The following is a 144,179-nucleotide window of genomic DNA, read 5'->3' as shown; positions in this document are numbered from 1 at the left end:
TGTCTGAGTCCCACTCAGTGCGTACGATGATGCTTCTTTGGTGACCAGTCTACACCTGCACGGGCACCTGGCCTCCATAATCGAACAAAGATGGTGTATATTCAATCCACACATGAATCTTTCTAACTTAGCCGATTCATTTTGTGGAATACACATGACTAATCCATCTAGAAAATTCTCACATTGTAAATTCTGGTGTGTTTAGAAGAAAATTACATTCTCCCCCCTTCCTCCACACAGTGCCTTCACTGACATGCACCCCTCATCTTGCATACAGGTGGCATTTACATGGAAAGGAACTAAGTGGAAAAGGAGGGAGGGACATGTGAGCAGAGCATTTAAAGCTTCACCAGAATAGAAGCAGCAGGGCCTCACTTTATGAAAGCTGAAACACAGAGAGTCTTTACATATAGGAGGCACTCAATAAACGACCACAGGAAAGGAAGAAAGGAAATCATCCGTGCTGTTTGCTCTTCCCCAAGATACCTGTGCCCAGTGTCTCTTCCTGAGTTTCCAACCTGGGTGTGATGGATTTTTGGTGGTCTGTGAGTTTTACAGTCCATGAGCAGGGCTTTCCCCAAGTGTTCTGAAATGGAGGAGAAGACTGTATTCAGATTTAGAAACCCTGAATTCTAGTCCTAGACCATTTAGAGGTTTTTCCACCTTGCACGAGTCCACAAAGCCCATTGAGACTTGGATTTTCTATCTGAAGAATGGATTACACAGTGGTAGAATTTCTGAACTTGGACATTGCCTAGGAGACCCACCAGGGGTGGTGAGAAGCTGCCCTGCCTACCTCTAAGGGGCATTCCCGGGATCACTGGGGTTGGTGAATGTGACAGTGCACTAAAGTTATGCCCTAAAGTGTATATCATCACGGCTGCTCTGTGGCTGACGCTCTTTGGCCCCTCCAGTGGGCTGCCGAGTGATGGGTGGGTGCGGCTTCCAGGGTCTTGCACTCTGGCTGGACAGAGGCCGACCTCAACTCCCCACTGATTCCCAACATCCAGAGTAAGGCTATCCTGGGAGTTCTGCTCTGCTTCTGCTTTAGACCATCAGATCATGTGCCTAGGAGTCCAGCCTTGGCCGCTGGCTCTCTTTGCCTGGCTGGGCCTGAGCAAGGCTACATCTAAATTCTGTTTCCTCAGGTTTTATTCCACAGGAATATCTTGATCCAAAAGAGAGAAGGGATGGCCCCCCCTCCTCACCCCCGCCCCATGTGTTTCTCCCAGTTTCCTGCCCCCAACCCCCGACTCGAGCTCTGGAGGGTTCTGTCGCTCCTCTGTAGTTCCAGAGAACTGAGCTTAAACAAATAATGGATTTTGTCTTTTTAATAACCAGAGGGAAGAAATCTCATATAAAGGGAGTGATAGTTGTCAAAATCCATGCCAAGGGTCAAAAATGTGGCTGAGTGTTTTGTTCACATAACTGTAATTCGTAGATTTTGTGTGTGTGTGTAGGGGGTGGAGGCTGGACCATCAACATACAAATAGTTCATCTAAATGACACATTCCAGGAAAATGAGACATATTAAGCTTTCTCCTTTCATATCCCAAATGGAAAAAAACATTTCTCCAGCAACCGCAGGAATGTTTTATTGCAACAGGGCTATATGGCCTCCGATGGTCACGCACTGAATCTGGGGCTTAGCATCAGAACCTGGGTCATGGTAGGGAGGGCCTGCTGTCCAGGGCAGGAAGGAAGGGGTCCCAGTTCAGGTCTGATCAGTAAAGCAGACCGCTCTGCCGTCCAACGCGGAAGCCGTCCAGTGCGTTCAGATGCAGCTGCAGCAGAGAATTTTCTCTCAGAGCTTGGTGCTCACAGCGCTGAGGAGGCCCCAAGTGTGACCCGGACTCGGGCGTCTGCCCTCGTCCTAGCTAGGTGCAATAAGTAAACCGAGGCTCGGGTTGGGTGTGTGGCTTCCCCCGTTTCCCCCAGCAGCTCAGTGGTGGAGTCTTTGTGCTCCCTCTGCCTGCCGTCTGCATGTGCAGGGCTCTCTCAGGGACCTCAGGGAAGTCAGCTAATCGCCGCCGCTCCTTGCTTCCTGGATGCTTAAGACAAGACCTGTGAAGCCCTGTGAGGACTCCTAGGAGGCCACACTCCAAGTTCAGTGAGGCCTGCACTCCCCTTCCTTCTTGGGCATTGCCTTCAGCTTCCCCAGCTCGCCGGCAGTCTCTGGGCCTGACACTTTCTCCCTGTATTTACAGACACTAATCATTTCCCCTGCAACTGAACAACTTGAGCTGTGAAAATTTGATAAGACAATTTAATTGTCGGCTTTTACCTGTCTGCTCAACAGAGCTGGGTATCTCGGGAAGGTGAGCTGAAGTGTGAGCAGAGCCACTTGATCAGGGGGCTAGAAGAATGCAGCTAGATTAGAGAGTTCCAGCAGAGGCCCCCAGACCTACTTCTTTGCACCCCCTTGTAGATGGTGCCCTTTTTGCAAACTTTACCAGGGCTGTCCTCCGGATGGTAACAGAGAAGCTGGTCCCGGACACTTGATGTGCAGTGGGGTAGTGGGCTTTGCATGGGGACAGCTCTCACCTCTTCCCGGGGAGCTTGTTTTCAGGGGAGCAGTGGGTGGGTTTGATGGGAAGGCATGATCCAGCTGTGTGGCCACAGCCCAAGGGCTTGGTACCAGCCATCCTCCTTCGTGGTAGAGGAGGATGGGGCTGGTCCTCAAGAGAGCTTTTGCAAGTCCTTGTGAGTTACTCATGACTGTTCAGCAGGCTTTAGTCCTTCCCTCTGTGTTTGTGGGTCATTTTACTGCAGTTGGTATGATGCTGCAACCTGGGGACCCATGCTGATTTTAGACCAGACGTGCTCATTTTATTGAATCGAATCCTCACGGTAACACTGTGGAGAAGAATAGGAATCTTTATTCCCATTTCACAGATGTCGATCCTGAGACTCAGAGAGGTTAAGCAACTTTCCTGAAGCAGCACAGCTAGTTAGAAGCTTCAAGATTCAGATAGGTTGTAGTGGACACTGTCGGGGCGCTGCCCAGATCCCCTCAGATCCTTCTTTCTGATTCTGCATGCCTGGTACCCAGCTCCACGGACTGTGTCTCTAACTCTTGTACCTGTACCTCTCCCAGGAGGTCTTCCCTTGGACTACAGGAGCCTGGAAATCCCACTGCCTCCTGGGCAGCCTGTGGTCAATGAGCAACAGTTGGGGAGTCCAAAAGGCCAGCTCTCTGCCTGGAGGCAGGACAGACTCTGAGGTGTAATTTGTGCTCCAGAGCCCCCTGGAGTCCTGTGGAAGCTGAGACCCCACCTGAACTCACGCCTTTGCTTGGCCTCTTCTCTTTCTGTTCTCCTCCTGCTCAGCTGTTTCTTGTCCTTCTACCTTAATAAGTCTCTTGCACATAAACTCTCATTTCCAGGTCTGCTTCTGGGTGATCTGACCTAAGATTTGGAAGTATGTCTGACCCTCACCTGCCCTTCGGGGAGCCCCACAGCCTCATCCATTGTCTCATGTGACCGGCACGCAGACTGCAATGCGAGTGTGGGAAACGTCTGGCTTGGGGTCTTGGCATCGCTCCAGAGTCATAAGCACTGTGGAACATGAACTGGAAAGATCGCCGAGGGGTGGATTCCTTAGCCTCCGCAATGTACAGTCTCATCATCTGTAAAATGGGAGTAATCATCGTGTTCATATTAAGGGACGGTTGTGAGCAGTCTGTAAATTTGCATATGCAAAACAGCATTGGGAACCTACTGAGCGCCATCAGTGTTAGCAAAATTTTTTAAAAAATATTTTATTTATTTATTTGTCGGAGAGAGAGAGCACAAGCAGGGGGAGCGGCAGGCAGAGGGAGAAGCAGGCTCCCTGCTGAGCAGGGAACCCGATGTGGGACTCGATCCCAGGACCCTGGGATCATGACCTGAGCCGAAGGCAGACGCTTAACCAACTGAGCCACCCAGGCACCCCCAAAGTTAATAATTTTTATTGGCATTCAGGCATTTATCATCTTGTCAGACCTTAGGTTCTTGGTTGGGGTTCAGACAGGAGGTCCCTGTGCTGGGGGTGCTTGGAACTGAGCCAAGCGTGCAGTAGTGCAAGTGCTAGTGAAATGTTTGGGTAGGACACGTTACAAAGCCTGTGGTTGGAAAGAGCACCTGCCTGCCACTGTCGGAAAACCACGATACGATGTTGCCGTCATGTGTCACGTTAACTGTTCCGTTCTCCCTCAGTCTCCCTTTCAGTTGAGAGACAAGTCTTGCCAGGCGCTTCAAACACCCTGGGGGGAAAAGAGAGGAGGGAAGGAGATGGGCCAGCTGTGGCCAACGGGAGGAACAAGCGGCTCTGCCGCATTCCCCAGGCGCTCGCATTAAGGGCCTGATTAACTTAAAATATTTCCCAGCTCTGAAGCACTTGATTAAAGTCAATTGGGGGGAAAGAAGATAAGCTCTTACAAGGGCTAATTTGAGCCTTAGAAAACTCGAATACGCCTAAATCTCAAATCGTCGGGTCTGTGGGGGCGCCATTTAACATTCTGGTGGCGGTCCACAGGGCCCCCGCCCCAGATCCCTGGCCCCACAACTTCCTCTTTGCTGCCTGGCTGCGGAAACTTTCATTCCGTCTTCTCTTTTCTTCCCCTTGTGAGGGCTTAGATGATTTTCCCTTTTGAAGGCATAGAAATAGATGGCTTTGGATTCAGAACACAGCCTCTATTGCCGGCTTCCTCCCCCTCATGCCTGGAAAAATCAAAGCTGGGCTTCAGTGATGCTGTCCCCTGGCATCCTCTTGATGTGTTAATGGGTCACGCTTGCTGCCCTGCCGTCCCTGCTACCAGGGACACTATTATATGGGCAGATCTTTCTCCCTTTCCCCTCAGATCAGGGGGCACGGAGCCAGGCAGGGAGCAATTGGTTTTCCTTTCATGAACCACGCTGAGCCAACTTTTGATCTTTGACAGGGAATTTCCTGCAAAGATGCATGCAGAGTGGGGCTCTAATCCTGGCTGCCCTGCTTAGCACAGCGAGGCCTGGGGTGGGAGGTGCATTTTGTTGCCATTGGATGGTGTATTAGTTTTCTGTGGCTTCATAGTAGCTTAAAATGACACCCATTTATCAGCTCATGGTCTGTGGGTCAGAAGTCTGGCATGGTGTGGCTGGCTATCTGCTCAGGGTTTTACAAGGCTGATTTCAAGTTGATGGCTGGGCTGAACCATAGTCTGGGAGCTCTGGGGAGAAATCTGCTGTCAAGTGCATTTAGGGTATTGGCAGAATTCTGTTCCTTGCTGGCCACTACACCGAGGGCCCTCTCTGAGCAACTTAGGGCTTTTGGCATTTCTTCTCATGTGGCCCGCTTCACCCTCAAACCAGCAGAGGCAAAATCCCCCTTTGTGCTTTGAATCCCTCTGATTTCCTCTTCTGTCACCAGCCAGAGAAAACTCCCTGCCTTTAAATGATCAGCTATTTGGGTCAGACCCACTTAATCTCTGTTTTTTTAAGGTCAATTGACTTGAGACTTAAATTACATCTGCCAAATCCTTCACAGAAAGAAGGATCTAGGTCAGTATTTAAATAACTAGGGGACAGGAATCTGGGGAGCAGGGGGAGGTTCTGCCCATGGTGGTGATGTGGATAGGACCCACGATGGTCTGGAGCAGCCTCCCTCATTCCTGTAAGGTCCTCAAGGGAGGGGAGGAAGGTTCACGGGGAAGCCTGGAAAAGGGGAACAAAGCTACCAGCTTCTTATTCTCAGCGGGACCTCCATGGTGGCTCCCAGGAAAACCTCTGGGGACCAGGTGATGTGGCATGTTTTGAGATGTTAGGCTGAAGATTCTCTCCTAAGCTTCATAGCAACCCCATTCCCTCTTTCTTTCTTCCATGGCTTCCCACGACCAAGCAGGAGCTTGCGACAGCACACAGAGAAAATTGTGGCTATTTCTCATAAAACTTGGTATTGAGAGATAGTATTTTATGTTTATTACATTTACCTATTAAACAGACAATTGGTGCCTTTTAATCCCAAGAGGCATCTTGCAAGCAATTCTCGCTCCTATCTTCTGGGGTCCTTCAGAAAGACATTGGAAGTAATGGAGGGAGCAAAGTGGTACAGCCGGGCCAGGAGCCGAGGTGCTTGGGGGCAGTTTCCATGAGGGGTGGAGTGTAGATGGCTGCGGAAGCCCAAGTATGTCCTACCTTTCCAGTTGGAATGAATTCATCAGTGTAAAAGGAAGGAAGTTAGGTGTGGGTTCTCTCCTTCTCTGCAGGATTCTTGAGGCAGAGGGCCAGGGTCCCATCTAACCTGTCAACTGGACGTCCATCTCACTATGCAGGGCTCTGTAGTTCAGGCCTCAGGGCACATTTCTGCTCACTCCCTTCTCTCAACCATGCCCCCCCACACTTCCCCTGGGCGCTGTCCGGGGCCTGATGGAGGGACTCCTGTCCTGCCAAGTGTGGCCCACAGTCACAGATCCCAGGGCAGTGGGTGGTGGAGGAGCCAGGCAGGGCCCAGAGCAGTGCATTTTGGGAATGATAGTTTTCAGGGAGCTCCCGTGTTTCAGGGAAGTAGGCAGTCAGGATCCGAGCTCTCCTTCCTGGCTCTTCCATTTCAGCATAGGTAGTACACTTAGCATGGGATTCATTCTTATATGAACATATCAGCCAATACATATGGGCTTCTTGCTCTTCAACTGAGGCTTCTTTTTATTCTGGTTCAGAATTAGAGCATTTTAAAATAGGAAGAATAGGGGCCCCTGGGTGGCTCAGTCGGTTAAGTGTCTGCCTTTGGCTCAGGTCATGATCCTGGGGTCCTGGGATTGAGCCCTGCATCGGGCTCCCTACTGAGTGGGGAGTCTGCTTCTCCTTCTGTCTCCCTGACCCCCATGCGCACGTGCTCTCTCTCTCTCTCTCTCTCAAACAAATAAAAAAAAAATAAAAAAGGAAGAACAACAAGGGGGTTCTTACCTTCAGTTTATTGAAATGCATTATTAAACTAGTAATTGATTGAAATAGTTGGACACCGCTGAAAGAATCAACTGGCAGATCAATGGAATAGAATAGATAGTCCTACATAAACTAGAACTTGGTAGAGATCAAGGCTATAGAATGAAAACGATAAGAGCAAATATAGTTCAACAAATTTTATTGTGAAAATTGGCTATTTGAAAGGAAAATCAAGTTAGATAGCTCCTCATCTTTTACCAAGTCCCCCAAATATTAAAAAATTCAACTCTCCCCTATTACTCTATACAATTAAAAGGCCAACAACAAAGTAGGTAAACTGACCATACCTTTGGCAGACAAGAGGTCGAAATCTTTACTATAAAAAGAGGTCTTGCACATCAGAGGAAAAACTAGCAAAGGACGTGAATCCACAGGTCATGTCAAAGAAACTGTCTTTAAGAAAGAACCAGGAGAACAGATACCTATTTGTAAGTATGTTTGTTCACTGTAGGAGAACAAAACATAAATAAATCCCTGAAATGTTTCACAATTGAAGAGTGGTTGAATAAATTGTAGCATATTTATGTAACAATGTTGGGCACTTACAGTTGTACTTGAGAGCGTATCTACTCTTATGGGATCAAATGTGAAGCTTCATTTTTAAACAATATAAAACTAAGTGTGCTGCATAATAATGCCCAGCACCTGTGCCTACTTGTGCCCCCCCACGAGACTGTTTATTTTATTTATTTATTTTAAAAGATTTTATTTATTTATTTGAGAGAGAGAGAGGGAGGGAGAAGTAGGTCCCCCACTGAGCAGGGAGCCCCACACGGAGCTCAATTCCAGGACTCCGAGATCATGACCCAAGCCAAAGCCAGACCCTTAACCCACTCAGCCACCCAGGAGCCCCCACAATAGACTGTTTAAAGTGATCTCTATGTGTGATGCAATTATATGGGATTTGTATTTGCTTCTGTATTTTCTTTTATATTTTATGTTTCTGTTTTCCAAATTTTTTTAATGAGTTTTTTTTTGGGCAAGCAAGTTGTATAAATTATTTTAATAAATCAATAGCTTTTAAATTGGCATATAAAAAACTGAAAATACGAGAACAAATAGCTATAGCTTGTGTTTATTAGAAAATTGCAATAAAGACATAACTTCTCTTTAATCTATTTACTAATAAATTAATTTACCAACCTAATGAATCTCAATTAAAACACTAAGAAGATTTCAGTTTCAGAATTTGACAAGAGGAAAAAATAGGAAAATTGTGTAGAAAATAGAGCTACCGTATGACCCAGCAATTGCACTACCGGGTATTTACCCCAAAGATAGAAATGTAGGGATCTGAAGGGGTACGTGCACCCCAATGTTTATAGCAGCAATGTCCACAATGGCCAAACTATGGAAAGAGCCAAGATGTCCATCAACAGATGAATGGATAAAGAAGATGTGGTATATATATATATAATGGAATATTATGCAGCCATCAAAAACCCCGAAATCTTGCCATTTGCAGTGATGTGGATGGAACTAGAAGGTATTATGCTAAGCGAAATAAGTCAATCAGAGAAAGACATATATCATATGATCTCACTGATATGAGGAATTCTTAATCTCAGGAAACAAACTGAGGGTTGCTAGAGGGGTGGGGGATGGGAGGGATGGGGTGGCTGGGTGATAGACATTGGGGAGGGTATGTGCTATGGTGAGCTCTGTCAATTGTGTAAGACTGATGAATCACAGACCTGTACCTCTGAAACAAATAATACATTATACGTTAAAAAAAAAGAAGAAGATAGTAGGAAGGGAAAAATGAAGGGGGGGAAATCGGAGGGGGAGACGAACCATGACAGACTGTGGACTCTGAGAAACAAACTGAGGGTTCTAGAGGGGAGGGGGGGGGATGGGTTAGCCTGGTGATGGGTATTAAGGAGGGCACGTATTGAATGGAGCACTGGGTGTTATACGCAAACAATGAATCATGGAACACTAATCAAAAACTAATGATGTATGGTGATTAACATAATATAATAAAATTAAAAAAAATAGTCATAAAGGGAGAGTGATACTAGCAGATCGTAAAATGTATCATGAAGCTACAGTAATAAAAATATTTGGTTTCAGGAAACAAATGAACAAAATGAAGCGCCCCCCCATACCCAAAATACCCAAAGGAATTTTAGTATATGTTAAAAGAAGCACTTCGAATTAAATCTTGGGGAGAGAAGGGTGAATTATTTAATAAATGGGACAACTGACCAGTCATTTTGGAAAAAAAAGTTATAAAGTGAGGTTCCTGTTTCTTTGTTTCTTTCATTAAAATAACTTCTAGATGGATCAGAGGGTGGTGTTTTAGACACTGAAGGGAGATGATGCCACTCCCTGGTTTAGAGATCGGCAGTGGCTGCCCATCGCAGTGAGAGCGCCCCCTGCTGTACCGCGGATGCCCTGCAGGGGGCGCCCCCGTGTCCAGGTCACTGTGGGGCACCTGCCACGCCCTGTTCACTCCTCGGAAGTCCCTGATCCCGTCTCTATACTCCTGGCTCAGAAGCTCCTTCCTGCTCAGAGACCACACCTGTTGTCCTCTCACTTGTATGCTCTTCTCTGGCTCCTCCCATGGCTTCCCCCTTCTCGTGAGAACCTATCCCCAAAACCCCCATCCTCTTTCGCATCATCCTGCTTTGTTTTCTCCTTAACTCTTGCCATCCTCTAACATCATTTATTCCTCCGTTTGAGTTTTGTGGGGGACATGCCCCCCCCCCGCCCCGGGATTTGAGCTCTGTCTTGCCTGTTTGTTTCTTGGCATTACCACTGTATGTACAAACAGTGCCCGGAACAGAGAGGGTCCTCAATCAACATGAGTCTCGATGAATGACTTTAAACTTGAAAATGAAATGGAGATAAGTACCTTTCCAAGCTGCCCAGAAAAATGAAAAGCTGTCAAAGAAGGAATGATAAATCTGAGTGGACATGAGTTCATGCATTGAATAAATATCTGGGGAGGACCCCCAGTGTTTCAGGCACTGATGGAGGTGCTAGGATGGACTGGTGAAGAAGACAGACAAGGTCCTGCCCTCATGGAGCTTATATTGTGGGCAGGGTGAACAGATGGAAGCCAACAAGTAAGTACCGATCCATCGTGAGAGATGCCACTGCAGAGATGGACAAGCTGAGACAGAGAAGAGCAGAGGAAGGCCCGCCTTCAGGCAGGGGATCACAGAAGTCTTTCTGAGAGCAGGTGACATTTAAGCTGTGGCCTTGAAGAACAGGAATGACTTCCTCTGTTAGTTAGCTGGAGACAGGAGAAAGAACATTCCGGAAGGCAAGAAAGCAAGGGGTAAAGAGCTGATATGGGAAAGAGCTCAGGTGCTTGGAGTGAGGGGGAGGCTGGAGCAGCACGCAGCCTCCAGACCCCAAAGGGCTTCTTAGGTCTGGGCAAACTGTGGGATGTATTCTAAGGATGATGGAAAACAACAGGAGGGTTTTAAGCCAGGAAGCAACATGATCTCGCTTCAGTTTTTAAAAGATCCCAGTTGTGGCAAGAGTAGAAATGGGAGGATCAGTTAGAAAGTTATTTCATACATTAAAAAAGAAAACAACCATAGCAGAAAACACAACAAAGAAATAAAATGAACAGTGAATCAGGAAGAAATAGTTTGTGCCGTTTTACCCAAGACCGCTTTTCTGAATTTATAAGAGGGTCATAAAAGTGATGATACAGAATAACAAAAAGTTTAAAGTATGGGCAAGGGCTATAAGTGGGCAGTTAATAAGGGAACTCTGGCTTCATCTCAGTCTCTGTCTCTTTCATGAGCATGCACCGTCCCCCCATCTTCTTCTAAAGAAAGCAACTGCACCACAAGTTGCCAATTGACATTTGAAAAGACATCAACTGTTAGTCATAATAAATGGATTTTGAGTCAAAATAGTAATAAGATTCCATTTTTCACTTTTCATATTGGCAAATATTAAAATGTTTTCTCTTTTCCTGGGTTGACTAGAGAGTGGGAGAAAGGGCTGCTTGCACGTACAGTGAATTGGGAGGAAGGCATGTGGGGGGCTCTCAGTGTGACCTCTGGGCAGCAGTTTAACCATATTGTTCGAGACTTGCAATGCGCATGGCATCTGACCCAGCAATTTCAGGTCAGGGAGCGTGTGCTGGGGTGGTTCTCCTGGCCACGCTGTTAACAGCACGTATGAGGTGCTCATGGCTGTTCTAGTGTAATAGGAAAAAATCCCCAACAAGACCACAAATGACCGTCAGCAGGGGTCTGGTCGCATAATTTTTGGCTTATCCATTAATGGAACACTCTCTCCTCCTTAAAAAAGAGTGAGTTGGATCTGTACAGACTGCTATGTGACCCTGTCCAAGATGTACTGTTACATGAAGATAAAAAAGTAAAGTGCAAGACAGTGGAAAAGACACACACACACACCCCTACACACAGACACTCTTAGATGCAGAAAACATTTTCTGGAAGGTTCTATAAGAATCTGTTATATTGACAGAGGTTGCTTTGGGGGGACTTTTACTTTTCATTTTATACTCTCTGTGGTGTTTGAATTTTTAAAATATACTTTATGAAGTAGAACAAAAATTTGTTAAATATTACTAAGTTTAACAAAAATATGTTACAAACAGGAAACAAGTTAGCTATCATCAATCTAGGCACAACAAATAATATTAACCCCTAATAATGAGTAATAAACACTATTAATAACCCCACATTTGTAGGACCATGTGCCACTTACTAACCTACTGTCTTCAGACGTGACCTCATTTAAATATTAGCAGGGCGGTCACAATGATGCCCGTGTTGTTGTGTCCAGTTCTCTAATTCCCTGCCCAGGGCTTTTCTCTATTTTGCTGATAGATGTGGAGGGCATCAGTTGAAAAGGCGGGATTTTGTTTCCCAACACATGCCAATACGGGCAAAAGTTATGGATTGCTAATCTATCTCAGTGGACCCTGTCATCGGCAGTGTGACCTTGGGCGAGTCGCTTCCACTCTGTGGATAATCACTAATGCCTCACCAGGCTATATATATCTTTGATTTATGCCAAATGCCTTGCTGAGGTAATTGAATTTTCAGGGTGATGTGTCATAACTCATTCCTAAAAGTTTGAAACACAAGTGCATGGACAACATTTAAAGAATGGGGGTCTTGAGCAACTCTGTAAATCACGTGTTCTACAAAGCACGTTTGTTGTACCCTTGGAATGACTGTTTGGAGGGAGGGGCATGGGTACGAGCCCGGCTTTACAGTTTCCGGCTCAGGCTGTGCATTCTCATGCGGGAGGTCTCCCGCTCCCTTCCCCCCGAAGGCCACATGGTTCTCTGGCCTCTGCACCCGCTTAGCACTGCTCTGGTGCGTTCCGCTAACACCCTGTCTTCTCACTGCCGTGTTCCTCATCATGCATCCTCTGAGCCCAGAATCTGGAACACAGGGTGTGTGCTTGACAGTTGCCCGTGGAACAGGTGAATGAGTGCCCAGCCCCTGCTAACTGGCTTGTCTTTTCCTGCTGCTTAAGGCTTTTTGTCTATGAGTTGTAGATGTTGGAGTTGAACCCTTCTGGAATCTTAGAAGCATTGGACTACGGAATTCAGGGAAACGATAAAGTCTTAGAAATTGAATGGAGGCAGCATGTGGGTTAAATATATGTGCTGCAGAGACAGACCGGCTGGGTTTGAATCCTGTTTGGGTCCTGGTTTTCCAGGTCGGTATGGTGAGTGCTGTCAGGCCCCCACTCAGGGGCCAAGAGTGTTCGGGTTTTGCCTCCCCACCACCAGTGTCTGCATCTTTCTGCCCAACACATTTCCCCCACCCGAACTTGGGGAAGCTGTGGTGTGGTGTTGGGAAAGACAGAAGTGCTGCCCAATGAACGCTCCCCTTCCCCTGTCTGGCAGCCTTCAACCAACAAGTCTTGGAATCATACTGTGTTGAACCAATGACATTGCCATTTCTGTAGGTCAAACGTGATTGAGTCGTGGCAATTTCCTATAGTTCAGTCTACTATAACTGAAGATCCCTTGTCTCTCAGGTGGGATCATTTGGCAGGGGGAAGGCGGGCTGCCCACCTCCCAGACTTTTCCTATCGGATTGAGCCAGTCAGCACTGTGTAGCTGGTGTAACCGCACACCCGTCATTGCCTCTGGCCCATTTCCCAAGTCACTCCCCCACGGCCCTACTAGTGTTTCCCAGGATCACCTCCCCAACCAACTTAAGTGCACTTCAGTTTTTGTCTCAGGGTCTGCTTCCGGGGTAACCGCAACATAATCCACTCAGGGTTTCCCATCTGTAGGATGGCCTCAATGCCACGATCAAACCAGCTAATGCCCATAAAGCAGCGAGCACACAGCAAGTGTAAATTGCTATCAGCTGTTACTGCTCTCGAGTCCAACGCACTCCTTTGAGAGACATGGTGACTAAAGCCCAGAGAGGAGAGAGGGCTTTCTCAGTGCCACGTCATGGCTGAGGGTGGGCTTCTCAGTTTTGGCCAAGTCCAGGGAAGGTGATGCCAAAGGCAGGCCGAGCCCTGTTTGGCTCCTTCCTTGCTCTCCTTGAGTGGTTGCATGATAGGATGTGATAGGACTCCTCTTCCTCTGCATGCACAGGACTGCACCCAGGTGTGCTTGTGAATGAATCTTGACCGTCCAACAGGGGCATTGCACCTGTGAGGGCTGGGCTGCCCAGAGCAATGCCCAGAGAGAGGGCCGGGTGGGGGGTTGGGCATAGGGGCCCTGAGGCCATATTTGCTGCCAACACTCTACCAAGGCTGGGCAGCTTGGTCCAAATGGCAGGATTCTTGGGTGGAATCCTCATCAAAATGTCAGCTCCAAACAGACCCACGGATGAGACAGATGAGCATTTTGGACTGATCTCTGATCCAGCTGAACACTGGAGTCAAGTCTGTAATGGAAAGACATCTCATTGTTCAACCGTCTGGGGTTCTGGATATAGATGTGAGGTTCTCCTGAGGATACAAACTGGTGCCTTCTCTCTCTACCCTCCCACCCAGTTCTGGTGTAGGGGGGCCGGGTGGGAAAAAAGACCTGGTGACAGATGATGACCTCCTGAGAAGCTCCTAGTAAGGGAGTCTGCCTTGCTCTATTGGACAGCATCTGGCACCAATGCTGAGAGACCTGGATTCTGGCCCTGGCTGGGCCACTACGTTGATGGTAAATCCTTAACATGCATGAATCCAACTTTCTCCTCTGTCAGGTGGGAATTCTAATTCCCTAATTCTAATTGCCCCAAGATAGTCGTACAACAATCTTTCAGGAAAGATGGCTCAGGCTGATAGGAACCAAATTCACGCTATCAGCCCCTCTCCCATCTCCTCCTTATGGCTAGGCCAGAGCTAGAATTCAAATTCTGGGCAGGCTTTACAAGCTTGGATCTGCTCTCGGCCAGTGCTGTTCTCTAAGAGGCAACATTTCCCAAAGTTTGTTCTCAAGAGCAGTATTTTTTGTGAGCTATTATTAAGGATTTATCATTAAAAGGGTCTTGTGATGCCAATGACAAAAGAAGTGTTAACTCACTTTCAGATCAATTAAATTAAAACCAGTGTCATTTATCATATTAAAACCCAGTGCTAGGTGCGTGGATACAGAAGGGAATGATGCTGACCCTGAGGGTCTCTGCATCAGTAGGGGAGACAGATGGACAAGCTCACTATTACCATAAATGTGCTAAGGATAAGAGCAAAGGTATATACAGGGCAGGGGACTGGCGTGGGGGAACGAGTGATGAAATCTGAATGGGAGTGGGGGCAGAAGGTCACGCACATGTCCGTTATTTTAAGGTTGGATAAATTTGCCTGGTGGCAAGATGACTCACAAGACTCTCCCAGCAAGCACAATATCGTATCTAAGGCACAAAGACTGGAAGCAGCATGGGCTGTTTGGGGAATTAGATGACATTTGACAAGTGTAAATGGAGAGTTCCTGAGAGCAGAGGTGTTATCACCTGATACAGCTCCTCAGTCATGTCCTCTCCATATATTACTATGAAAAATAGAAACTGAGCCTGTGGCCCCACTGACCCTTCGGAAACACCATAATCAAACACAGACAGCTGCTCAGATTGTCTCAGTCACCAAGGAGAAGATGCTTTGGAAATGTGGCAGCTAGGAGACAGCCAGGCTGATAGAGGTGACAGGCACAAGAGATGCTGACAGTGATGGGAACTCTCCACTTTGGTTCTGTGATGCTGGCGGGGCTGGATTCACAATGTGTAGCCTCTGGGGTGGTGCCTCACAAACTTGAACATGCATCTGCATCATCAGAGGGATCTTGTGGAGGCCTGAGCTTCTGCATTTCTAATACGTTCCCAGGTACTGTCCATGCTTCTGGTCTTCAGACCTCACTTTACGTAACAAATCTCTAGGGTAATAGTCGGAGGGGCGCCTGGTTAGCTCAGTTGGTTAGGTGTCTGCCTTTGGCTCAGGTCATGATCCCAGGGTCCTGGGATCGAGCCCCACGTGGGGCTACCTGCTCAGCGGGCAGTCTGCCTCTCCCTCTCCCATTGCCCCTCCCCCGGCTCATGCTATCTCTCCCCCGCCTCAAATAAATAAAATCTTTTTTTATCCTTACCTTTTTAATAAATAATATCTTTAAAAAAATAGAGTAAGGGTTGGCAAACTATGGTCTGCTACTTATTTTTTAAGTAAAGCTTTATTGGAACACAGCCATGTCCATTTGTTTATATATCGTCCATGGTGCTTTCACAGTAAAAGGGCACAGTTGAGTAGTTGTGACAGAGACCACCATATGACCTGAAAAAAAGCCCTAAAAATTTACTCTCTGGCCCTTTACAGAAAACGTTTGCTTATCTCTGCTCTAGAGTAGTGGTTCTCGAACTTGGCTGTAGGAAGCTTTTTAAATATTCCAGTGCCCAAGATGCTCCAAACTGATTAAATAGTAGTCTCTGGAAGTAGATTTAAGGCATCATTAATTTTTAAGATTTTCACGTGATTATAACATTCAGCCAAGATGAAGAAGCACTCTTGGAGGGGTGTCTGGGTGGCTCAGTCCGTGAGGCATCCGACTCTTAGTTTCAGCTCAGGTCATGATCTTGGGGTCATGGGATTGAGCCCCGTGTCCGGCTCTGTGTTCAGCACGGAGTCTGCTTGAGATTCTCTCCCTCTGCTCCTCCCCTGCTCTTGTGCTCTCTCTCTCAAATAAATAAATAAAATCTTAAAAAAACAAAAAACAAAAAACAACCCACTGCTGGAGAGGTTGCCATATTCTGATTCCTAATATGCCCGCAATTCAGGAGCATGTGACTGGGGGGCACTAGTTAGGATATACACAAGAGGCAGAAGGATTAGGTACGGCTATCCAGGTAGCTCTGGCTCTAGCCACCAAGATCTCATAGCATAATTAGAACTTATGTTAAAACTGAGAAATCACTCCTAGCTGGTTAGCTAATATAAGCCACTTGCCTTACTCAGCTAAGATAAGCTTGGGGGCCTATAGCCTTCAGAAGTGGGAACAAAACTAACTGCTTTAGACCTTTCACAAATGACTCTCTGATGGAAATTGCTTTTTGCCTGCACCTTATTTTTTCCAGTCTTGGCTGTTTTGATCTGAATTTTGACTCTGAATTTCACATGTGGGATATGCTGTGGCTTAAATTAAATCAATCATAAGTATAACTAGCGTCTTTGTGGCTCTCACCAGCTTATAAAGGACTTCCACGTCTAAATAGCATTAGGCTCCTTACAAAACCCTGTATATAGAATTTATTTCCATTTCATAGGTAAGAAAACTGAGGTTCATAGAATGGGAGTGACATTTTCTAGAACTAGCTAGTGGTGGAGGTGGGACTCTCCTCCAAGTCTTCTGCCCGGGACATGAGTGATGGCAATGGTTATTTCCTCCCAGTTTTAGGAAAAGCTTTTTTGCCAACATCACACAGTTGTCCCTACTGCTCCCCGCTCCGCCATGCTGCCGCTTGGTCCCTCCCGCCTACTTCCTGTGTCTCTTTCTAGCTCCTTTCAAATGAATAAAAGATTTTACAGCTTCTTTATAAATACTCTGCAGGTTTCAAGCCTGCCTTTTTGTAGATTCAAACAAAATCTCTAAAGGGGCTTGGTTCCCTCTTCTTTTTCCTTTCTGTTCAATACGTTTGAACCATTTTAAACCTAACACATCAGAACAGTTTTTAAATGCAAGTTCCCAGTAATTGACTCACAGATGTGAGTTTGAGCATTGCCACTTGGGCTATCACTTGAGACCACTGCAGGTCCTGGCGAAGACAAATAACCTCCAACTTGAATTCAATTTCATTTCCTCTGCCCCTGGTGCAACTTTTTCACCTGTCAGCCTCATGCTCATTGGGAACAAAGAGAACCAACCTCCTTGAATCTGACGTGGGTGGGCAATAGCATTTGGGAGGTACTGAGAGATGGATGTTGGGCCACTTTGGACTGGCCCTTTGCCCTGGGACATGGCCATTGATTGGATTCCAGCAACACAATTGGTTTTCTGTCTTAAAGCCCTTACTTTTCACTTTGGGGAATGAAGTGTCCAAACCACAAAGGCGAAGGAAAGGAGAAGTCCAAATGCTTGTAGTTGAATTTGTGCTTCAAATTCCCCTCCCTGTTTCTATCAGGGAATCAATTTCTGATGCGCTCCTCTGAATAGGGAAAATGCTTAACAAAGCAATCTGTGATTAAACGTACAATGGGAAATGTCAATTTTGGAATGGACAGTAAATACAAGTGAAGAATATTCGTTGTTTTATCAACCTTTGGAGATTTACTGCACCCAAGTGGGCTGATCAACAGGGAGGATGGAGGTTCTGACAATGTATTTTGAATTTCCTGGGACAGAGCTAATTTTATGTCATATCAGTCTTTTTAATAAAGGTGGTTCACTAAGTGTACAATGCAACTTGGCTTTTTTTAAAAATATGTTTTTGTCTTTAAAGATTAATGTAGGGGCGCCTGGGTGGCTCAGTCGTTGAGCGTCTGCCTTCGGCCCAGGTCATGATCCCAGAGTCCCGGGATCGAGCCCTGCATTGGGCTCCCGGCTCGGCGGGAAGCCTGCTTCTCCCTCTCCCACTCCCCCTGCTTGTGTTCCCTCTTTCTCTGTCTATCTTTAAATAAATAAATAAATAAATAAATAAATAAATAAATAAATAAATAAAGATTAATGTACTCCAATTCACGAAGAAATAAAATATTTGTTGGAGGTGGGATGGGGAAATACAATTATGGAGCTCTAATAGGATGTGCTGAAGCTAAGATCAGTCAATGGTGACATTAAATCGGGGGCTTGATAACACATCATGGATGCCATACGTGAACTGGCTTAAGCAAAAAAAAAAAAAAAAAGAAAAAGAAAAATAGTGTTTATTGGAAGGTAAATTAACACAGCTCATAGAATTAAAGGACAAGACAAAGAATCAGGCTACAAAAAGCCAGGGCAAGTCCATGGAGCCCAGGAATGAGAAATAGGTCTTCAGATGCCACAAGGACTATCCGTCCTTGTAAATTCCCTGCATACCCCTGCAGGGTCACCTGCAGCTTCCAGACCCATATCTCACAGTTTCACTAGCTAGAAGAAAAGGGGATCATCTCTCTCAGGGCAGTTAACATTCCCTGGGGAAAGGACTCTAATTGGTCAGACTGGGGTCACATGCCCAAGCTCTGGACCAATCACCGACTAGAGAGGTAGGGCTGGGAAGACAACTGCTTCCACTCAGAACACAGAGCAGAGCTGCAGGGAGGAGAGCTGCTCCCAAAGAGAGTGTGGGTAACACAGTGTTGGCCTTGGAGTCAGTGGTCAAGACGCAGCCTCTCCAATTTCTGTTTCTATGTGTATCACTTAGGAAGAAAATACAGAAAGCTATAGGGACCGTTTATTGAAGACATATATATGACAGGCCTTTAAATAGATTGTCCCATTTAGTTCAAGCCAGTGAGACAGGTATAGTGTTGATGTGCACATTTCACTTAGGAGACCCAAAGATCTAGAGAGGTTAAATAACTTGCCCAGAGTCATGGCACTGAGAAGAGGAAGAGCTAGAGTCGGGATGCATGCTGCGGCTGGCCTCAAAGCCAGTGTTCTTGACCATTAGGCAACATTGCCTCTGTATCGAGCTCCACTTTGCAGTCCTTCAGAAATACATCTGCTCATGAGATTCCCTTGGTTAGTCATCTCCTGCCTTTGCTTACATGGTCAAGTTCGAATTCCTTCCTTGTCCTCCTGGCTGATGGCCCTCCCATCATCTCTCTCTGATCCAGTATTTTCCCTGAGAAGACCAGCACTGAAGTAACACATAGTGATTGAATCCTCAATTCTAGGCCCTTCCTCTCACCTCTGGTGTATCCAGCTCACCATCCTATTACCCCCCACCCCCACTGTGGAGAGCCATCGAAACTCAGTCTTTCTGCCTCCTACATACCCCCATGCAGCAAGTCTGGGGGAAAGTAACCCCAGAACTCTTCAAAGTTTCCCGTCCTCTGGTTAGCATCAAAGGAAAAAAAGCTATAATTGGTGCATAGCATTTAAATTCCAAAAATATCCTTAAAAACCTTTTTGTCAGTAAGATTTTAAAAATCAATAGATCCTGAGCAAAGCTCCCTTATGTTCTCTTCCCATCCTGCCTTGCCCTGTCCTTCCTTTCCTGCTAACTACCCTCATCACCTGGGAGTTGAAGGTTTGTTCTTTTTTATTTTAAGATCTTCTTTATTCATTTTTAGAGAGAGAGAACACTTGCAAGCGGGGGGAGGGGTAGAGGGAGAGACAGAATTTCAAGCACATTCGCCACTGAACACAGATGTCAACATGGGCCTCCATCCCACGACTCTGAGTTCATGACCTGAGCTGAAATCAAGAGTCAGACGCTTAACTGACTGAGCTACCCAGGTGCCCCATAAGGTTTGTTCTTATTTATTTATTTTTATTTTTATTTTTTTAAAGATTTTATTTATTTATTTGACAGAGAGAGACAGAGCGAGAGAGGGAACACAAGCAGAGGCGGTGGGAGAGGGAGAAGCAGACTCCCCGCTGAGCAGGGAGCCTAATGCAGGGCTCAATCCCAGGATCCTGGGATCATGACCTGAGCCGAAGGCAGATGCTTAATGACAGAGCCCACCCAGGCGCTCCGATTTGTTCTTATTTTGAGAGAACCTCTGTTGAGCTTGAGTGGTCTCTCATTCCAGAGGGTAGGGAGCCTGCCCATCACAGACCTGCTTTTGTTCAAATGGCCCGAGTGTATTCCAAATTTGTCACAAAAGTCCTAGAAAGTGACATGTCTCCCAAGTGGCTTCTTATGGGTATATTGCCTTTCATCAATCTCTCTCACAGGTGTGGGACTTGTTTGCTCCCCAAAGTGAGATTGTTGGCCAGGCTGCTCAGAGGGTCTGGGCCCTGTGTGTACTTGATGGACATTAGCTATCCTGGTCGTCACTGGATAGGGTGAGGCCCACCCATGAGCTAAATCAAGGGACAGGCTGGGGCAGAGGCTACCTGGGAGGCCTGGAGAAGAGAGAGTATCTGTAGGTCAGACAGAGGCAAGATGAGTCTGAAGGATGGGCCAGAGCACACTGGAAGTATACATGATGAGGTAGCTGTCAAGAGCTCCCCGAGGTAGCCCAGCCTCTGGTCACAGAAAGAGCACTCGAATGGGAGTCAGCAGGCCTGAGGGACCTTTTGGGCTCTGTCACTGACTCAGTGTGAGGGTGTAGGCAAATCATATCTACTTGGTGGCTCATCTATCAAATAAGGGGATTGATTGACATCAGTATTTCCCAAATTAAAAATACTCTCATATGACGGTCAGAGAGTGGGAAAGACAGACACATGAACAGTAATGGCAGCATGTGCAATGTCAACTTTAATGCTCAATGGCCATCTGGACCTAGCTAAATTCAATTCTGGTCCCACTGGAACACTGGGAGTTTTACAGTTTATTTATAATTTGCCCACTGCTAAGCTCTAGAAAGGATGTGCCTTTTAGAGGCCTGCACAAAAGAGATGGTGCATACATATTTCTCCCAGTTAGTGCAAACACCAGAACAACTCCTACTTTTTAAAAAATTTTTTTATTGTTATGTTAATTACCATATATTACATCATTAGTTTTTGATGTAGTGTTCATGATTCATTGTTTGTGCATAACACCCAGTGCTCCACGCAGAACGTGCCCTCTTTAATACCCATCACCAGGCTAACCCATCCCCCCACCCCTCCCCTCTAGAACCCTCAGTTTGTTTTTCAGAGTCCATCGTCTCTCATGGTTCCTCTCCCCCTCCGATTTCTCCCCTTCATTCTTCCCCTCCTGCTATCTTATTCTTTTTCTTTTTCTTAAGATATATTGCATTATTTGTTTCAGAGGTACAGATCTGTGATTCAACAGTCTTGCACAATTCACAGCACTTGCCATAGCACATACCTTCCCCAAAGTCTATCACCCAGCCACCCCATCCCTCCCACCCCCCCCACCACTCCAGCAACCCTCAGTTTGTTTCCTGAGATTAAGAATTTCTCATATAAGTGAGGTCATATGATACATGTCTTTCTCTGACTCATTTCACTCAGCATAACACCCTCCAGTTCCATCCACGTCGTTGCAAATGGCAAGATCTCATTCCTTTTGATGGCTGCATAATATTCCATTGTGTGTATATACCACTTCTTCTTTATCCATTCATCTGTCGATGGACATCTTGGCTCTTTCCACAGTTTGGCTATTGTGGACGTTGCTGCTATAAACATCGGGGTGCATGTACCCCTTCGGATCCCTACATTTGTATCTTTGGGGTAAATACCCAGTAGTGCAATTGCTGGATCATATGGTAGCTCTATTTTCAACTGTTTGAGGAACCTCCATACTGTTTTCCAGAGGGGTTGCACCAACTTGCATTCCCACCAACAGTGTAGGAGGGTTCCCCTTTCCCCGCATCCCCGCCAACATCTGTCGTTTCCTGACTTGTTAATTTTAGCCATTCTGACTGGTGTGAGGTGGTATCTCATTGAGGTTTTGATTTGATCAAAACCTCTCACTGAGGTTTTGATTGATCATCCCTGATGCTGAGCGATGTTGAGCACTTTTTCATGTGTCTGTTGGCCATTTGGATGTCTTCTTTGGAAGACATCTTTTATCTTGCTGAAATCCCAATAGTTCATTTTTGCCCTTGCTTCCCTTGCCTTTGGCGATGTTTCGAGGAAGAAGTTGCTGCGGCTCAGGTCGAAGAGGTTGCTGCCTGTGTTCTCCTTTAGGATTTTGATGGACTCCTGTCTCACGTTTAGGTCTTTCAACCATTTGGAGTCTATTTTTGTGTGTGGTGTAAGGAAATGGTCCAGTTTCATTCTTCTGCATGTGGCTGTCCACTTTTCCCAACACCATTTGTTGAAGAGACTGTCTTTTTTTCTATTGGACATTCTTTCCTGCTTTGTCAAAGATGAGTTGACTATAGAGTTGAGGGTCCATTTCCGGGCTCTCGATTCTGTTCCATTGATCTAGTGTCTGTTTTTGTGCCAGTACCATACTGTCTTGATGATGACAGCTTTGTAATAGAGCTGGAAGTCTGGAATTGTGATGCCGCCAGCTTTGCTTTTCTTTTTCAAGATTCCTCTGGCTATTCGGGGTCTCTTCTGGCTCCATACAAATTTTAGGATTATTTGTTCCATTTCTTTGAAAAAGGTGGATGGTATTTTGATGGGGATTGCACTGAATGTGTAGATTGCTCTAGGTAGCATTGACATCTTCACAATGTTTTTTCTTCCAATCCATGAGCATGGAATGTTTTTCCATTTCTTTGTGTCTTCCTCAATTTCTTTCATGAGTATTTTATAGTTTTCTGACTACAGATCCTTTGCCTCTTTGGTTACATTTATTCCTAGGTATCTTATGGTTTTGGGTGCAATTGTAAATGGGATCGACTCCTTAATTTGTCTCTCTTCTGTCTTGTTGTTGGTGTATAGGAATGCCATTGATTTCTGTGCATTGATTTTATAGCCTGCCACTTTACTGAATTCCTGTATGAGTTCTAGCAGTTTTGGGGTGGAGTCTTTTGGGTTTTCCACATACAGTATCATATCATCTGCAAAGAGTGAGAGTTTGACTTTCTCTTTGCCGATTTGGATGCCTTTGATTTCTCTTTGTTGTCTGATTGCTGTGGCTAGGACTTCTAATACTATGTTGAATAGCAGTGGTGATAGTGGACATCCCTGCCACATTCCTGACCTTAGGGGGAAAGCTCTCAGCTTTTCCCCATTGAGAATGATATTCGCTGTATGTTTTTCATAGATGGCTTTTATGATATTGAGGTATGTACCCTCTATCCCTATACTCTGAAGAGTTTTGATCAAGAAAGGATGCTGTACTTTGTCAAATGCTTTTTCTGCATCTATTGAGAGGATCCTACGATTCTTGTTCTTTCTTTTGTTAATATATTGTATCACGTTGATTGATTTGCGGATGTTGAACCAACCTTGCAGCCCAGGGATAAATCCCACTTGGTCATGGTGAATAATCCTTTTAATGTACTGTTGGATCCTATTGGCTAGTATTTTGGTGAGAATTTTTGCATCCATGTTCATCAAGGATATTGGTCTGTAATTCTCCTTTTTGATGGGGTCCTTGTCTGGTTTTGGGATCAAGGTAATGCTGGCCTCATAAAATGAGTTTGGAAGTTTTCCTTCCATTTCTATTTTTTGGAACACTTTCAGGAGAATAGGTATTAATTCTTCTTTAAATGTCTGATAGAATTCCCCTGGGAAGCCATCTGGCCCTGGGCTTTTGTTTCTTGGGAGATTTTTGATGACTGCTTCAATTTCCTTAGTGGTTATACGTCTGTTCAGATTTTCTATTTCTTCCTGGTTCAATTTTGGTAGTTGATACATCTCTAGGAATGCACCCATTTCTTCCAGGTTATCTAATTTGCTGGCATAGAGTTGCTCATAATATGTTCTTAGAATTGTTTGTATTTCTTTGGTGTTGGTTGTGATCTCTCATCTTTCATTCATGATTTTGTTGATTTGGGTCATTTCTCTTTTCTTCTGGATAAGTCTGGCCAGGGGTTTATCAATCTTGTTAATTCTTTCAAAGAACCAGCTCCTAGTTTCGTTGATCTGTTCTACTGTTCTTTTGGTTTCTAGTTCATTGATTTCTGCTCTGATCTTTATGATTTCTCTTCTCCTGCTGGGTTTAGGCTTTATTTGCTGTTTTTTCTCTAGCTCCTTTAGGTGTAGGGTTAGGTTGTGTATTTGAGACCTTTCTTGTTTCTTGAGAAAGGCTTGTATTGCTATATACTTTCCTCTCAGGACGGCCTTTGCTGTATCCCAAAGATTTAGAACAGTTGTGTTTTCATTTTCATTGGTTTCCATGAATTTTTTTAATTCTTCTTTAATTTCCTGGTTGACCCATTCATTCTTTAGTAGGATGCTCTTTAGCCTCCATGTATTTGAGTTCTTTCCGACTTTCCTCTTGTGATTGAGTTCTAGTTTCAAAGCACTGTGGTCTGAAAATATGCAGGGAATCATCCCAATCTTTTGTACTGGTTGAGACCTGATTTGTGACCTGGGATGTGATCTATTCTGTAGAATGTTCCATGGGCACTAGAGAAGAATGTGTATTCCGTTGTCTTGGGATGGAATGTTCTGAATATGTCTGTGAAGTCCATTTGGTCCAGTGTGTTGTTTAAAGTCTTTATTTCCTTGTTGATCTTTTGCTTAGATGATCTGTCCATTTCAGTCAGGGGGGTGTTAAAGTCCCCCACTATTATTGTATTGTTGTCAATGTGTTTCTTTGCTTTTGTTATTAATTGCCTTATATAATTGGCTGCTCCCACATTAGGGGCATAGATATTTACAATTGTTAGATCTTCTTGTTGGATAGACCCTTTAAGTAGGATATAGTGTCCTTCCTCATCTCTTATTACAGTCTTTGTTTTAAAATCTAATTTGTCTGATATAAGGATTGCCACCCCAGCTTTCTTTTGGTGTCCATTAGCATGGTAAATGGTTTTCCACCCCCTCACTTTCAATCTGGGGAAGTCTTTGGGTCTAAAATGAGTCTCTTGCCGACAGCCTATTCATGGGTCTTGTTTTTTAATCCATTCTGATAGCCTGTGTCTTTTGATTGGGGCATTTAGCCCGTTTACATTCAGGGTGACTATTGAAAGATATGAATTTAGTGTCATTGTATTGCCTGTAAGGTGACTGTTACTGTATATTGTATGTGTTCCTTTCTGATCTATGCTGCTTTTAGGCTCTCTCTTGCTTAGAGGACCCCTTTCAATATTTCTTGTAGGGCTGGTTTTGTGTTTGCAAATTCCTTTAATTTTTGTCCTGGAAGATTTTTATCTCTCCTTCACTTTTCAATGATAGCCTAGCTGGATATAGTATTCTTGGCTGCATATTTTTCTTGTTTAGTGCTCTGAAGATATCATGCCCGTCCTTTCTGGCCTGACAGGTCTCTGTGGATAGGTCTGTTGCCAATCTAATGTTTCCACCATTGTAAGTTACATATCTCTTCTCCCGAGCTGCTTTCAAGATTTTCTCTTTGTCTCTGAGACTCATAAGTTTTACAGATTTTTGTAAATATAACTCTTTTGTAATTAACTCATGTACAGCTTCATCCTGTAGAGTTTAACAATGAATGTGGAGGGGACCTTCCCCAGGCTCTTAGGTGGTTCCTGGGCTTACAGCCAGGCTTATGTGGCATTCCCATAATTTTGTGACTGACTGGTGTCTTCCCATTTGGACTGTGGCCTGGCCAGAGACCCACAGACACATCCCCCTGTAGAGGCAGGCAGGACTCTCCTCATCTTCCTAGAATAGGGGAACGTTCCTCATGCCCTGCCCATACCCCTCCAATAAAAACCTGTGCTCTCAGCAGCTGCTCACCATGTGGTGTTGCTGGGATGTTTGTACTGAAAAAAAAAAAATTAGATGTCGGGGTGTTGACCTATTTTTATTGATTTTGAGAGGGGTTCTCTGTGCCTCCTGGATTTTGATGCCTGTTTCCTTCCCCACATTAGGGAAGTTCTCTGCTATTATTTGCTCCAGTATACCTTCTGCCCCTGATCACAAGGGCAGAATTCGAGAGATAAGCGATACAATAAGACGAAACAACATTAGAATAATTGGGATCCCAGAAGAAGAAGAAAGAGAGCGGGATCCCAATTATTCTAATGTTGTTTCGTCTTATTGTATCGCTTATCTCTCGAATTCTGCCCTTGTGATCCTGTAGTTGTTTATCTCTCTTTTTCTCAGCCTCTTTATTTTCCATCATTTGGTCCTCTATATCGCTGATTCTCTCTTCTGCTTCATTTATCAGTTTAGCAGTTAGTGCCCCCATTTTTGATTGCACCTCATTAATAGCCTTTTTGATTTTGACTTGGTTAGATTTTAGTTCATTTGTCCAGAAAGGGTTTCTCTAATAACTTCCACACTTTTTTCAAGCCCAGCTAGTATCTTTAAAGTCATGATTCTGAACTCTAGGTCCGACATCGTACTAATGTCCATATTGAGTAGGTCCCTGGCTGACGGTACTACCTCTTGTTCTTTTTGCTGAGGTGATTTTTTCATCTTGTCATTTTGTCCAGAGGAGAATAGATGAATGAGAGAACAAAATGCTAACAGGTTAACAACGTCTCCAGCAAATATACTCTATACAAATCAGAAAAGACCTGAAACCAGGGGACAAGAAAGGGAAAGAAAAGAGAAAAAAAAAAGGAAAAAGAAAAAGATAAAAACAAACAAAAACAGAACAAAACAAAAAAAAACATTATATGATCAAATATGATCAGGCTAGTGCATAGATCAGTGCCACACACTAGATTTTGGGTGTATTTTTGTCTGTTAGAAGAAAGTGCCTCCTAAAATTTTAAAGAAAGACTTATATATGTACAAAATAAGGGTTGATACAATGAAGGGATGGAAGATGACTGTAAAGATGAAAATTATAAAAGATTTTATAAAAGGAATTGATAAGTTGTTTGAAAAAAGAAGATTTTTAAAGGAAAAAAAAAGGGAGAGAATGTGATCAGGCAGGAGACTAGAACAAAGCCATACACTAGTGATTTAGGGTATATTTTGATCTGGTAGAAGAAACTGTATCTCAAAATTTTAAAGAGAGAACAACTTATATATATATGCCAAAAATAAGGGTATCTACTATGAAGGGCTAGAATATGATTCTAAAAATGAAAAATAAAAATGTTTTATTTTTCAAAAAGGGATTGATAAGATGGTTGAAAAAGGGAAAAAGAAAAATTAAAAAAAAAGTTAAAAAAATTAACTTTGAAAAACTAATGAATCATGGTAAAAAAGCCATGAATTCTATGTGCAGTATTCCCCTAGCGCTGGAGTTCTCCCGTTCTCCTTGAGCGGTAAACTTGGTCTTGGCTTGCTGGCTGTTCGTGCTGATCTTCTGGGGGAGGGGCCTGTTGCCGTGGTTCCCAAATGTCTTTGCCGAAGGTGTTATTGCCCCGCCCTTGCGGGTCTGCGCTAAGCAATCTGCTCGGGTTTGCTCTAGGGAGCTTTTGTTCCCTGCAAGCTTTCCGTACAGCTTTGGAGGACGAGATTGAAAATGGTGGCCTCCCAATCTCCGCCCAGAGGAGCCGAGAACTTGGGTCCCCGCTCCTCAGTGCGCCCCCAGAGAAAAGCAGTCAATCATTCCCCTGTCCCTGGTCTCCGGCCGCACTCCGTGCTCACCCGGGCTGTGACCGAGTGTTTCTATCTCTGGCACCCGACTTGGTGTGGAGTCTCCAAACCCAGCAGATCCCTGCGGTGCACTCCCGCGCCGCTCTTCCCGGGGAAGGAAGGGGAGTCTCCCCGGATCTGCCGCCTGTTGGGTCCCTGCTGGAGGAGCAGTGGCCCGACTGGGCCGCGGATCACAGTTTATCACAGCAACCCCGAGCAGAGAGCCCGCTCCTCGGCTCCGTCTCTGCAGCCGGCTTCCCCGCTCCGATACCTGGGAGCTCTGCCGCACTCAGGCTCCCCCGGTCTTTCTGTGACCCCGAGGGTCCTGAGACCACACTGTCCCGCGAGGGTTCCACCCCCCGCTTAGCCACTGGAGCGACGTCCCTCAGCGGAGCTGAATTCTCAAAGTTCCGATTTTGTGCTCCGGGGCTCTATCACTTGCCAGAAGCGGCCGAGGGCCCTCCCCCCCGCCCCGCCCGCCGCCATCTATCCTACCAAATATCACCTCGGATTCACTTCTCTGCACGTCCTACCTTCCAGCAAGTGGTCGCTTTTCTGTTCAGAGAGTTGTTGCTCTTCTTTTCTTCGATCTCCTGTTGAGTTCGTAGGTGTTCAGAATGGTTTGATCCCTAACCAGCTGAATTCCTGAGACCAGACAAAATCCAGGTCTCCTACTCCTCCGCCATCTTGCTCCACCAGAACAGCTCCTTCTTAATGAGGAATAAGATGTATGTGTGACAGGGGGATTTTTGGAGTCCCATGGGTCTGGGTTCTCATCACAGCTCCACGACTAGCTGATTAGTCATAGTTTGTAAAATGCAGACAGCATTTTCTTCTTTCTGGGGTTTCTGTGACCTGAGCAGCAAACACCTGAAGTGCCCTGCACATGGTAGGTGTGCAGTGATTGGTAGAAGGGGCTGCGAGGAACCAGGTATTTTGTAGGCTTGACTTCTGGTTGGATTGTGAGCCATTCCAGGAATGCTAAACTCTGTCAAGAACTGGAGTGAGTAGTCCCCTCTCTGCTCCAATCTCAGAGTACTGAGAGCTTGCTACTGTGACATTTGTCATTATTTAGGCTTGTGGACCTTGCAACGGAGAGACAGTTTACTTCTTTTTCACCTGTGATTCATTGGTGGTGTGCACGTGTGTTACCTGGGAAGAATCTTCTGGTGGGAAACATATTTTATGGTATCCTATCCAATCGAGTTTTTCTATAAAAAACAAGACTATTAGGGGCGCCTGGGTGGCTCAGTTGGTTGAGTGTCCGACTCTTGATGTTGGCTCAGGTCACGATCTCAGGGTCCTGGGTTTGAGCCCCGAGTCGGGCTCCACGCTCAGTATGGAGTCTGCTTGTCCCTCTTACCGTGCTCCCCCCCCCCCACTCATGCTCTCTTTGGAATAAATAAAACCTTAAAAAAAAAAACCCACAAGACTATCAGCCATTATATTGGGTAAGACCTGGATCAAGGGCCTAGGAGGAATCACTCACCTGCCCCAGGTTTCCATGTCCACATTTATCACATGATATATAAATGACGTCTCTGGAACCTAAGTCTTTGCCTTTGGATCTGCTTCTGGGGGAACCCAAAGTGAGGCCTTCTGGAAAGAGGACAGACACATTCTGGCTAATTCGGCCTTTCTGATGAATAGAGGGAGACCCTGGGGAGCCATGCAAGTGACATTTCATTTTCTGTGGTGAGTGATGAATGTCTTAAGATGAAGTAACCAGAAAAGGAAACTGCTTTTAGTAATTAATACTGTTGGTTTAGAGACTGATGATTTTGAAAATTGGTGCAGTCGAGAGGCTTTGCTTCTCACAATGGGATGAGCAGAAACCTTCCTTGTTCATTTCTCAAGGACAAGAACCGCGTCTTCTGCTTCTTTTTTTATCCCCTTGTTGGAAAACCGTATCTTTTCATGTGTTTGTAATTGTTCCGAAGATTCTGAAGAAAAAGGTGACCTGATTCTTTTAGGGACAAAGCAGGCCCATCAATGAGGAACATTTTCTCTGGTTGGAAAAGTACACAGGAAAATCAGGTGTGTGAGGAGAGGTCGTTTGTCTTCCGTGGGCGACTCTGGGAGGGAAGGAAGCAGAGAGCTTTCAGGGATGTGGGGAAAGGATTTTACATGTTCCTTGAGGCTCCCAGGAAGTCGGTGCCGAGAGGTGTGCATGAATTGGCATTCCATTATGGACTTGGTTCGGGGATTCTTCCACTCAGAGGTGCCAAGAAGCTCCGCCCAGCGTTGTTCTTCCACCCCAGCTGCACTGCCCTCACCCAGGCTTTCCCGTCTCCTGCCTTGGTGGCTACATGAGCCTTCCTGCCTCTCACCCTCCCACCCACACCTCTGATGCCGGGCTCACCTCTTATCTCCTCGTTCCTCCTCTCTCTCTGACCTCTGGTCTCCCAGGCCAGCCTTTTCCCCATGGCCACTCGGCTGTCGCTCATGCGGTTCCCGGTGCTACGTCCTAGTTATTCAACAAGGCAGAACTCAAATGCTTCCTGGACATAGCCAGGCATAAATTAGAGCTCACATTGCCACGCTTCCGCAGGCTCTCAATACCCCTCTCTTACTCCCTATTACTCCGCACTGTGATTTGCTTAATCATCCGGGTTCTCTGTGGGGACGTGGCTCCCTGCAGGTGTCCCTGGGCCAGACTCATTCTGATTCTCTGGAGGGACCTCCGTACCTGGTCCATGATGGACACCTCGTGTGGGTTTGTGGAACATAATTAGGTGGCCTTGAACTTTACTTTCTCATGTTCACATTTTCCTTCTTTTCACCTAGGCCTTAAATACCTAGAGAGTAGGTGTGATTTATTTCAGATTCTCTTTTATAATCATGATTACTTTCTGACCCTCCCAGCCCTCCGCCGGCCTGGGCACGTGATCGTGCCTGGTAAGTGGCCACTGGGCAAGAGAATGGAAGGCCCTCATTCCTCTAGGTCCCGAGCTCAGCTCACCATCCTCTGTCTCACATGGAAATGCTGTCAGAGAATATTTTTATCATTCTTCATGCTTTGAAGCCTGGGCCCTTGATCCAGGTCATTTCTAAGTCAGAAGTGGTATAGTTTCCAGATCCCCGTGCTCTGAGAAAATCCCTGGCAGAGCCTCCTGCCTCGGGAGATGTGACATGTGCTTTTGCAGTACATCTCACACACCTGTGGGGTGACGAAAGGTAATTTAACACCTGTCCAGCCCTCCCTTGAAGCTCTCCAAGTGGGTTAATGGGATGTCGGGTGTAGGTGAAGAGAAGTGTCAGAGCCCCCCGGCTTTACAAAGTGTAAGTGCTTCCGGCAACGGGCCCTGCCCCCTACTCAGTTCCTATTTGCAGGGCAGCCCACGCTGGGCACACTCCAAAGCCAGACTTGTCCAGTAATAACACACCTTCTCTGTGGCTCCTTTTGGGCTCCATCATGTAGGGCCGTGCTCAAGGGTGTAGTGGCAGGTGGCTGTTGACCGGGTCATTCTGCTGCAAGCACCGAAATCCAAGATGCAATTATCAGATCTAGGCATCTATTATAACCGGGTATCCAAGATTTTGTAAAGCTGGTAAAATGATTCGTTGAGAAAGTCAACCCAAAATATAAAATGAAGCGTGTTGGATTTACCAGTTACTTTCATGACGATTGTACTTCCAAGTAACATAATACACATCGTGGGTGTGATGCTGACTTCCTATCTCTTCCTCTTTGGGAACGGGTGAGACCCCTTGAGCCTGACAGAGCTTTCAGTCTTTCAGTCGTGAGGACGTGGGCCTGGAGACGCAGTACAGTGACGTTGCATGTAGGCTTGCTTAACTAACGCAAATTCCGTGAGTGAGATTCAGACAGAGAGACAGAGACAGAGAAACAGAGAGGAGTGATGAGCAATTGGCCTGGTCTGGTGATTATGCCTGACATTCTCAATGAGCCCATTTCTAGGCACGAGCAAGAGGTGGTGAGGATGCTAATGTGCCATTGGTCTTTGTACCTCTGCGTCTCTAACAGGTTGAGCCCCAGGTTGTGACCCTGCTGTCTACAGAGCTGTGCTTCTTACATCCAGTCCTCTTTGTTACATCCCTCCCATTACTGAATCCATTATACACAGTAACGTCTTTGACCGAGCAGGGCTGTTTGTACCAAATGAGGCAAACTGTAGTTTATGGACAAATTACAGCATTCTCAGGGGACGATTTTAATAGATTTTTTTTGGCCTTATGTGCTGAACTTTGACCCCAATTTCTGGGTCAGGTGTAACTTCGCCGGAGTGGTATCGCTAATGATGAGAACAACATGAACAATCATGATGGCAGTCCTTCATTGCTTACTCAGCTCAGCCACCACGGTGGGGACATTTCATGGACTCTCTTTATCTTCTCCTCACCACGATTCTGTACATCAGATATTAGGATATTTTTGCTGCAGTCTCTTACATGAGGTATACGTTTCATGGAGTACATTTTGGTGACTCTTTTCGCATGTACGTGTCCACAACCAGCACCCTGAACAAATCCTAGTGCCTCACCGTCCCCTCAGCAGGATCTCCCACACCCCTTCTTGCCTAACGCTGTCCCCTGCTGAGGTGGCCATTATTCTCACTTCTAAGATTGTAGTTTTCGACCTCCTGTTCTAGGACTTAGTATAAACTAAATGATACAATGTATACCTCTCAGTGTCTGGCTTCTTTTCTTGCAACATAATGTTTTTGACATTTTCTTTGTTGTGTTTAGCAGTAGTTTCTTTCTTATTGCTGTGAAATATTCCATTGTATGAACATACTGCAATGCATGTATATAGATACACACACACACACACACACACACATACTGTGCATCAGATGTTCTTTCCATTTTATAGGTAAGAAAATGTGAAGAAGTGGTGGTCTGGGGCGGGAGGGCAAGTATGGATTCGACCTGAGCTTTCTCCTACTCCAAAGGCTCTAAGCTGCTGCCTCTGTTTTCCAGTTGCAGGAGAGAAGCCTGTGGTATGCAGGAGCAGATGACACATACAAATACATGCATGTTGATGATGGGGTGCCATAAATGTACCTCTATCACCAAGTGCTCCTTTCCAGCCAGTTTTCTGCAGATGGAGTAAGCCTTGGAAATTCAGGCACTTCCCAGCCTAGTTGGCTAGGCTATCATAAAGCCCGAGTCTCCATTCCTTTATTCGGAGCCTCGATTCCTGAATTTAACAGAAGAGGTATTACTTTGATGTTCGATTCGTGCCTTTGATCAAAAGCTTGCTGGCTCCCTCGTGTCTCTTAGAACAAGACAGTAGTTCTATTGTGCTGGTGTGTGTTGTAACATTTTGGACAGCAGAAATGACATTTACATGAAACAGCCATCCTTGGAATGCATGAGATAAGACAATTTCAACAGCTCCTCGAAGAAGAGTCCCCAGCGTTGACTTTAAATCAAACAGAAGTAATAGCATGTCATCCGGCTTCCCCTTCTCTACCTGGTGTTAATTAAAATCCTGATAACAGAACTCAGTCAATATCCATATGAGGAAGACCAAAGCACAGCTTAAAAATGTTCAGATGAAAGTACAGTTAATCAGAATTAAAACAAAAACACCCCCACGCAGTCTTCATTCTCATTTGGCTTCGACTCGACGGGATGATTAATAAGCAAAACTAATTTCTAAGGACCACCCCCCCACCCTCGTTGTACTTTCTGAACTGAACCGTTTGAAATAATTGAACAATTACTTTGTGCAATGTTATCAAAGTTTATTAAATTGCTCCCATCAGCTTTGTCCAATTACCAAATTCAGCTGATTTGCATATTGCAAAACAGAGTGGTGACAGGGGTTTCCAGGCTAGCACCTGGTTATTTTTGAGCAGAGAGAAGTTGTAAAGTTCATTTGGTTTGAATCCTTTCCTCTTACAGAGTAGGAGGCCAAGGCTCAGAGAGGAGGACTGACCTGGCCAAGATGCACGCAAGCTACAGAGAGGGCAGGGCTGTGCCCCCTGATCTTCAGAACCCCCATCTGTCTGCAGGGCTCTAAATGGGCAAGCCCCATGTTACCCCCAGTGAGTCCAGAGTGGGCTTCCACGTCTCCACACATCTCAATTAGTTCCAATTTAGTCATAACATTGAGCATGCTCTTAAAATGCAAATCCATTTTGACAGGATAGGAAATAATACAGGCAGATTATTCCAGGGCAATTTAGTAGCTCAAGGACCTTGGAATTTTGAAGTGACAAGCTGAATGATCTAAATGAAATACTGTTTTCTCTTTGGGGGTGGAAAACTGACTTCTATCACTTTCCACCTCTATCCTGGTCTCCTACATCTCATTTGGACCTTGTTTTTACTTTTGAATTTTTATTATGGGAAGTTACCAGCATATGCAAATGTGAGAGTCATATAACACACCCCACATATATCCAGCACGCAGTTTAACAATGACCGACGCATGGGCTGTCCTGTTCTGTCTGCTCATACTTCCTCATTCACTAAATAATTTGAAAGCAGATATAACATTTTGTCCATATATTCTTCAGCATGGACCTGAATTTTTTTTTAAGGTCATTATTTTCTATGTCAGTGAAATGTGTACTCTATGAAACTTTTAAATAATGAAACATTATGCAGCCATTAAAAGGATGTTTTAGACGTGGGAAAATATTCTTCATAATTTAAGGACATGAAGCTACCAACAGAACGTGGAGTATGTTTTTATTCTGTAACACGCACACAGAGTCTGAAAGGATGTGGATCAGATTGCAGTTTCTTCTTGTTCTTTTTGCTTATCGTTTCCCTCCCTATTTGTTTTTGGTGAACATGCCTTATTTGTGTAATAAAAAGAAAAGGGTTGAAAGCCTTTCATAGAGACTGCATGAGAGAGAGGATTCAGAGGCTGAATTCTGCTTCTTAGATTGTAGGAAGTTGTCTGGCGGGGAAGAAATGGCCCATCAGGTGTGGGCAGATCTCCTGAATCAGACTCAGTGATAACAGGAGAGAAAATGATTAAACTTTTCTGATTCAACAAATGTTTTATGAAGTGCCGACTCTGGACCAGGCATTTGCTACTTGCTGTGATTACAGCTATTTGACCAGAAATAACACAATCACGTTAGACCCTCACTACTCAAAAGTGTGGTCCATGGATCTGTGTCACCTGGGAGCTTATTAGACCTTGAGACTCTTAGGTCCCACCCCGGACTTACTGAATCAGAAGCTGTTCGTAAGAAGCTCCCCAGGTGATTCAGGTGCACATTAAAGTCTAAGCGGCACGGGCCTAGAGCAGGACATCCTTGAGGCGGCTCATTTGTTTCTGCTTTCCCAGCCTGACTTAGAGCACGTTCAGAGGAGGGGAAGGTGGCAACGATCAGGGTGAAAACTGCCCTGGGCGTGGGCTCCTGATGCAGCTTTGTTGATCAAGTAAATAGATGAGTATCTTCACACACTGCTCCCACTCCTGCTCCACAGCCTGCCTAACTCACCACTGCCAAGGAGCCCTCTTCAGACCCCTTGGCCAGGCATTCGAGGCCAGCACAGAATGCAGAACCTTTGCAATTGGTCTTTTTATTCTTGAGCACCCAAAGATCCTCTCAACACTATGCCTTTATCCCCTCCATTAGGAACTCCGAAAAGATGGGTCCATGTTTTCCCTAATCTTTAAAGCCTGGAGCCATGCCGTCTCCTCCAGGAAGACTTCTGAGAATACACCAGCCCGCAGAATTTCTTCCTTCTCTGCACTTTGGCAGGGCCTATTGTCTGTACCATTCACTTGTCCCTTCTGCTGCGAATAACCTAAACTCCCAAGCCTCAGTTTCCTTACCTGTGAAATGGAAATCCTAGTTCCTTCTTCATAGGGAATCTTGAGTATAAATTGAGAAGTATATGTAAAGCACTTAGGACAATGTCTGCATAGTATATTCCAGGAATTTTTCTGACCTTATTAATATCAGAAAAACATTGAGCTTCATGATAAATCTATGAGGCAAGTACTATTATACTTCTTATTTTATAGATGAGGAGACAGAGACACAGGGAGGTCGACTGACTTACCCAAGGTCACAGCAGTAGGTGAGGGGAAGACCAGAGGTAAGCTCAGGTGTCTAACTTGTACCTACAAGCTCTTTTGTGTGTGTGTGTGTGTGTGTGTGTGTGTGTGTGGTAAGAAGACTTAACATGAGACCTACCCTCTTAATACATTTTTAAGTGTACAATACAGTATTAACTATAGGTACAATGTTGTACCGCAGATCTCTAGGACTTCTTTGTCTTGCTTAACCAAAACCTTATACCTGTTGAATAGCAACTCTCCACCCCCTTGACCCTCTGTCCCCAGAAGCCACCATTTTACTCTCTGCTTCTATGAGTTTGACTATGTTAGATGCTTCCTATAAGAGAATTCATGCAATATTTGTCCATCTGTGACTGGCTTATTTCACTTAGCACAGTGTCCTCAAGGCTCATCTATATTGTACATATGGCTGGATTTCCTTTGTTTTCAAGGCTGAGTAATATCTCATTACATGGGTTTGGAAATTGGAACCCTTGAAGGCTGTTGGTCTGAGCATAAGACAGTGCAGACACTATGGGAAAAATATGGAGGTGCCTCAAAAAGTTAAAAATAGAACTACCATATGATCTAGTGATCTCACCTCTGAGTATTTCACTAAAAGAATTGACGTCAGGATCTCAAAGGCATATTTGCACTCCTGTGTTCATTGCAGCAGTATTCACAACTAAGATGTGGAAACACCCTAACTGTCCATCCGTGGATGAATGGGTGAAGCGCATGAGTGGACAAGTGAATGCCTACATTTGGGGGTTCCTCCTCAGTGGGTCAGTGAAGGTGGTTATTGCTGTCTCCCAGCCTCCACTTCCCAGTGCCTAGCCCAATTATATGGTTGCATAACTCAGCACGTTCGGTTACGTATTTTCCAGTCAGTAAGCTTGCCTTTAGGTGCTGTGGTTTGGCTGGGATAGAGGCACCCTTTTCATCCCTACTGGCTGGCTGGGATGTCTTGGAACGAAAATGCACTTGGGTTTCCTGTGTGGCCTTGTGGCCTTCTTCATGGCTTTCTCCAGCAGCTGACAGGTGGCCTGAGCATATTCCCACCCACGCAGGGCCCTGGCACTTCTTTCTGGTCAACGCACCTGGTCAGCCCATGGAAATATGGAAGGAGTGCTGGGTTGGGAGTTAGGAGACCTGAGTCAGAGCACCTGTTCCTTGATGTCCATGTTATGTGTATGTCATTCAATGTCCCTGAGCCTCAGTTACCTTATCTATAAGATGGGAACCATAATATCCAACCTCACAGGGTTGTTCTGAGAGTTGAATGGGAGCAGGGAGAGGAAGACCTTCCAGACTATTGATGTTCCAAACATAACCCACTAGACGATGAGGACATTGAGTGCAGAGACCAGATGCAGTGACCGAACATTAACACTGGGTGTTCTTTCTTTTACCTGAAATTAGATCCCAAAGAGAGTTCAAATTACTTGTCTCCATAATTATTTTAAGTAACTACATACTATATCGTTGGGCTGATGTAGTCCAATTACCTGGGCCATTTCTATTAGAAAATGATATACTGAACATGCCTAAGCATCTTTGCTCCTTTGACTCATGACTTTGGATGGATTTCTAGGAGAGTAATTGCCAGGGGAAGAGGGAATAACATGCACACTGTTCTGATTCTTTGAGTGCATTCTTATATTGCTCTTATAACATTGTGCAAAATTTACCATACCTTCACTAGCATTGGGTTTTTACCATTTAAAAATTAAAAACAAGGAGCAAGATGGCGGAGGAGTAGGAGACCTGGATTTCATCTGGTCTCAGGAATTCAGCTGGTTAGGGATCAAACCATTCTGAACACCTACGAACTCAACAGGAGATCGAAGATAAGAATAGTAACAACACTCTGAACAGAAAAGCGACCACTTTCTGGAAGGTAGGACGTGCGGAGAAGTGAATCCGCGGTGATATTCGGGAGGATAGACGGCGGGGGAGGGGGCCACTGTCCGCCGCTTCTGGCAAGTGATAGAGCCGCAGAGCACAAAATCGGAACTTTTAGAAGCCGGCTCCGCTGAGGGACGTCGCTCCAGTGGCTAAGCGGGGGGTGGAACCCTCACGGGACAGTGTGGTCTCAGGACCCTCGGGGTCACAGAAAGACCGGGGGTGCCTGACTGCGGCAGAGCTCCCAGGTATCGGAGCCGGGAAGCCGGCTGCAGAGACGGAGCCGAGGCGTGGGCTCTCCGCTCGGGGTTGCCATAAACTGTGATCCACAGCCCAGTCGGGCCACTGCTCCTCCAGCAGGGACCCAACAAGCGGCAGATCTGGGGAGACTCCCCTTCCTCCCCGGGGAGGAGCGGCGCGAGAGCGCACCACAGGGATCTGCTGGGTTTGGAGACTCCACACGGGGTCGGGTGCCAGAGATAGAAACGCTCGGTCACAGGCCGGGTGAGCACGGAGTGCGGCCGGAGACTGGGGAGACGGGAGTGACTGCTTTTCTCTGGGGGCACACTGAGGAGCGGGGCCCCGAGTTCTCAGCTCCTCCGGGTGGAGATTGGGAGGCCACCATTTTCACCCTGGTCCTCCAAAGCTGTACCTAGAGCTTGCAGGGAACAAAAGCTCCTGAGAGCAAACCGGAGCAGCTTGCTTAGCCCGGACTCACAAGGGCGGGGCAATTCCGCCTCCGGCAAAGACATTTGGGAACCACGGCAACAGGCCCCTCCCCCAGAAGATCAGCACGAACAGCTAGCAAGCCAAGACCAAGTTTACCGAGCAAGGAGAATGGGAGAAATCCAGCGCTAGGGAAATACTGCACATAGAATTCATGGCTTTTTTACCATAATTCATTAGTTTTTCAAAGTTAATTTTTAACTGTTTTTTTTTTTTGAATTTTTCTTTTTCCCTTTTTCAAACAACATCTTATCAATCCCTTTTTTAAAAAAACATTTTTTATTTTTCATTTTTAGAGTCATATTTTTATCCCTCCATAGTAGTTACCCTTATTTTTGGCATATATATATAAGTTGTTCTCTCTTTAAAATTTTGGGATATAATTTCTTCTAACAGATCAAAATATACCCTAAATCACTAGTGTATGGCTTTGTTCTAGTCTCCTGCCTGATCACATTCTCTCCCTTTTTTTTCTTTTTTCTTTTTCTTTTTAAATCTTCATCTTTCTTTTTAAAAACAACTTCTTATCTTATCAAGTCCTTTTATAATTTTCATTTTTACAGTCATCTGCCATCCCTTCATTGTATCAACCCTTATTTTGTACATATATAAGTCTTTCTTCCTTTAAAATTTTAGCAGGCACTTTCTTCTAACAGACCAAAATATGCCCAAAAGCTAGTGTGTGGTACTGATCTATGCACTAGCCTGATCATATTTGATCATATTCTGTTTTTCTTTGTTTTGTTCTATTTTTGTTTGTTTTTATCTTTTTCTTTTTCCTTTTTCTTTTCTCTTCTTTCTTTCGCTTTCTTGTACCCTGGTTTCAGGTCTTTTCTGATTTGTATACAGTATATTTGCTGGAGACGTTGTTAACCTGTTAGCATTCTGTTCTTTCATTCATCTGTTCTCCTCTGGACAAAATGACAAGACGAAAAAAATCACCTCAGCAAAAAGAACAAGAGGTAGTACCGTCTGCCAGGGACCTACTCAATACTGACATTAGTACGATGTCGGACCTAGAGTTCAGAATCATGACTTTAAAGATACTAGCCGGGCTTGAAAAAAGTGCGGAAGTTATTAGAGAAACCCTTTCTGGAGAAATAAAAGAACTAAAATCTAACCAAGTCAAAATCAAAAAGGCTATTGATGAGGTGCAATCAAAAATGGGGGCACTAACTGCTAACCTGATAAATGAGGCAGAAGAGAGAATCAGCGATATAGAGGACCAAATGATGGAAAATAAAGAGGCTGAAAAAAAGAGAGAGAAACAACTACAGGATCACGAGGGCAGAATTCGAGAGATAAGCGATACAATAAGATGAAACAACATTAGAATAATTGGGATCCCAGAAGAAGAAGAAAGAGAGAGAGGGGCAGAAGGTATATTGGAGCAAGTAATAGCAGAGAACTTCCCTAATGGGGGGAAGGAAACAGGCATCAAAATCCAGGAGGCACAGAGAACCCCTCTCAAAATCAATAAAAATAGGTCAACACCCCGACATCTAATAGTAAAACTTATGAGTCTCAGAGACAAAGAGAAAATCCTGAAAGCAGCTCGGGAGAAGAGATATGTAACCTACAATGGTAGAAACATTAGATTGGCCACAGACCTATCCACAGAGACCTGGCAGGCCAGAAAGGACTGGCATGATATCTTCAGAGCACTAAACAAGAAAAATATGCAGCCAAGAATACTATATCCAGCTAGGCTATCATTGAAAATAGAAGGAGAGATTAAAAGCCTCCAGGACAAACAAAAACTAAAGGAATTTGCAAACACAAAACCAGCCCTACAAGAAATATTGAAAGAGGTCCTCTAAGCAAAAAGAGAGCCTAAAAGCAGCATAGATCAGAAAGGAACACAGACAATATACAGTCACAGTCACCTTACAGGCCATACAATGGCACTAAATTCATACCTTTCAATAGTTACCCTGAATATAAATGGGCTAAATGCCCCAATCAAAAGACACAGGCTATCAGATTGGATTAAAAAACAAGACCCATCCATAGGCTGTCTGCAAGAGGCTCATTTTAGACCCAAGGACACCCCCACATTGAAAGTGAGGGGGTGGAAAACCATTTACCATGCTAATGGACACCAAAAGAAAGCTGGGGTGGCAATCCTTATATCAGACAAATTAGATTTTAAAACAAAGACTGTAATAAGAGATGAGGAAGTACACTATATCCTACTTAAAGGATCTATCCAACAAGAAGATCTAACAATTGTAAATATCTATGCCCCTAACGTGGGAGCAGCCAATTATATAAGGCAATTAATAACAAAAGCAAAGAAACACTTGACAACAATACAATAATAGTGGGGGACTTTAACACCCCCCTGACTAAAATGGACAGATCATCTAAGCAAAAGATCAACAAGGAAATAAAGACTTTAAACAACACACTGGACCAAATGGACTTCACAGACATATTCAGAACATTCCATCCCAAAGCAACGGAATACACATTCTTCTCTAGTGCCCATGGAACATTCTCCAGAATTGATCACATCCTAGGTCACAAATCAGGTCTCAACCGGTACCAGAAGATTGGGATTATTCCCTGCATACTTTCAGACCACAATGCTTTGAAACTAGAACTCAATCACAAGAGGAAAGTCGGAAAGAACTCAAATACATGGAGGCTAAAGAGCATCCTACTAAAGAATGAATGGGTCAACCAGGAAATTAAAGAAGAATTAAAAAAATTCATGGAAACCAATGAAAATGAAAACACAACTGTTCTAAATCTTTGGGATACAGCAAAGGCCGTCCTGAGAGGAAAGTATATAGCAATACAAGCCTGTCTCAAGAAACAAGAAAGGTCTCAAATACACAACCTAACCCTACACCTAAAGGAGCTAGAGAAAAAACAGCAAATAAAGCCTAAACCCAGCAGGAGAAGAGAAATCATAAAGATCAGAGCAGAAATCAATGAACTAGAAACCAAAAGAACAGTAGAACAGATCAACGAAACTAGGAGCTGGTTCTTTGAAAGAATTAACAAGATTGATAAACCCCTGGCCAGACTTATCCAAAAGAAAAGAGAAATGACCCAAATCAACAAAATCATGAATGAAAGACGAGAGATCACAACCAACACCAAAGAAATACAAACAATTCTAAGAACATATTATGAGCAACTCTATGCCAGCAAATTAGAGAACCTGGAAGAAATGGGTGCATTCCTAGAGATGTATCAACTACCAAAATTGAACCAGAAAGAAATAGAAAATCTGAACAGACGTATAACCACTAAGGAAATTGAAGCAGTCATCAAAAATCTCCCAAGAAACAAAAGCCCAGGGCCAGATGGCTTCCCAGGGGAATTCTATCAGACATTTAAAGAAGAATTAATACCTATTCTCCTGAAAGTGTTCCAAAAAATAGAAATGGAAGGAAAACTTCCAAACTCATTTTATGAGGCCAGCATTACCTTGATCCCAAAACCAGACAAAGACCCCATCCAAAAGGAGAATTACAGACCAATATCCTTGATGAACATGGATGCAAAAATTCTCACCAAAGTACTAGCCAATAGGATCCAACAGTACATTAAAAGGATTATTCACCATGACCAAGTGGGATTTATCCCTGGGCTGCAAGGTTGGTTCAACATCCGCAAATCAATCAATGTGATACAATACATTAACAAAAGAAAGAACAAGAATCATAGGATCCTCTCAATAGATGCAGAAAAAGCATTTGACAAAGTACAGCATCCTTTCTTGATCAAAACTCTTCAGAGAATAGGGATAGAGGGTACATACCTCAATATCATAAAAGCCATCTATGAAAAACATACAGCGAATATCATTCTCAATGGGGAAAAGCTGAGAGCTTTTCCCCTAAGGTCAGGAACGCGGCAGGGATGTCCACTCTCACCACTGCTATTCAGAAGTCCTAGCCACAGCAATCAGACAACAAAAAGAAATCAAAGGCATCCAAATCGGCAAAGAGGAAGTCAAACTCTCACTCTTTGCAGATGATATGATACTGTATGTGGAAAACCCAAAAGACTCCACCCCAAAACTGCTAGAACTCATACAGGAATTCAGTAAAGTGGCAGGCTATAAAATCAATGCACAGAAATCAGTGGCATTCCTATACACCAACAACAAGACAGAAGAGAGACAAATTAAGGAGTCGATCCCATTTACCATTGCACCCAAAACCATAAGATACCTAGGAATAAATGTGACCAAAGAGGCAAAGGATCTGTACTCAGAAAACTATAAAATACTCATGAAAGAAATTGCAGAAGACACAAAAAAATGGAAAAACGTTCCATGCTCATGAATTGGAAGAACAAACATTGTGAAGATGTCAGTGCTACCTAGAGCAATCTACACATTCAATGCAATCCCCATCAAAATACCATCCACCTTTTTCAAAGAAATGGAACAAATAATCCTAAAATTTGCATGGAACCAGAAGAGACCCCGAATAGCCAGAGGAATCTTGAAAAAGAAAAGCAAAGCTGGTGGCATCACAATTCCGGACTTCCAGCTCTATTACAAAGCTGTCATCATCAAGATAGTATGGTACTGGCACAAAAACAAACACATAGATCAATGGAGCAGAATAGAGAGCCCAGAAATGGACCCTCAACTCTATGGTCAACTCATCTTTGACAAAGCAGGAAAGAATGTCCAATGGAAAAAAGATAGTCTCTTCAACAAATGGTGTTGGGAAAATTGGACAGCCACATGCAGAAGAATGAAACTGGACCATTTCCTTACACGACACTCAAAAATAGACTCCAAATGGTTGAAAGACGTAAACGTGAGACAGGAGTCCATCAAAATCCTAAAGGAGAACACAGGCAGCAACCTCTTCGACCTCAGCCGCAGCAACTTCTTCCTCGAAACATCGCCAAGGCAAGGGAAGGAAGGGCAAAAATGAACTATTGGGATTTCATCAAGATAAAAAGCTTTTGCACAGCAAAAGAAACAGTCCACAAAACCAAAAGACAACCGACAGAATGGGAGAAGATATTTGCAAATGACATATCAGATAAAGGTATCCAAAATCTATAAAGAACTTATCAAACTCAACACCCAAAGAACAAATAATCCAATCTTGAAATGGGCAGAAGACATGAACAGACGTTTTTCCAAAGAAGACATCCAAATGGCCAACAGACACATGAAAAAGTGCTCAACATCGCTCGGCATCAGGGAAATCCAAATCAAAACCTCAATGAGATACCACCTCACACCAGTCAGAATGGCTAAAATTAACAAGTCAGGAAATGACAGATGGTGGCCGGGTTGCGGAGTAAGGGGAACCCTCCTACACTGCTGGTGGGAATGCAAGCTGGTGCAGCCACTCTGGAAAACAGTATGGAGGTTCCTCAAACAGTTGAAAATAGAGCTACCATATGATCCAGCAATTGCATTACTGGGTATTTACCCCAAAGATAGAAATGTAGGGATCTGAAGGGGTATGTGCACCCCAATGTTTATAGCAGCAACGTCCACAATAGCCAAACTGTGGAAAGAGCCAAGATGTTCATCGACAGATGAATGGATAAAGAAGAAGTGGTATATATACACAATGGAATATTATGCAGCCATCAAAAGGAATGAGATCCTGCCATTTGCAATGACGTGGATGGAACTGGAGGGTGTTATGCTGAGTGAAATAAGTCAATCAGAGAAAGACATGTATCATATGACTTCGCTGATATGAGGAATTCTTAATCTCAGGAAACAAACTGAGGGTTGCTGGAGTGGTGGGGTGTGGGAGGGATTGGTGGCTGGGTGATAGACATTGGGGAGGGTATGTGCTATGGTGAGCACTGTGAATTGTACAAGAATGATGAATCACAGATCTGTACTTCTGAAACAAATAATGCAATATATGTTAAGAAAAAAAAAAAGAAGAAGATAGCAGGAGGGGAAGAATGAAGGGGAGTAAGTCGGAGGGGGAGACGGACCATTAGAAAGGATGGACTCTGAAAAACAAACTGAGGGTTCTAGAGGGGTGGGTGGTGGGGGGATGGGTAACCTGGTGATGGGTATTAAAGCGGGCACATTCTACGTGGAGAACTGGGTGTTATGCACAAACAATGAATCATGGAACACTACATCAAAAACTAATGATGTAATGTATGGTGATTAACATAACAATAAAAAATTATTAAAAAATTAAAAACAAAACCTACGTTGGTAGGCAAAAACCCCAGAGCTCAGCTCAGGCAAAAACCCCAGTACTTTTCACATACTGATGGTATTGTACTGATCACATCAAAGGGTAAGCAATTTATTTTTCAGTCTTTCTCCCAGCCTCCCCCCATATGTACACCACATGAGGGCAGCTGATTGTCACCTTTCACAGCTGGAACCTAGGAGGCCTGCAATAATTATTTGTTGAAATCATCTCTTTGATCTTGCTAAACACAATGGTCACCTTACAGTGTTTTGCAGTAAAGCTAACATTTGGTTTTGCCCTGGGATGGTGAGTGTTGGTTTTGAACCAAGGCTTTGTTGGGTTCTGTGGAATTCTAGGAAATGACGTCTGGGGTTGGTCAAAGCATATCTGTGTTCCTAGCGGAGGGGCAGGTGAAGCCTCTCAGGCTGATGCTTCGCAGAGGAAATTTGGGCCCAAAACCCAGGAAAGTGATTACAGGTAACATAGTTCCCATCCAAGGCACGCTGGTGCAGGCCGGGGGTGTTGGCCACACACGCACACCTGACTTAGTCCGGTGCAGCCCCTGGTCTACGGAGATAGTGGCTGAAAATACTACCTGGATATTGTTGCAGTGAGGGAGGCAGTTTTCAAAGGAGGGGTTTGAGAAACTTATTTGAAACTGAAAACCAGCCGGAGCTAAGTGCTTTGTGGATGAGGAAGCTGTGAGTAAGGAATGCAGGGGCCGTGCTTTAGGGAGGGTAATAGAGGAGCTCGGGAGGCTGCCGGGCGGGTGGAGGCTGCCGGGAGGATGAGTGTGCTTGGTCGGGGCTCTGACAGAGGATATTCTGAAATGACAAAGAAGAGATGCTTGGGATGTCACAGGGACAGGAAAACAGCAAAGCTAGGGAAGAACAGCTGCTTGAGGGGCATCTCCTGCTGAGTGGGGAAGGGGGCTATGGTCTTCTGCTCAGGACATCTCCTCTGAGGTCACGCCGGAGGGGTGTGCAGAGGGAGAGGAGGCCTGGCGGAGGGCTGGGGCAGTGCCTCCTGGCACCAGCCACTGCCTCAGCCATGACCCCCCACCCCAGCCAGTCCAGCTTTCTTCACCATCCCTCGTCCTTCAGCCCAAAGCCCGAGGCTCTTCGTGTACCACCTGGACTTCTGCCAAAATCTCTTCTGCGGTGGCTGTGCCTCCTTCTCCCTTCCCAACGCTCCATCTTTCCAGCTGCTGCCCAGGGTGAGCGGCCTTTTAAAGAAATTCATTTGACCTCATCCCTTCTCCTTCGGAGCACCTCTAAGTCTTCCCCATCCTTCCAGGAAGCCTCCTTCGTGTGGCATTCAAGGCCTTCCGCAGCTGTTCTGCGGACCCCTTTCTCAGCCCCAGCCGCATTACTCCACCTCTGCTTCCTTCTCTTCAGGCTCCTGTGAGGGTTTCCTCTTCTCAGATCTGTACACTTTTGTGTGAGTGAGTCTAGCATCCTGGAATTCCCTCCCCTCCTCGTCTACCTGGAACATTCCCACCCATCTGTCAAGGCCCGGTTCAAATGCCCCCTGCTTTAAGAGACGCCTCTTTGTTCCCATTTTAATAAGAATGGAGTTCTTTAAAGAGATGAAGCTCTGACTACCAGTGGGATAAAAGTTGGAGAGAACTTTGTTGAAGGCAGATAAAAAAAAAAAACAACCCGAAATGGACACATGTGCTAGGCAATTCAGAGACCTGATCCTCTTTGGACATTTCAAGGACACTGAGAAGAAGAGGAAATTGTGGGCCCAGAGTGGTAAAGTGACTTGCCTGAGTTCACCCCATTAGCATGGGGCAGAGCTGGGACTGGAGCACATCTTCCTGATTCCAAGGCCCCTGGACATTAGGCAGCATCCTCAGCCCTGAAGCTATAGCATGGAGGCACTGCGCATTCCTCTGGTGAGGATGATCCTGTTTGCCTATGTGCTGGGAATGGGAAGCCCGAGACCCTAAACAGTCCTGAATCACCCTCAGTATTGCAAGAAGCTGACACCTGAATCATGTGGTCGCTGAGTACTCGGGGAAAAGGTGGCCTCCTGAACCTACAGCCCAGGAATGAGACAGCTGGCCCCCTCCTTGGAGACCTTCACACTTCCTCTCGTCCTTTTTGCCTGGACGGCTCTCACCTCTTCTTCAGGCATGAGCTTGGATGTTACTTCCTTGGGGAAAGATTTTCATGACCTTAGACCCCCTCGTGGACTCTGTTGGTCTCCTCCATGGCACTTATCTCAACTGGAGTTATATTTGGAAGCAAATCGGAGGAGTGCTTTGTATAATTCCTGGTCTTCCTGCTGAGGTGTGAGTGCTGCCATCTTGAGCTTTCTCTGCAGCTCCTCCTCTGTGCCTGGCACATGACAGTCAGCACATCCTCCAGACTGCATATTTATAGCAGAACCGAGCTCTATTTGGCTCCATCCTTGCAGGGTACAGAGTAGATGGTCAGTGCCTTCTCCTGGAATGAGAATGGCGGAGTGGGTGGGTCTACTGGACTCTGCCGCTAGGGGGCAGAATTGGGAGAACTGTGGGAAGTCCATTCCTGGGATGCTGATGTCCCGTGACTGGGGGGAGCACCTGTTTTCTCTTGAGGAGGTTCTATAAAAAGAGGAGAAGGGAAAAGGAGGGTGCAGAAAAGAGGCTGTGGGGAAAGACATCTAGACCTAGACCCTGGACTCTGATGCTTACTTGGACCTTTTGCCCTCTCTCCACTGGAAGACAGGCATTTGGGCAAAAGAACGCTTAAGGCTCTTTCCCATATCTATGGTTGGTGATCGGGTTGGCAGGATGTGGTAAAGAAGAGCCTAAACTGAGGGCTGGGGCTGGGGGTCTAGCCTTAACTCTTCCAACTCACTCCCTGTGTGACTTTCTGAACTCCAGGGTGCCCACTGAGAATAGGGCACTTGGGTGAGACAGATGCTAAGGCAACTCCTATGGTCAAGATATTGGGCTTCAAGGCAACCCAGATGCCCCAGAAATCAATCTAACCTACCTGATTTCTTCTGGTCTACATACAACCACGTGGGATGGTCAGTCATTTCCTTCCTCAGAGTAAAAGCCTTCGACTTTGAAATACAGGTGAATAACTTAGTGTGGAAAAAAACACACTCCAGTGGGAATGAGAGGGCTTTGGTTTCTGTGCCGACTCTATCGCAATCTGCTGTGTGACCGTGGGTTAAATACCTCCCCTCTCTGAGTTTTAGGAACTCCATTTCCAATGAAGAGCAAGTAGATAATCTGGAAGGCTCTTGCAGCTGAACTAGTATTTGATTTTAGATGGCATGTAGACATTCTGCCACAGCGTGGCCAAACACAGATAAACCTTGCAAAGGCAGCCTTGTGAGAAGAGAGACCCATACCTGATTGAGCCCATTCTGGATGGCTGGGTCTAGACACCAGGAATCATTCAGGCTTGGCTCTGTTACAGCATCTGGAGAGAGATTTTTTCTTCAGACTTAATGAAGGCTTTGACATGATATGTTGAGGGTGCCCAAGTCTACACAGGCATGAGAACCGGCTGTGAACTTGACTGTGAAGAACCCATTCCTCCTCACCAAGGACTCAAGAGACCCGTATATGTGCACCTGGGGTAGAGCGAGAAGTGATCACTCAGACGACGTTCCTCTTCTTTCAAGTCCCACAGATTCTCTTCTTTATGTTCAACACGGCTCTTGGCACACTTAAATCCCTTATTTATTCTGCAAATATCCATTAAGCACCTACTGTGTGTGCCAAGCACTGTTTGAGGCTATGAGGCTACAGCAGAGAACAAAGCAGACAGAGATCTCTGCCTTGCAGAGTTTGCTTACTCTTGAGGGAGAGACAGGAAACCAGTAGATGGATCTGTAAGGCCATGGGTGGTGATAGGTGCCATGGAGGACAGTAGAGCAGGGAAGGACAGCGGAGGTGCCCATGGGAGCTTCTCTGACGGGTGGCCAGGTGAGTGAGGTGGGGTGAATGAAGGGAGGGAGGGAGCTGGGCGGAGGAATGTGGGAGGAACATCTGTCTGTCTCTGGTTGTAAGGGGCCTCTGCTTCCAAGTTTCTGGTCTCTGTGTCTCAACTGCTCAAGCAGCCTTTAGCGTTGGAGGTTCATCTTTTGTGTGTCTCTCTACAATCCAAATGCAGCGTGGTGGCTTTCTGCATCTCTCTCCGATCTGATCCTTTCGTTTTTGTTTTCTCTGAGGACTGTGGTTGGCCTGAGAGATAGGTATTCTCTCTTGGCCTGGAGGGAATGGCCATGTCTTGTTTATAGTCTGTGCCGAAGCAGGTTCTCCGCTGGGCGGAGACACAGATGCCACGACAGCCTTGAGAAGCGCCATCTTACTTTCCCCAGGAACAGTGCCGTAGAACTTGATGACTGGTCACTTCATGCCCAAAGTCATGAGGGTTTCAAAGTGATCTTTTAGAGTTAAATCATGCATTCGTGTTAATGCATGATTTAACTGTTCGGGGGGGATTCAATGCTAGACAAAATAGCCAGCATGGAATTACTGAGGCAGGAGACTTTGGCACATGAATGAGGACTTTTCTCGTCTGCACACCTGTTTGCTGAGAGGGGGACACCCCACATCGTGGCGGGAATGCTCATCAGGAGAGGCGGCATCACAAGTGCTAGAGATAGTTGGCTTTCATGTTTGTCAGTGATTCATGAAGTGATTATCAACATTTGAAACCACTTCATGAATCAACCAGGAGCTGGAAAAGATGTAACCATAAGGAGCTCATTTCCATAGAAATAGGACCAGAGTCACGGGGTTGGGGGGGGGTGTCATATAGTTGCTGTGGCTTAGGCTTCACGCCCTCCCATCCTGCCTCCTCCTCATTTCTGACAGGCTCATTTCAGGCCTCATTATCTTTGATCACTTGGCTGCCTAACCAAGAGCTGCCACATCCAGGAACCTTACAAATGGCAGAATTAGAGTCCTTCTCCGTTCAGCTTAGAGGTGGGAATCTCTTGGGGTCTGTATGGGTTGGATTGTGTCCCCTCCCGTACACAATTCATATGTTGAAATCTTAATTCCTAGGACCTTGGAGTGTGCTGTGTTTGAGATAGAGCCTCTGAAGAGGTAATGGAGGTAGAACAAGGTCGTGTGGGTGCACCCTCATTCAGTAGGACTGGTGTCCTTATAAGAAGAGGACACACAAAGAGGAAAAAACCATGTGAAGTCACAGAGAGAGGTCTCAGAGGAAATCAGCTCTACCAGCACTTGGATCTCAGACTTCCTGTCTCCAGGACTGTGAGAACATGAATTTCTGTTGTTTAAGTCACTTAGTTGAACTGCATTAAAGGCAGCTGACAGGCTTCTCAAATGCATGTTTCTCTTGGAAGCTTTTGTGCAACCAGACTTCACTGATGGGGTGACATTGGCAAGGCCCCTTCCCCAGGGGCCACTGAACTCTTTCCACTAAAGGCTTATTATGTCTGCCCCACACCCCTGGAATTGGCTGTTCTTTGATCCTGACACCTGCCAGAAACAAGACCATTTGAGCACCTCAGGCTGCCGGGGGCCTCCTTACATAGGGGCCAGTTTCACCACTGTCTTAGCTTGGTTCTTCCAAAAAGCAGATCCTAAGACCAAGACTGGGTACACGAGGTCCCTCTGGAATATGATCCCCGAGAGGCCGTGTGAGGGGATGGGGAGGTGAGAGAGAGAGAGAGGAGCACAGCTAATAGGGTATTAGCAAGTGCCTCACTGCTGGGGGCAGCTGGGGCTGTTCTTGACGGGGACCCAACAGGGAGTATGTGGGTCACACCCTGGATTGTCACCAAGGGGCAAGGAAGCCGAGGCATTTATGCACCAACTCCCGTGCCCCACTGATTGAGGGTGTTGCTGGAGGCGGGCACTCCTCTGCCCTGTGGCCTTTCACAAAGGCCCAGCATGGCCCTGCAGCCAGCGAAAACCCTCTGGCAGAGAGGCAGGGAGATGCTGGTGTGTATGGGCATGTCAGTCGGCAAGCGGCCTCCAGGGTGGCCTGAGGGGCTTTGGAGTGGCACCCATACTGTCAGCTACCCCAGGCCCCTTCCTCTCCAGACCTCTCTTTCCGTGGGCTCCACCATGTTCAGCACCTAGCCCACCCAAAAGGCACTTGCTGAGTTTTCAACTGGCAAGTTTTCATCTGGCTGAGTTTTCAACTCCTTTGCAAGAGGCATTTGCTCCATTAACACCCAGTGCCTGTTTCCGACGTGACGCTTCAAAAGAGCCACTTCTGTTTCTTCAGACTCTCCACTCAGCTAGATGAAAGGCAGAGTCTTGCAGAAAGCAGAATGAAAGGCTTCTTCAGCTAGTTTTCCTTTCTATGGAAAGGAGGGCTTGATCTAGCGGATCTCTGCACCCCGTCGCTTCAGTGAATCCCCAGTTGGCCAGGCAGCTCGGCAGCAGGGTGGAGAAGTATGTCTGGAATTAGTAGCGAGCACATCTCAGACGGCTGCCTTTGCATCTGCTGCCGCTGGCCTCTTTAAAAGAGGTTGTGATATAATTTCAAGAGGATTGTGCTCCCTGAACGGCTCAGTAAGTGTTTTGATATGGCCTCTAAACGTCCAGATTTGGGGGCCGTGGGAAGTACTCCACATGCCATTCGTATCAAGTGTTAAGTCCTTTCAATTTTTCCATTTGAGAAAAAAAAACATGTCAGAAATGAGGGTCAAAGTTCTGATGTGGAGGACCAGCCTTCAGGGGCATCATTTGGGGACCACTGCGTGGTGAGGAAGAGACTCGTGGCTGGGAATTTGCAGAGGTTGGGCCAACTATCAGAAAAGACAAAGCAAACTCTGACCACGGGGGGGTCGAACAGGCCCTCTGAGTAGAGCCCCCATTGGACCCTTCATTCTGGTTTCCCCCAAATCAGAGGTGGAGACGAGAACCTGGGTGCACGTAGTTTATGTGGGAGGCGATTCTAGGGAGCCTGGTGAGGGAGCAGAGAAAGCCAGACGGGGTGGGAGGAAAGCCAGTGAAGAGTGCGTTAATGAGCAGGGTACTGATGAGGGTGTGGGGCCCAGTCCCGCTGGGGACCTTATGAGGGGCAGTGTAGAACGTACTTTAGAATTATTCGGGTGCCTGGGTGGCTTCGTCGGCTAAGCATCCAACTCATAATTTCGGTTCAGGGGGGTTGTGAGATCAAGCCCCACGTTGGGCTTGGGCAGTGCATGGAGCCTGGTTAAGATTCTCTCCCTCCCTCTCCCTCTGCCCCTCCCAAGAGTGTGCTCTCTCTCTCATTCTTTCTCACAAAGAGAGAGAATGGGGGGGGGGAGGATTTTCCTACAGAGGATGGGGAGGCTGAGAATTTATTCATCAACTCCTGTCTCCCAGTAGTTGACATGTGTCCCTGGGGCGCTGACTCCCATTCACTTCTCACTGCCTATAGGGTAGCTAAGTGGCCTTCTGGGAGGGGGGGCACCTGATGTGGGACGCTAGTCCCTGTAGGGAACCACCCACTACCGCTGTGCTGAACCAGGGAGCTGAGAGAATGGGGTCCAGCACACCACAAGCCCCTGTTATAGACTCTTAGTTTGGAGAATCCAGGTCATTCCTTCTTCTCATCCATCATACATTTGAGCATTTATATTGTTCCATTTATGCTTCACGTTGGAGAGAGTGGTGAATTCTCCTACTCCTGTCTCTCTGGCTGCTCAGAGTTAGAGGGGAAGGCAACGAAACTCAATTTCAAAGTACTCAGAAGCACAAGCCCCTCTCCTATGGGGGCGGTGGGGAGAATCCAGCTGGTGACATCAGGCCATAGAGCCCTTCATCATCGCCATACACACTTGGAAAACTGACCTAGACCTGATCCTTCTGGAAGGGCCTCTGTCGTCCCATCTCGGCGTGGGAAGGATGGTGTATATGTGGGTGAGAGAAGAAGTCTCCCCACTCTTCAGATTATTTGCTCCTGGGCAATTGATTCCTCTACCCCAGCTCCCTGAGCACAGACCTACTGTTTGTCAAGGAAGGCTCTCAGCCCTGGGAAAAGACTTCCTTGGGGGTTAAGCTGTTCACACTCACATGTGCTCTCAAGGAGGTCCTGTGGGAACAACAAATGAAGAACAGGGAGCTGCAGGGGATGTGGCAAGTCACACCTGAGTAACTGGACAGGTGTTGGGTACCATTCACAGAGCTGGAGAAGGCAGGCGGAGGGGCCCCACTCTGACCTGCAGAGCCTGAGATGTGAGGGGCAGGTAGGCGAGGCTGATGGCGTCCAGTACAGCTGCCAGGCCCTGCCGGAGCTTCCTTCCTTCATATTATGGCATCCCTTCCTTCAGACATGGTGGCTCTCTCCTCCAGAGCTGGCATCATTTCCAGCTTCCTGTCTTGCCTCCATCATTCTGTCTGGTTCCTCGTGAGGCTGGGTGATGCTACAGAAGGGGCATCCAATCTGGAAGGGATAAAGCTAGCCTCCAAGCCTGGCTCTATCATTCAAGAGTTCAGTCATTGGTTTCCACTTTCTTTACTTCCTCCGAGTCTCATCTCAAAGGTCATCTCCTCAGAGAGGCCCTCCCTGATACCCTAATTAAAATAGAACCTATACGATCACTCTCTAACCCTTACCTTGTTTTATTTTTCTCCAAGGCTGTTATTGCCACCTGACATTTAAATATTTGTGTTTGTTTATTGTGTATACATGTCCCACCAGGTGTTGGCCCTATGATGACAGAGACCTTACTGTTTTGTTCACTGCTTAGTGAACAGTTCAGCACACAGAACACTGCCTGGCACATGATAGGCTCTTGATAAATATTTTTTGAATAAATTAATGAAATCAGTCAACTTCTCAACATTATGGATGTGAAGAGGCCAAGTGTGTGGCCCAGGATACAGAGGAGTTACTCATCTGGGACTCAAGAACCCGTTGCACCAGAAGTAAGACCAATCCCCTTCTAGCTTTTGTCTGAAACAGAAAAATACCCCCACGAAACACACACTGAACATTCATTTGATCAGCTGGACTTATTACACCAGTGTGTCTAAGGTAATATTTTGTTGGATTTCACCCTGCATTTGAAAGCAAAACAATTCACATTTGAAAATCTCATTACCAGCATCTTCCCTCCAAATCCGTTAACAGCGTGAGTGTTTCTGGCAACTGAGATCACCTCGGATTATAGTATGAAATGCAGCTCTGGGGAAAACTGTATGTTTCAAGATGTTTGTACCATTCAATTGTCAAATATTCACACGGTTATGATTCTCAAAGAAAGCACACAATGTAGGGAAATTGGTAACAAAATAAAAGCTCCGGGATGTATTGAGAGAAGGCGGCCAGAGGATTCCTCCCTGACATACCTAATCCCAGGGATGGGAAATTAAAAACCACGCCAGAATATCAATGTCTCACACAGAGGAGAGCTTGCTTTTCTTGAGTAAGATTCTATGTCCCATCTTGAATAGCAATCACAGACTTCTTTATTGGACCTTCAGGTCTCCCCGAGACACCCTTTGTCCCTTCTTACAAAAAGGGTCCCCCTTTTCTCCCACCCAGACTCTCTGCACCAGCTAAACCCTAGTCACTGATGCCCAAATCCACATGGCCATCTTTGTCACTGTGAACTTAGATGACATCACAGACTATTAGTGCTGGAGAGGTTCTGTATGAAGATGAAAAAAAAAGTGAGGGTTGGGGTTCTGTAGTCAAACAAGTTTGGGAACTACAGCATACACTACCTTCCTCCTCCTCCTCTGTGTGAACTTCCCAATTCACAAAGGCCTGTTCAAGATGCAGATGTCCTAGGGTCAAGGGACCGGCCTTGTCCAAAATTGGGTGACCACGCAGCCCTTAATTTGACCATTTAAATTATTCCAATTCTATGGACACTTAGTATACAAATTGCAATCCTCCCCTTTTCAGTAGTAAGGAAACAAAGAACAGAGAAGTCCCTCAAAGTGCTTGGTCACATGGCTCGTTAATGGCAGAGCCAGGAAGGACCGGACACTGGGGACCGTGGTGCTCAGTTCAGGTCTCCTCCACTGCCCTCCCTCGATTCACTTCAATTCAGTAAAATTCCACCCCCATCCACCCCATCCCATCCCATCCATCCTAGCCCATCCCGGAGTATCTCTTGAGCGCCTGTCATGCCCCGAAGCTGTCCTGCGGATAGCTGCATGCTGTGGATACACTGGTGAACCAGACAGACACAGGACTGAGCAATACAGAGCACGACTGCGCTCACACAGCTGAGCCCGATTTGCCATTCTCATCATTTTCTTCCCTTCTTCTCGCCCTCTTTCTCCCTCCCTCCTCTCCCTCATTCCAGATCATCCTTCGCACTGAGCAAGATAAATGGCCCTCAGACTCCCCTTAATTTCATCACTCCCTGGGTGAGGACCCTAACTGATTCCTTTTTGTCTCTCAGAACAGGTATAGTCTGTGGGACTGTGAGCTCCATGACAGTAGAGCCTGTGTGGGTCCCATTCACTCTGCTCAGTAGACCATCTGGCTCATAGTAGGTGCTCAGGAGGTACCCATCCCATGGCTGACTGCTTATCTGCCTTGTAAGACAGCCTCAGACCTTACACTCTTAACTCCTCTGCTCAGCCTGAAAACTTCCCTCCAGGCCATGTCATGGCTCACCCAGCCCCACTCTCCACACAACCCCACACTCCTTTCCTTGTGACTTTCCTTGAACTGATTCCCCAGCAAGGGGACACAAGCATTCAACACTCCCATGTTGATTCAGATCTCATATGCAGCTCAATTTCTCACCTCTCTTAGGAAGACTTCACTGAAATCCTTCTTCCCTCCCTCCCCTCCTTACTTCTTCTGTCCCTCCCCTCACTCCCCTCCCTCCCTCCCTCCCCCTCCCTCCCCCTCCCTCCCCCTCCCTCCCTCCCTCCCTCCCTTCCTTCCTTCCTTCCTTCCTTCCTTCCTTCCTTCCTTCCTTCCTTCCTTCCTTCCTTCTCTATTCTTCATTAAGCATTATGCCAGGTCCTATGAATACAAATATGAATCATGAGTAACCCCTGTCTTTGAGGATCTCATGGTGCAGTGGAGAAGACAGAAAAGTAAACAATTATAATGCAATGTAATTTTGCTATGGCAGAGGTATGCATGAGCTGCCAGAGGTCTATGAATAGTCAACTCATGTTGGTCAGGAAAGGCCTCTAGAAGATTTACTAGGTGATCCTTGAAGCACAATATGAAATAAGACAAGAGAAAACTTGCTGAGGTTGGTGCAGAGGAAAGGAGTATCAGACACAAGTAAGAGTTGGAAACTGAGGATTTCACGTCTTTTAAACCCCCCAGCTATGAGTGGGGACCTTTCATCATCACTAAATGTTATTTGGGTCAGACCTCAGATCAAGTGCCAGCTCTGTGATTTACTCTTAGATAGGTTACTTAGCACCAGTGCATAACTTGTGAAATCAGAGTATCCTCAGCACAGGGATTGGCACATAGTAGGTGCTCAGTAAATACATGTTGAACAAATGAATATCTACTTAACAGTGTTTACTGTTGGAGGTTTTTAAAGTTGCTTGTCACGTGTTAGTTCCTGATCTTTTTGTTTTGTTTTCTTCTTCTTCGCTAGGAGGTGTAGAGAGAAGACAGGACATTGGCTAAGACTTGAGAGGAGCTGTGGTTCATCTGTTCCCTCCCAAGACGATTCTCTAACTTCCATTAGTTCCTCTTTCTTGCCCCTAACTTCAGCCTTGACCTTTCTATTTAAATAGAGATTAGCAGCTAAATGGAGCCTATTGTTCATCTCCTCTACCCTCAATTTTTTTTTTCTGAGTAAAAACGTACTCCATGCATCAGCACCCGTGTGGGCAATAACCCTTTTAAAAATTGCTAGGTGATCAGATTTTACTAAATCTGACTTTTTCTTCATTCTCCTGACCTCTTGCCCTGCATTAAAACAAAATCTGTCTATGTCGTGGTCCCCTGTCAGTGGCTGGCCACTCCTCCGTGCGCTGTCATTTCTCCTCTAATGAGCTTCTCCAATGATCTCTGCTGCCCTGGCAGCCCCTAAGTAGAACCGTATTTTAGGCATTCCCTTTGCCTCAGCACAAACGGGGAGGGCATGGGTGGCAGAGGACAGTTGGCATTTGTCAAGTAAATAGCGGTGCTGATCGCCGTGCCTGGCATCTCACCATGGGCAGCCCATTTAATCCTTACGCTGGGTGACCGTGGGTGTTAAAGAAATTCAAAGTTCAGGCTTCATTCACCCCCAGCCAATTAAATCAGCATCTCAGGGGTGGGGCCTAGACAGTGGTATTTTTAAAAAGTGCTCCAAGCCCTTCTAAGAGACAGATTGCGTTTTTCTATCACTGCCTTACACTGAGCTGCCTCTCTGAAAGCAGGTTTCGGAGAACTTTAGGAACCATCGATATAAATACCAATTTGAGGATGAAAGGGTGAGGAGTGAGGCCACGGGTTGCGGTCCTGACTTTGTTCAAGAACAAATAGGATCTCGAGGGAATAATCTTGTCCATCAGAAATACCGTCTGAGCCTTTTGCCCAAATGCATGCAACATGCATTGCTATGGCAGTACCCAGGGGACGTTGCATATGGTGACATAGAAGGGGAGTCTGCCATGAATGATTTTCCCACGGAAGGGAGAGTTTTTCACGTAGCGCACATCCCAAGAGTTGGGCTCATGGTGCCAAGAGTCAGTGTGGCCTCTTAAGATCTGCACTTAAGGTCCACCACGGCGAGGATCACAGACAGAAAATTGAAGTCCAGGAAGAGGTTGGGTACATTTTGCAGGTCCTAAAAGTTTAACAAATTCCAATCCTGGATGAACAAAAAGAGCTTCTTCCAGGAAGTAATTGATCTATTGTGCCCTTCTATGAGATACGGACAATCTTGACTTTGTTTCAGGATTATTTCACTGAGCTACATGTGCCTCAGGATTCTACTAGTGCTTTGCTGGGGGAGGAATTTGAATTAATGCCAGAAACGTACACGAGTGATGGTGGCTGTTGTAGTTTGGTTGATGCATATTTGTTTACATAAATCATAGACGAAGCTATTTTAATGCTTTCCATATTGTGGATTCAGCCATTTCCTGTCATTATGTTATTAAAGGAATTTCTCCAGGTTTGTAAAGATGGTGATTCAAGAATAGTAAGGCCAGCTGAATAGGTGTCCAAGTTCTCCAGCCCTCGACGGGAAAACTAGGCAAGCAGGCCATTTTACAGAATAGAGGAGGAATATGTTTAGATTCTTTTGGGGAGAACCCCTAAAACAAGTGTACCCCAATCTGGCAGCCCCTAGGGTGGAAAAACCAGTGTGTCAAAGTCCATTATTAAATCAGAGCAGAATTAACTGGCTGGGCATAAAAACTGGTCCCAGAAAAATGTAAAAATACCCTTTATTTCTACCACGTAATGAATGGAGTGATTAGGAGTGTGGACACTGGAGGCAGGCTTCTAGGGTTTAAATTCCAGCTCTGCCACTCATTACCTGGGTGGCCTTGGGCAAGTCACTTAACTTCTCCCTGCCCCATAGTCCTGTTCACTGAAATAGAGATGACAGCAGTACCTACCATCAGAATGTTGCTATGAGGATCAGGATCTGTTAATATTTGCAAAACACATAGAATGGTGCCTGGCACATAATAAATGCTATATATTGGTTGCTATATATATTCAATTGGTTGGTTAAATTAAAAAAAATTAAGTTCCGCTTAGTATTTCTCAAATTTCAGCGCACAGATGCGTCACATGGGGATACTGTAGAAAGGCAGACTTGATTTCAGTAAGTCCAGGGTAGGACGCAAGAGTCTATATTTCTATCAAGCTCTAGGTAGTGCTGCTGCTGACTCCTTGCCCTGCGTTGGGTACTGAGGGGTCTACACCCTTCAGCTGCGTGAGTGTGGGAAGGATTCAGGAGTGACTCACCTGCTCTGTTCAACTTGCCTCAGCTCCTGAACAGCTGGGAGTGTTTGAAGGTAAACTCTCGGGTCAACCTCTTGCAGTTGGTATGAGAATATCTAGGCTTTAATGCTCATTTAGTTCTCTCCCTAAGTCCCTTAATGCTCCTGCTGGTTACTCCGGACCCAGGCACTTCTAATCACCAGTGGCATCCAATCCACTGGCTTTTTTCTGAGTAGGAGATCGGGGTGAAGGGGTGGGGATTTAGGTCCTACGAATGGAACATCTTAGAGACCAGTCTCTCCCGCTGCAGATATGGGCCTCTCTAGGGTAAGTTTTTCCCAAGTTACTATGCAAAAATGGCTTGTCTCATCACTGGCTTGACTGCTTGAGCAAATGCTCCTTTTGTGATCCTTCTTTGATAATTTGCAAGCCCCCAAGGATGGGGGATGGGAGAAAGGTGAAGCTTGTGCTCTTGCCAATGAGAAAAAGGGTTCACTCCCTGCAGTCAGACTCACATCTTGGTTATTTATTTGAAAGCATGTTCTACGGTTAAAGTTTGCTGTCTACCAAATAAGTTGATAAGTTTCATTATTTGCCTCTGAAAGGTGTTTCAGGAAAACTAGAACCCGAAGTTTGCAAAAGGCGGTTTTGAGGTAAAGAACGTAAGGGCTCAGGGCCAGTCGGAGGATGATTCTATGCTATGGTTGCGTTTATTGCTTCATATTACAGCCGCTAGCTCCGAGTTCTGGTGTTCTATCGATTATCAGCTCCCTGTGCCTCAGGTGGGTGACCGCATTTACTTGGTAGGGGGGCAAGACGGATTATGGCCCTTATAGCTCGACCAACCAGTTGTACACCCTTAGGAAGAGCGTTGTAAACTTCCTACAACATTAGCAGGTTTCTCCTTGGGAGCGTGCTTGAAAAGGAGGAGGAATTCCTTCAAGCAATCGTAAATAACACTGAAAAATGAATCATTAGCAAAACAAATTTTTACGGACAACAAATATTTCACTGTGATTTGGTGCCTTTCCCTAATGCCCACCTGTTATTAATCACTGCCTAACTGCGCCCCCATCTTTTCTCAGCCTCTTCTCTGGGCCTTTTTTCCATTTCCTCTCTTCCTTTAGGAAAGTGTTAACTCCTTATTTTTTTAATTGACATATAATTAATATATGGTGAAATGCACAAATCTTAGGAGTAGAGTTTAATGAGTTTTCGCAAATGCATATGGCCACGTAACCCACACCTCTGTCAAGACACAGAACCTTTCCATCACCCCAAAGACGTTCCTCCTCTTTCCAGCTCCTCATCCCCCTGGCCCTCAGGAAAACCCTGCTCTGATTTCTTTCAATAGAGGTTACTTTTGTGCTAGAACTCCATATAAATCGAATTGTGCAGGATATATTCTTTTGTATCTGGCTTTTTTACGGCAGAATGTCTTTGAGGCTCATTTGCGTTGCTGTGTGTGTCAATAATTCATTTCTCTTTTTTGCTGAATAACATTCTGGTGTATGATTAGAACTTCATTGTTTATCCATTCGCTTGTTGATGGACATTGGGGTCATTTCCAGTTTGGGGCTACTATGAATCAGGTTTGGGTCTATTCTCCTTTTGTGATTCTGCGTTGATCATTTGTAAGCTCCCAAGGAAGGAGGGTGGGGGCAAGATGAAACCACCACTGAGAAAACAGGATAGGAATATTCTTGTACAAGGCTCACTGTACACGTGTTGATATCTTTTGGGGAAATACATAGGAGTGGAATTTCTGGACCATAGGGTAGGTGACTGTTTATGGGAAATTGCCAGACAGATTCCCAAAGTGGCTGTACCATTTTTGCACTCCTGATATTAATGTGTGAAAGTTTCCATTGCTCCACATCTTTACTAGCATTTGGTGTTGTCTTTCTTTTTTTCTCTTTTTAAAAAGATTTTTAGTTCTTTTTAGAAGAGGGAAGGGGGGAAGGGCAGAGGCAGAGGGAGGGAGATAATCTCCAGCAAACTCTCTGTTGAGTGGGTAGCTTGAGGTGGGGCTCGAACTCAAAACCCTGAGATCATGACCTGAGCCCAAATCAAGAGTTGGACGCTTAACCAACTGAACCACCCAGGCGCCCCGGGTGTTGTGAGTCTTTCAAAATGTCAGCTTAATTATAGGCAGATCAGTTACAGTGTGTGATGTAATTATATTTTGTGTTGGTTTTAATTTGCATTTCCCTGTTGACTAATGCTGTTGAGCCCTTTTTCCATGTGTTCCAGCCATTCACACATACACTTTTGTGAACTGCCTGTTCAAGTCTTTTTACTCATTTTAGAAATGGGGCTTTTTATGATTGAGGTTTGAGGAGTTCTTGATATATTTTGGATCCAAAGGATTGTATTGTGTTTTGTGAATATTTTTACCTAGCGTGAGTCTGATTTACTCTTTTTCTTAATGATGTCTTTTTAGAAATTTTTTTTTAATTTTGACGGTCTAATACAGCAAATTTACCCCCTATGATTAGTGCAGTCTCATTCCTGTTTAAGAAATCTGTGTTTTTCAAGGTTGCAAAGCTATTCTCCTGTGATTTCTTATGACAGCTTTGTTACAAACTTTTATGTTGATCTGTATGATCCACGTTGACTTGATTTTTGTGTATGGTGTGAGGCTTGAGGTAAAGTTCATTGCTTCCCCTTGTAGAGAGCTATTTATCCCAGTACAACTTACTGAACCAACTATCCTTTCCCCTATTGAATTGCTTAGGCTCTTTGATTGAAAATCAATTGGTTACAGAAGTGTGGATCTTTCTGGACTCTTATGTTCCATTGATGTATGTACCTTTCATTACCAATACCCCAGTGTCTTGATTACCATAGCTTTATAGGCAGTCTTGAAAGTTGGCAGAGTAAGTCCTTACTATCTTATTCTTTTTCACGATTGTTGGGCTTTCCTTGGTTCTCTGCATGTCCATTTTAAAATTATCTTACCAATTGCTACAAATGAAACCTAAGATTTCCTAAAATTGAGCTTTAAATATAGTGAAACACATAGATCTTGAGGATATAGTTCAGTGAGTTTTGACAAACCTATGTACCCATGTAAATGTTCTTCTCAAGACATTTCAGTAATCCCAGAAAGTGTCATTGTGCCCCTTCCTAGTCATTCTGCCCCCCAGAAAGAACTGCCATCTTGATTTCTGTCCCCCAAGATTAGTTTGGCCTGTTCTAGAACTTCCTGTAGATGGAACCAAGCAGTGTGTGCTCTTGTGTGAATGGCTTTTCTGTCATCAGAATACTTTAATCTGTTAGTGGTTTGTTCATTCTTATTGGGGAGTATTATTCCGTTGTATGAACACATCACAGTTGGTTCATCCTTTTACCTCTTTTTTTTTTTTTTAAGATTTATTTATTTGAGAGAGAGAGAGCACAAGCTGGAGGGCCAAAAGGAGAGAGAGTGAGAATCTCAAACTCTATGCTAAGCACAGAACCCGATGTGGGGCTCGATCTCAGGACTCTGAGATCACGCACGACCTGTGCTGAAACCAAGAGTCAGACACTCAACCGACTGTGCCACCAGGTGCCCCCCCTCTCTTTTTTAAGATTTATTTATTTATTTTAGAGAGCGAGAGAGCAAGTGGGAGGAGAGGAAAAGAGAGAGCATCTCTATCCTATTGAAGAAATTAGATGTAGCCCAAGCTCAGAAAAATACTCTATTTTTTTCCCTAGACATTCTATAGTTGTAGCTTTTATGGTTAGGTCTCAGTGTCCTGTTACACTGATAAATTTACTTATTAGCTGTAGTTTTTCTTTGCTTTTAGGTTATTTAGGATTTTCTATGTACATTATTATGTTGTCTGCAAATAAAGGAAGCTTTACTTCTTTAAGTCCATGCTATGTGCCTTTCATTTCTTTTTTTTACTATGCTGACTAGAGCCTCTAGTACAATGGTAAATAGAAGTGGTGGGAGTGGACATCCCAGCCTTCTTCCTGATCTAAGTGGAAAGCATTATGTATCATGTTAGTTGTAAGCTTCTCCTAGATAATATTTATTGTGTTTAGGGAGATTTCTTCTGTTCCTAGTTTGTGAGAGTCCCTCCCCCCGCCACCCAGCCAATCATGAATTGTCAAAAGGTTTTTTTTCTGTATCTGTTGAGATTGTTATAGCCCCCCCCTTTGTTTTATTAATGTGACAAATTTTATTGATCTTTAAATGTTTACCAAACTTTGTGTTCCTGTGATAAATCCCACTTGGTCATGTTGTATTGTGTTTTATAAGATAGTGTTGGGTTTGATTTGCTTATATTACATTAAGGACTTTTCATGAGGACTATTCTTAGATGATAAGTTCATGAGGTATACTAGCCTCAAGTCTTCTTGTGATGTTTTTGTCTGGTTGTTTTACATCAGGTTTATGCTAGCCTCACACAATGAGGCTTGAATTCTATTCCCATCCTCCAGTTTTTGGAAAGGTTTTGTGTAGGATTGATATTACATCTTCCTTAAATATCTGCTAAAACTCCCTAGGAAAATCACTGAGGCCTGGAGTTTTCTCTGTGGGAAGATACTTAATTGCACATTAACTTCCTTTAATAGATGTATGGCTATTCAGATTTTCAACTTTTTGAGTCAATGTTGGTGATTTGTGTGTTTCAAGGAATTTGTTCATTTCATGTAAGTTTTCGAATTATGGAAAAAGTTGTTTTCTCATTATTTTAATGTTTTGTCATTATTTTAATATATGTAGAATCTGTAGAGTTATGTCCTCTTTCCTTCCTGATAGTGATCACTTGTGTTTCTTTCTCTTGATCAGTCTAGCTGGGGTTTTATCAATTTTATTAAACTTTTCAAAGAAATACCTTTGTCACTTTTTTTCATTGTTTTTGACTGTGTCCTCTTTCATTGTTTCCCCTTTATTTCTTCTGAATACTTTGAGTTTAATTTCTTCACTTAAAAAAAAAGATTTATTTATTTATTTTAGAGAGTGGAGGAGGGGAAGGGGCGGGCGGGGGAGGGAGAATCTCAAGCATGTGCAATCAGGACTGGATCTCATGACGACGACCTGAGCTGAAACCAGGAGTCGAATATTTTTACCTGACTGTGTCACCCAGGTGTTCCTAATTTCTTTACTTATAATTTTAAGTTGAAGCTCAATTATACTTTTTCTCCTTTAATGTAAACCTTTAGAGCTGTAAGCTTGCTTCTAAGCACTGCTTTAGCTGTATCCCACAAATCTTGGTATGTTGTTTTTATTTTCTCCAGTTTAAAATATTTTCGAATTCCCTTTGTAATTTCTTCTTTGATTTATGGGTTATTTAGAAGCCTATTGCTTAATTTCCCATATTTATGGATTTTCCTGAAATCTCATTATTCATTACTAATTCAGTTCAAAGTTTCAAATCTTTTTGAATTTGAGGTTTGTTTTATGGTTCAGAATGTGGTCTATTTTGGTGACTATTCCACCTGTACTTGGAGAGACTCTTACTTAGATGAGTTCATTATAGTGTTGTTTACATTTTGTATATTTCTTGTCTTTTTGTTTACTTGTTAGCCTCAAAGTATGAGAAATACATTTCTGTTCTTGATAAGTCTCCAAGTTTATGATACTCTGTTACAACTGCCTGAATGGGCTAAAGTGCTTGGTCTGTCAAGAACTGAGATAAATTTACAATTAGAATTGCAGATTTTAATACTTATCATTTATCCTACTCTGTCAATTTTTGCTTCAGCTGTATGTAAGTAGGAATATTATGTCCTCTTGATGAATTGACACTTTTGTCTTGAAATGTTCCTCTTTATATTTGGTAATACTTGTCTTGAGGTCTACATTGTCTGATAATAACATAGCTCCTCCCGCTTCCTTATAATTAGTGTTTGCGAGGTATATCTTTATTTATCTTTTTGCTTCTAATCTATCTGTACACCTGTGCACATGATAAAGTTGGGGTTTGTTTTTCATCCAGTCTAACAAATGGTGTCTTTTAAGTGGAGTGTTTAGTTCATTTACATTTAATTATTGATGTGGACTTAAGTCTATCTCATTGTTAATTTTCTTGCCTCCTTTTGTATTAATTGACCATATTTCAGTAATCCATTATATCTCCCCAGTTGTTTTAGTAGCTATAACTCTTTGTCCTGTATTTTTAGTGGGTTCTCTGGTTTTACAATATACATCCTTCTAAGAATATACCTTAAAAGAATATACCAGTTTACATTTAATGTAAGAACCGTATAGCAATATAGTGCTACTGTCTCCTGCCTTTGTGCTATCATATTCCCACATTTTACTAACATTTGTTAAAAACGTTACTATTTTTATTTAAACAATGAATCATCTTTTTAAAAATTAAGAAATGAGCGGAGGGCGCCTGGGTGGCTCAGATGGTTAAGCGTCTGCCTTCGGCTCAGGTCATGATCCCGGGGTCCTGGGATCGAGTCCCGCATCAGGCTCCCTGCTCCTTGGGAGCCTGCTTTCTCCCTCTGCTTCTCTCTCTCTCTCTCTCTCTCCCCCCCTCTCTCTCTCCTTCTGTCTCTCATGAATAAATAAATAAAATCTTTAAAAAAAAAAAGAAATGAGCGGAAAATCTTTACTCAGATCTCTTGTTTGTGGTACTCTTCAATCCTCTGTGAAAATGGGAATTTCTGTCTGGTATCATATTCCTTCTTTATGAATAACTTCCTTCAACATTTCTGGTGGTATAGGTTTTCTAGCTTGGATTTTTTTCAGTTTTGTCTATCTTAAAATTTCTTTGTTTTCCCCTCATTTACAAGGGTATTTGCTCTGAATATAGAGTTATAGATGGAACATGTTTTATTTTCAGCACTTTAAAGACATTGTTCTGTTTTCTGGCTTGTATTATTTCCACTGAAAAGTTGAGGGAAATTATTACTGTTATTCTCCTGTGTGTTATATTTGCCTTCTCTGACTGCTTTGAAGATTTTTGTTTTTGGTTTATCACAATTTAATTATCATAAGTCATAGTGTGTTTTTTCTTTATCATGGTTGGCATTGATTTGTTTCCTGCAATCTGAGTTAATGTGTATCATCAAATTTGGCAAATTCCAATTTTTTCTCCAAATATTTTTCCCTACTCCAGTCTTTCTTCTCTCCTTTTGGGACTCTTAATTTCATGTATATTAGACTGTGTTAGGCTGTTTGATATTGTCTCATGGTTGAGACTATTCATTTGCTTTAGCCTTTCTATCCCTTTGTGTTCCAGTTTAGATACTTTGTATTGCTTCAGTTACAGTTTATTTATCTGTTTCTGCTGGATCTAATCTGCTGCTTAGCCTGTTCAGTGGGTTTTAAAAATTTCAGATACTATATTTTTTTAGTTGGAGAATTTCCATTTGATTAAAAAAAGTTTTTCAGACAAGTTCAACAGAAAAAGGATATAGAAAGTACAGCGTTCTCCTATACCCCCTCCACGGTTACTAACACCTTGCATTAATGTGGTACAGTTGTTACAACTGATGCATCAGTGTTGATACCTTATTATTAACTAAATCCTCAATTTATACTAGGTTTCCTTTTGTGCAGTTCTTTAGGTCTTAACAAAAGCCTAATGGTATGTATCCACCTCTGTAGAATCCTACAGAGTAGTTTCACCACCCTACAATCCCTGTGCCCCCGCATACTCATCCTTTCTCTTTCTCCTGTCCTCCAAACAACTGGCAACCATTGATCTTTTTACTGTCTCCATAGTTTTTTCTAGAATCTCATGTGGTTGGAGTCATACAGTATTGAGCCTTTTCAACTGGCTTCTTTCACTTAGACATAGAGGAATCTTAAATGTGTGTTGCTTTTTGGGGCTTGATAGTTGATGTCTTTTTATTGCTGAAAGATGTTCTATTGTATAGATGGACCACAGTTCATTCAGTCACCTATTGAAGGACATCTTGGTTTCTTCTACATTTGGGCAATGATGAATAAAGTTGCCATAAACACTAAGGTGCAGGTTTTGGTTTAGACCTGTTTTCAACACCTTTGGGTAAATACCACAGAGCATAATTTCTAGATCCTGTGGTAAGCCTATGTTAAGCTTTGTCAGAAAACACCCAACTGTTTTCTAAAGTGGCTGTACCATTTTGCATTCCCACAAATGATGAATGAAAGTTTCTGCTGCTCCACATCTTATTAACATTCGGTATTCTCCATGGTTGGGATTTTAGCCATACTAATAGATGTGTGGTGTTGGTTTTTTCATAGAGTTCATTATTCAGTTGAAATTTTCTACTTGTTCTCTCAATATTCTTGTTTTCTTTGAGTCCTTGAACTTGAAGTATTTAAAAAGCTTTGTCTGTTAGTTCTATCCTGTCTTTTCTGAGTCTTCTGTTTCTATTGGCTTTTTTTCCCCCTCCTGCTGTTCATGTCATTTTCTGCTCCTTTGCATGTCTAGATGTCTATTTTTTTACTGTATGCTGAACTTAATGGATGTGAAGTTCTTGGATATCTAATTTTGGTGTTTTCTTTGCTCTACGGTGTTCTCTGTTGTTCCAGAAAAAAGTTAATTTGCTTGTAGATCTCTTACCTAATTCATTAAAGGCTTTTTAAAAAGCTTTGTTTGGTGGGTCTAGGACTAGATTAGCCCATTTCTAAGGTGTGGCCCTTCTAGTCTCTCTATTGAATGCCCATGGTGTTGAACAAAGTCTGTACAACCTCACTGGTTGGGACACATCTTTTGGCCCTGTGAGAGCTCTGGGAGTTGAGCTCACAGTTCCCCAGAAATTGTCCCCCCGCTAGCTGTTCATTGCCTGGCCTTTAGGAGTCTTGCCCTGTGCATTCAGAGCCTAGTATTCAGCCAAAGACTAAAGAGCTAAGACTTGCAAATTCCTGGAGCTTCTGGCTTGAGATAATTTTCTCTCCAGTATCTGCCCCACAAATTTGAGCTACATTAATCATATCTTGGTAACTTAATTCTTTAGCCTAAAATTATAAACTAGCACTTGTTAAGTAGCATTAACTAGCACAGACCCAGGGCTCTGTTTGGAATTTTTATCCGCCCACCCACCGGTTATGGAGTAGACCTTATCATTATCCCACTATTGGGTGAGGAAAAGGAGGCCCAGATAGGACAGAGGAGTTGCCCTGCACGTCCCCGCTGCTAAGGGGTGACCTTCTGACTCCAAGGCTCTGCATGCATAGGTTTTACTAATTTCCACTGTACTTGTACATTTTCTTATTTTTTTTAAAGATATTATTTATTTATCTGACAGAGAGAGCACAAGCAGGGGGAGGGGCAGGCAGAGGGAGAGGGAGAAGCAGGCTTCCTGCAGAGCAGGGAGCCCGATGCGGGGCTCCATCCTAGGACCCTGGGATCATGACCTGAGCCAAAGGCAGATGCCTACCCGAATGAGCCACCCAGGCGCCCTAGTACTTGTACATTTTCAAACCAACTTCTCAGGGCTCTAAGAGTGCAAGAAGGAGGTTGGGTGGATGGAGACCTGTCCTATCCCAGCCAATCTCACCTACCCACCTGCTGTTAGAATAAAAGCAGATCCGCTTTTAAATGTTGACGTGATGAGCATTCCATGCAAAATATCTTAAAAGAATTTCTGCAGCAAGCAAAACAAACAAATCTGTGGGCAACGATTGTGCCATACTAGGCTTTAATTTGCCCTTCCCCAATACTGGTTTCCTCTAAGATGTGGAAGAAACCAAGGAAGAGGGGATAAGAATGTCCCCTCTGTAGTTTCCTGCTTCCCATTCTGTGATGTTGCAGGAAGTATATTCATTGAGTTTGGATCCTGTCTCTACCACAAAGCTTAAGGTTGTCCTTAGTTTACTCGAACATCCATGGCCTCTGTTGCAAAGTCTGCACAATTAGAAAAAGAACACTTTCCACAGTTGTGTTTTCAATAAACAGATGTAAAAAGCCTGGCCCCATGTGAGTGGCAGCCTCTAAGTGGCCCCAACAGTCCCCCCGCTTCTGCTGTTAGTGCCCTGGTGTGATCCCCTCTTCTTTAGTATATTTGCTTCGAATAAATATGGCAAAGGTGACAGGATGTCACTTCAAGATAAGGTTACAAAAAGACGATGGCTTCCATCTTGAACACCCCCTTAGTCTCTGTGATGTGGGGGGCTCTGAGGGAAGCCAGCTGCCATGTGATGAGCTGTCCTATGAAGTGGCTCATATGGCAAGAAACTGATGTCTCCAGCAGAGAGCCAGCCAGCACTGGAGGCCTGCCAACAGCCATGATAATGACACTGGAACTAGATCCCCCCACAGGCCAACCCCTACTTTGAGCCTTGCAATGACTGCAGACCCTGCCCAGACCTGGATTGCAGGCTGTAAGAGACCCTGAGCCACAGGCACCCAGTGGAGTCATGTCTCGTTTCCTGACCTTCCAAAACTGAAAACTAAATGTGACTAAGCTGATAAATTTTGGGGTAATTTGTTGTTAGCAATAGATTAAAAAAATACAGGTAATTTATTATTAGCAATAGATGAAAAATACCAAGTATTGGGCACAGAGCTAAAACTCTGTTAATAACCGGTCCCTCTCTCCCTTGCTTTCCTCCCTTTGCATCCCTGGAGAATGGTGACTTTTGCTGGGGCCTGATGGCTGTTCTTACATCCTAATTGCTCTCCGCGTCAAGTTCTAAACAGAATCAGACATGGCAAATACTTGGAGTTGTGAGAAAGGGAGAAGCTGAGAAACCACGGTTCGTGTGGTAGCATCCCACTGGAAGGTGATCCTGCATGGTTTCCTGTGCAAGCACACAAGGAATGGGGGTGTGTGTGTGTGCGTGCGCCCCTGTGTGCGCGCATGTGCGCCCGTGCGCGTGCGCACGCATGTGTTTCCTTTTCCTTCTCTCTCACATTTTCTGGCTGACTGTAAAACTCAGTCTCTTCCCTTGGGATCACTTGGAACTTTTATTCCTTCTCATATACAGGTTCTCGGCTTTCAAATTTCCCCCGCTTTCCAAGTTATGAATCCACAGCTCGGAAACTGAGACGCCTGAAATCTTCAGGGTATTGTTCATTTGATATAATGTCCATCCCTTGGTAATGCAGGCACTTGTGGAATTTCTGGGGTCTGCCTGCCAGAATGCATTTCATTTGCTTTCTTTGGGAATTGAAGAAAGTCAGTCTTAGAGCTACAGTGAGATAATTGAGGCCTGGTCCCCTACTTTCTTTCCCCCCTTATGAAATCTCAAATGGGGGAAAAAATCTCCACTAGGTATTTACTGATCCCTGGCACCTGTTCCAAGGGCCGAGGAGCAATTTCACTCTTAGAAAAAATGTCCCTTATGTAACATGATCAAGGTTGAAGAATGTACTACAATGTGGTAGGAAATTGCTTGAAGGATATGGTCCATCCATCCATTCCTCTAAGACAGCACTTAGAACCCTGCAGGGGCCAGCAGGCTTCTCAGTGTTCTAGGAAGGCTTGGGGAGAGGCAGTAGGGAGAAAGGCAGGTTTTTGGTGTGCATGTCTGAGTGTGTGTGTTGTATACATATATTTGCATATACTGAACACAGGCTACAGGCCAGACTGGGCCCAGGGTCTTCTCTCTAGCATCTAATATCCAGTGTGATTACATCTCTAAAAGCTGCATATCTGGAGAGTGACATTTACAACCCCCCACCCCTGCCAGTTTAAATGCTGTTACTGGATCTTTGGTTTAATGCCATCTGACTGGACCCCTATCCATCTCATGGGACGAGGGTCCGTTCCTGTCTTGTTCGTCAACATGCCCTTCAGGCTTAGGACAGTGCCTGACTCCTGTAGTAGGCACTTAATAGATAATTGTTAAATGTTGAAGAAAGAAGAAAGGGACCGGTGAGAATTATCTGAGAATTTACTCTCAAATATTGCTGAAGAGCATGTGGACAGTGTATCACGGTGTCCTCTGAAGGAGGACTCTTGGGAGCATGAACTTTTTTGTTTTAGAATGAAGAATGCCTTCCCAGGTTGGGGATGGGGGTCACTTTGCTTCAGTTGTGTGGACACAGATTTCCTCTTTGGACTGGCTGCTAGGAAACTCAAACTATGTTGGATTGACCTCCCATGATTGCATAAGACTGTAGGGAATGCTTTCTTTGCTGCCAGGCCTGTGTGCCTTGACAAGCAAAGCTTTCTCACTGCTCCTGGCTGTTGGGATTGTGCTGTATTGCATGTGTCTTTGTACGAGGTTGTAAGTTCCAGGGAGTGCATCAATAATGCGGTTCAGGCGGGGGTGGGAGTTAAAGGAGCAGTTAGAAGGAAAGCATGGGTGTGGTGAAGGAACAGAGGAGTTCTCTGGAAAAGGGAAGAACATTGGGGAGGAGGGATATGAGCTTCAGATGGTGACATACAGAGCTGGGATCCCCCATAAGGCCTTCACGACCTCTCAGGAGCTGGTCTGTGGGAGCTGTTTGGAAAACAGAGTGGGCATGTGGCTAGCATGTCTCTGGGTGAGCTGGTGGCTTGGAGCCCTCTGAAAATGGAGAAGGAGGCAAGATCATGGAAGTGTCTACTAAAGTCAAGTTTAAATTTCCACTTGGCACTATGAGCAGGCACTTGCCCTCTCTGTGCCTCCATTTCCTATCTGTAAAATGGGTCTAATAGCAGTGTGTCTTGCTAGAGTTGCCCTCAAAGCTCAATGAGGTAGTGAAGTATCTGCTGACCTGTCCATTGCCCAAATGTTAGTCAGTGTGGCCATTGCATTGAGTTCACGGTGGATTCCTCCCACATCTGTGGTCTTCCCATGGCCAGGCTGCAGTGGCACTAGGGAGGGAGAAAGGGAGATAAATTCTGAATTTCCCTAATGTAGCCATCAGGCCTTGGTTTGAAGTTTTTTTTTTGTTTTTTAATTTTTTAAAACCCCCAAATGTAACTGGCCCCTCCTCGGATTGTTCCTGCATTCATTCACCATTTTTTTTTTAAATTTTATTTATTTATTTGAGAGAGAGAGAGAGAGAGAGAGAAACAGCATGAGAGGGGAGAAGGTCAGAGGGAGAAGCAGGCTCCCCACTGAGCTGGGAGCCCGATGTGGGACTCGATCCCAGGACTCCGGGATCATGACCTGAGCCGAAGGCAGTTGCTTAACCAACTGAGCCACCCAGGCGCCCTATCCACCATTTTTGGTTGTGGGTGAATCTCACAGAAGTTGGCATCAGTAAAAGTCATGAATACATTCCAAAAGTTTTGAAAAATAATGCTTATCTTTTTTATTTTTATTTTCTAAATTTTTTAATGGAAGCCCTTTTGAGGGCAACCAAGGGAATTCATTGTATGCACATAACACAGAAAAACTACAAATCCATCTTTGGAAAATAAGATATCTAAGTATTTTTTCATGGCAGTTGCCAATCCCCGCACCCCCCATTTTCCTCTCTCTACCAACTATCTTCTGCCTCCCCTCTCAGGCTGTGTTCCTCCAGCTTTCTTCCCTTTCTGGGGATCTTCTGATTTCTACAGACCTTTATTTAGAGGAGGGATCATCAAACTTTTTCTGAAAAGGGCCAGATACCAAATATTTTAGGTAGTGTGAGCTCTGTGTTCTCTCTTACAAGGGCAGAGTTGAGTAGCTATAATGTGGAAGCAGCCACAGGCAGTAAGGAAGTGAATGGGCATGACTGTGTTTCAATAAAACTTTATTTACAGAAACAGAAGTAGACCACATTTGGTCCACGGGCTGTAATTTGTGGCCTCCTGATTTCAAGCAATTTAAGAATTGTGTTTTTTGGGGTTTTGTTTTGTTTAGCTTTACCAATTGGTATTTCTTAGTATTACTCTACCCAGCAAAACTGAGGATTTTGCTGAGGATATATCTGTCTTTGGAGGACCACGAAGGTTTTGTAAATAACCATTAATATTTTCTCCATCTCATGTTGATTTAAACAGGTCAAAATGAGGCTTTGCCCACACTGCCTGTCAGACACATGTATTGGGTACCACTGAGGCCAAAGGTTAGTGTGACTGGTTTCCCAGGCTCCTAGGTGGGGGATGTGTGTGGGTGTGGGTAGGTGTAGGTAATTCTTGGGACCGGAGTTTTCTTAGCCAATAATGGGGAAAACTAAGGTTCAGTGTTTTGGCTTTTTTCACTTTCTCATTTAATTCTGGGAAGTCCTCACATCAAATTGTGTAATGGAAAAAGTACTGGACCAGAGCCAGGGGATCTGATTGCTATTTTGGTTGTATTACTACTTTTGTGTTTGACCTTCGCAAGTCCTTTCATTCCCTGGTTTAGGTCTGTCCGATATTTAACTAGAATCATTGGTCACCAGATCTTTCAGCAATTGTCTCCTATTCAGAGGAAGTTTTACCTGGAGTTCAGATGCATATAGAGTGAAGTGAGGCTGAGGCATCAGAGTCCCTTTGTCCTAATACTCAACCTCACCCACACCTGAGGGGAAACCAAGAAGCCTCTCCGCTGGAATTCAGGGGCTCTTGGCAGCATAGGGTAAAGACCACTGAACTGTATGGTTCTTTGGTCTTGTCTCCTCTCCTGCCACTAAGCACCCCTAAAGTTGTTGATGCTCCTTCAAAATGGAAGACACCCCCAGAATTGTTGATGCTCTTTCAAAATGGAATAGACTTTTCCTAAATTGGTGCTTACACACTCACTAGTCTCTTTTCCTCATTGGCTTTTCACTCTTTGCAATTTTCATGCCTACTTCCTGGACTCCTTACTTACTATCCGTGGCCCTACTCCAGATGCCTATTTCAGGGGTTCCTCTAACCAACTGACTTCTTATAGAAAACTTAGGGGTTATGCACTGATTTCAGAAGCATCTCATCATGGCTTTCAGCTATCCTTGTTTTAATGAGCCTTTCCTCCCTACACCTAAAGAATTCAGGAAAATCCAAATTGTGACCGGTAAAAGTCACTGTGCTTCTAGTGGGACCCTCTCTGGAGGAAGCCTCCTCCCCCTTGCTGGGACCATGCCTGGCACCTGCTGAATCACCGAACTTAACCTTTAAGGAAGTGGTACAGTGTTACTGAGCTCATTTCCTTTAGGTTTTCTTTTGTCCATTGATAAGATGTTCAATGCACAGAAGACTCCGTTTGTAGGATTGTCTATCCAGGTACTCTTTGCAGGTCTAGATGGTGACAGGTTTCACTGTCCCAGCCATGTCCAGATTGCTTTCGTCTACTGTCTACCTGGACCCTCCTTCCTGGCTTCCGAGGAAGTGGGATGGAACTGTGATTGGGCCAAACCTGACATAAATGAGGACAGGGATTCAAAGATAAAAAAGAAAATGATTTAGAAAGGAAACCAAAAGAAATTACAATTAGCCGCAGGTCGCTAAATCTCCATTAGCCTCCCACTGTGCTGTTGTTCTGTAGCCAACTTAGATTATCCAAAGACAATGTTTAAAAGCCATTTTAACTAAATTAGCAATCATGTAAAACCTTCCCTCAGAATATATGTTTATCTGCACTTTCCCCTGAACATTTTCTGTCAAGGAATTACATGAAAAATTGAGGTCAAAAAAGACTGGTACAGAGAGAAGATGTTTTGAGCAAGATATCAAACATTTGATATTAACTCTATGTGACTGCATGATTTTGATTTCCAGTTGTTCCCTCTAACTAGGGTGACTGTCTTGGTTTGCCCAGGACAGTCCTGGTTTTTCTCTGTGGTCATGGCATAATGATGAATAACAGCCCCCCCGCCAAAAAAAAACTTGATTCTTACAAGTGTTCCAGTATGGACAATAAACTGTGTGGTCCCTTTGTAGATATGGAGATAAAAACTCCAGTCTCCAGAAGGTGCAGAAGGTAGTGATGTAGCCAAATCGTTTTCATATGGGACTGTCTTAAAACTTAGACCTTGAGCCTGAATATAGCCCATCTCCTCAAGGACAGATGCGTTTATCACAACTTTTGTGTTTTGGTATAACATACTAGAATCTTAAATTCCTTGCTACAGTGTTAGGCATATTCTAGACCAAGAATTTTTCATTTTCAAAAATTGTACCTGGGTTAATGTATTTGTTGATGACTTGGTGACCCATTTTGTGCTTCTGGCTGTGTTGGGGGTGGATATAGGGTGTGTCTCTACTCTGATTCTTCCTCTACCCCACTTCTCAGGGGGGCTGAAGGAAGATTTCCAAGTTGGGAAGGGGGTTTGCCTACTGACCTTCAAGATCAATCACGAGCTCAGAGTCTATGTCTGAATTAAAAATGGCGACTTGGCGCACCTGGGTGGCTCAGTTGGATAAGTTTTGCCTTCGGCTCAGGTCATAGTCTCGAGATCCTGGGATCAAGCCCTGCATCAGGCTCCCTGCTCAGCAGAGAGCCTGCTTCTCTCTCTTCCTCTGCTGCTCCCCCTGCTTGTGCTCTCTGTCTCTCTCTGTGTCAAATAAATAAATAATTTTTAAAAAATTAAAAAAAATAAAAAAATTAAATTAAATTGGTGACTCATAGGGGTGCCTGGGTGGCTCAATAGATTAAGTATCCAACTCTTGATTTTTGGCTCAGGTCATGGTATTAGGGTCATGAGATTGAGCCCCCTGTTGGGCCCTGTACTGAGCGTGGAGCCTGCTTAAGATTCTCTCTCCTCTCCTTCTATCCTTTCCCTCCCCCACTTGATTGCTCTCTCTCTCTCTCTCTCAAAAAATAAAAATAAAAAACAAAAAACAAAAACCAACTCCTATCAATATATAATAAAAAGAGACTTCGGTGGTTATTACAGTTCTACTTTTCCCTTGTGAGCCTGAGCTGAGTTTGACCCTGGCTTTGACCACTTGGTGGTTATGTGGCCATAATTGAGTGACTTAAACTTGCCGAGTTTATTTTCCCATCTGTAAAAGGCACTGCTAGGGCCTGTCTCCTCTACGCTAGGGTGCTAAGGTGAGGCTCGGGTCAAGTGATATCTGGAAGAGATGTAATCTCCATGCAGATAAAAGGCAGTTTTATCATCCTGCTGGTGTATGAGAGAGCAGTAATTAGCTAATTCTTGGCAGCTTAACCATGGTTCAAAATAGGCCCCCATTTTAGCATTTACCTCCCCTCTTTGTGGTCAGGGAGTGTAGATTTCCTTTTGGAAAATCCTGTTCTCTTATGACCTTCAGTTCTTCATCTATAAAATGGGGACAATTGTAGCGTTAAGAACTGTACTTGGCCAATTGGACTTTTCTGTCCTAGAACTATAAACTATGTGACTATTTTTAGAAAGGAAAAAACTCATTCTGCTGCTGAGCAGTAGAAGTAGGACAATCTAGCCAGGTCCTCTCTGACCTGTGAAGGTCAAATGAATTAATGCATGCGTTGAGCAAATGTTGATTGACGTATTTCTATCAGACAATGAATGCCAAGTCTTTCACATATTTTTCTCACTTGATCCTCAGTACATACTGTGTTGGAACTTGCTGCTTGCTTTGCAAATGAAGAAATGGAGCTTATGGAATTTAAGTAACTTGTCCAATAGGATATAGCAAGCATGGTGTGAGGCCAAGATTTGAACTTGGGTCGCTCCAACTCCAAAACCGATCTTTGCATTTGGCCTCCCTGCTAGGGGAAGAACAGCTGGACGCAAATTTTATCGAAGATGCTAGTGAGTGAGTGTCCCTTTTTTTCTTTCATCCAAATGTCGACAGCAGTAATGAAGGATTTCATTAGCATGGAGGTTGTGGGTGGGGGGCATCTATTGGCCTTATCTGTATAGCATGCCTCCCCTCTCCCTCCTTGGCCCTGTTTTTCTTCTTCTTCTTTTGGTGGTGGTGGTGGTGGTGGTGGTGGTGGTGGTGGTGGTGGTGGTAGTGGTGGTGATGATGATGGCCGCGGCAGTAGATTCTTTGCTTTGGAAGGCACACCGCATTAGCTCATTCCATGTAATTCTTATGGGCATGTCAGTTACAGAATCAGCTCCTCTGGACACGGGGGCTTTCCACTGATCCAAGTCTAGCCAATCGGAGTGCAGTTCCTCTGGTCACAAAGGCTTGGTCCAAGGAGTGGGCATGTGACCCAAACCAGCCAGCCAGTTTCTTCCATAGGTCTTACCTAGACTGGGGAAGGAAGAGTTTTCTCTTCTGCCTCTGGGATGTTAAACAAAGGTCCTGGATGCAGCCATCCTCTCTTGTAGGCAGGTGGAATCCTGGGAAGCCAGCGAGAATGGGCCTGACCTGCAGAAGGAAGCTGAGGAGTGAGACAGCCTGGAAACACTCCTCAACAAATCACCCCAATCCCCACTGTATCGTTTCTGAGTTTTGTCTGTCATTTGTACTTGACTGATACAAGATGCTTCCTAGCATATGTTTGCAGAAGTGCAGAGTCTGAGAATTATTTTCCTCTACCTGTGAGTGGAGGCAGGGGACGAGTCAGTGGTGTAAATGGAGACCGTGATTACGGTCATGTGTTGTATGTTGTGGTTGCTTTGGTTTTGGGATGTGTGTGTTTCTTCCCAAGGATAAGTCGTTTGCTCATTTGTATATTTCCTTAGGTATTGATTCACTCAGATAACCCCCCGAGTACCTGCCAGGTTGCAGGGCTGTGCAGGTGCTGGAGGTCTGGTGGTGGCCAGGAGCCAGAACCCCTGCCCATGGGCAGCTCATGGTCTAGAGCCCTCTTTATGTCCGAGCCTCCAAGGCCCTCCTCTTAGCAGGCTGTGTTTGCCATTTACAGTCTACTACTTGGGTCCTCAATTATTTACAAACTCTTTTTACCAGAGCATCCAGAGGCTTAAAGACAGATTGTGTTTCTGAGAACTGGGGTCAAAGCTCTTCTCAAGAGACCCCTGTTATCTGAGTCCTCTCCCCTCTTTGCCCCTAGCAGACCAGGATCCGGACCAGCTCTCTTGCCAGAATCATTCCTAGGGGAATGTTGAAGCTGGAACTCAAGCCCTTTTGAATATGTTCTTCTCTATTCACTTGAGATTAAACTCCCTTGTGGGTCCTGATGGATCTTGAGGTAGAATGTCGGACTCCGCCCCCCCCCCCCCCATGAGAACAGAGGCATACGGGGGCCCTTGATGCAGGCCCAGCAACTGCTGGTTGTGTCTGCTCACCCCGCATTGCGCTGCCAGGTCCCGCTACCCCCTGTCTCTCCTCCGGCTCTCTGAGCATCCCATTTGGCTGGGGTCCTCCCCCTCCGCAGCCACTTCCTGTTCCGCTGCCCCCGTTTCACTTGGTCACCATGGCACCAGGTTGAGCCTTTCTGGAAGATCTTTCTTGAAATGCATGTGTTCCTTTTGGTGCTGCCTGGCTCCAGCACCTCCTAGCTCCCTGTTGCCTGGGACTATGCTCTGGGGAGAAGATCTGGCATAGAGGGTGGAAGAGTCAGGGCCAGGGCCACTGGGCGGGAATGGTTAGAATACCAACTGAAGGCAGACATCAACAGAATCGAGTTGGGGAAGTGGTGGTAGGAGTGAAGGGAGGAGGGGGGATGCCTAGAAGGATCTGAAAACTGAATGGGGTACAACAGAGGAGGAAGAGGGGTGTGCAGAGTCACTCCGCTAGATGTTGCTGGAGTTGGGCTTGGAGACTGGGTCTTCCTGACTCCGGCCAGTGCTCATTCAACTACACCCACTTATCTCCCAACCACCCACCTCCCCTTACCTGCTGCTTCCCTAGAGTAGCCATCTCCACCCTGCCAGCCTGGAATGGGTACCCTGTACTATGATCAACAATGTCACATGACCTTCACCAGACCAGTGATAACCCCTAAGAGAGTGCTTGAGTGGGAACACAGATAATTGACCTCATGTCTACCTTCCCCATGGGGGCTACCCTGGCCTTGCTCACCACAGGGTCCCGGTGAAATGTCTGGAACATATTAGATTCTCAAAAGTTGGTGGAATGACCAAACGAACACATGGCTTGATCTGTAGATTTCTGATCTTCTTTACTAGTTTTTGGCCCAAGATATTCATCTACTTATATCGGGACCTCCTGGCAAAGAGAGAGAGAGAGACTGGATCATCACGGCTATTCATAAATGTTTTATTCCAAGCCAGCTTTATTTTACTCTGCACAAAAATACCAGTAAAAAATACCTAGGTGAAATTTTTGTGTATCAAGCAAGCTACAGGGGAAACGGAAAGGCCATGTAGAGCTGTGGTGAGGAACGGCACATTTGCTATCGGAAGCCGACTGAATGAGCTGGAGTTCTGCCGGTTGCAGGAAAGGCAGCCGTTGGGAATCTCGGAGGAAAGTCTTGGATCTCCACCCTCCAGGACCCGTTGCCCTGGAGCTCCCCGTCACATGGCTGCCACAACTCCCACAACTGAAAGTGAGGGATATTTTGAATTTACAGATCTCAATTAAATTTCAGGGCTTCCTCTGAGGGGTTGCATTCTGAAGTGTTGGGAGACTGAGTTCCCTGAGTAATGGGGGGACCCGAGAACAGATGGGGAGTGAGCAGAGGCAGGGTCCCCAAATGGGGTGACAGGGCAGCGCTAGGGAGAGATGAAAAAAATAGTGGGGATGGTAGGGTTGGACCCTAACATAAGCCCTGGACTCTTTTTAAAAAATCTTTTCCCATTAACAGAGGGACTCTAGGGTGAGAAATAGGAGACGTCAAAGGACACATACGGGGTGCCTGTTACATTCCAGGCACTGTGCTGTGAGTGCTGGAGTTAAACGGGAGAAATAGTAAGTCATCCCTCTTTCCACGGCCTCCCAAAGCTCGCTGCCCAGTGTGGGGGTTCAGATCATAAATATGCAGAGATACGAGCCAGCACAGGTCATGTGGGCTTGTTACATCGAATAGCCAGGAAGGAACTCCTTGAAGTGGTACAGCAGAGGCTGAGGGCTGAAAGAGGAGCTGCGCACAGAAGGAAAGAGCACTGCTGACAGGCGGGACCACAAGTGCAAAGGTCCTGGGGCAGCAGTGAGCTTTGTGGGCTCCGGGGGGCTGGAAGGCAGTAATGTGGGTGGAGCAAAGTGAGCAGGGGGCTGTTGGCACTGGGTGAGCGTGGGCAGATCAGCAGGGCCAGTGGTACCAGGTGAGAGGGACAGGAGGTTGGACGATTGGATGCTGTGGGGTTTTGGGCCGTTTTGATGGCAGTTTTACAGTAACCCCCTCCCCCACTGCTGTGTGGGGTGTAATAAGGGGAGAAGGGAGGATGTGGGGGAACCGGGAGGAGGCTGCTAGGGCAGGTTCAGGTAAAGGGACAATGACAAAGAGAAGGCTGAAGGCAGTGGTGAGAGGAGAAGAAGGGAACAATTTGGGAGATTCTGGGTTTTACCTCTGGCCCCATGACTGGGGCTGGGGCCTCCGTTTACCTCTCTTAAAATGAGAGCTATTCTCGAATGTCCTCGCAGCTGTCTGTGTCCTGGGGACTCTGGCCCTGGGAGCTTTCCCAAAGTCTGAATCCATTAGCTTTTCCTCTCAAGACCGAGAAACCCTCACTGGAAACAATTTTGATTCATGACTTAAAGATAAGTTTTCCAACTTTCTAAAGTTCTGTTCATATTTTAAGTGCATCTTAAAATCTTGTGTCCTTGCTTCTTGGTGGGAGCCGGTGGGTGACGGTGTTACATTATTAATAAAATATGAATACGCGAAAACACATACTTTAATGTAACTTATGTGGGAAACATGATCTTTGGAGACTTTTGGCAAGCGGTTGGAAATGCGTGTTTGCCCCCAAACTTGGAAAGCCCTTGATCAGGCTGGGGTCTTTGTTTCCAGCAAAGCCCTTGACCCCTCGTGGTTTCAGTTCTGTTTACTCTTGGCAAGCATTTCTGGTTCAAAGGGAGAATCTTAAAAAGCTGGATTGGGGAAGTCTATAAAATCTTAACGCATCTTTGACATCAAATAGCTCTTTCAAAGCAGTGATTTGATGAAGTAAATAGGAATGCAGCAGCACAAACCATATGGAACGCATTTTCCGTAACTGCTCCGCACTCGAATAACAAAGGAGAAAAGTTCTTGGCACGGGGAGTTTGGGATTTTAATGACCCTTAAATATTTGGCTTAGTTGCCAGATGTGTTTTACCAGGCTGAAAACCCCAAGGATAGGCCCTGCCTTTCTCTTCGGCAAAACATAAGCTAACATGATGTTGCTCTTCATGAAAAGATGTTTGTGCCTCGTCGCAGAAAGCTTAATTCACCATGATTTCCTTAATTATCCGCCCCTCCCCCTAACTGGCATAGTCCCAGCTCGCCTCCCGCAGCATTTCTGATGTGAGACGCTAAGCCAGTTAGGACAATGCCACAGAAACCTCCTTAATTATTTGAAATGCGGATCAAAGGGTTGAAACATGGTTCCGAGTGAGTGAGTGTTGCTGCCGGAACTGGGGCAGGGCCGGGGCTTTGGTCTTCCTGGCACGAGGGTCTCTGCCCGGACCGGCCGCATGAGCCATGTAAGCCCCTTGGGTTCTTAAGCTAACCTGGGACGGTGCCACGTTCAAGCTGTTACTGTCAGTTCTGGTTCGGATTATGAACGAATCCACCTGTGCTAGAAATGCAGACCTGTGTCTGCTGCCTCTCAGGGCCCTCGTCTTCAAAGTCCCTCATCCGTTGAAACATCTGTGTATGTGTCAGTGGGGTGGTTCTCATCTCAAGACAACTCCAAAACTGGTTTGTCTAACTTGTGTGCACTTAGGAGTGGATAATGGATCCCTAATAACCTCCCCCCAAAAGACACATAAATTCACAACTTCATCTCCTTCTGACCCTCTCCCTCTCATGCTGTTTGTCTCTCTCTCGCTCTCAAATAAAATAAATAAAAATCTTTAAAAAAAAATTCACAACTTCAAATGGAAGGGGCCTTCAAAGAGATGAAGCCAAGCATCCCCGTTTCACAGATAGGGAAACTGAAGCCCAGAGAGTGGACATGGCTTGCCCAAGGCCCAGGGCTTGACAAGCTAGTGTCACAACCAGGGTCAGAATCTCCCTAATTCATCAGCAGTGTGGCACCAAAGTGACTTCTGTTGACAAAAATAAAGTCTATCTGCAGAGGGAAAAGATTTCCCCAACACAGAAGATGGTTAGAAGTATACCCTTTAGGAAAGGATCGGCAAATGGGCAGGGACCAATCCACCCATCAAGCCCTGAGCTAGATATTTCCCTTAGGTAGAGTTGCGTAGCCTTCCGTGAAAGGAATATAGAACATTTTATAGAAGAAGAACCAGAAGTGAAGTGACGTGATGTCACCCAGCCAGGGCGGGCCAAGTGCAGGGTTGGTTCTGCAGCCCTGGCTCCTCTTCAGATGTGAGGGTTGGACCCTGGGCTTGACCGCAGGGGTTCTGGAGGCCTGGAGCTGGGGAGCTGGGGCTCTGTCTCTCTGCTGGATCTGACGCTTGGGCCACTGCCTTTTCCAGCTTGTGTTGCCCTGGAGGAGACTGCATGCTCCTCTCAGCCTGGCAGGAGACCCAAGAACAAATCTGCTTTTCCATCCTTGCCAATAGATGGATATGGACAGAAGCCCACACTCACTATGGAGCTGGGAGAACGTTCAGAGAATCTCAGACCAGAGTCATACCAGATACTACGGTATACTTTCTCCCTTAAAAAATTAAATGCCGTTCTGCTTAAAACAAAACACCACAAAACCCAAACCCTGAATCTAAGTTTCTTTGCCTTTTGGTGCACAGAACTGTGGGTGGGGCTGGTGATGGTCGCCAGAGGGGACAGGCACGCAGCTGCCTTGCTGGATCGCATTGCTTCTTCCCAGCTATCATCTCCTTGCTCTTCCTCATTGCCCCTGTTCCTAACCTGCCAGGTTCCTGTAGGCCTCTCCTTCTGGTTGACCAGTGACCCTCATCCTCCACCCTATCAGTCATACCCCTGGGATGTGCAGTAGTCAGAGGGACATTGCATCCGTGACCAGATGTCCTTAAGGGGAAAGAGATCCAACCAGAGGCTGCAGAAGCCGGGAGCTAGGCAGTGAGAAGAAAAGATAGAAGGGCCCAGAGCTGGCCTCTAAACAACGCAAAGGGAGGCTCCAGTTGGCCTCCCCAGCACTCCTCTCTGGGAGGCTGGGGATGGGGCCCTGCTTTGAGAGAACTAGGAGAACCAGAACTCAACCTTGATTTTGGGATATGCAGATTCCTGAGCGGTTTCCAGCTTTTTATTCTTCCGTGCAGACTTTGCACGGCCCCAGCTAGAGTGGGTGGAGGGATATCGCTCCTGGGTTCTCTCCCTGGACCTGCTCTGACCGTACTGGCTTGGGGCCATGAGCAGAGAGAGGGATGATGTGGCCTTGAGACAGATTGGGTTAAAACCAGGGGGCTTTGCACTGTGTCAGCCATGTTCAATAGAGGGATTATATACCCCCAATCTTCCCAGAAAGATTTATTGTATCTCATTACCGGGTTTTCCAGCACTCGGCTTGGGTGAGACTGATGTTCTGTATTGTAAAAGAATGCTGGATTTTATGGTCTAAAACCTTCATTTGTTAAGAGGAACAATCAGGAGTGACAATGGGGAGCCCCAAAGTGGCCCTTGTAGGATCCCGAGGAGATCCTGAGGAGATCCTGAAGCCAGACAAGAGTCTGAATGTCCCAGGGCTTCTCTGGCTAGATCAAGCGTAAAATATTGAACTGGCCTTGAGGAAGAACCAGCCAAACCTTAGCTCCTGAGAGCGTGTGGACTTCGTTTCCCTTCTCCCAAGACTCTTGCCTATGATTTCCTGCAACTCACTCCTCACTGTTTCTCCACGTTCAGGACTAGTCCTAGCACTTAACAGGGTGTGGAAGAGAGGGTGAAGGCAGGGAGATTCACATGTGCAGGTGGGGGTGGAGAGGTGGGGGCAGATGCACGTAGGACTTAAGTATGATTTAATTTTTTATCAGAGGAATAGATTAAAACATCAAAGAGTTCGATGAGGATCTTAACGAACAACAGCAGACTCCTGCCCCGACCCTTCTCACCTGCTTCCTGTTCTCAGAGGCAGTAGCAGCTTTGAACTTGGAGTTGTTTTTTCTTAAATTCATTTTAACAGTCTGCAGGTGATCTTTTTTTTAAATTTTTTTATTGTTATGTTAATCACCATATATTACATCATTAGTTTTTGATGTAGTGTTCCACGATTCATTGTTTGTGCATAACACCCAGTGCTCCATGCAGAATGTGCCCTCTTTAATACCCATCACCAGGCTAACCCATCCCCCTACCCTCCTCCCCTCTAGAACCCTCAGTTTGTTTCTCAGAGTCCATCATCTCTCATGGTTCGTCTCCCCCTCTGACTTACTCCCCTTCATTCTTCCTCTCCTGCTATCTTCTTCTTTTTCTTTTTTCTTAAAATATGTTGCGTTGTTTCAGAAGTACAGATCTGTGATTCAACAGTCTTGCACAATTCACAGCGCTCACTGTAGCACATACCCTCCCCAATGTCTGTCACCCATCCACCCCATCCCTCCCACCCCCCACCACTCCAGTAACACTCAGTTTGTTTCCTGAGGTTAAGAATTCCTCATATCAGTGAGGTCATGGGATACATGTCTTTCTCTGATTGACTTATTTCACTAAGCATAACACCCTCCAGTTCCATCCACGTCGTTGCAAATGGCAAGATCTCATTCCTTTTGATGGCTGCATAATATTCCATTGTGTATATATACCACCTCTTCTTTATCCATTCATCTGTCGATGGACATCTTCGCTCTTTCCACAGTTTGGCTATTGTGGACATTGCTGTTATAAACATTCTTTATCCATTCATCCTGCAGGTGATCTTTAGAAATGTCATCTGGGGTGTTCTTATCAGACACAATCTATTGACTTTGTGCTGAGGAAGAGGAGGGTTTGGTGTTCTTCTGCCCCCTCCCCTCCTCGGGCCCTCCCCCAACCCCTGCGGGTCCTCCCCTTCTCCAAGTGTGTTTGTTACCCATTTCAGTTAGGTCAACACTCAGTGTTGTTTTTCTGAACATGTAAATATTATTCACAGTCGAGACACGTGGTGTCTCATGATTATGTTTTTTCTTTCTTCTGCAGTGATTTATTTCATCCGGAGCTAAAATGATGGCTTTGTTTGTTCATCTGCTTGGTTTCTGTGCATCCCAGACTGGCCAGGCCCATCAGGGCGGTTGAAGCCCCAGATGGTGTCTCTGCTCTGGGAGCTTGCCACCCTGACGCTCCATCTATAGGAATTGTTCTCCGGGGTTGCTCTACCCTTCTTACCCTGGGACCTCCTTCCCATCTGCCTGGGAGTTCCCTACCCCCCACCTGCCTCCAGTCAACTGTGCTCTATCTTCTGTTTCTAGAATTCCACCCTCTTCCTAGGTTTTGATTACTTCCTCATTGGATGCATGGCTTCCTCTTGAAGTGCATGGATGATACCTTTGGGAAGACCATGCGTCTTAGGAAGATCTTTCCTACCTGAGCATTGCAGTGATCATTAGCTGGGTATAGAATTCTAGGCTTCAAGTATTTATTCTTGCTCATGATTCTGAATTCTCTTCCAAGTTCCGACATGGCTGTCAGTGGCACTTTAATGATCTTTTGTCTATGACCTGCTTTTTCTTTCTGAAAGCTTGTGATATTTTCTCTTTCTCCAGTGTTGTGATATTTCACAATGATGTGACTTTGTACTGATCTTGTTCACACCGAGCTGAGCTCTCACTCAATGGGCTCTTTCAGCCTGGAGATGCGTGTTCTTTGGGGGCATTCTGTTACTCCTTTGACAGTTTTCTCTTTTTCTTCTTTTGTTACTTTTTAGAACCTCTGGCTTTCAAATACTGTTTTCCTGGATTGATTCCCTAAAGTTTTACTTTTTCTCTTCCATTTTTGTACTCCCCCCCCAAAGTTTTGCAAGTTGATTTTGGTTAGTTTTTAACAAAGTAACACTTCTGTCTCATGGATCTCATACTTTCTTACTTCTCTAAGGATATTAACATTATGATTGTTTTTCTTGTATTTGTGTTTTGGTTCCTTATGTCTGTTTGCTTTCTTGTTGGAAATTTTTCTCAAATGCTTGGCAGTTCTTGGCTGTCCACACATGGCTGAGGGAAATGTCAAATTGCTGATCAGGAATATTAGCATGGTAGGGCAGAGCTTGTCAGCTGGGAGCTTCGCTGTCCAGACACAGAGCCCTGACCTGGCAATTTGGTCACCTCTCTACACACCTCTGCCAACACTGGGGATCCCTAATGTCTGCATCTGCAGGTCTCTGCCCTTGGAGAGGTCACTTTGCTCCTGGAAGAGTTTTCTCCTGCTGGGGAGTCAGGCTGGGCTAGGCATGGTCCCTGGTCTCCCTGCCCCTCATGTCAACTTTTGCTCCTTCTTCCTGCTTTCAGTATGGTGCCTCTGCATTGCCCTCAGTTGTCGCTGCCAACTGTTGAGTCTTGAGCCCCTCTGGCTCACTGTCCCCAGAGAGCAGTAATACCAGACTCTTCTGCCAGATGCCAGATGGTGGAAAGGGCAGCCACCTGACTGCATGGGGTCACAACGACACCTTGTATGCATTTCCAGCTTGTCACCCTGCTTCTCTTCCTCCCTATTCCAACTTCAGAGCTTCCTGGTGACTCCATCTCTTGCGATTATCCTGGGTTCTACAGTTACATCAAATGAATCTAATGTGCCTCCTGAAATTCTCCTGGCCTTCCCTGCTTTGGGAACTTTGGCCACTTTCTGGGCCTCTGTTAGGGTGGCAGTGCCTTACCCTCTTGGTCCTGGGCAGTTTGGCTGCCAGAGGCTGGCCAGCTGCATGCTTCACTTTTTTCTGTTACTTCCCCACTTCAGTGGGATTCTGGTACCCCCACATAACCCCTGGAGAGTGAAGCAGCCAGGAGAAAGAAATGGGCTTCAGCAGAAAAAATTACACTGCTTCCTCCTGACTTCACCTGCCTGATTGTCTGAATATAAAATGAACGAATCCACTGCAGAATGTCAGGGGGATGGGAACTCAGTGACACCTGCCGACATGCACACCCTCGTCTCTAGGTCCCCCTTGAGCCCCTGGCAGTCCATCCTTTCTCTCGCTTTGTGAAAAACCTCCCATCATTCTTTCCCTCAGCGTCAATGTGGACATTGATGACCTAAGGATAATTTATTTTATCTTGCAAGAAATCGTAGGAAAACTAGGAGGAGCTGCAGGGAGAATCTCGGGGCATCATTCTGGTTTTTGAGATGCAAAACCTTCCTGGTATAGAAATCAGCGGGCTCTGTGAGCGTGTGCAGTTTCCCTGAACTCCTTGTGTTTCATTGTGCTATCAAGCTGCATGACAGGACACCGGTCAGTGGGGTGGCTGGCTGTTCTCCCATGTGGGCTCCTTTTCCTCCTCCTCCTTGCCCAGGCGGTGCGATAAAGGGCAACGATGTGATCTGGCTTATCTTCTAGCCCAGCGCCCACAGAAGTGCTTGGGATCGGGTAGGGGTCACAAATATTTGTGGAATTGGATGACTGGAAGTCTCTCAGACATTCCTCCAGGGATTTGTGTGCTTGGAGGCACCAGCCTTCCAAGCAGGCAGGGTGGAGGGTCTGTGAAAACAGACATGGCTCATAAATCTGAAATAGGTCATCCAGCCGTGATCAGGGCGTGGCTGGCCAGAGCTGGGATTCTGTTTCCTTCTCGAAGATGGTGCCATACTTTAGGAATGAATGGACACTTGATCTCCATTACTCTTCCCTGCCCGGGAAGAATTCTTCCTCCTTAACCTTGTATCTTGGGGAAGATCTGTTGGCCTTGACAAGATCCGCTTGGTATGCTGGTCCTTGAGTGAGGGCTGTCAGGCCTGGGAAAGGTATCTTTATCTCTTCCCAGAGCCAGGTCTGTCTCCTCGCAGAAACCAGACCCATGTTCATCCTGAGCCAGCCTTACGGTTTCAGCTAGATTATTTCTTAACTTCAAAAACAAATACGTACAATATGTAAATTTAATAATAAAACATCTGTGAGCCCCAAACTTGATGTAAAAAATGTTAAAAGATGAACACTTGCTGAAGCTCTGCTTCCCTCCCATATATATCCTCACCTTTCTAGATTTTGTATTTATCATTCCCTTGCCTTTCCTCAGAGCATTTCCACACAGGTATGTACCCCTAAGCAATATGATACCGTGGCTTATTTTTCAGTTGAGCTTTACAAAAATTGTATCGTGCTAGAAGTATGCTTATGCAACTTGCCTTTTTCTCTTAACGTTAGGTTTTTGAAGTTCATTCGTTGTGAACTGTGTACTTGTCCTTTCGTTAATTCTCACTGCCGCATATGATCTCATTGGGTGGCCGTGCTGCAACTTAGTTCTCCACTTTCCTACTAATGAATATTTGGGATGTTTCTAGTCCTTTCTAGAAAAGCACTATTAACATCCTTGTAAATACATCTGGGTGTGCGAGTGGTTTATACCTGAGAATTATGAGCCCGTATGTAATGCTCATACTAAATTCTGCTAGCTGATGTCAAATTGCTTTAAAAAAAAAAAAAAGGTTGAGTCATGGGGCACCTGGATGGCTCAGTGGTCGGTCATCCGACTCTTGGTTTTGGCTCAGGTTGTGATCTCAGGGTTGTGAGATGCAGTCCCCATTGAGCCTGTGGGGCTCTGAGCTCAGCAGGGAAACTGTTTGAGATTCTCTCCCCCCCTTCCTTTGTCCCCCCCACTCCCCTGTGTGCTCTTTCAAATAAATAAATCTTTAATGAAAAAAAAGTTGAGTCAATCCATACTCTCTCTGGTAGTATAGGAGAGGTTTCATTAATGTACATCTTTACCAGCCCTTTGTATTGTCAGGTTCTTGAATTGGGTATGAAAACAGATTCTCGTTTTCTAAACCTTTAAATTTTCTTGATTATAGAATGAACTATCTTGCCAAAAGTTTATTAGCTATTCTAGTTTCCTTCCTTGAGAATGACCGTTCAAGTCTTTCTGTGGTTTTAAATCGGATAATGTGTCTCTTTATGATTTTTAGGAGTTAAATATATATTCTAAATTCTAATCATTGGGTGTCATACGTGGTCAATGTCATTCCCAGTGGGAGCCATCTTGTCACTTTCTTGGAGGTGTCTTTGGATAGCAGAAGTTTAAAATTTTAGTGTGCCTTATGTTATCAATCTTCTCTTTTCTGAATGGCTTATTTTCTGTGTGGCTAATCAATGCAATTGTTCCAGCACCAGTTACTGATGAGTTTTACCATCTCCTATTTACCAGAAAAATGAGCTCTGTAAAAAAAAAAAAACAAACACAGATACAAATAAGTAATTTTTGGATTTCTGTTCTGCTCCATGAGTCCATTTGTCTCATCTCTGCACCAATGTTACATTATCTACCTTGTTCATAGAGCTTTCTAGTAATTCTTAATGATTGGCATGGCAAGTTCCCTTACATTGGGCCTCTGTGGTGTCTCGACTATTTTTGTTATTGTGTGTGTAGTTAAGGACTCTTGAAAAATGTGTGTAATACCACTCTCACATCTAAAACTTAAAAACCTCACATACCATAACAGAGCCAATTTCTCAAACTCTCTAATTTTTAAAAACTGTTCATTTGAATCAGGATTCAAAAAAGTCCATCCCAAGAGCTGATCATGGTCTGGACTTGGTAATTACATCACCATAGCGGCCTTTGAATATGTGTTCTCTGTATGTCTTGTAAATAATTTGAAACTTGATCAGATTCAAGTTCATTTTTCAGAGTGGGAGAGGCAAGACTACTTCGTAGGTGGTGGCACATACTTTCATCAGGATTCACATAATGTTTGGTTGGCTCTTAATAGCAGCCATGGATCATCATGGTCTGGATTCATGAATTCACTAGGGACTACAAAATGGTGGCGTTCTAATTCTATAATTCCTTCGTACTTATTAGCTGGAATTATTTTATAAAGATGAATTACTCCTAATTAACTATTAATTACCTTGAAGTATACTTTATAAAGGAAAAACAGGACAAATTGGATCACCAGAGGCAGTTATCTGTACTGAGCACTCTCAGGTGATTCTTTAATTTACCAGTTTTCAAAATAATGACTTGACGCCCAGGTATTTTTCAAAGATAAGAAATACATTTAAAAAATACCATTAAGAGCTCATGGATTAAACCTAAGTGCTTTAATCCATTCTACTCATTATCTTCACTGACGTCCAAATTGCCCCATCCATGGCCACTGGGAGCTTCTTCAAGTTAGTGGAAAAAAATCTGAAATTTTGAAATCTAAAATTACAAGATGTAATTTTGGCCATTTCCTACCCCAGACCTGGAATGAACATTTGTCCAAGAAGTCCTGGTTTCTATCAGTGCAAAATACTATTGAGAACAATTACAGTCTGGGCATTAGGAGTCTTTATTGCTATTGGCTTAGTCATTGTTTCTGGGCTGTTTGAGTGGACAGAGCTGGTGAAATCATGCATTAGATGCTTATACATTAAAGCTCTATCATGGGCTCTCTAATTTGTGATGACATAGTTTCTCTTTAATTTCACCAATCTTACTTCCTTAAGATTTCCCATCCACGGTGTTAATATCATTTTGAGTTCTTACCAACAGTGTATTTGTCCATTTGTCTTATCTCTGCACCAATGTGTATAACACTACTTTTTTTCCATTTATTTTTGGAAAACTTTTGGATGAGAATTGACATCACCATGTAGTTTCAATTTACATTTGTCTTCTTTTTTGCAAGCTAAAAATTACATATAAATGTGTGTTTGTGTGTGTTCGTATCTACAAAAACCATGCACACACACATATATGTTTTACCTACTTATTCATTTACTTATAAATAAGTCACTTGTCAAGTTTCACATAAAACCCTGTTGGTAATGTTCTCTTAGAACTGCATGGAATCTATAGGCCAATTCTCTTCAACTTGATATTTTTATGATAGTGATTCTTTGTGCCCATGAACTCAGTCTATTTCTTTATGTATTTTGGTCTTCAGTGTCTTCCAGTAAATCTTTCTCATCTCTTCCACAAAGGTCTTGAGCATATTTTGTTAGACTCTTAGGCCCTTCATGCACTTTGTTGCTTTTATAAAAGGTGTCTTTAAAACTGCATTTATAGCTACTTGATGAGGAAATAAATATAATAGATAATCATACATTGCTCTTATGTCCAATGAGTTTGCTAACTTTTCTAAAACTTCAAATTAGAGATTCTGTTAGATTTTCCATGAAACCCATCATCTAGGAATGCTGGTGGTTTTATTGTTCTATTTCAGTCTTCCTGCATTTGCTTCCTACATGCTAAGTCCCCTGCTGAATGCCATTAGGATGATATTGGATCACACCAGAATCTTAGGTTATCTGTAAGGTGTCCCCCACCTGGCCAGGGAGTACAACTTATAAGAGAAGGTTTATTTCTTTCTACTTGCCCATACCCAATTTCTGTTTGGTTTGGACTTGCGTGCAGTGAAGACCTGACCTGAAGTTCTCAGGTTGACTTGCACCATGAAGGTTCTTATAGCTTTGCTTAGTCAGCCTGGGTGGGCAGAGGGGACTGTGGCCTCTTGGACCTCCTACCATTCTGAGCAGGGTGGGCTGGGCTGAGACCACAGTGATTCAGGAAAGCCCTGGATAGGGATCCCTGAATCAGAGCTGGGATGAGTGGGATGAGCCTGAGGGGAAGGGAGTCTACATCCTGAGGGTCCTGAGGATCAGATGTAAGAAGCCGTTCCACCATCAGCAAGAAAAAAGAGGCAGTAGACTATAAGGCAAAAACCTAAGTATAGGGTGACCAGTAGGCCCTGGACTATGGTGGGGGTCAAGAACAAGTGCCCAGACCTGGGCTGTGTTGCCTGGGTGTTATTTTGCCGACCTTTGGTCATGCATATACCTGGGTGCATATACCTAGTGCAACAAGAGTCAAGTTGAGCACTTTGAGGGCTCAATGCAGTTATAAACGCAAAGCCCCAGCTCATGTCCTGGCGTGCGGTAGAGCCCAATAAATAGTAGTTCTTGGTGGGTACACCTGTAGATGTTTAGTGCTGTACTTGCCAGTAACTGCTCTTTATTGAACTCCTTTTGTACTCCAGGCCATGAGCTAGGGGCTTTGTTGTCTGTTAGCTGTGGGCTTTCCTGCCAGCAGGGTCATGCCCCACCCCCACGGCCATGGCCCTGAGGTACTCACTAAGCCCATATGACGCCGATGGTAGAAAACAGTCCTTTAGAGCAAACTCTGGTTTCCCTGGTCTGCGGATTCTCAGTGGTGCCCTCTGCCTTTGATACCCACCTTGTTGACAGGTTCTAGAGTCCTTGTCCAGTTTTTGGACAGATCTCAGGCTGTAAGCTCTACCGATGGACCAATCTCTGTCTCCCACAGGCGTTGGAGGAGCTGTATAGCCAGGGCCAAGTTGTATCAGTCACAAGCTTGTTTAGTATAGACTAGTTTTTATCTCAATCACCCAGCAGATAAATGAATAATGCAAATTCCTAGGACCCATTCCATCTGGGCCACACAGAATCTTGGCAGATTGGATGGGAGTCTGCCGTTTGCTGTATGACCTTAGGCAAGTCTTCTCCTGGCTTTGGCCCTTGGCTTCTCCAGTTCATTTGTCTAGGGTTCTCTGACCAGAGACTGGATGTCCCCTCCCCCCATTGGCCTCCTCTGGGCATGCTCCTGACTCTGGGCAGTATCTTTCTGCTGTAAAACCCAGCCAGGGAGGGGTTAGGAAATTCACTGCTCTCCAACCTTGCACTATTATCATGACCAATCTCCTTTCACACATTTTATCCTTCATTTTATGGTAGCTATTAAAGACTGTTAGGAGCTCTCTCGGTTCCTTGAGGAATATTTATGCATTTTATAGGACTCTCATGAAGGAGAGCAACTCTTATTAGGTGCAGGCAGGGATATTCTGCATTAAGCGGCATTAGGAGGCCTGGATAATGATGCTGAGGCTCCCTGTTCGACTCGCTGGTTTATACACCTGTTTGAACTGTTTTCTTAGGGAGGATTAAGGGATCTTTGAGAATTTCAAACAGCACAGAGACTGCTCTCTTGTTGAGATCTTGATGCTGTTGGTGATATCCTCCTCGCTGGCAGGAAGGGTGGGAAGAGAAGGGGCCCCTACATCCTGTCCTGATTTTACAGCCCCTCCCCCACACTATTCAGGAATTGGCACCTGGCCAGCAGCCGGGATTTACTCCTGCCACATCCCCAGTGGCTTCAGTCCCCACTCCATGCCTCACTACTCTGCCTTCCCAGCTCATCCCATATTTCGTGGGACCTGAGGCAATCTCTAGCCCTGTGTTTTTTGTTTTTGTTTTTTTTAATAGACTTTTTTTAGAGCAGTTGTAGGTTCACAGTAAAATTGAACAGAAAGAAGGGAGTTCTGATGTACCCCCTTGCCCCCCAAATGCACAGCCTCCCATGCTATCAACACTCCCACCAGAGCGGTCTGTTTGTTACAATCGATGTACCTGCACTGGATACATCATTATCCTCACCCCCCCACACACACCACCTGTAGTGTACATTAGCGTTCATTCTGAGTGTGGCACATTCTATGGGTTTGGACAAACATGATGGCAAGTAGCCAGCATTTTAGCATCATATAGAATAGTTTCCCTGGCCTAAAAATCCCCTGTGCTCTGCCTAGTCCTTCCTCGCCCTGCCACCCTCCTCGTCACCACTCATCGTTTTCCTGTTGCCTTAGCTTTATCTTTTCCAGAATATCCTGGAGTTGGAATCCTATACCATGCAGCCTTTACAGATTGGCCTCCTTTCACTATATAACATGCATTTAAGGTTCCTCCGTGTCTTTTCATGGCTTCATAGCTCATTTCTTTTCAGTAGTGAATAATATTTCATTGTCTGGATCTACCCCACTTAACCCATCCACCTACTAAAGGACATCTTGATTACTTCAAAGTTTGGGCAATGATGAATAAAACTATGAACATCCACGTGCAGGTTTTTGTGTCGACATAAGTTTTGAATTTCTTGGGGTGAATACCAAGTGGAGCATGGTTGCTGGCTTGTATGGTAAGAGTGTGTTTATTTTGTTGAAAAAAAATTGTGCCCAACTGTCTTCCAGAGTGGTCCAGCACTGTTGGGGGGCCCATCTAGTGCTCTCCAGAAGTGAGCTGTCCATGCCAGGAGCTGGAGGGACTTATCTCTGTCCCATCACCCACACCTTGCAAGGACTGTATTTCCAAAGTCTTCACCCTCTCTGGAGGGGTCAATGCAGAGGTCTTTCCACTGTCTTTCTCCAGGCTTCGTGCCACAGTCGCAGGGATGAGCAACACTTGTGGTCACTGTTGTGACTATGGTGACCAGAAAAAAGGGGCACATCATGGAATCTCTAGTCTAGGCTTTGCTTCTCAAAGTGTGGTCCCAGAGCACCTGTGCAGGGGGTGGGGCCTGCTCAAGGGGCAGATGGGAGCTCCTCCGCAGACCTAATGAATCAGAAGCTGGTCAGGTGACCCTAGGGCTCTACATATGGAGCCCCTCCCTCTGTTCCCCCCAAGCTGATTCTGACACTCACTGAGTTTTGAGAACCCCTGACTCATGTTCTGGGTCTACTGCTCACCAAATCCCCAGGACTGGACAAGAAAGTGTCTCAGAGCCCCAGAACTCCCCTCCTGCCTGAGGGGGTTCTTCTTGGATTCAGGTCCTTCTGCTCTGCTCTCCAGTAAGCCTCCTCCCCCTCTTTTTTTTTTTTTTTCTAGTTGGGCTTTCTGTCATTCTCGATTTCTCTGTGCCTTTTTCTCCATTTCATTTTAATTGATTCCAAAGTGGTAAGGCATTTAGTGAGTATGAATTTGTGTTTCGCTGAAATCAATCTCTTTCTGCAAGCTTGCTTCCCCCTTCTTTCAAGTCAGCTAAATCTTGCCTCCCCAGAATTAAATGGCTCCGGGCAGAACCAGCCTCGAGTTGGTTACCTAATGCCGTAGCAGCTCCAGCACCGCTCAACAGGCTTGACCTAATTTGACCCAAGATGCTGTCCCACTCATAGGCACAGTCCTCATTGTGGAAACAGGTATGGTTTAACCTGTCATCCAGGGGACAGCAGGGGACAGGGATGCTTGGAAGGGATGGGGGCAGTTGCCAAATGGGAGTGGGGATGACCCAGGGGAGGGGATGTCAGTTACTGGCCTCTGAAGCTTGGGGTGACCCTGAAGAAGATAAGCAAATGCTTCCCTTTCTCAATAACTGTTTAAAGCTCGTTGTTCTCAATATGGGCCTAGAAATCTGGAGCTCCTGGGAGGTTAGAAGCCCGGAGGTGTCAAGGAAACAGATGGGTATCTCTGCGTGACCGGGTCACCCCGAACCTGTTACCTCATCTGCGCAAACCACGACTATCGAGTTAGGCGCTTGCTCAGTGATGGATTTGGTATCACGAAGGCTCTGATGGACAGGCACGAACCTACTCATTTTAAAGTGCAAAGGCTGATAGTTGGTGTGCTTAGCTGGCTTAGCTGGGGTCCTAGCCCTGTCTCGCATAGTAAGTGGTGGAACAGGATCTGAACCCAGCACTGCCTGATGGGGTCCCTGGTTCTCTCTCTTCCCCTGTCTTCATGCACTCTTGGAGCCCAGGAGGGCGGGGCTCCTGGGGGGCTTTGTTCACCACTCTCTAACCCCCTCGCCACTAGGGATGGTTATGGCTTATTCTCTAGCTCTACCTTACTCCTTGCTGTTTGCACCCCTCTTTCCTTGGGTCTGAGAAAGTGGAGGATGTTCAGACAACCAGTGAGGTCTGGCTAGGCCTATGTGACTGCCTGTGTGTGGTTGCACTAACAGAAGCTGAGCCCTGAGCATCGGCGCTTTCTTGAGGCCTTTCCAAGGGGTGGGAAGAACGCGTTCATCACAGCAAAGTCTTGGGTGGTTGTCGACCCCTGAGGTCTGGGTTTTCATTCTGAATCTAGGTCCCGTGCCATCTTTCTTCAACTGTCCAATGGGAGAGAATCCCCCTGCTCCCGACCCGCTCTGCTTCCACGGGATTATTGTCAAGAATGGACAGGTTGATGGATGGGAACAAACTTACCACGATCCTTGGCACACAGTAAGTGCTCAGAAACGGCTTTTTCTATATACCTATGGAGACAAATAATGTCATAAAAATCTGTTAAACACACGCCAAGTGTTAAAGTATGTCTGAGTGCCGTGTATCAGTCCACAAATGTGGACAGGACAGATTTCAGCTGGTCTGCCTGCCACCAGCGTGCCTTCAGCCCTGTAGCTCAAAGGAAAGAACATGATTCCAAATCCAAAGGATACCTATCTTTGTTGTAGAAAAAAAAAAGATATATATATATCTATACAGAGGGTGATTAGGGGATTCGCTGATTACATGCACATGAAAAAGTTCAGCTTCTGTTAGTTAGATCAGCAGTTCTTCTTCCCGGTTTCCTATCACCCCGGGTGTCTCCAATTATCTCAAGAAGGGTCAGGAACCACTCAAGATGTTATTAATTTTAATCCATTCTAATTAAATATATAAGTGGGCCATGTACCACTTTGTGGAAAGAGGAAAGGGGGAAACAATATCTTTAAGTCAAATCTGTAAGTTTTGAGCGCCGGCAGCCAACTTCTCCAGGGCCAACAAGTATGGGTTACTTTGCCTTCCCCTTCTTTCTCCTCTTTCTCTCATGTACCCTGCTGGGTGCTCGGTTTGAACCAGGTGAAGATGAGTGATATCTAGAGAGCCAGAGGTGTGATGGGAAAAGTGAGGCCAGCCTGGTGGGGTGTGTGGAAGTCCAGAGGCCTGGGTCCATGTCCTGATTTTTGCCTGTCAGTGCTGGGTGACTTTGGACCAATCCATTTTGGAGAAGTCTCTGATGAGGCTCATCCCACAGCCCTTTGTGTTTTACTAGGTCAAAGGAATCGTGAATGGGCCAGTGCTTAGGAATCAGGGCACCTACATGTCTTCCTTTACTACATTGATTAAGCACCATCTTATGCAAGGGAAGGGGCCACATGCAGAGCAGCCTCGGAGCAAAGGGGACGGCTCTGAGCTCTTGAGCAGTTCAGATTGAATTAGCATCTGAATGTTGCATGGCCGGTGTGGTCCATGAAGGAGAGAGAGGCTTCCGCTGCCTTTGTTACTGGGACACTCCTGGACCTCTACGTGCTGCTTCTGGGATCAACAAGAGAATGGGTCCTGTCCACAATGAGGGCTGATCAGGGAGGGTCCTGGTCTCTGAGCTTCTGTCTGTGTCCCTCCAGTAGTTCCTGAAAGTTCTGTGCTCCTCCTGTCTTCTCAATGTTCTCCATGGGGCAGATTAGAGAGACAGAGGAGGGATCCCAGCTAAGCATGAATCTGTGAGACAGGGAAGGGGGGACGATGGATGGAGCCTGCCTATGGACTTTGATTAAGTCCGGCTTTGACTAAGAAGGGATATGCTGGCTGGGGAGGTGATCAGTCACAGGGTGAGGCCAGGTTGCTTGGGAGACAATTTGCCCTGCACGCTGACTTTCCACATGAATCCTAGAACATGACGTCTTTTGGGGTTTCCCTGCAAGCTGCCTGGCTATCCCCCCACAGTGAGGCCTGGGCTCGGCCAGCGAGGTTCTGGGGGAGAAGGAGTCTCTCACTTAAGATTTCAAGAGCTTCCGAAGACGCTGGGTGAACAGAGCCGGGGGTCTGCGGGCAACAGGGTCTAGCGGCTACCCAGGGGAGGCCGAGCAGGTGGCCCAGTTGAGGGCCCACCGGCAGGCCTGGGTGCGCTTGTTTTGTTCTGAACCATCCTGGGCCTCTGGCACCTTGCAGGTTCCACTTGGCCACTTCCTTTCTGAATTTCTCTCTTTCCCTGTGTTTTCTCTATATGTGGCCAATTTGGGCTCACCCTTTAGGTCTTCTCTTAGATTTCCTTTCCCTGAGAAGCCCCCTGACCTCCTTGGATGGGGCCCCCGGGGGTATTCACAGCCCCACTCCCCTGTATCTTTCCTGTCCTGGTTCTCAACCCCTAACCCGTAATGGCTTGTTTTCAAATCTGTGGCTGCCTGAGGCTGTGTGTGCTTTGAATCTGCTGGCTCTGAGCACCGGGCTGGGCACCTGCTTGGTGCTCAGTAAATGTTCCTGGAATGAACCATGCGTTCAGGTTACTGGCGCTGAGCCGAGATCACTCTGGGGTCAGTGCTGTTGACTTCGTGCTGATGGGGCCCCGGTCTCGCTCACGCCCCTGTGATCTCGGCTCTGGGATGACCTTTCCACCCGCTTGCCCAGACTGCTCATGCCCTGGGGCAGAAGCTGCAGCTACATTCCCGATTTTCTAAATGTCTTGGGTGATTTTTCAAATGTTTTACCTCCAACGTGTTTTGCATACTGCCACACATTTTAAAACCCACACATAATTTAAGGAACATTTAATCAATAGAGTCTTGATTCATTTTTCCCTTAAATCATCAGTATTATTGTTGTAAAGAGCCCATTTGAAGTTCAGGAAGGCTCTTAAGCATTTTTAATAACCATTTTCTTCCCTTGCGTCCTATTTTTTTTTTTAAACTATCTTTTTGAAAGATACTTCTTCCAGTGGTTGAACAAGCTCAAAATGCCAGATTCCCAATTGCTGAAATTGTGTCCAATGTGCAATTCTGGAAGGAAAATGGACTCTTCCAGAACACTTTTGCTTACATGTATTTTCAACCAAAGCTGCTGTTGCTGGTGTTGGTGCCGGAGTTAACTGAGAAGGGCTCTCAGCTCCCAGTTGTGAGTTGGGATGGCCACTGGGGCAGGGAAGTTGGGTCTGCGCCCAGAACACCTTGCACCTCCCAGTCGGAGGTCTCATAGCTTATGCACCAAATTTATACATGGCAGGCTATTATGTCCATTTTCTCGGGTCTCATGTGATTCTCTATCCCTCCTGTGGTTTGCTGATTGTGTCTTACATTTATGGAGTGCTTGGTGTATACTAGAGGTCACGTGAAACCCTTCATGGGCATCTTCTCCTGAGGTTATTATCTTATAGCTGAGAGAGCTGAGGCAGGGTGTTCATGTATTGGGGGCGGGGGCTGTGACAAAGGACCTCCAACTTGGTAATTTCATAGAAGTGTATACTCTCCCAGGTCTGGAGGCCAGAAATCTGAAATCAGGGTGTCAGTAGCACTGTGCTTTGAAGGGCTCCGGGGGAGAATCTGTTCCGCTTCTTCAAGCTTCCGATGGCTCCAACACTCCTTGGCTTGTGGCCACATCACTCCAGCCTCTGCCTCTGTGGTCACATTGCCTCCCCCTCTTCGTGTGTGGTGTCTTCTGTGTCTGTCAAATATAAAGAGACTTGTCATTGGATTTAGGGCCCTTCTGGATTATCCAGGATAAACGCTTCCTCTCCAAGTCCTTAACTTAATGGAGATTTTTTCCATATAAGGTATAATTTTCATTCTGCTGCCATATGAGGTAATATTCCCAGGTTCTGGGAGTGACAACAAGGACCTTTCTTTTCTAGGGGCTGCCCTTCAGTCCACTACAACTTTTAAGGAGCACAGCAGGACTTGAGCCCAGCAGTGTGGGTGCAGAACCAGGACTCTCTGGTCCTGCCCTGTGCTCCCCGCCTCTTTGCTAATGGGCTGGAGCAATGGTGGTCCAAGGCAGCCGTGATGCCAGCTGCAGTCAGCTTGGCTGGGGTTTCGGTGGGTCTGTCCCCTCAGGGTCTTCCTAGCCTAAGTCCATCTGGGCAGCTATAACAAAATGCCACTGATTGGGTGCTTTATAAACAATAGAAACATAATGCTCACTTCTGGAGACAGGGAACACCAGTGTCAGGTGTCAGCATGGTAGCCTTCTAGGGAGGGCCCCATTCCCTGGATCATAGCCGGCCCCTTCTCACTGTGGCCTCCCATTGTGGAAGAAGCAGGGGAGCAGTCTGGGGGGCTCTTTTATACGGGCACTAATTCATTCATGAGGGTTCCTCATGAATGAATGAAAACCTCTAAAAAGCCCCACCTCCTGATATTATCATGTTTGGGAGTTAGGATTTCCACACAGGAATTTGGGGGGGGTCATAAATACTCAGATAATAGTGTATCCTTTCTTGTTTTTTTCCCTCCTATCTTGGCAAACAATCTCGCTCTTTGCACTCCAGCCCATAAACTCCAAAGTCTGTGTGGCTGGTGTTCTGTGCTATGGCCCACATCTTGCCTTGTAGATGGTTGTGACTTCTGCTCCATCCCTGGCCTGGTGGTGCTGACTAGGATGCATGGTTATGATAGAATGTTAGTAGAAAACAATAGATCTTTTATTAGATTAATCCTTATAAAGTGCAATATTTTTGGTCAACCGCTATCAAAAATCAGCAATTTCATATGGATCAGTCTCCTATTGATTGAAAATACATGGCCCATGGGTACTCTCCTCTCCTCCCCCAGCATGGCTTCATCCTCCTGCTTCCTCCAAATGCCAACAAAATATTCCAGGTTCCTGCATGTACCTTGGATTTTAGCACCCGGCTTATCTGACCCATCTCCATTTTTTAGTTATTTAGGCATATCTTTGGCAGATTTTGGCACTTGGTCACGCCCCAAATCCCATCCTAATTTCGACTGTCTCTGAAGGAGCTGCAAAGCAGCCATCCCATCTCGAAGCCATCATCTTCCACAGAAGGTTCAGGAGCATCCGTTGGAAACCAACGTGTTATTTTCCTGCCTTGCTCATTGGTAGCCGGGCTGAGTACCATGCCCGCTAAAAGTACTTCTGGGGAGTGTCCAGTTGGATCCAAGTCTACAAATGCCCCTTCTCTTCAGTGTCTCATCTTTTCTAGTGACCTGGCTCACAATGGAGCTTCGCCTCGCTATAAATGTTTATACATTTAATGCATTCTGAAATATTAACCCGTATTATGCACAAGCAGTAGTGCAAATGTTTCCTTTCCTGGCAAGAACTGTGTTATTGGAAATCCTTTACAGAGATTTATGTCTTAACAGAACTTGAGGGTTGTTTGTAGTCAGATTCCCCCAAGTCAAGCTAGAAATTGTGAAGTGGGGTTTACGTGGGATGGAGAGTCACAAGGAATGCCCGTCCTGGGCACGCAGCCATCGGTCAGTACGCTCTCATTTGTCACGGGGCCATTATCTGTGTGGCGTCAAGAATCTGGTCATAACTCACTGGTTGTGTGACCTTGGGAAACTGCTTTCTCTCTCTGACCGCTGGGTTTCTGTCTGTCGGATGGAGTGATGATAATGATACAGGCTTTGCAGACTTGCTGGAAGGACTCATGGGCTTGGCCTAGAGCCCAGCCCACCTCTTGTAGTTCTAAACACAGAAGAGCGTTTTGTGGGCAGGGAGTTCTCTGTCGCTGCAAATGTTCTGGTAGAGATTGAGAGAGGGATGAGCAGAGGTCTTGCTGAGGGGTTCCACTCCCAGAAGGGAGAAGGGGACTTGATCATGTTGCTCTGAGAAGGCAGGATTATGTGCCGTCTTGATGTAGGAAGGAAGAAAAATGTTTATCTCAGCAGGTGGTGGCTGGAGGTGTTGTCCGAGACCTTGGCTCTGGCACATGGTACTGAGGAAAAGCTTCTTCAGGGCCTAACAGTTGTGTATAGGTGCTCAATTATACATGTTTACTGAGGACCTGCTGTGATGCCAACCCAGGGCAAAGTACTAGGGACACGTGGATGGAATGTGCCTGAAATCTGTCCTAAGGAACTATGTTTCAAAATGGCTAATCCCCGTCATGAAGGATCTGGGGTCAAAACAATGCAGAGAAAAGAGCGCTCACGTTTGTCATAGACCTGCTGTGTACTGAGCGTGATACATGGTATCTCACTCTCAAAGTTTTGGGGCCCTATGATCTCCATTTTACAGGTGCAAAAATGAAGTCTGGAGGACGCTGTGATTTTACAATGTCTCTGTGTCACTCCCAGCAGCTGAGCTAGGTAATGATACAGCAACAAACAGGCCCAGGATCTTCATAGCTGAAAATGAAAGTTTATTTCTTGCTCACGGTGGATATCCACCCTGGGACAGCTGTGTGTTCTGCCCCTTGGTGCTTTCTTCTTTTAGAAACACAGGCTGCTAGGGCAGCCTCCCCTCCCCCCAACCCCTGAACCTGGTTGTTGGCCATGTCAGAGGAGAAGAAAACGTGGAACAGCAAGCTTTGGCCCTTAAGGTTCTCATGCATTGGCCAAAGCTGGTGCCATGGCCATATCCAACTTGCAGGAGGCGGGGAAACCACGTGCCCTGAGGGAGAGTGCCGGGGTGCTGGCGGTGAGCCCTACTGACTACCAGCCTCTCAGCAAGTGACGGTCACAAACGAAAAGCAGGCCAGAACAGGGCTCCGAAGAGTTGAATGTGTGGGCGGGACTCAGTGCGCAGTAGCTAGAGCTAGTGAGCTACGGGTCAGCCCCGGTGGCCAGCAAGCATTCAGAGAGCACTTACTCATTTGAGAATTAATAAGTCTTGCCTCTTTCCTCGCCTTTCCCTGGGGTGGGGCTGTTACCCAGGTGTCCCGATGCTGGGACACAGCTGCCCCTGCGGCCATCCCTCCCTAAGTCCTACATTCCAGCTGAGCGCCTCCTCCCCCGGCCTTCTTTTGGGCATTCCCTCCTGGCCCTACTTAAGCTGTGGATGATGTAGAATCACAGTCCTTTATCCTCAATGAGACTCCTGATGAGAGGGTGTTTAAGTTTGACCGATGGCTTAATATTTTGTTCTCAAGAGGAGGCAGTATCCCCAAGGGCCCCCCTGGCTATGCATCATTGTAATGGCCCCTCTCAGGAGCACCTGGAAGTCATCAGGAGAAAAACAGCCCTTCCTTCCAAACTTGGACTTGTCTGCATGCCACTGGTTTCTCACGAGCCCTTGTGATTTCTACAGACGCTTTCCTCCCAGCCCTGTCTCAAGTGCCAGGACCTCCCCACAGCCCTGGGAATGGCCTGATGGCTGCTCAGTTATCCCACTGTCCGCTCCTGATTACTCCTTGTCTGCCATCATTATTCTGCGGGACCATGAGCTGGGGGTGTATATGAATTTCTATGGGCAGAGGCCCAGACATGCTGCTGGATTAATGGCTGTGCTTAACGGTGTTCTCAGTCCAGATGGCCACGGGTGCCACCACGATGCCCTCAGCCATCTGGGGGGCCCGGACGGCCTTTTAACTGGATTCAGACTAAGTTTCAGACTCCACCCCTGCTCTCTGTACCTATTCTTGGCAGTGGGTCTGCACTTTACAGTGTACCCAGTCTGCTCTTTATTGCATGCATAACGAACATTCCTCATTCATTCATTCATTCATTCAGCACATTTATTGAGTACCTTTCTCCTTCCCAGTCCTGCTCCTGAGCTTCTGCTCAAGGGCTTGGGCTCCAGAGACCACTGCCCTGGACCCCACTTTCTGCATTCTACCCTGCCCTGTCCCCTGACAAAGCCCAAAGCTGGGGGGGACATCTGCACTTGCACTTGGCTTCGCAAGGTGGGGGCCACTGGCCTGAGTACCAAGACCTGGGTTCCAGGGTTGGCTCAGCCCCTGCTGCCAGGTGAGATGTTGGGAAAATGACTTGTCCACTTCCTGAGGTGGGGGATGAAACTAGATGGAATGTCTCCCCTGGATCTGCCCACCCATGATGTTAGGCTTCTAAACAATTATCTAGATCTTCATCATTGCACTAGTTTAATATACTGTTAACCATTCCCTGCAACCCAGTTTTTGGCAACTAACAAGTGACAAACCAATAAAATATTTGACCACCCCAAAAGCAAAATGAGGGCAAGGGAGGTGACAACGGCATTGTCCTGTCTTCTAAGACCCCAAACGCTATAGACTTGCATGTTATTAGTTCTGCACAATTGGGCAAGTTACTTACTTTCTCTAACCCTAATTTTTCCTGTTAATTGATGCTGCAAATAATATCTGTCTCATGGGTAGTGCTGCGCAGGTCGACCATGTATGGTTGAGCTTACTGTGCACTGCATAAGAGCACCTGGCTGGGGGCAAATGGAGGCCGCCATCCAACCCATGCTCTACTCACCAAACCCCGAGATCTGCTTCAGGCTTGCATCTACCTGATCCCTTTTGCTTACTCTTAACAAGGTACAGTATGGGCTGCAGTTGCCCTGGTCCTTAGCATAGCGTGCTCATTTTATTTGCTCTTCTGAGGAGGAAAGCTAATGTTTGAGGACCTTCTTAGACCCGAAGTCTCAGTTTCTCTGTCTGTAAAGTTATAGAAGTAAACTTGTACATCTCTGCTGTTCTCATGAGATTGGACCATCTAGGTGACTTTTGAATGCCGGGGCAGGGGACTTGAGCTCATCTTTGAAATCCGTTCTGCATTTTCTTCCTGAGCACGTGCTCAGGCTCAATTGGCTGCTGGAGCTTGAGGCGGGTGGGACTTCCTGGCTGTGTGGGCCAGACTGGTGGAGAGAAGCCTCTTACTCCACCCCAGGTGAGCCACCACGGCTCCAAGTGAGGCCTATGGATGTGACGTGGCTGCTGGTGGAGACATAATTCACTTCTTGTTGGTCGGTGTCACCAAGGAAGCCTCAATGCTGGGGCTTCTCTAATGAGATAGAGCTGGGGGGTAGACAGAGAGGATGGTGCTTTGTCTAGCCTGGGGGAACCATGCCCACCAAGGGTTCCAACCCATTAAGAGACCCAATCTTTGTAAAAATGCCTTTCCATTCACCATCTTTTCTTTCTTCCTCTTCCTTCTTATACAATTTTTCTCAAAGCCTGAGGCTTGAAGTGGGTTCAAGCAGAATTTTCAGAGCCTCGGTCTGAGGCTGGAGGAGGTTTTCTGAGACATCCAGGCAGACTCTGGTCTGGCGAGCTGCCCAGGGCTCGGCCTGCCTCTGAGCCCCGACCTGAAGGCTCAGGGACCCTCACTGGGCTTGGAATCCAGTCCTGTGTCTGGTGAGGCACTGGCCGAAGAAGACCAATTAGTGAAAACTGCCTCTGGTAGAGTGGCTGTGCTTGCCCACTGGGGCCTGGGGCTCAGACCTCCTCCTCGTTAGCCTTGACTTGCTCTTGCAGAGTGAGAGGAGCGGTGCTTTGATGCTCTGACACTTGCCTCCAGCCGTGGGTCGCAGGACCACCGAGCCCGGCTGGTCTTCCTTTTTCCCAAAGGCCAAGGTGTGTGATCTGTCCTACGCTGTCCAGCGCTTTTTCTGCGGCAGCCTCACATCCTCTAGCTCTGAGCATGTGGTTTGGCTTAGTGCAGAGCCAAACTCCTGTCTACCCCACTGGTGCTCTGCCTGCCTTTCCCACAGGGCCCAGCAGAGCAGCAGACCATCACTTGAAAGAAAGATGAATCCACAATGAATCTAGGAGACTGACGATTGCCAAGCATTCACTGCCTCCTTGTCCTAGGATGGTACCCCCACACCCTTTGCCGTAGCACTTTGGGGTGTCTTTCTATAGGCAAGGCAACGTATGTATCTCTGTCCCACTGACCTTGGGTATGGCCAACAGAGTTATGTGAGCCACTCAGAAGCAGAGTCTTGAACTGTGCTTGTTCGGCTTTGCTCAGACTCTTGCCCTTCTGCCATTTGCTAAGAGAAGAGAATGCTCAGTGAAGCTGTTCATTGGTCCTGGATAGAGACCCAAACTTGCCCCACACCCCAAAGCCAAAAGTCAAGCTTTCCTGGGAATCTGTGGGCCTAAGAGCAGAAAATGTTGTTGCACAACTGAGAGTTTGGAGTTCTTTGTTACATAGCAGTATTGGAAGGAAACCAAACCCAAACCCAAACCATATGATGAGGCAAGGGATCAGTTTAGTGCAGGGTCTGTGTCCTTTACTTTTCTGGCTCCATTGGATGCTCGGTAAGAGCACAGCAGGAGCGCCATAAGCAGTTAGCTTAATGCAGATGGAAATGGGGGTTTGGTAAACTCTGGCAGACTAGCCATGCGTGGCTGGCACTGTGCTCCCAATCTGGTGTCCAAGCCCCACATTTAATCCATCTCCAATCCAGTGGAATCTACTGGTGAGTTATAGCCCAAGATTGTGTGTGCCGTCTCTCAGTTTTAAAGTAGTGAATCAAACTTGTATACCACTCTGCAGGCAAAACAAAAGCACATTCTCTCACCAGCCCGTGGGTCACCGGTTTGCAGCCTCTGGTTTGTCCACCTTGAATGGACCCCTCCTCCAAGCCATGGGCATTGCCTAAAATTCTCATGGGAGGATCGAAGAATGCAGAACAGCAGTCTGTCTGATGGCATCTCCTGTCTCCTGGGCAGTGGTCCTCTGGTGCTGTTGAAATAGTTCAGATCTGACCCAGAGGACTAGATTGAGAAGCAGTTTTCAGTTTGAATCCTGTTGCTAGCTTGACATGCTGAGTGACATAGAGTGAGTCCCTTTCTCTCTCTGGCCCTTAGTGTTTCCATCTGTATAATGGCTCTGCCATTCACACACTGAGAAGGTAGGAACAAATTACCTAACTTCTCTGCATTAGCATCTTCATCTGGAGGATGGGACGCTGCCGTTCACCTGGCTGAATTAACGGAGGATTGGATGGGATGATGAGAGCCATTAGCACGCTCCCTGGCACACATAGTCCAGTGGATGTTCATGGTGGCGCCTGCTGTTGGTACGCATTAACAACAACAATAATAAATGAAAACCAGGGCCAGGGATTCTCTACCAGGAGCTGGGGACAAAAATGGGCACGCAGAGATCTGGGGCAGGAGTCCTAATTCTAGCAGAAGTGCACAGTGCTTGGCTTTCCTGTCTAGTACCTGATGTCCTGCTCCATTCTTTGATACCCTGCCCAACCCCTTGGTTCCCCTCGTTAGATTTGTATTCTTGATTTCTTTGCTCACAACCAGTTTGTGCGCCTGTCCCCCATGCCCAGCCCTGAGCATATACCTTTCATAGGTTGGCTGATGGCAGAAGGCTCTTCTCGATCTCCCACCTGCAGCATGCTCTGCTGAAACAGGAGGGACCCCTCCCTCTGCCAGCATGCTGCTCCTGTAAGCTTCTAAACTCTGTAGCACCCACGTCGCCTTTCCTAGGCCAGCAATGGTAGTAAATACTTGGGTAAGAAAAGGGTCAGAACACTGGCCCAGCCATCAGAGGTCCTAGAGAACATGGTGGGGATGGTGCATCCATTGTACTTCAAAGCCCAGCCACGGATTAGCAGACTGTCTCTGGAATGAGGTGAGAAAAACTTGCTTCAAACCATCCTGAAAGCAAAGAGAATAATTGGCCCTCTAACTTGGGAGGTCAAGGGCGGAGCCACATTGTGGACCTGAACGGTGTCCTCCATGCCTTTATGGAATGAGATTGGCAGTAACCCAAATGGAAATAGCCCCGCCCTTCACTTCCAAGGAAGGATTCTGATTGGCTGCCCTCAGACAGGTCACTTTTGCTGGGCGGGGGGATGAAGAACTGAGTGGGGCTGGGCCTCGGTGTAAACCCCTCACTGTAGCAAGCATGTGTGAGCTGTACTGTCCCCAGCATTTCCTCTAGAACCCCACAGCAAGATGGAGGTGGGGTGCTCCAAAGATGCACTGGGCTGCCCATGAATGCTCCACCTGTCCTGTTTAGGTCATTGCGCAAAAGCCTCAAGTCATTTGCCTCGGTTCTTTGTAAATTCCACAGGACAGCTCTGGCCGGGGAGAAATGCCAATGGGGCTCTTCACTGTAGGAATGGCTGACCTATATTGCCAAGGGTTTCACCGCACCAGTGACATCGGAGGTGATGAGAGAATTATGCATGCATTTGCATGAATGCAGAATAGACCTGACACACACACACACAGAGAAAGCAGAGGCTGGGTGTTGCATAACGTAGAAGACCCCCTGTGTTCAGGCAGTAGGGGAATGGACCCCTGCCTGTAAAGGGGAGCTGATCAGCCAGCAGCGCGTTCCTTGCTTCTGGTCTGTGTCCCCACTCCGCCCACTCTGTGACTCCTCTGGCTTGGGTCGCGTCTTCACCTGACCGGACCCAGCCCTTCCCCGGGACCTCCCACCACCTGCTGCCTCTCTCCTGTCTGCGTCCCACAGAGCTGCGGGTGCAGATCTTCTCTCCGCGGCTTTCAAACCTCTGCCTGTTCTTTGTACCCAACCAAAGTTTCAGCGACTTGGCTTTGTTAGATGTGACCCCTTATAAGCTCACTTTTGCTCTCTGTTCCAGACCGTAACGGCACAGATAGGAGTGCACTTGGCCTAGATTTGGGTATTTTTTGCTGCCTTTTATTACCCGTGTGATTTTGAACTTGACATCCGCCATGTCTGGGGCTCAGCCTCTTGTAAAAAAGAGTTAAAATCTATCTGTCCTTCCCTCTTTCTCTTTCTTTTCTCTCTCCCCTCCCTCCCCTTCCTCCCTCTGTCCTTCTGGCTCGCCCTCCCCTGCACACACACCTTACAGTGAGTCGGGAGGATTAAGTAGCATAGAGTGCAGGTCAGAGCATCCAGAGCAGCACAGGTGTGGCAGGGGGCTCAGCATGGGCCCATTGCCATGTTGACTTCACCCCCTTGTCCCCTTGTTGTATAATAAGGAATTTCTCTGGTCTTTGTCTTGGGTTGCCGGCATGGAGCTTCTAAAACGCTTTGAATTTCCCAAGTGATAGAGTATCTTGGTAATTCTTGAGCCCCTTAGATCACAGCCGAGTTGATGCTAAGGAGATGAGACCACTCAGGGTGGGGGCTGGTCCCCGGAAAGACCAGTTCTGTGATGGGAGGGTTGCGGCTTTGAACCTGCCTGACGTTGGGGAAGTGAGTTGAGGCTGGAGGTGAGTTAGCCAACTCAGAGCAGATGCCCACCTCTCAGAGGCTTTCTCCCTCCCCTTCTTATTATGGAAAATCCCCAATACATGCAATTAGAGAGAAGAATACAACCAGCTCCCACATTAATCACCAGCTTCAACGGGCACCAACTTCCTGTTGTTCTTCCTTTGTCTTTTACTGCCTCTGCCCTGCAACCTTCAGAGGCTCTTCATGGTTTCTACAGAGGGGATCGAGGTGCCCGCTGAGGTCAAGGAACTGAAGACTGGGCCAAGGTCATCCTTCAGGGAGCGCAGCAGATGTGGGGTGTAGCTGCCTGGCATTGGTGATTTGTATGCAGAGGAAAATGAAATGAGAAACGCACTTACATAAGAGCTGAATGGGCACAGCGAGCAAACTTGCAGAGAGAAGTGCGTGTCATTTGAAGTAATAAGACCAGCACTGTTTGCGAGGTGGCAGATGGGAAGGGGCACACAGCTCCTCAGCCAGTGCTTGGATATATCCAAAAGCCCTGGGTCAGTTCATCAAATGTTTCTGCAGGAGCAGTGGGTGGGCTCGACTCTACACCTAGGTGGGGAGCTGGATATTAGCAAGGAAGTGGTTATGGGTGAGGAGTAAGGGCAGGATGGGGAGGAAGGTGGTTCTAGCATCTTCTGATACATCTTCTGTTAAAAATTTTTACTCCACCCTTCTTCCCTTCCTCCTTCCCCCATTGCTTCCTTCCTAAACTGTCTGTGGAGCTCTCACTCTGTGCCGAAGTCTGGGCTGGATGGTGGTGTGCTGGTTGTGGGGATGATGATTAGGATGAAAATAAGAAGGAACAGGCAGTTACATAGAGTTTATGATGTGGCAGGCACTGTATTCATTCAGTTCTTTTTTTTTTAAAGATTTTATTTATTTATTTGACAGAGAGAGAGAGACAGTGACCGATGGCTTAATATTTTGTTCTCAAGAGGAGGCAGTATCCCCAAGGGCCCCCCTGGCTATGCATCATTGTAATGGCCCCTCTCAGGAGCACCTGGAAGTCATCAGGTGTACTTACAAAATGAGTACACCTGTGAGAGAGGGAACACAAGCAGAGGGAGCGGGAGAGGGAGAAGCAGGCTTCCTGGCTGAGCAGGGAGCCCGATGCGGGGCTTGATCCCAGGAACCTGAGATCATGACCTGAGCTGAAGGCAGATGCTTAACGACTGAGCCACCCAGGCACCCCAACTCAGTTCATCTTTATACCAAACTGTTGAGGTCAATTATGTTTTACAGATGAGGAAACTGAGAAACAGAGAGGTTAGGTCACTCGTCCAAAGTCACACAGCTACTAGTCATGTAGAAAAGAATAAGATACATGGCTCCAGCTTACATGGCCTCCTGCAGGGATACTTTGAGCACCAAACAGAACAATACAGTATGAGTTCGTGGTTGGTAATAGTCCAGGAGAGAGAAGAGAGAAGCTCTTCACAGAAGAATGTCTACTAATCAATATACAAGAAAAGAAAATGACCAATCTATAACCTCCAGTCCAGTAAAGGATTCAGACAAGGATCATAGGGCACTGAAACCGTTGGGTAAAAGGTGTTGGGGAACAGGATATTAACATGATCTCAAAGAATAACCCCCAGATGAACTACATATAGAGTGGGAATGGACCTTTATGGTGGAGGTAACTGATAGTCATAAATTTAACTAAAGGATCAAACGAAGCATCACCAAGAATGGGAAAACGTGACATTATGGGCCTACTGTGTGATAGAGTAAGAAGTACAATGTGTGATGTCATCTGCATAATGTTCTTGTCAAAAACTTTTACTTTGGAATGAATCATGAAGAAACAGACAAATCCACGATGTGGGACTTTCTGCAAGACTACTGGCCTGGATTTTACAAACAAAAAAGCCATTATCCATGAGAAACAAAAAGGCTATTGGTGGGGGGGTGAGAGAGAGAGAGAGAGAGAGAGAGAGAGTGTGTGTATGTATGGCTATGCATGCGTGGGAATGCACACAAGTGTGTGTATGTGTGAACATCTGGAGAGCATATATGCAGGTGTGTGTACATAGGTTTATCCATGTATTGCAGAGATGGGCATGTGTGTGGACATGTGCCCATGCATGCATATGCGCACATGCCTATATACACACTCACATGCAAACATGCATGCATGTATGAATGTGTGTATATGTATGTGCTGGTGTATGTGTTTCAGGGAAGTGTTTTTCATACTTTCACCTGGGCACCAACTGCCTGGAGATCTTGTTAAAAAGCAGATTTTGATTCAGAATGTCAGGTTGGGGGGGGTGGCCTGAGACTTGGTCTCTAGTAAGATTTGAGGTGGTGCTACTACAGGTGGTCTACACCTGCAGCTTGAGTAAAGGAAGTCATGAGTCAACGAGGTTAAAGAACATGACCACCAGACATAAGGTGTGAACCTTCTTTGGTCTTACTCTCAGAGAAACAAACACACAAGACTACAAAGGATACTTCTTAGTTTTCCAAAAGGAACAATTGGGGAACTTTGAATGTGAGCTATTGATCAGATGAAATTTTAAACTTACTATTAACTTTCTTAGATGATTTTATAGGAGAACGTCCTGATTCTTAGGAGAAGCAGGCTTAGCTACTTACTTTCAAATGGTTTACATCACACACATAGACACACATGTGCAAAGAAAATGTGTAAAATGTTAGATGTTCATGATCAAATGAAGGAACTATGGGAGTTCATTGTACTTCTCAATTTTTGGGGAGGATTTAACATTTTCAAAGAAAAAACTTGGAGAAAATGAGGTTGGAGGTAAGGACGGGTCCTTTGGGTTGTGTGAGGAGAGCAGGTGTGTCTCAAGTAGGTGGCGAACCTGAGCGTGGGCAGGATGGTGCTCAGAGCACCCCTCCCCCTCCCCTCCCCTCTCCCCTCCTCCAGTCTACTTTATCACCAGCTGGGGAGGGTGGTTTGTGAAAGGCTCCAGGGGCTCCTGGTGTGTAGCCTTTGGGAACCCCTGTTTTGTAAGTACATTTGCTTCTCAGCCCTCTGCAGTTCAGGAGTCCATGGCCGGTGCTCTAAGTCAGTTACTTCCCATCTACTTGTTTTCTTCCTGCTGATGTTATCCTTTCTGTCGCCTTGCTCGTTCTCTTCAGGTTTGTAGGTTTATTTTACTTTTTAATTTTTCAAAAAAAAACTTTATATTTTGAGCAGTTTTAATAAGTTCACTGCAAAATTAGGGTCCCCTGTGCCCCCTGCTGTAGCGCATGCATACCCTCCCCCACTATCAATGTCCCCAGCCAGGTTTGTTTGTTACAGCTGATTAACCTGCCTCAGAGCATCACTACCTGAAGCCCAGAGCTTATATCAGGGTCCACTCCTGCTGTTGTGCTTTTATTTCAAAATCCTCTTATTGTCATTTCTTTTCTTTTTCTTTTTTTTTTTTTAAGATTTTATTTATTTGACAGAGAGAGACACAGCGAGAGAGGGAACACAAGCAGGGGGAGTGGGAGAGGGAGAAGCAGGCTTCCCGCCGAGCAGGGAGCCCAATGCGGGGCTCGATCCCAGAACTCTGGGATCATGACCTGAGCCAAAGGCAGATGCCCAACAACTGAGCCACCCAGGCACCCCTCTTATTGTCATTTCAATGGGATTTAGGAAGGGAGAGAAAGTACTCATGGGTGTAAAACTCCCCTTCTTTCCCAGAAGTCACTTCCTTTTTCTTTTTCTTTTTTTTTTTTAATTAAAAAGTATTTTTCTCTCTCTGCTGGCTCTGTTGTAGTCTTATTTGCACAGGAAAGTCTTGCCTGTGCAGGGTATTTGGAGGCTCGGGGAGGGTGTGAACATATATTCGGGCTCACTCTGGCTCCCAGAAATGGGGCTCCATAGGCTTCCCGCACGTGCAGAGTGAGCCAGCCTCACACCTGCAGACCTCCCTTGGTCCCCCATCACCTGCTGTTTCCCTCCTGTGCTCCGAGTGTGGCCTCCTCCCTCCCTGCTTGAGCCTGCATGGTGCCACCTTTGCCCCACTTGAATGGATCCGACGCTTGTGAGTTACATTTCTGTTTTGAAACTAATTGGCATGGTCAAGGGGTGAAACGGAGCCAGAGCGCGGAGCTGCTGCTGTGGATGGCGGATGGTGCTCAGAGCACCTCTTTGACCAGGGAAACTCCGTCTCTCACTGGCTGCCAAGGCTTGCCTCTTTTGAAGTGGGCTTTCTGCTCTGTGAAATATTTAATGAAGGCATGTTGCAGTCGGGGCTTGAGAAGCCCTCAGAACCTCTCGGCCTCCCTTCTAAAGTGCACTGCCCCCTGGTTCTCTAACAAAGAGCTCAGATGTGCTGGGAGCGCTAGCTGGTGCTCTGGAGCCCCTGGTGCAGTGTTTTCTCTCCTCTTGGTCAGGTTAGCGCTGACCTTTCCAGAACCTGCCACCTGGCGCTGCACTGACCCTGCTCGCAGGTGGCCGCATCTTCTCTGCAGAAGTGTCTGTGGGTTTGTGATCTCCAGAATGAAACCTTCCTTCCTGCTGTCTGCTCTGGATTTACCCGGCTTTGCACTGGAGCATCTTTGTTCCTTCGCCCTTACAGGGCAGAACAGCGAGGCTCCCCGGGATGGGAACTTTCTGTTTACAATTTTACCCAGTTTCGTTTAATTGCTTCTTATCCAGTTTGATTTGGACATACATAGAACAGCAAACCCCATCCTTTTTTCTATAAGCTCTGTTGTGTTTCTTCGCTACTTCCTCTTAAAAGGAATGTGTTCACCATCTCCCCATGCTTCACTTTTGCATGAGGACCCAGCCCCCTTCCTGATCCAGCCTGTAGAACTTGGATAAGGAGCCCCCTCTCTCTCAACCAAAAATTCAGCTCTGTCCCTTCCTACCCTACAATCCTTCGCTGGTTCTACCACAGTGAACAGAATCAGGTCCAACGTAACCCATGCTCAGTGTTCAGAGAACACTGGTTGACCGTATGAATCCAGGTTGCGCCCCCTATCGCCTCTCCTGGCTGTCAGCCTGACTCCCTAACTCAGAAGGCACATCTGAAAATGCCAGGCTCTGTTCTATTGCCCAGTTATCTCCTGCCATTCCACCCCTCTGTTCAGTCTCACTGGTCCCTATTGGGTGACTGCAGGGCACCAGGTATCCTTCGAGATCAGTGCTGTCCAACAGAAATATGAGAGTCACACATAGCATGTAATTTTAAATGTTCCGAGAGCTACATTAAAACAGGTACAAAGAAAATTCAGGTGAAATTAAATTTTTTTAGAGCAGAGTGGGCACACAATGTTACCTTAGTGTCAGGTGCATGACCTAGTGACCACACAAGATCATACATCATGCTGTGCTCACTGCAGTGTAGCCGCCTGCTGTCCCCATACCGCGCATTACAGTGCCCCCGGCTGTCTTGTTATGCCGTACACTTCATGCCCGTGACTTACACATTCCCGCTCCTTCTCACCCATTTTGCCCGTCCTCCTACCCCCTCCCCTCTGGGAACCATCAGCTTGTTCTTCGTATTTATAGGTCTGAATCTGCTTTTTGTTTACTTATTTTTTTATTCCATTTATGAGTGAAATCATATGGTATTTGTCTTTCTCAGTGACTCACTTCACGTAGGATGATGCCCTCTAGGTCCATCTGTATTTTCTCAAATGGCCTAATCTCATCCTTTTTAGTGGCCGCATAATAGTCCTGTGTGCGCGTGCGTGTGTGCGTGTGTGTATCCTGACTTCCTTATCCATTGGTCCATTCATGGGTACATAGGTTGCTTCCATGTCTTGGCTCTTGGAAACAATGCTGCAATAAACATAGGGGTACATGTATCTTTTTGAATTACAGTTTTCATTTTCTTTGGGTAAATACCCAGTAGTAGAATTATTGGATCATGGGGCATTTCTGTTTTTGAGGAACTTCCATACTGTTTGCTACACTCACTGTACCAGTTTACCTTCCCAACAGTGCACGAGGGTTCCTTTTTCTCCACATCCTCATCAACACTTGTTCTTTTGTTCTTTCTTTCTTTCTCTCTCTTTCTTTTTAAAGATTTTATTTATTTATTTGACAGAGAGAGAGAGAGAGAGAGCACAAGCAGGCGGAGCGTCAGACGGAGAGGGAGAAGCAGGCTTCCCGCGGAGCAGGGAGCCCGATGTGGGGTGCGATCCCAGGACCCTGGGATCATGACCTGAGCTGAAGGCAGACGCTTAATGACTGAGCCACCCAGGTACCTTTCTTTCTCTCTCTCTTTCTTTCTTTCCTTCTTTTCTCTCTCTCTCTCTCTCTCTCTCTCTCTCTCTCTCTCTCTCTCTCTCCCTTCCTTCTTTCCTTCCTTTCCTCCTTCCTTCCTTCCTGCCATTCTGTCAGGTGCAGAGTGATATTTTGTTGTGAAAGTAATTTTATTTTCACTTGCTACATCTAAATTATTTCTACATATTGTCAATACAAAAATATTAACAATATTTTGTAATATTTTTATCATACTACATCTTTGAAATCCGGTGTATGTTACACAGATAGCATGTCTCTGTGAGGCCTAGTCCTGTTTCCGGGTTCAGTGTGGCTCGTGACTGCTCTCTTAGCCAGTGCGGCCCTAGGTGATGAGATCCAGCAGTTACCAGAGCGTTAGAATCCCTACCTTCACGGAGTTGACATTCTAGTTGGGGAAAGAAACAATAAAAAAAAACAAAGCAATGTGGCCTTTAATTCGGGGTGGGCAGGCTTCCTGTGTCACTCGGCCCACCAATCACTCAGCAGCAAGCCCCTGGGATGCCCCCTGCGTCTCAGGTGGTGGTGAAGACCACGTGACGAAGGACTGCCTCTCTTTACCCCTCACTATGTGTCACAAGCAGAGTAACAGCCCAGTGATGTCCGTGTCCTAATCACCGGGACCTCTCGCCTGTGTCAACTTAAGGGACAGAAGGGACTTGGCAGATGAAATTAAGGCTCAGGACCGGGAGATGGGGGAGATTATTCTGGATTCTGCAGGACGGCCCTGTCGAATCACACGACTAGTTAAAAGCAGAACACTTGTCCTGGCCACAGAGAACCAGAGAGACAGCCTCATAAGAAGGACATGGTGTGTGTCGCTGGCTTTCCTGATGGAGGAGGCAGGCCCTGAGCCAAGGCATGTGGTGGCCTGTAAAAGCTGGAGAAGGCGAGGAAACAGACTTTCCCTTTGAGCTGCCAGAGAGGAATGCAGCCTGATTTTAGCCCACTGAGACTCAGGTTGGACTTCTGACCTACAGAACTGGAAGATAATAAATGTGTGTTTTAAGCCCCTAAATTCGTGATAATTTGTTATGGCAGCCATAGAAAACTAATACACTAGCTTTGGGATTAAGTGATGAATAATTCACCTCTCCGAGATTCAGAAATCAGTTATTCCCCCCCATGGGATTTTTTAGTGGATAAAAAATGAGAGAGCAGCTGTAAAGCACTTAGTCCAGTGCCCAGCCTGTTGTAAATGCTCACTTACTGTCAGCAGAAGCCACAAGCATTGCTGCCGTCTCTCCAAGTGGTTGGTCTGGAGCAGGCACGCCAGAAACGTTTGCTGAATGGACACCGAATGGACGGGCCTGCTGTTACCACCTTCCATGATGTGGACGTCGGCTTCCTAGAGATCTGTTCTTTTCCAGGATGTGGGACCCAAGGGGATTTGAGTGGTGCACAGTCAAACATGTTTTATGGGAGTTGTTATGCATGTTAATATGTGCTGGGAAAATATGGCCGGCACATCCAATCCATTATTCACAGATAAAGGACAACAAAGCAAACCCACTTTTAAAAAGTGTTGTGTGAACACTGGTGCCCACTGGGGAGGGTGGTAGGTGAGCGGCCGAATCCCGGATAGAGTCAGCCACTGTAGAGCCCAGGAGACTGAGGCTGAAGGAAGGGAGGTGAGGGCTGGGCTGAGTGTGACTGCAAAGCAGATGCAGCTCTCTGCCCCATGCTCAGTGTCCCTGCTCACACACTGTGCTGTTTGGAGGTGGGACCAGCCCTTTGGGCTCCTTAAAAGCCAGTACTCAATCTTCAGGCACGGAAAGATTTTCAATCGAATCTCACTCATGTTACCGGATTAAAGGACAACCTTGGCTTAGCCTGAGCCCAGCCTTACTTATCTGGTCTCTAACCAAGGACTAGGAAATGTGTACCTAGGACCTTTGTATTAGTCTCAACTCTTTGTGGTTGTTCAAGACTGAAATCTGACAAGAACCAGCAGAGGCAGATGGATATCTGTTGTTGGCTCATGGATGACAAGGTAGGATTGGACAACAAAACCACAGGAAGAACAAAGATGCAGCTAAGCTTCGGGCACTCCCTGTGTCAGGGGCTCTGTCATCTCTCTGTTCCTCTCTCATTTCTGCTTTCCCCTGTAAATGGCTGCCCACTTCTCCTGGCTTTCATGTCTCAGTCTCACTTCTTCTGCCACCAGATAGCAGAGAGAGTTTGGCTCTGTCAGTTCCAGTGTGGAAAAAAAAAAAAAAATCCCAGAGAAGGACTTTGACTGGTTGGGCTTGGGTTGAATATTCAACCCTGGACCAATCAGACTGGCCAGGCTTGGTTTCAGTGTCCAGCCCAGGACCAATTACCTGTTTGCAATGGAGGTGAGGAGGGGGGCGAGGCTAAGGAAGAACATGGCTGCTTTCTCTGAAGCCACAGGATGCTTCGTATGAAGGTGGTGGTCAGAGGTGGTGGTCCCACCTAGGCAGAGGCAACCTCTGGATCAACCTGTGGACCTGCCAAGTGTGCTTGCATAGTTCAAACCTCTGCTTCCATACATCCTCGTCTTCTTTAATCTCAAGAATATTTCTCATTTATCTAAGCCTCCGTTCCTTCCTCTATAAAAGTGGAAATTTTGATACTTATTTTGCACGATATTATAAGGATGGTGGGAAATAACAGGTGAAAATATCTAGTTCACAATGGGGTATCAAGAAATTTTTGCTTCTTTCTTTCCCAAGTGGCCAATTTTTCTCCTGGATTTTTGCCTAGGAAGCAGATTTCTCCACTCATGATTGAAATCTTTCTCTTGTTATTTCCTCCTGTTGATTGGAAAGAAGCAAAACTAGTTCCCTGCTATAATTACTTCTAAGACTGGTTTTAAACATACTGGGTTAATGATAATTGGAGAACACCTAGGACATCAAAAAAATATGTAGGTCATGCTAATAGTGACTGCTGGAGTTCTTGAAATAAACATGATGGAAACTGTCTAGGGAAATGAAAATTATGCAAAATGCTGAACGGAGGAGATGGTGAAGGGAGGAATCTGGATCTTCTGGGGAATGTGCCTCAGTAGGTTGACATCCAACCCTGGGTCTCATGTATTGAAGGGCTCATATGTGGTCCAGAGTGGATGTCTCTCTTTAGAAGGATCTCAGGTCTGCTCTCTTGCAGGACATCTAGGTGATGGTCTTCAACCCTTAACAGACTTCTGCGGACTGGCCGAGCTGAGTAGTAAGGATATGAGGAAAGGCCTTTTACAGGGGAAGAAACTCCTCTGTCCAGGAGATGAGGAGAGCCTGGGCAACCTCTGGGTTGTACAGACACTACCTACCTGCTGGGGAAAACCATCAGGTCCTGTCTTTAGAGTAGGCCTGGAAAAAGGCAAGATAATGGGTTTGGGGTGCTAAGACAGAGAAGAGGTCAGGAAAGAGCCAGGCAGGAAGGGGAGCACTAAAGGGGAGGGAGCCCATTCCTTCATCTGCCCCATACCCCTCTGTCCCTCCATCCATCAACCATCCATCATCCATCCTCTTGTGCATCTGCCTTGCTGCATACATAATTCACTTCTCTTGGTTTGTGGTGGGGATAGGGTTAACGAGTCAATGCTGGAGAAATGGAAATGAATTAGGTAAGGCCTTGTCTACTTCACCCAGTTCACAACCCTCTGTTTTGCACAACACACAGTAGAGAAAGGACCATACTGACAGAAATAAGAAAACAAGGAAAAATACTTACAATACACAGCACATATACTAGAAAACCTGATCCATCAACTCAATTACCTTTGCTTTCTTTTTTTCCCCCCCTGAGCTTTGAATTCTACAAATAGTGCTTGATTTTTCTGGGGAAATTTGCCAGGCTTAGCTTGAATTGGGGAGTTAAGAACACTTATTCTCCCTGAAGTTTTGCTACCCTGCTACTTCCTTACCCTTCAAAAAATATTGCATTCTGACCTGCTAGAAAGGGCTGAGGCCAGGCTGGCCTGGTCCTGACTCAGCATCGATGAGAGGTGACGTGGGTGACTGGAAAGAATGCTTGCCTGGGACTTGGGAGCCTGGCCTTCTAGTCCTCACACTGTTCCTTTGAACAAGTCCCTCCTTTCCCTTAGCTGGGTGGCACCATTCTCAGCTTTGCCCATCCCTCACCTTTCAAAGCCCTGAGATCCTTCCATTTGGTGTCTCTGTGTGCCTTGGCCTGGTATTGATAGCTGAGAAGCATCGCTCTCCACAGCCCTCCCTCCAGGAGGGAGAATTTGGCACGGAAGATCAGTTGGCAAATGTTGGAATGAGTTGCTTCATGCCATTTCCTTAAAAAAAAAAAAAAAGTCCCTTTGTTGCCCACATAAAAGGCCAGCAGCACCCAGGATGCTTCGAGGACACCAAATCTAGCTGAGAATGGAAGGAAAAGCCATATGGCCCTTTAATATTGTCTCAGTGTACCTATAGTATACCAACCTCTGCATGAAGCCCCGACCTCTGTTGACAGATGAAGGCCCAGCCCTGCCCATGAGGAACACATGTTCTACCAGGGAGCTGGGCACAAGTCCTAATGCTCTGAAGGATGCTTCATGGAAACGCATCCAGGTGCAGAAGATGGGGCAGGGAGGGGCTCCCAGCTGGGGGGCTGTCAAGCCAGGGTCTTGAGCCCCGACTTGTAAGATGGGTCAGGGAAATAAAGAAGGGAGGACTCTGCACAAGGGAGGCTAGGAGGTCTGCTACCGAGGGGAGGTTTGAGCTGCAGGTAGGAGGGTGCTTCTGGCATTGGGGATCCACACGAAGATGAGTGGTGAAGAGCCGATTTCTTTAAGGCCTTGAACTTAGCTAAGGAGCTTCAGTTTTATCTTAAATGGGAAGAGATTTTGAAGGGTTTTAAGAGGGGAATGAGATGGTGTATTAGTTTGTGTTCCCCTGACAGAAGAGCCTTGGATGAGGACCTGGGTACATGTGGTTTATTTGGAAGGGGACCCAGGAAGAGGAAGGGCTGTGGAAATTGGATACAGGAAAGGAAGGAATCATGCAGAAACCATGTGTACGATTGAGCTGGTGACCGCTATGGGCAAGGCAGAGCGACCTTCCTTTAAGAAATCAGGTAGAGGGGCGCCTGGATGGCTCAGTCTGTTGAGTGTCCAACTCTTGGTTTCAGCTCAGGACGTGATCTCAGGGTCATGATATCAAGTCGCGTGATGGGTTCTGCACTCAGCAGGGGGTCTGCTTGACAGTTCTATCCCTCTCCTCCTACCCTCCCACTGTCTCTTTAAAAATAAATAAATCATTTTTAGAAGGTTTTATTTATTTATTTGAGAGAGAGGGAGAGAGAAAGAGTGAGCAGGGCAGGGAGGAGCAGAGGGAGAGGAAGAAGCAGACTCCCCACTGAGCAGGGAGCCCGATGCGGGACTCAATCCCGGGACTCCAGGATCATGACCCGAGCCGAAGGCAGACGCTTAACCAACTGAGTGATCCAGGCGCCCCTAAAAATAAGTAAATCGTAAAAAAAAAAAAAAAAAGAAAAGAACCATGGAGAACATGCCCCTACTGAGGAATGGGAGCCAGGGGGCTTTTATCCACCGACTCCCATCCTTTATTGTTTGAGGGTTGCCCTCCCTAAATGGCAATGACTCCTTGCACGTCAAGCTGCTTACACATAAATAAGGTCTGACTGCACTTCAGGCCCAGCCCTCTCTGTATCTGGCAGAGCACTCCCCACTTGTGGACATGGGGAGTAGATTACCATAGATGCTAAAGGACCATGCCTGACCTCCTTCCCTCTGCCTGACCTCTGCCTTTTTAGAGTCAAATGAGTTTTAGTTAATGGTGGGTTCAACTAGCTGTTGCAACTTCAGAGAAAGCCCAGAGGTAAACAAAACAAAACAAAACAAAAACAACAAAAAAAACCAGCGCACTTGAAATGGGCTATTGAGTATATGTATGAGACTGTCCATAATAGCTACCCTTAACTCAGGTAGGTTTCAGGGATGTGAGATTTCTACTATGCACATGATTTGATCTGCTTTTTATTTTTATTATTTTTGTTTTTGAGAGAGAGAGAGAGAGCGCGAGCGCACAAGTAGTGAGGGAGAGGGAGAGAGAATCTTAAGCAGGCTCCACACTCAGTGCAGAGCCCCATGTGGGGCTTGATCTCATGACCCTGAGATCATTACCTGAATTGAAATCAAGAGTGAGCCACTCAGGTGCCACTGATCTGCTTTTTAGGGTGTCACTTTGGTCTTAGATTGGAGGGAGAAAGACTGGCAATCACAGGCTTATTTTTATGGGAGAAATTCTCTAATAGTCACCTCAAATTCAGTCAAAGCTATGTGACTTGAATTTTCTCAGTGTCAATTTTGGTGCCTCTAGAAGGGAAACCCAGGGAGCTAGTGGGAGTGGCTCTGTGCAGGAGGAATATTGAGGTTGAGGAGGCAAAGTTATCCTGGTCTATATTAAAGGTTATTTGTCTCTGAACTCACTGCGTCTTGAAACTTTTATCCTTGGAGGTGTCCGCCAGCAAGATAAGTGGGTCAGATACCAAGGAAGCAATTGAAGTTTCAGCCATTCCCCTTTTCCAGAACGTCTAGAAGGCAGGTACGTAGTTATGGACCCAGAGCAACTCCTAGTTACAGAGTTAAACTTCTGTCTTACTGCAGCAGTTCAATTCAGGCACTCACCTTGTTGGAGAGAAATTAAAGATTAAATCAGAGTTTTCAAATATCCTGTGGCGTATATTGCTATAAATGCAGAGCATCCATATCAGATGCCTTTGGTCCAGAGAAAGAAAGGTTACGCTATTTTTTTTCTTATTGAGAAAAAACATTTTGACCATACGGAGCTTTGTCTTTTGCTTTCCCAGTGTTTACCACGAAACCGGGGAAATTCTTTACCTTTTCCCCCTGCTGCTTGGACGAAAAAGCTCTTCATTGCTTTGAAAAGTATCTTTCCCTAGACTTCAGGGCAGAGATCCTTGCCACATCCTGCCCCCCCCCGCCCAAAATACTGGGAAGCTCAGGCTAGAGCAGGGTCTGGAGAGCAATTACTAAATGTGCTGCTTCTCACTGGAAGTGCTTGGGCCACGGCCATGGAGTTGACCTTTATTGGAAGTGGATAGAGTCTAGTCCTAGTTCCTGCCTCCAGGTTGTCTAAGTATCTCTAGTTGCAGGTGTGTTCCTTGAGTCATCACTTGCACATAACTGATGCCTGTCTGCACTTGGAGCACGTGCCTCCATCAGAGCACTCATCCCTGCAGACATGCAGAGTACATTGCTGCGGAGGCCCAAGGACCATGCCTGACCTTCTTTCCTCTGCCTACTCTCTCCCTTATTTTATTTTTATTTTAGACTTTAGAGTGTTAGTCTTTAGACTCAAATGAGTGTTAGTCTTTTCCCCATGGGCAGCCAGTTCCATCCCCCTAGAGCAACAATGCCAGCACATTCGTCCACATTCCTGGAACACAGCAACCAAGGAGGGCTTCCTTTCAATGCTCTTTTCACAGGATTCTATCATTGGCATGCAGTAGGTACTCAATCGACATTTGTTGAAAGAACAAATGAATGGGATAAAACAAGGGGGGCTAGGTACTGGAAAGGAAGGTGCTAAAATATTAATGTACTTAGGACCAGCTACATAATGAATGAGGCACAGCGCAAAATGAAAATTCATGGCACCTTATTAGAAAATTATTAAGAGATTCAAAACGGCAACAGCAGAGCATTAAATCAAGCCCAGGACTCTTCTAAGTGCGAAGCCCGTTGTGAGTGCCAGGGGGTGAATGTCCGTTGAGCTGGTCTTGATTATCTTTGGTGATTATCTTTGAGGAGTGGGATCATGGAGTAAAATTGTATGTAGAAAATTCTCTATAATAAACAGGAATACTTTCAATAATCAGGGAAGAGTTATTCTCAAACAAAGCCTATAGGATAAGAGCAGGTATGTGTACTCTGGACCATGAGTCAAGAGGTGTGGATTCTAATCTGGATTCTCTTGCCACGTGGCCCTCAGTGAGTCTTGTCTACTGTTCCTCGATTTCTTCCCAGCACAATTACTGGAATGTCAAAGAAGAGGTCTGAGGACTCCTCCTGCCCAGTGGTTCTTAGATGCTAAGATTATCACCAAGCTAAGGTATCTTGAGAGTTTTTTGGGCACAAAGGTTAGAAAGCTGTGTGAGGACAAGATCTGCCAAAGTTTCCTCCAAATTGCCCTTGGACACGTTCCCGGCCAAGCTGTCAGGAGCATAATCCTCTCCACGAAAATATTTCCTCGCCAGAAGCTGCTGGTCTCCAGGGGGATGGATGCTTTGTGTGGTTCCAAGTCAGCAAAGCAGAAGAGGAAGCTCCGGGCAGCGGCTGCCTGTCATTCCAGCCCAACCTGGTGGCCGGGGAAGGGTGATTGGGGAGGTGGGGGGCTGAGCAGTCCCTTTTTTTTTCCTGTACCGCAGTTGCACGAAGACTACACATGTTTGAGCTGATTGTACTCGCTTACATGCAGCAATGAATCATCCTCTGATGAGAGGGCCTAAAATATGCTGGGATGAAATTAACATCAATTGAAAGAAAATGGATTCGAGACCCCCCCCCCCCGCCCCCGCAATGAGCTTCAGGAGGCAGCCTGGAGAGCCTGGAGCCCACTGCTGCTATTCTTAGTGGCAGAAATGCCTAGGCCCTATTGCTTTTTCTCTTTTTTATTTTCTTAAAAAGCTTCTTTTCAGCCCGTCCTGTGGGGGCTAATCAGACTTTATCTGGTTTAGGCTCCTTCTTGACTTCTTAGATGTCTGGGGGGAAAAATACAAGAAAAAGGAAACTAGCACAAACTTTTAGAATCTAAAGGAGAGGAAAAATGAGGAATATATCCAAAAAATAAAAAAGAAAGAAAAAGAAGAAGTGGAGTTTTGGACTTATCCAAAATGCTGGATGAAGTGGCATTTAACAACTGAAGTGATATAATTTGGGGTGGGGATGTAGTTTTGAAGCATTAATCAGTGTCTCCTGCCTTTCCTTTCGGGTGCTCTCCTATCATCCATTTCCCTCCTGGCCTTTGTGCTTGAAAACCGCAGGCCCTGCAGGAAACAGAAGGAACTCACACCTAGAGATGGATTTGAGAGGATTCATGGTGACCCCGAGTAAGGCTTCCTTTTCTAGAATTAGAAGAGGATTCCTTGGGCCAAGGAGGGCAGACCTCTGTGGGGAGGGGATGTGTGAGCAGAGATGCTGGTGGGTCTCTGAGAAGTCTTGGGGCCTCCTGAGAGCATGGCCCCTCACGCCTGTTTGCTCTGGGCCTGGGGCCCCGCATCCTTCCACCGACCACTACTGTCTGGGGAGTCCTGACCACAGGTCCCTGCCACTCACTAGAGCACCTTGGGCGACCGGAGCCAGACCACAGTCAGCCCAGATTCTCTGGGCTAGGACACCAGCTTCAGGAGTTAGAAAGACCCGCAGGCTCCAGCAAGCTCTAATACTTATCTGAACTTGACTTCCTCTGATAGGAAATGGGGTGGGTGCAGCGACCACAACAGGAGTGGGGACCACATTAAATCATTAAGCAGATAAAGCTCCCGGCTCTGTTCTCAGCACATGGGACCCAGGCTTCTTCAGGCCCCAGCATTGCTTGGGACTGAATCCACGTAAGAAGTGATGAGGTCCAGAGCCAGAAGCTTTTGGAGATGATAACATTTTTTTTCCCCCTCAAAATAAGAAGTATGGTTCTGGAAATGTGAAAACCCCACCTCTAGAAGGAGGGTGGTACCCCGGTGAGTGGCATGTGGACCAGTCTGGTGTGGTGTGTAGGGGATGAACCATGTGGGTTCGAGCGTACTGGCTGATCCTTACAGCTTAGTGGCTGTGGCAGATCACTCCCCTTAACCTCTTTGTGACTCAGTTTCCCCATCATTTCTCACTCATTCCTGATGGTGATGCTATCACTTACCTGATAGGGTTGTTGTGAGGACTGTGTAAGTCAACATGCATGAAGTGCTTAGGAGAATCCCAGGCACACAGGAAGTGTTGAAGGAGCGCTAGCTCTTACTGTTGTCCTAATCACATTGGCTGCCCCTGCTTGGTCTCGGTTTGGCTTGCTGATCTGATGAGGCCATCCAGGGTGCAAGGGTTGGGTCTGCTCTCCAGCCTCGTAAGGAAGAGGGCTTTCTCCGGGCCTGAGTCTGCTCTGGGGCCCACTGGCCTCTCCTCTCGCGTCTCCCCCCTGGGCCCTTTGGCTTCTTCACCCTCTCCTCTGCTGCCCCACCACTCATGCTTCCTCACATCTTGGTTTCCCCATCTCTCTGTGACCTCTTGCTTCAGCTTCGTGGGGTTCCTTGAGATGGGCTTCAGAAGCTGATCCTGAAATGAAAACTCAAGTGTGAGTGGTTATGTGGGAGGGAGGTGATTCCAGGAAATATGAGAAAGTGGGGGAGGGGGTGGGGGAGGGACAATCAAGGCAGTCAAAATAGGATGTGTCATCAAGCAAGTTACCACTTTGGGCGACTGGAGCCCAATCCCTTTGGGGAACGCGGGTCTTCAGTGCCGAACATAAGTCTCCATGGCAGTCTACAGGAGGGGCAAGAGAGCTGGGGTACTTAAATACCAAGTCTCACTAGTCATTTTTCTGGGCTGCTTGAGGGGTGTCAGCTCCTAATCACTCCCATCTTCCTCTATGTGTTGGCCAAGCTGGCCCCTGCAGGGAGAGTGGCAGGTGCTTGCAGAAAGTGGCTTTCAGTACGTAGAGGTGGGCACCCAGAGGGCACGGGAAGGGAACATCCACAGCACCTGCTCTTAGCCCTCACTGCTAACTGACAGCCTCTCTTTCACAGCTTCAGATCAGAGGTATGGGAGGGGAGAAACAGAGTGAGGAATCCTTTGAAAATAAAGGAGGGAGGCAAGGAAAAGCTGGAGGGAAGGAGGAGAGAAGGTCAGGGAGGAGAATGAGAATGGGAGTCTATGGCCGTACCACCCCGAACGCGCCCAATCTCCTCTGATCTTGGAAGCTAAGCAGGGTCGGGCCCGGTTAGTACTTGGATGGGAGAATGGGAATGAACGTATGAGTGTGGGAGAGCCGTGTCATCTCGGCTCCATCCTTCCTCCGACCAGCTATGGCCAGGACGGAGGGGCCATGTTCCACCCGGGGCTGACGGAGGGGAATGCTCCTCTGCATGGCCTGCGGACTCTTCCCTTTAGACATCTTTTCTATAATTTCCCATGGGCTGTGCTGGTACAAGTGGACTTATTCTGACAGCTTGAGGAGAAGAAAGATGAAATCGGATGGTCTTAGTGCTGTTCCTTCTTTCCCAGCATCCCCACCAGGAACCTATACGGAATTCCTTCCCACTCAGCAGGTGAGGTGATGAAAAGTCACATACACCCACATGAAGCCTTGGGACAATGGGCAGCCCAGAGCCATTGTTCACCTGAAAGCAAACCTCATCTTGGCTCTGTCATCATCATGAGAGAAGTCACACAGGGCTGTGCTGTTTGCTCTCTCATTGCAAAGAAATGGTAGGGAACTAATGGGAATTGCATCTAGGGATGGCAGAATATTTTGGCCAAACTCCATTGGAAGAAAAATGAGTCAAGATTTAATACTTGGGAAGCAGAAGCATTTTGAAGAATGCTTGGAAATGGCTCTTCTAGAACAGTGGTGTTCAAACTTCAACAAGCACGCGAGTCATCTGGTGATCTGGCTAAGGTGCAGATTCTGATTCAGCAGGTCTTAAAGGAGCCAGGGAATCCGGAACTTCTAACGAGCTCCAAGGTAGTGCCCGTGCTGCCAGTCCAAGGATGTTGAGTAGCAAGGGCACCCCCTTTAGATTTAGACATAACTGGATTCAAATTCTAGCTCTGCTGCTTCCTAGCTGTGGGAAGTTGGGAAAGTCACTTAACTTGTGTGAGCTTCAGTTCTTCGATACGGAGAATGTGGAGCAAAATTCTTATCCCTCAGGGTTGCCACGAGGTTGTGAGGAGATGGTGAGTACCAGTGACCACACCTGGGACATTTTACATCCCCACAGTTACATTGTACCCCCCTCACCTAATATTCTTTCCCTTCTTCCTCCGGTTGTCTCTCCACCCTGGGCAGTGGAATCTGCCAATTTCAATTCACATCCGGGAGCGTGCTGATTGAAGTCTAGCCTGGAGCATGGGTCATCTGGTAACTGTTATAAGAAGTGGACTTTTAGGAGGCTCTTGTATAGTCTTGTGCTTGTCACTGCAGACAAGAAGGCAAGCGTGGTTACCTTTAGGAAACAGGAAAATGAATTCACAGAGCAGGTGGGATTTGGAATTCAGTGTGTCCTATGGGAGATCAAGTGGGGGATCTGGTCATCCCACCCTGGCCCTGCTCATGAAGCATTCCCTGGAGCCCATTTCTTGAACCTCAGCTGACCTTTTAAAAATTTAAATTCAAGTTAGTGAATATATAGTGTGTATTATTAGGGTCAGGATAGAGTTTAATGATCATTAGTTGCATATAACACCCTGTGCTCATTATATCACATGCCCTCCTTTAATGCCCATCACCCAGTTACCCCATCTCCCACCCCCCTCCCCTCCAGCAACCCTCAGTTGGTTTCCTAGAGTTCAGCGCGTCTCTTATGGTTTGCCTCCCTTCTGTTTTTACCTTATTTTATTTTTCCTTCCCTTCCCCTATGTTCATCTGTTTTGTTTCTTAAATTCCACATATGAGTGAAATCATATGGTATTTGTCTTTCTCTGACTGACTTATTTTGCTTAGCATAATACCCTCTAGTTCCATCCATGTCGTTGTGAATGGCAAGATTTTGTTTCTTTTTGATGGCCAAGTAATATTCCATTGTGCGTATGTGTGTGTGTGTGTGTGTGTGTGTGTGTGTGTGTGTGTGTGTGTGTATCACCTTTATCAATTCATCTGTCGATGGACATCTGGGCTCTTTCGATAGTTTGGCTATTGTGGACATTGCTGCTATAAACAATGGGGTTCATGTGCCCCATTCAAATCACTATGTTTTATCCTTTGGGTGAATACCTAGCAGTGCAATTGCTGGGTCCTAGGGTAGCTCTATTTTTAACTGTTTGAGGAACCTCCATACTGTTTTCCAGAGTGGCTGCAGCAGTTTGCATTCCCACCAACAGTGTAAGAGAGTCCCCCTTTCTCCACATCCTTGCCAACACCTGTTGTTTCCTGAGTTAATTTTAGCCATCCTGAGAGGTATGAGGTGGTATCCCATTGTGGTTTTGATTTTTATTTCCCTGATGCTGAGTGATGTTGAGCATCTTTTCATGTGTCTTTTGGCCATTTGTATGTCGTCTTTGCAAAAATGTCTGTTCATGTCTTCTGCCCATTTGTTGACTAGATTTTTTATTTTTTGGGTGTTGACTTCAGCTTCTATACTTGGTCCCGTATCCCATGTGTACTGACTTGCTTAGTTCACAAGCCCTTGAGTTGCAAGGGCTGCTTGTCCGTAGATGCTCTAACCCAGGCAACGACCTTCTTTCTGTCAGTCCCCTCATTTCCTGGGCAATGAGCAATTCTGTTTCTTAGTCTCAGTTTCCCCATCTGTACAATGCTGCGTCTACTTCAAGCAAGATCTATGTATGTAATAGCTCTTTCCCCGTCAGTAGCTATAGTAGTCCCAACATGGTTTTTGTTTTATTTTGTTTTCTGAACTCCTTTCATCAGTCTTCCTTGTTCTTCATCACTGACCATGAAGATCCTGATTCTTGCTTCAGATCCTGCCTCACTTACAGGTCCTTTAGAGGCAGGACTGCCATAGTTACATAAAATGGTGACCCTCTGGAGTTGTGCAATGCATAGCCTGCACAAATGTATTTTGGAAACTTGCACGAACCTACTAGTCCAAAACACACAGTACCCTATACTCTAGCTTCCAGACTCATCCTGTACCCACTTCCAAATCCTACCCCCACCATCCCTTATGGACCAACCTCCTGGCTTTCCCTCAACCAGGGGAGTTGAGCTCCAGAGTAAAGCTGGAGGAGCCTGGGCTAACACCAAGGAGGTGGGGTGCAATTTTCACATGCATGAAGCCAGATCACAAAACCAGCACTCAGTACTATAACCTTTCTTGGGCCCTACACTTTAGGCTTAATGTCATGACTCAATATTTTAGTAAATATTAGGATTTGATGCTCTTCAGAAAGCTGTCTTGCTCATCCTAGAAATATCATCTTGAATCAACTAATTTTGGTCACCAGATAACAAGTTGTTCTGTTTTACTAACTTTTATCTATGTTGTATCCACAGCAAGAGGGCAAATAGCCATGAGGCCTCTATCAGCCATGGCACCAATGCCAGGTCCCCTTGATGGAGTTGACTTGGGTAGCTGTGCTTTGCTGACACTCTTCCTATTTTGATGTTCATGTTTCAATATTCACATTGCAAGGTCATTGTTTTTGCCACAAGGAGTATACAAGACCACCCATTTCACCTCATGCTGGAGTTCCATAAATGAGAATTGATAAATCACCCATATTGAATGTAAGAAACAGAAGTGTGTGATCCTTTTCCAGCCTAAGGAATATCTTGTCTTAAGTGAGCAAGGGGAAGACGAGTCGTGGTGTGTGAGTGGGACACCGAACCACACACATGCAGTGGCTTCCTGCCGGGTAGAATCAGAAAAGCAAATTCATGGCAAGTGTGCTATGATGCCCTGGTGCTGGCTCGTTCCCTCTCCTGCTAGCTGATCGTGTGCATTCCTTCTCCACTCTGCTTTCAGTGACGTCATGTTGGTGGCTGGAAATTGGCCACGGTGGGAGCACTGTTACATGGAAATTGGCCAAGGACACAGTCAGGGCTTTTCTTTTTAGAGAACAGTTGTTAAATATTTAGTAGCACACCACTGTGAATGGATCACCACTTCCCCCTCTCATCCATGGCAAGTCTTACTAATGGATTCTAGAACATTCTCCCCCTTTGAGCACAGATGAGGCTCAGAATCTTTTCCAGTACATTTCCAGGCAGCAATTACCAATGAGCTGGTATCTGCTCAGGGGATAAAACTCAAATTAAATCCACTTACCTTAATTCAGTGTGTCCTGCACAGAGCCTCTACGTGGCATAGAACAGTAGACCCCAAACATTCAGATTTTATAAACCTTTCAAATGTCCAAAAATGTTTTTTCTGAGCACGTGCTAATAACCACCTTCTTATTTGGCTAAGTAAGGACATAAAGCAAAATGATAACAATGAAATATGTTCCGCCTTCTACCATCATAATCATTTCATTAAAGGACATTCTGACATCACTGGTAGATATCAAGTATATAATCTCAGAATAAAGGCAACTCCATTAAAGTGAATAAATACTCTTCATTTTTTTCCCCCCTTCATTTGCTGTATCCCAATGCAAACTTTCTCGTGGACCAGCCCAAAGTCCATGGACTTGTTTGGGAACAAGCCTCAGTGTGCCAGGAACATGGCCTGTAGCCAACGATTGCAATATCCACGTTCCCTCCTTCCCGGACTGCAGGGGTGATGGGAAGTGATACCTGGGCAGATGCTCTCAGTGGGGCAAAAAGTTGGACAAAGTTTGACAGTCTTGCCATTTTGTAGCCACCCCCCCCCCCCCCGTCCCGTTGCTTATTTCTCTCCAGCTGGACCAGCCAAATGAGAGAGTACTGCCTCCAGGTTAGTAGACATTTACAATCTAAGTAAATCCTCATATTTTTATAGCTTGCTGAGACCTAGAGCAGTGAGATGGGCCTGCTTCTGTGATTGAATTGTAATATTAGGAATAAAGTCCATGATTCCAAAAAAGAGGATGACTCAGTCACTCATTCACTTGTTGATTCACCTGACATCTCTGAGGCACGTGGCAAGTACCTTTCTGCCACAGCCTTCCCCACCTCACTGGTCTCCTTTCCTCCAGTCTGACTCCAGCCATGTGGAAGCTCAGGATACCAAACCAGGAGGCAGATCTGCCCAGGTCACTCCCCTGCTTTGAGTCCCCAGTAGCTCCATCTTGTCTTCAGGGGAATCCCAAACTCCACACCTGATGTAGAGGCATGTCAGGCACACCTGACATGACTTAGTCATCACCTGCTATTCCAGGCCGACTCCCCATGACCCCCTGACAAGCACCCTATCCTGAGGACGTCAGGTCCAGGGAACTGGTTTACAGTTCCCCTAACACTCATTCTCTCTCTCATCTCTTCTCCTTGGTGAGATTACTCTTTCCACCCAGATGATCCTCTCTTTGACCAGCTCACTCTTATTCACTTTTTAATATTCAAATTCGGGATGGCTCTCTTTAGAAAGTATTTGGAGCACTTCCTGGGTCCATACCCCACTAAGAGCACACGTCTAGCTATACCCTGAATGTCCAAGTACTTGTCTCCCACTCACTTCCCAGTTCACTAAGAACACATCATTGAAGGACCAGCACCTGCCACTTAGCAACTCACTACCAAGAACTGAAGCTCACACAAGTTAAGTGACTTGCCCAACTTCCCACAGCTAGGAAGCAGCAGAGCTGGAATTTGAATCCAGTTATGTCTAAATCTAAAGGGGGTGGATGCCCTTGCTACTCTAAGTCCTTGGACCAGCAGCACAGCACAGGTACTGCTTTGAAGCTTGTTAGAACTTCCAGGTTCCCTGGCTCCCAGACCTGCAGAATCAGAATCTGCATCTTAGCCAGATCACCAGGTGACTCGAGTGCTCGTTGAAGTTTGAACACCATTGTTCTAGAAGAGTCCTTCCCACGCATCCTTCAAAATGCTTCTGCTTCCAGATTATTAAATCTTGATTCATTTTTCTTCTGGTAGAGTTTGGTCAAAATACTCTGCCATTCCTCGCCATACAATAGGTGCTCAAACATCTGTTGAATGAATAAGCAGATGTACGCTAAGCTGAGAAAAAGAAAGTACGTTCCAGAGCAAGGGAATATGAGGCAGAAAAATAAGCCAGTGTTGGAGGATGATGTCATGTCGTGAGGAGAGGGAACCTTCCATGTGTCTGGGAGAGGGTGCATGGAGCCAAGTCTGGGCAGGCAAGACTAGAAAAGTGGCTTGGAACAGGTTCCACAAGGACCTGGAATGTCCTGTGTGGGCTTTTGGGCTTTACCTCGAGAGATTGTGGACCAAGGAGGATGAGAACAGGCTTTCCTGTTACAAAGAACATACTGGAAGCTGACACAGAACATGGGATAGCGTGTGTGTGTATGTGGGGGGCTGCAACTGGAGTGGGTAGACCAGCTAATCTATTGTGGCTGTGGTCTGCAAGATGGATGAGGATGATCTAATCTAAAGTAAGGTATTGGAAGCAAAAGTAGCGGCTGCGGGGTGGGCATTTGAACCTACAGTTCTGTGTGCAGAGTACAAGTATATTTGTGGAAACAGCTTTGAGACATTAAGAGCAGATGTTCCTTTGCAGGATGTGGCAGAGGTGGCTGTCAGATGTGCCGCACAAAGGAGGCCTGAGGTATAAATTGGTGCTACTCCGCAAAATCACCTGAGGAGTCTGACTGTGCAGGTAACATGTAGCTAATTTTACTGGGAACAAACAGCGATGTTTAAGTGTTGTGTATTCTCCGGGTTTGCAAATTTGGAACATATTTTGATGTTTCCCTTTGCCTGGTGCCCATTAGGAAAATGTAACTCTCATAAAAGTGATGTTGTTGCTTGGAACATTTTTCATTAGAGCAAATTTGGTTCAAAATTGATTGTAAATCATATTGCGTTTTGTTTGAGAGAACAGAGTTAAAATCAGGATCCAAGTGTGCAGGTACTCAGTGTGGAACAGAAGTTCAATTACCTGCAATTATGAGTATGTTCTCCTCCACGTGTGCAGAGCTGGTGTCTCCTCTGTAAAGGATTTTAGTGCTAGAAGTTGCTTTACAGATGCCTTTCTTCCACATTCCCAAAATAGAGATGAAAGCACAGAGAGGGAACGAAAATGGCCTGAGGTCACATAGCAAGTTAGTGGCAAAGTTGGAACTGGTTTAGGTATCCTAAAGTAGATTTTGATGAGATTAAAGAAAAAAAAAATGTGTTCTTGAATTTCCATTTCACACCATATTCAATAGTTCTTTCTCTACAGACTAACATTAAGATCACTTTGCCTCAGACAATTCTAGAACAGATCTGAAGACAAAATACGTCTGAAGATGTCAAGCATGGTGCTCCAGTTCACAACACTGAAAATTCTAGAAAGAGCAGTATGGCTACCATGCACCATATTTTTCAATATTGTTCAAATGAGCAGCCTACCACACGACTTTTTGACTCAATCTAATTTCATGAAAGCTGTTTTATTAGGCTTCAAATGACCTTGCCCAGGGGAGCATTTGGATGAATACTAAGACCAAACCCTGTGCCCAGTCTTTCTTACCCACCACAGACAGTCTCTTGCCAAATTCTCCTAATTTTACCTCCTCCATATCTCTGGGCTATATCCCCCTCATTCCATCTCCAGCAGCTGTCCTGCCCCAAGCCCAGTTCCTCCCTCTTATTGGGACCATGGTGATCACCCCTTATTCGATCTATCTTCCTCCCTTCTTGGCAAAACCTACAATCCAGTTCCCACACAGCGGATGGATTAAAACATTTTTTTTCCTCCAAAACTTGAATCTAATCATGTCTACTTGTTACCGCAACCAAAATCCTCACCATGGATTTGGCACTGTGTGTCTGGGCCACCCCAATCTCTGGCCTCCTCGCCCTCCAGCCCCCATCCCATGGTCTGTTCCAGCCCACAGGTGTCCTTCGGTCCTCCGTATTTGCCAGAGTCTGCCCTGCTGCAGAGCTGACTGCCCAGCCCCCAGTCCTCCAACCTCCCTTTGGCTATTTCATACCAACTAATTTTTCAGACCTCAAAATTTATTTTCTCCCTTATGTAAATCTTTTACTGATCCTCAGATGAGAGCAGTTTCCCACGTTATTCATTGGTATGGTGCCTGTGTTCATGCTGTCAGTAGATGAGCCTGGGGGAATATCTCAATCAGACCTTGAGTGATGGGCTGAGGATTGGTGAATCTGGAAGAGTCAGGGTCTTAACTGATGTGAGGGTTTTAATGTCTGAGATTCAGGTCACTGGGTACCCAGTGCTCTCCTTATCCCTGGGCAACCACAAAAAGAATGTTTTTCAGATCCCTATGTTGGGTTTGTCAAAATACTCTTGTTGCATTAGCTACCAGCAGACCTGGCTTTTGCTGCCTCCTAGTCTGAGAGGGTGAGAGATTCTATTCCCAGCAGCCAGCGCAGGAACGGGAGGGAGGATGAAATGGACGGTTCCAAATTTCATTCACCTTTTAATCCATGTAGTCACCAATACTCGATGCAGAAAAGGAGGCATCCTGGGGTCCTTATAATTTGCTGTCCATGTTTTGACCTCTGAAAGCTTCAAGGCTAAGCCACCCCCACCTCCCTCTGGTCCTCAGCAATCACAGCACATCGGCAATACATGCTCACTCCTGCTTTTGTGGGGAAGACGGACAAGGACGTGTCATAACTCAGTGTCTTCCTTCTGCTGTGGTCAGTGCTCCCTGCTGGGAGTTTTGAGTGTCTTTGCAGTTGAGAGAGCGAAATGGAATGGTGTAAATGAATGTGCCATTGCAAATGCCCTACTCTTTTAATGTATGATTTGGGATCACATTTCATTCAATCCTGCCAAGTCATAGAATGATTTGTGATGACACATTCTGGTGATAATTTAGCAGAACCGCAATGATATCTGAATGGAGCTGCAGACCCTCCAGCTCCAGAGAGTCCCCAAAGGGGGCTCTGCTCAATACAATGGTTTGTTTACTGATTACCCCTTGGAAAGGTGGGGGGGGCGGGGCTGACCTCACCTCTGCTGGGTCTCTCTCAGGTTGGCCTGCAGGACCCCCCTTAATCTCTCGTTCTCCGTTGCCTCGGGTCCCCAGATGCTCTCCTGCTCCCCTCTGAAATACAGTAATGATGACAGGGGTTAGCATTTATCGAGTGCTTGTATAGAACGGGTAATGTGCTTATATGCTTCATCTCCTTTAATACCACTCTACAATAGGTAGCTGTTATGGCTTTTACTTTATAGAAGAGAAAACATAAGTTCTGAGGGGCGAATTGGCTTTCTGGAGGTCAGCTGTGGTGGTGGATTTGGGTTAACCCCACATCCGTCAGAATCCCAGAGGTTACTGGAAGCCTCCTGGGCTGATAAGGCGCATAGGAAGGGCGCCCTCTGGAGGATGGGTGGAAGCCCGGGGTCTTGTGCCTGGGATGTGCCTCAGGAGGGTGGCTGCAGGGAGCTGTGTGTCTGCGTGGCCCCAGGGGACTGAAGGGCAGGTTTCAGTTCAATATCATGAAGGCATTTGCCGATGAAGTGAATGGGAGTGAATGAGGCTGTGCCACTTTGTGCCAGAGGCTCCGGGGATGGGGGGTCGGATAACACAGAAGTGGGGATCCCTTCTAAGTCTTCAATTCTGTGGTTCTCTTATGTGTGTGCTTCCATTCCCAAGTTCCCCAAGCATCTCAGTGCAATTGTCCCATTAGGTGGGAAGTGATTTTTTCTATACCTTATACATTGTTTCCATCATGACGAGATAACGATACTACTCTTGTTGCTCATGATGCTACTGGACCCAGTTAATTGAGTTTGTGATGGTAGCTGAGGAGATTGGGTGATGGATTTAAAATCTGTAAGGCTTGCCTGAAGAATTTGCTAACTATGGGTATGTTCTCAAATTTGAGCTCCGTTTTCTTAAGAAAGAAAGAGCTCAAATACCAGAAATAGATGGAAATGGTTCAAATCCTGACTTTGCCACTTACCACCTGGGTGAAGTTGGGCAAGTCATTTCATTTCTCTGAGCCCTTCTCTTTACCTATAAAATGAAGTTTGTGATGCTTATACCATGGGTTGCTGTGCAGATAAAATTCCATAATGCAGAGGAAGCATTTAGCATCGTTCTTGACACATCGTAAATTACCTATAAAATGGTATCTATAGTCATTATTATGCTTTATTCTATATCAGTCACCGTGCAACACACTTCCCATTTTTGTCCCTGGTGCTCACAGTGACATATTACCTTCGTTTAAAGAAATGGTTCACAGGCTCAGAGAGGTGATGTCACTAGCCCAAGGTTGCTCAGCTCAAAGGATGGCCCCTAATCTCTATTTCCTCAGGATCAGCTCTCTTGCTCTGCCCTACAGAGTGTGTCTTCCACGGTAACACTGCCCATTTGAGGCTGGTGAACCCCCCCCGCCACACACACATGCCCACCAAATGCTTATTGACTGAATGGCCAAGGACAAAGATCATGTCATCTCCATCTTGCTTTTCTTCATAGCACACTGAACATGTTCCTTCCTCTTTTTTGGGGCCCCAGTCTCCTTACACACAACAGAGGAGGGTTTGGATCAAACAGATTCTACAGTTCCTTTCTCATTGTTAACTGGTTCTTGAATAGCACTACGCATAGTGGGGACCCTGTGACTCTTTATCATGAGGCTGCATCAAAAGTGAGACAAACAAGGCCCCTAGGTCACAAAATTTAAAGAGGTATACACTCTGAGGGTTGTTCAAGTGAAGGGCTGGCATGTGGGAATGCATGCCTCCTTAAATCTTGTGCCCTGGGCACCTCTTCCATCACCTGGCCCGGGTCCTGCTTCACAGGGTGGGAGAAAGTATTAATGATGCTGTGGCCAAAACAGATTTTTTTTCCTCTTTTTAAACACCGATGATGAGTACAGTGATATTTTTAATAAGAATTGGCTGGTACTTTGAAGAGCTCTACTCAAAAAGACATTCTTGAAAAGGACTATTATTCATCTAGTTATATATTTTAGGCTTCTGGGGAAAACAGTAGGGGTATGAGATTATAAGAAATAGAAGGGATGTAATAGAGAAAAGATGAAATTACTATAACAAGCATTAGACCAGCCAAGGCAATAATTTCCAGTGATATAGTCATTATTTGTACAAGCATCCCCCCCAAAACAGACCAACAGAATTTTCACACTTACTTCTTTGGTTTAATTGTGTATTTGTTTCGAAATGAAAGCTAATTAAAAGATTATTTTCATATGCGTTAATCACACCACAGCTAACTGTTGGAAAACGTGCAATTAATGGATGCAGCAGTTGACATAAGAATGCATTTTTTTAAAATAACATCACTATTTGAATACACAGAGTGAAGCAATTAGTCCTTCATTAGTTCTGAGTTATTTCAAATGCTTTGAAATACTTGTGTGTTTAATGTTTAATCATCAAGGAAATATATCTGGCAACGGTGCTAGCTCCAGCATCATGAATTAAATATGGCCCCTCTGGAGTGGGGAGAGTTCAGGAAGAAAGATGGCAGCCTCCCCAGGCCTGGCCTCAGGCAAATTCCTTCTTTCTCCGAGCACAGGAACAGTGAAGGCTCTTCTTAATGCGTCAGTACTTCTTGCATGCTTGTCACTTCCCAAGGGTGGCCGTGTAGGTGGCAGGTGGTCTCCTTGAAGTGGAGCTGACTGAGAGGGACAGCGCCTGAGTCCAGAGCCCCCTACTGGAGTGAGGGTGTGAGAACGGGTGTTGGCAGCTACAGGGGCAGGTGGGGTAGGATTACTGTTGGTTGGTTGACCGCACAGTATCTGGAGCCTGGTGAACAGCACTGTGGGTGGAAGGATCTCACTGAAGCCTTAGGTGGGGGCACGGAGGATGAATGAGGGGCATCTTCCCAACAACAACTTAGAGCTTGGCAAGGGAGTGCTACCTGCAAGAAAATTCAGAGGTCCATAGACTTCAAGAGGCTCATTGGCAGACAACGAGAGTGACTTTAGTGCATAGATAAGAATCAGAGGGATCTGTTCAAATTGGCAGTAAGATTCCTTCCCAGGAATATCCTTATAGTCAGCAAGCACAAGGCATATCCAAGCTATAGGTGACATTTTCCCTGCATTGGTAGGAGATACATCACAAGACTGAAAGTTTTCATCTTCTGGGGGCATGGCCACAGACAGTAAACAAGACTTCACATCTACGCTTTGTATGGAGTTCTATGCATCCGTTTTCTTACTAAATTCTCATAGTAGCCTAGCGAAGTAGGCATGTCCCTTCTCTGTAGGGAAGGAAACTGAGGCATGGAGAGATTCAGTGACTTGGCAAACTGGAGCTATTCCATATACTTACTGACTTGTAGGGAAAATAAAATAATACGTGCTATCCCTACCGTACAGAGGGAAGTGTGGTTGTGCAGGTGAGATGTGCCCAAGGACACACACACTGCGTAAGCAACTGAACCAGCGTTTCAACTCAAGTCTTTCTGACTCCACATTCGCTCAGTCTCAACGTGGGGTGGGGTGGGGTTCTGCGAGTGTGCCATGGGTGTGCAAACACAAAGGCACAGCTCTGTCGCTGCACCGTGCTATCATGGGAGGCTCATTGTGCGTCATCGATCAGGATAACAGAATCACGGAAGCAAATGCAGCCTCCCTGGGACCCTAGATGATGTTCTCTCTTCTTAGCAAAACCAGTAAGGATTCTTCACCTCAGGAATTCAAAATATCAGAAATCTGAGACTGAGGCGATGACCACAAGACAAATTCCAGAGCTTCTACCTGCCCGTGGATTCTGAGATTGGAAGTGAAGATCTCAGGGAGGGCAGGGGAGGGCAGGACTGGGGGATGCTGAGAGTGACCATGGCCATCCATATTTCTAAAACCTGTATTGACAGAGAACTGTGGAATGATGCCTTGGGGGGTCTGCCTGCCTGTCGTGGCATAAAGAGAGTACTTAATTCTTCTGTGCCAAGCCCTCTTAGCTTTCTGTCCCCAGTGTAGACTCTCTGGTAAAGTGTGCCCCCCCGCCCCCGCCGCCATGCCTAGGGAGCTTGAAGTCCAGTGGGAGAGACTAACAGAAGCCTGGCAATGTAATACTGTGAGTGACCAACAGAGACGTGACTCGGATGGAAGAAACAGGGAGGGGACAGCGGTCTGCTCTGGGCAGAGCAGAGCATGACTAGGCGGAGAAATACTCCTGGTCTTGAATTTTCTGTGGGGAAAATGGGGGGAAGACATTACAAGCTTGGGAACCATGTGTGCCAAAGATGGAGATAGGAAGGGGCTACATGGATTTGGGGACTGGTGAGCACTTTGGCCTCATGGTGGGGGTATAGGAGGCAGGGGCAGGACAAGGCTGAGCTGGTGGATCAGAATTGAGAAGGCCTTGGAATTCCTTCCATCGCGGGAGCCTGATGTCCTCTTATAGCCAGCAGGCTGGGAGCCAACCAAGATTTGTAAGCAGAGCATGGGAAAACCAGTACATTTCATGGGAGATCAGAATTAGAACACGTTTGTGGGGTGGTAAAAGCCCTACCAATGAAATGAGTTGCTTCTTTTTTAAGGGTTACATACTTTTATTTATTCATGTAGTCTCTTCTCCCTCTCTTTTCACAAAGGAGGGAGGATACACATATTCTGCATCAACTCACACAAACAAATGCCATTCAAAATGATTAACTGACTGAGGGAGCTGGGGCAGGGATTAGAATCCCTAGAGCATAGGTTCTGTACAGTTGGAAGTGGGCCTTGGGGATGGTGCTGAGATTCACAGAGGCCAAGGCCAAGATGGAGACAGAGCCAAATTCCCAGCCCACAGGGGTTGCCTGACCCAATCAAACTGGAATCAACTCTTTCTGATACAAAAGAGGCAAGGCTTTCATGAATTCACCAAAATAAGTCCTTTAAGAGACATTTCAGGAATTCCAATAAGCTGTTTTTTATGGGCTGATGGGATTCTTCTGAAGCTCAATTTAGCTCGAGAAATTCTAAGAGCAGCAGAGCAAAGGCACATGACCCAGGCTTCATCTGGCTTGATCATAGAATAAGACTCAGGCTAATGTGATGGCTTTTGCTCTTTTAAGGCCTCCGCCTGCATTTTTAAAAAGGTGATTTCTTATCTGCAACCCCAATATCCCACTCGTAACAGATGAGACCTGGCAATCTCTGGATTGGGGTAGAGGCAGGGGATTGGTTTCTAGGGAGCCTCGGGGACACCCCCAGGAATTCCAGGGCTCTGGGGAAGATAATCTCAAACACTTGATTCGAAGGAGTGATGGACAGAATGTCCTTCAGGCAATACTCTATAAATATTATTCCTCACAGTCGGGGTTTTGACAAGGATTGGAAGGTGGCAAGCTCGGGTGGAGACTTGCCGGGCAGATGTTCTGTGCTGGTGATTGCTGGTGATTTCTCTAACACCAGAAAGCAATAGATGGTCCAGTTCTCCAGGCTCATTTACTCTCCAGCCCCAGGTCTCGGAGGATCCTGCCTTTGAGAATTCAAGGCCCCAAACACGTGCTCGTGGGCCATGTCACCCCCACATCAGAGGATGGGAGGCAGTCTCACTCCAACAAAAGTCTCTCAGGGCCCGGTTGCTCTAGATCTTTTTAATTGTTTCTTGACATGCCTTTTAAGCTGTCACACTGAAATGTGATTCCCATCTCTGTTTATCTGATGTCACCCGGGGAGGCACTCGGAGACCGGCTCTGGCTGGACCTCCACCTGCAACAGCTCTCCCCGCTCAGCCATCTCTCCCCACCTTCCAATGCATCTCTGTAGCTGCCGGGAGACTGGCAAGCTTCTTTGGCAGCAACAACAACAACAAAGGGTAGACCTTGGGGGAAAGCAGGCAGCTGGCTGGTTCTCCATGATGCTTGCTGGCCCTGGAGGTGCTGTTATACTCACTATGTACCCTCCCCTGTGCCAGCCTCCAAGATGGGCGGGGGAGATGCCCATGGGAAGCGGGGGAGGGGGGTGCTGAGCGGACTCATGGTCAGGTGGGTGGGGCCACGCGTCTCATGTTCTGACCTAAAAGAGATCCCAGTGAGTGTGGTGCATGGGACACAGCCTTGGCACTGAAGGAGTGACCAGGAGACCCCTACTCCACCCTTTCCAGCCTGCACTCTGCTGCCGAAGCTGAATTACATGTGTGACATCAAGGAGTTCCTCTGCCTGCTTCCTCCAATTGGGCCCTGCCAGTGGGGAGTCCCAAAAAGTGTTCAGAGGGAGGTTAGAGGGTGCAAGTCATCCACATCACCATTGCCAAGAAACAACGCCCCCGAGCTGGTGCAAAGCAGTCCCAAATGCCTTGTACCCACAGTGATAAAGCAACACTGTTAATCAGTACACTTCATGCCCTGACCAACGGTCCAGTATTTTTGCAAAATAGCTCGGGCCAGTTAAATGTTCTGGAACGAGCCCTCACAGCCAATAGTGAGGTCAGAGTGTTGTCCCCTAACTGCCTCCCTACCAGGTCACCTCTTGGCTGGCTATGTCCTTCGACTAGAGATTGATCCTCCTAAGAAAGGTGATTGTCCTTGGTACCTCTCTCTTTCTTTCTCTCTGATTTCTAATAACTACCCCTCCGCTCTCAGCCTTTTGGTCCTAGCGGTGGTGAAATTCTGCTAACAAGACTCTACTTATTATCCTCTCACTTTAGTGCCCTTTACCCACGGCTTGGTTCATAGCCCATTCAGCAATACACTCTCCTGAGTCACTCTGTTTTCAGCAAAGCTGTCATCATCAAGACAGTATGGTACTTGCACAAAAACAGACTCATAGATCAATGGAACAGAAGAGAGAACCTAGAAATGGACCCTCAACTCTATGGTCAACTAATCTTCAACAAAGCAGGAAAGAATGTCCAGTGGAAAAAAGACAGTCTCTTCAACAAACGGTGTTGGGAAAATTGGACAGCCCCATGCAGAAGAATGACACTGGACCATTTCCTTACACCATATACAAAAATAGACTCAAAATGGATGAAAGACCTAAATGTGAGATAGGAATCCATCAAAATCCTAGAGGGGAACACAGGCAGCATGCAGTCTCTTTCTTGTTGGGATCTGGATTGATTCAGAGAGGGGTGGATCAATTCCAAAAATAGAAAAACAGCTTTCCAAGGGTTGGGTCTTAAAGTGGGATAGGAGTAGGGGTAGAGTAAGGTCAATGGTGTGTCAGCACTTGTCTCTGGAGTTTAAACTATAGTATCCCACTTAACTTGCCCAATAGCCTCACAGGCAGGAGTGCTCCAGAGGAGGACCACAGGCTTGGGCAGGTCCTCTGAGGGCATGCATTCTGCATGCATTCTGCTGGGCAGACAAGGGACTCTTCTTCCGCTCAGCCCACGAACAATATCTCTGAACCATTCATTAACCAGTGTTGCCCCTCCCCCCATCAAAGACCTAAATCAAAGCCCAAACTGGAGATGGGGGGGCAGGGCAGGAAGAACTACTGAACAAGGGAGATGCCTTAGAGACCCCAGGGGTCTCTGTCTAAGGAGTGACCTTATCTTGCAAGTTCTGTATCTTGCAAGCCGAGGTCGTCTTGTTGAGAAGCAGTACAGCAATGTGGGTCTGCATCTCATGCCCCAGAAATGTTTCTTAAGAAGTGTTGCGACCTTTCATGGCTCTGGACTCCTTAGCTATCAGGTAGGATAATAATAGCATCTGCTTCAGAGGGTTGAGATGAGAATAAGGTAAGACATCTGGCACAGTCGGATGCATATCTGACATTCAACAAATACTGGTTATTGTTGACGAGCAAGAGGCAGCAGGTGTGGTTGTTAAGGCAGCTGAGAGAGAAGGGAGAGCAGTAAGATTTTATTCCATGGGAAGTCTTAGAACAGAGTGTGACCAAGTGCCAGAGTTGGAAGGACATTTAATGGATCCTTTACTCTCAATCTCCCCATTCTCAAAGAGAGAAAGGAGGCCAGCATGAAGAGGAGGCTTTTTGAAGGTCATCCACATCCCGGTAGGACCGGGACTTGAACTTGATCCTCCTGCTTTTCTGCCTTTGGCCTTTTTCTTCAGAGCCTCCCAGGGAAATACTTCCACTGATTTCCTCCCCTGAAGGGTCATGATGCCTCTGACTTGTTAATGTCATTGTGAGAGATATGTAAGGAAATAATGTCCATAAATCTTGGCGAATTCATTCTTGGAAGGGCAAGAACAATAGTTGGTTTTTGCACTGGTTTAGAAACATACCCAGTGTCATGTAACTTAGAGGAGGCGGAAGAGGGGAGGCAGGATTAATTAAGACACTGCCTCTCCTGACCTTCAAGTTTATGTTCTCTCCTCTATATCACACTCCTTCAGCTGTTTCTTAGTTGAAATTCAGAACTGGGGCTTCAAATAGAGCCACTGGCTTCACATACTCTTACTTCCTTGCTCCAAGAAGCCCTATCTTTGTGGTGAACTCATACAGTGTTGGTTGTTAAAAAATGCCAAGGGACAAGAAAATAGAGTCTGAAATGTTTCATCTGGAAAAACAAACTTACACACAGACAAACAAGGGGACAATTAGTTTTTTGTTTGGGCTGAAACCAGTGGGATATTTGTCATGTAAGTGAAAGTCTGTAGAATTTAATAGGATTATTGTAGGGTGAGGAGGTCCATTTAGAGAGGGATAAAAAATAGAGGAGCAAAACATGCCTATATTCATTTTTATGGATACTAAAAAAAAAAAAAAAATCTAACCTAAGAGTACCCACCTGATGGTTGAAATAACACCACTACCGCCAGTGGTGATTGTAATGTTAACAAAATACCATTAGCTCTGAACCAGATCTTATTTTAAACACTCTGCATTTGTGATCTCATTTAATCCTTGCAGGCTACAAGGCACATGTTGTTATTTCTGCTTTGGTGGCTAAAGATACTGGGGCCAAGGGCAGCTGTATAACTTAAGGGTAGGGGTGGAATTTGAGCTTGATTCCAGGTTCTTCATCCCCAGTTCAGTCTCATAAAATGCCTGGGGAGCACAGGTAGGATCCATAAACCCAGCTGATATATAAGGAGTGATGTTGCTGGTGTCGAGCCCTGAGTAGGGCAGCGGTGTCAGTCAAAGCCTGTGGATTAACCCATGGTCTAAAATCAAACATGTCTATAAGACAGGACAGATGGGAACATGGGACATGCCTACCCAAAGTAATTCTAATGGAAAGAGGTTCTCTGTTGCCTTTAAGGTTGGAGTTAATGCCTTCTGATCCGTGGCTTCCCTCATCCAGCATCTGCGGGGGCAACTTTTCTAATTCTTTCCCCTGCCCCAGATGCCCAGTAGGAATTGATCCTCAATACAGTCTTGCTGATCTGTTGGCCGACTGATTGATTAATTGATATATTGCAGCTCTATGGTTTGGGGCTTCCATCTCTAGCTGGGAATAGATTTTCATCTTCACAGGTTAAAAACAAAAGCTATCAAACCCCTTACAAGAGATGGTGATGAGACACAATCAATATTATTAAACAGTAACTGACAATTTATCATCTCTCAACAGCTCAAGGCCCAATTTTTTGTGTATTCTTGCCAGGATCTCAGTGTCTTTTTCAATATCTAATTTATTTGGAGTTTTATTGAGGGAGGAGCATCTTCTGCAATTCTTGTCTCCTATTTGCAAAGAGTAGTTATGCAGCAAAAATCATCGGGAAGAACTTGGTGGCCATCCAGGGTTTAGTCCATGTCAGGGGGCCACATACCTGCTTTCTTGGAACCTCATGCCATGATGATTTTCTCTAGAACCTAACATTTTATGGTCCTATTTTTTTTTTCCTGACCAAACATTCCTTTGTTTCTGTGTTGTCACCTTGATTTTAAAGTTTTTCTTTCCACCCCCGCTAAGTATTGAAATGTTGCTTAGTGAAACTTACTTATCATTTAATGCATTTCACAAACTAATTAAACCTTGCAGCGGCACATGTAAATTGGACCCTCTGGCCAAGGGAAATGCTCACGTCTTCTGGGTTAGTCAGGAGTTTGCCTTGTTCATCACAGCTGTTTCTTAGTTGAAAGACCTGAAAGGTCTCCAGGAAGAGGGCCCCTGGGCACAGAGGTGGGCACACGGGATTGGCTGGGCCCATCCTACTCCGTATTACCTGGCCACAGTGATTGGTTCTGAGAAAGGGGGCGGGGCCACAGAATTCAAGCGTGGCCTATCAGAATCAACCTTGGGCTTAGTGTGAAGGCTCTGAGAGAGGTTTTATTCTCACCAGGTTTGCCAATCTGGAAGATGAGAACAAGTGTCCTGGTGCTCGCCTTTCCAGTCACATGGGGCGAGTGTGCTTAAGTACTAAGAAGGGGAAGGCTGAGTTTATAGATGGAACGAGAGCCATGACTGCGATGAACTTCCTCATTTATGTAACTCAGCGAATTCCTTCTGCCCTCTAAGCTAGTTTCAGTTGTGTTTCTGCAACTTCTGATCTAGAGCCTTGACCAATATAGGTCGGTTGGTTTATTTTCTCCATTCCTCCAGAGACTCGAGACTCACACAAATGGTAACTGGAGAAGCAGGTCTGCCTGTCTGAGAAGCGACGGAGTTGGTTTTACTCAGTACCACATCACTGCCCACTCCCTTTTATCATCAAGGCTCAGAGCTGGTTCCAAATAATCAGTCATCTCCCTTGCCCTCCCAAGGTGAGTAGGAGACCTTCCTTTGTTTACCCGTGGATTTACTTCAAATGAATACTTGTTTATTTTCTAATGTTTCCTAAATATGAAATTATTGCACATACATCTTAGAAGTTACAGAGAAGGACAAAGAAGGCAATAAATTTATCCCTACTCTTGCCACCTCACCTTGCC

The sequence above is a fragment of the Eumetopias jubatus genome, unplaced genomic scaffold (assembly GCF_037043125.1).
Source record: "Eumetopias jubatus isolate StellerSeaLion01/CBP00866 unplaced genomic scaffold, mEumJub1_p1.0 scaffold_10, whole genome shotgun sequence".
NCBI classification, from domain to species: Eukaryota; Metazoa; Chordata; class Mammalia; order Carnivora; family Otariidae; genus Eumetopias; species Eumetopias jubatus.
This window is presented reverse-complemented; position numbering follows the sequence as displayed.